Here is a 102,542-nt window from a genome sequence, read left to right as displayed (position 1 = left end):
GATAGCTCTGACCTACTTTTAGAAAACCCGTTTTGAAAACAGGATATTTCGGTTTTGGAATCTTGGAAATTTCTTAAATGACATCATTTCTGTAACATTGTGATGGCTCTGACCCACTTTCTAAAAACACGTTTATAGGTTACGAGTTTTCAGGATGACATCATTTCGGTTTTGGTTGCAACTGAAGGAAGACGGCTCCGAAAACCGGTTCTAGATTTCAAAATTTTAGGGGCGGAGCTTAGGAATAAGTATAAAACTGAGGAGTTTGTTTAAAAAATGTGGTCCGATATCACAGCTTGCGCTCTGGTTAATGGAACCGGTATTTTGGTTTATTCTCTATGTGATTCTTGTGCTAGTACTATTACTATTCGGAATCGCAAATATCGTTCAAAGTTCTGCACTTTGTGTGAAAAACGTACCTTTGCTCTGAAGTATCCTGCACATGCTCAAAAATACCCAATTACGTTATACGGTTTGTTTGATGAAAAGAAAAAACAAAATATTTTTTTTAGAAGTGAAAACGACAAATGATGGGAAATTGGTAGAAGAAGGAGAAAGTAAATGGAAGAAAAGTAAACATAATAGTAATTAATTAGAAAAAAAAAGTACTGTATTATTTCAGTGCTACCGTGTGTCCTCACCGGACGTGGCGCAAGTGTGACAGTTGCATTGGCACCCTGCTGCCGTCCATCAATCACCATCAGTAATGAGGTTCTTGAATACGATTTCTGTGTCGATTGTCAAAAACGAACAATCTTGGCAAAATTTCCTAAACCAATACCGAGAATCTTGGCTAATCATCAATCAACTTCGACTGAACAAAATGAATTGTAATTTCTATTCAAATTTTCTTTTTTCTGATATTAAAATTTTTGAAAATAAACTTTAATTAAAATACCAAACTGTGTTTTTTTTTGAAAAGAGGGAGGGGTGTGTCAAAAAAGTCAGTGATCTGTTTTCAAGGAGAGAGAAGAGAGTTTAGAGAAACATAGAGTACATAATAGTCTGATTTTTCAAATTAGCTCATTCTTGTCATTATGCAGCCTAGCGAGCTGCGGTTTTTTTTAGCTCTTGATTATTTTTTTTTTTAATCCTATCTTTTATCAGTTATCACCAAATTTGAATAGAATAATCAGTAATCACCAAATTTGAAGAGTAAAGTAATCACTCAACGGTTATCATCATACCTGTTGTCATCATATCATTTATCACCTTATCAGTTATCACTTTATCAGTAATCACTTTTTTGGAAAATTGAGCAATGTAGTTTTGGTAACCACTTTACCGTAATCACCGTATCAGTTATCATTTTATCAGTAATCACCTTATCAGTAATCACCTTGTCATTTCATCGTTTAACCCACCATACTCTGATCCCTAGGCATTTTCATTCATTTATAATCACTCTTATAACTCTTATCAGTAAGTTTATCAGTTAATCACATTCTGATATGATGGGATGATTAAGTATTCTCACAGATGCAGTTAGGAGTGAAAATAAAGCACAGGGGGCGGAGCTTGCTAAGCCCCGCCCCCTGTGCTTTATTTTCACTCCTAACTGCATCTGTATACTACTCCCGTTCCCCCACCATACAAAATTCCCCAAAAGAACGTAAATAATCTCCTTCTGGGAAATCAAATAGAACGACAGCCTCATTCCCCAGAGTGTAACTCCCTCCCGGCCCACACCGCCGTCTATTCTCCCCAACCTTCTGCTCATTCGCCTCGGCAGAAACCCGCATCAGGCGCGCAGCAGTCCAGCAGCAGGCAAGCGTAGAGTGCGTGCCTGATGCGGTTGTGCTGCGGTACTGTAGCGTACGTGTTGCGGAAAGGTTGCAGCTGTGCTGTCGATATGGTTCAGATCAGAATGTCGATATGATTCAGATCAGACGGAAGGATGGGACACCTGCAGTGATTGCGACCAAAAATGAGAATATTCTATATGTCCGCTTCATTGTGTTGTACTAAACTTGAATTTAATTCAAAAGTGCTTTTGGCGGATAAGCTGTTTATGTTTTTTTCAATGTCTCCTTGTTTGTTTCCCCTCCTTTAATAACTTTTGCTTTGTGGTCTCCCCTGTATCTTCTGCAAATTTTAAAACCGTTCTATATATTTACCGTTTTCTGTTTTTAGACTAAATTGCGCTTTAATTTTTCTACTGTATCTCCTGCATATCTTTTCTATATCCTCTATTTTTAACCTACCTCAACATTAAAACATATTTTGTCGTGCATTTCCTGTTACTCATACAAAATAACTCCGTAAATTGTTTATCAAATTATACTGTATATCGAATAAACGTGCCAAACTTTTGCTGTATTATTGCAAGGGAGGTGAACATTTCTTATCCGGAAATATGAAGCCACGGTATATTTTTTCGCACACCTTCTGGCAATAATAGGACACCCTCATTTTCCAGAACCCATCTCCTTCCCGACCTGCTAACGTCATGGTCCTCTACATCCCCGTCTACTACACTGACATCCAAATTTCCCAAAAAAAAAACGTTCCAAAAAAACGTTACCAGTAGTCTCCTTCTGGCAAATCAAATATAACGACACCCTCATTTCCCAGAACTGCACTTTTTGCCAACCCCCGTTGAATGTGTGGACAAATGAGCAGAGATTAGGAAAGAATAGTCGACGGTATAGATTGGGAGATGTACTGAGAAATGAAGGTGTCGTTTTATTTGATTTCCCAGAAGGTTCTCTGGACTCATCTGTTGAAGTGCAGCACTGTTGGAAGAGCCAATGGAAAGAAGATTCTTTGCATTCCGTTACACTTGTAGACTTTTTGAAACGTTCAGTACAAGCGAGATTTCTTAGAGCATTTTGTTAGAAAATTTATTGAATAAACATGTCTCAGTTGCTTTTCATTACGATAATAACAAAAAATCGGAAAAACTTTAGGCTGTTGATTAGCGGAACAACAAAGTAATCATAATTTAACAAATGAACAAGGTTGGAAAGAATGAGAGAGAAACTGTGAAACACACTTGCAAAACCCAAATGTTTTTAGTAAAAGACGAGGAAACGGATATGAAGAACATTATTGAAATCCGTGGTCGCAATCACAGCAGGTGTCCCGTCGTTCCGTCTGATCTTAACCATGTCATCACTGACAGTTTTGTGTTTACGACAGATTTCTTCTTGCTCTTCTTCTGGCACATCAACACAATGAATACCTTTCAGAAGAGCATCTCTGCTCGCCGAATTATCGATTGATAGAGACATGTCTCGAAGTCTTGGATTAGACCCACGGATCCAATGTTTGGTGAATCGGTTGAATTGTTTTTGAGTTGTTGGACGGCGGAAATAGACTTTTTCACTATTGACGAATAACATATCATCCAGTGAGTATACATCATAAAATCCAAAAAATTTGAGGTTTCGAATAAAGAATTTTCGAATTTTACAAGATTCTTCGAATGGATTAATTCTCAGAGTTAGTTCGTTGTAGTCTTTGAAACTTTTCAAAATTCTTTTACTTTGAATATCAGTAACGCCTGCAGTTATAGTAAGACAAGTGACATTTTTCATCATTTTCTTCAGCGATTCCATTCCAAAGCGGTCACTGCCTGGCCGGAAAGCTACGTCTAGTGGTTCAGTACAAGAGAATACATTCCGAATGTGATCCAACCAATTGCTGAAAAGTCGAAAGGTTTTGCCCAGACATGGGCAAGAAGGAGAAATTGGACGAGTAATGTCGAATTCGACATTCTCATCATTCGATATGTTGCGAAAGACCAAAATCCACCCGAATCTTCCAATGTACACGGTTATACCAATGTCATAAGAAATGTCGATGTAAACACTGCTGGCTCTCAACCCCAATGATGTTACAAGGTTTTTGGTTTTTGATGAGACCAGGGAGAGGATCAATCTGAAAAAGTGTGAGGCGTTCTACAAGAATTTTTCTTTTCCCAAATTTTTTTCATCAATGATTGGTTGGCAAGAGGGAATCAAGTTAAAAAGAGAATAGGAATCGTCAACATGGATGTGGAGGATATCTTTCAACATTTAAAAGAAAGTGGGTGTATCCGTGAGCTGGTAGCGGAGTTAAGAGAACAACGGGAATCCGACAGAAGAGCTGCTAGAAGAGCTGTTAGGAAAGAAAGGCAGGAGATCAAACGTCGTATTAGGTCACAGAAGAAAAAATGGGAGATGGTGCAAGAGGAGCTTCAAATTGCTAGGAAACGTAAGATGAGAAGTCAAAGAAAAACCAGGAAGTTATATAGAAGAAAGATGAAGAAAGCAAAAGATCGACATTGGCTAAAGTTTCGGGAATTGAAGTACAAGTTCGTGTTTTGTACTCGAGTAATAATGCGGCCGCCAATCTTGTGTGTTTCACCTGATATCAATCGTGTAAGGTCCTTGCTTGTTACTTTCGAAACTTCTTTTAAAGCAAGAAACAAGAAAAGGAAATACAGTAAATGAAGGAAGTTCACGTTTTTAAGGATAACGGACACGGACATATTGAACTCTCAACTCTTAATTTTCACGTACCTTGCGTGCGTATTCAAAATAAATAAATAAATAAATAAATAAGAAGCTGCAGCAAAAAACTTACAGTCCATCAGGATTTATGTTTTGGAGCACCTGCACAATGACATTCTCGGGGAGTTTAAGTAAAGAAAAAGTAGGTTCCATTCGAACGAACTATCGATTCCTGTGGGCGAATGGGCAGAGGATTGGAGAGAATAGGCAACGATGTGGGCCAGGAGGGAGGTATGTTAGACGAAGAGGGTTGGCTGTGGCCAATGCTCCAGGGGGTACAATGCTCAAGGGGACAAAGGGGACATTTACTCTTGGGGGTACATAGTTGATGCTCAAAGGGACAAAGTCTCAGAGGGACACATGCTCAAAGGGACACTAAGTTGTTGGATTTGAGGGGGCCCCAAGTTATACTCAAGGGGACAATGAAAAATTCTCAAGGGGACAACAGTTTATACTCAAGGGGACAACAGTTTATACTCAATGGGACAACAGTTTATACTCAATGGGACAACAGTTTATACTCAAGGGGACAACAGTTTATACTCAAGGGGACAACAGTTTGTAGTCAAATAGATAATGAGAATGCTGGAAGAGAGAGAAAAGAACTTACTAGAATAGTTATTATTTATCGATGAGGAAACACTAGCATCTCTTTTCAATCATTGAGAGATGTCTCATTACGTCTATTGTTTGACATGAGAGTGGAGAATGAGATGACTTTAGTGTCACAATTATTTGTCGAAATAATCGATTTCGAACTATTCATTATTGTTTTTACGTTTTTCTTTTCAAATTATTATCTAATAACAATTCATTATAATGAGATTTTGCTGATTTGTTGAACAATGCGATATGTGAGCTGCGGAAGTATCGAAATGAAGCAATGGAGTAAACTGTCTGACGTTTTTCTAACTTTTAGTTTATCTGAGTGAATACTCAATTCAACTGAAAACAAGCAGAAATTATAACTGTCCTCGTCTATCATGAAGACTTTAAACGTACTGGCACACAAGCATTACATTTTTCTACCAAACTCTATTGAATACAAATGCTGAAAACTCCCGAAAGTGACTATCACACAATCGAGAGTTTTTGGGTTGGTAAGGAAAAACAAAACGTTTCCTGAAGCGATCTGTAAAATTATGAGAAGCAATAAAGATTATTATAGAAATATGAGATTAACAATAGATTTAAAATTTACTAGATAGTTTATTTAGAATTACATAAACCGACAGTTCTGGACAAAAACTATTGTCCGAAAAAATTAAACCAAATCTAAGAGACCGATTGAATCAGTGGTGAGTTGGAGCAGCGATGACCTTGACTGCGTTTCTCTCAGACCAGCGATTTCAGCCTTTCTGTTCTTTCTGATTCCACTTGAAAAGGAAGTACATTCCATCGTAGCTAGCGAGTGCGGCACGGCAGATGTTGGCTCTTCCGAATTGCTCATGAAGGTCAACGAGACTCTCTGGGTGTGGATTGCCAGATTCCACGGACAGCATCAGCCATCTTGTATGAGCCAAGGCTGAAAAATGAGAAATTTTCAATATTAACCAGCCAAAGCTAAAGAAAGAGACCAGCAACAACTCGTTTCTGATTGAAACGACGACTTTTACTTTTTTTAGTATCGGAGGTCGTCACAATTCTTACCTGCTAAGAGTTCCCGATCTGCCGGTTCGTCTTGAGTTCCGTATTTGACAACATCCCTTAGTAGATCGACTCTCCTCCAGTTCCATTTCCACGAGTGAAATCTTCTCCTTGATTCATCGAACGATTTCTGCGAGGATCTGGAACGAAACAAATAAAAAACTAGACAACGGGAATATTAGCATTTCTCACCGAGCCGCATGGAGATGTCGAAGAAGTTGCACGCATTCGGAGGAGCGAGGAGTAATCGCTGAAAAGAATTCGTGTTCAAGAAATGAATAAGAGATTATTGAATTGAGAGAAAACGAGATGAGAGCGGCAAAAATCTTCAAAAAATGAGAGAAACAGGCCAAAAGATCAACAAAAATAGGCCGGATATATCAAAGAATAGGCAAAAAAAACAAAAAATTTTAGGATTCTAGCGGAAAAGCAACAGAAATACCTTAAAAACAATAAAATTCACAAGAACAATTCCGAAAATCTCTTTAGAAATGAATATTATTACACTATATTACAGAAAAACTCGGAAAAGTACGAAAAAACTGGAAAAATTCTAAAAATTCGAAAAAAAATTCGTTCGAGAATGTTCGAAAGAACACCGCCTCGTTCCCATGGCCGAACGTTTTCTGCACGCGTTCTCGGCCACTTGTAGATTTACGGGGGTCGTGTACTCTTGGAGAACAAGTAGGAAAATAAGAAATATTTATCAAAAAGTTTGCCTATTTCGGGGTATTTTATCACCAATTTTTCTGTTTTTTTGTTGTTATTTTTAGTACTCATCTAGAGCCATACACGTAAATTGTTTAAATTGAATTATATCTTCTACTTTGCCGTCTCTCTCGGTTTCCGTTGAGATTAATGTGAAAGTTGCAGAACGGACATAAATGGATGATGAGTACTCGTCAAGCTCCTCAGAGGAGACGGGGGATGAATTCAAGCCTTATAAAAAATCAAAACAGGAATCCTCCTGTTCCGAAAGCTCAGATGATGGAGACCTAAAAGAAAAAAGTGTTCAACAGCAAAAAATGGAGTTTTCGGAAGGTTTGTGGCATAGAAATGAGTGTGAAAATTCTTAACACTGTAATTCAGTTCTGGAAGCAGATGGCATTTGGAGGAGCGGTCCGTACTTCATAAACTTTCGAAAGAAAGAAATGGAAACAATCGTCAAATTGGGGTATGTTTCTTATTAGAATTCAACGAATTGCAGTAAGGTTTTGCAGAGCCAGAACTTCAACAGACGTCTCCAACTTCGTTCTTCCAAAATTTGAGAAATCTGGTTCGAAATTTGCTTCATTTGATGTGTCCAGTGGAATATACAATGATAGTTTGAAGTGGTCACGAAAGGAGAAAGGTCAGCTCGTTATTATTTGAATTAAAAATTTTAAAACTATAATTTAGGAAAACCAGTGATTAAACCAAGAAAGAGATTGATTTCGTTGGCAGGAGAACAGTTCGAAGTGACAAGCTTTTGTTCTCCTCTCTGTTCTTCGTTCAAGAAATATGTAGGTTTGAAAATTAATTAAAGACACACGAAAATTTACAGACTCTTCAAAATGCGAACGAAAAAACTCTACATGTTGTTTACGTATCAACGGGTGCTCGACATTTCTACAATGATCTTATGAATATGAAGAATAATAGAATTTCAGGTGGATTTTCTGCTATTAAAAACAATTAGACTCGAAATTTTTCAGATAGCTTGAGTAAAAAGGTTCGAGAGGAGTTGGCCGGGAAGACGATTAAGTCAGTTTTCGAGAATCTGAAAAAGATTCATCCCGAATTGAGTGAGAAACAAGTATGAAAGACTGCCAAAGAAACAGGAAATAGACAATAGAGTTTGGTAGAAAAATGTAATGCTTGTGTGCCAGTACGTTTAAAGTCTTCATGATAGACGAGGACAGTTATAATTTCTGCTTGTTTTCAGTTGAATTGAGTATTCACTCAGATAAACTAAAAGTTAGAAAAACGTCAGACAGTTTACTCCATTGCTTCATTTCGATACTTCCGCAGCTCAAAATCTACAAGTGGCCGAGAACGCGTGCAGAAAACGTTCGGCCATGGGAACGAGGCGGTGTTCTTTCGAACATTCTCGAACGAATTTTTTTTCGAATTTTTAGAATTTTTCCAGTTTTTTCGTACTTTTCCGAGTTTTTCTGTAATATAGTGTAATAATATTCATTTCTAAAGAGATTTTCGGAATTGTTCTTGTGAATTTTATTGTTTTTAAGGTATTTCTGTTGCTTTTCCGCTAGAATCCTAAAATTTTTTGTTTTTTTTGCCTATTCTTTGATATATCCGGCCTATTTTTGTTGATCTTTTGGCCTGTTTCTCTCATTTTTTGAAGATTTTTGCCGCTCTCATCTCGTTTTCTCTCAATTCAATAATCTCTTATTCATTTCTTGAACACGAATTCTTTTCAGCGATTACTCCTCGCTCCTCCGAATGCGTGCAACTTCTTCGACATCTCCATGCGGCTCGGTGAGAAATGCTAATATTCCCGTTGTCTAGTTTTTTATTTGTTTCGTTCCAGATCCTCGCAGAAATCGTTCGATGAATCAAGGAGAAGATTTCACTCGTGGAAATGGAACTGGAGGAGAGTCGATCTACTAAGGGATGTTGTCAAATACGGAACTCAAGACGAACCGGCAGATCGGGAACTCTTAGCAGGTAAGAATTGTGACGACCTCCGATACTAAAAAAAGTAAAAGTCGTCGTTTCAATCAGAAACGAGTTGTTGCTGGTCTCTTTCTTTAGCTTTGGCTGGTTAATATTGAAAATTTCTCATTTTTCAGCCTTGGCTCATACAAGATGGCTGATGCTGTCCGTGGAATCTGGCAATCCACACCCAGAGAGTCTCGTTGACCTTCATGAGCAATTCGGAAGAGCCAACATCTGCCGTGCCGCACTCGCTAGCTACGATGGAATGTACTTCCTTTTCAAGTGGAATCAGAAAGAACAGAAAGGCTGAAATCGCTGGTCTGAGAGAAACGCAGTCAAGGTGTATGATATCTCCTATCCTAGTAAATTATCATACCCTTGTTTAACTAGGAGTCCCCGCCCCCTGTTATTGTTTCTTATGTCTGCGTCTCAGAGTCCCTCGGGCAGAAGCCTGTCCGAGGGGACAGGGGGCACTTGCAACAAGAGAGACCTTTACTCTCCAAATTCTCCCCCATCGTATTATTTCGCCCATATATATTTACTTTGATATTCTTTCTTCTGTAATAAATAGTTATTAGATTGACTGTTTATTATTTCGCCGCAAGTCGTCAAGGAAGTGAGAAAATATTATATGGTGCATACGACCAAATTCTGAAAACCCGCGTGGCAGGAACAACGAGGATCGCTTTTTTTGAGAAAGGTACGAGTTTATTTTGATAATATTCTTGTCCGTCCTTTCTTGACTAACTGATACTAACCACCAAATTCGCTCGAGTTTTACTCTAACGCTGAGTAAAATCTCAAAATTTTCGAATTTTTTCGCTCTCCAATCACTTCGGATCGCTAATTCGGTGAAAAACCATGAGTCTTCAATTATACTTCTTGAGTACCACGAGCCAATCGACCGCATTGTCGACATTCGTGAAGAAGTATCAGAATGAGCTCAGCAAACTGAAGAACGCGACGTTGCCAATCCCAAAACAAGACATTGGACAAATTGTAGAAGTGATCGACCTCCTGGATTCAAAAATCCAAACGCTTGAAGCAACCACGATCAAATTGTCAGAGCAAATCGAAAAAATTGGAGATGAAGAAGATGCCAATGTGAAAAATTATGAAGAAAAACTCCCGCTATTGATTCAGCTCAACCAGGACGCCATTAATCTCAGGGATTCGTACCACGCAGTACTGAAAAGAATCCGATCAGAGAATGTCGAGCCTGTGGATAACAAGCAGAATATCAAGGAGTTTTCGCAAAGAAGACCAAGCATGGAAATGGAACGTCAGGTTTCCAACCTCCCACCAGTCAAACTCCCAGTCTTCTCTGGGAAAAGATGGGAATTCCAAAAATTCTGGTCGCTCTACGAAGAGATAATCCACAAAGCGGAAATCTCAAATATCCTAAAATTCACTCATCTTCTCAATCATCTTCAAGGAGGAGCGAAAGAACTACTGGATCAATTCCAGATCACGCCAGAGAATTATGACATCGCCGTCAAACTTCTCAAAAACAAATACGCGGACACTGAGACTACCATTCTGGAACTGAATGAAAAGGTTCGCAAAGATTGTGCCAAAGACAGCAGCACCCGAGAGCAAAGACTCCTATTCGAAAGATTGATGGTCGCGATAAAGCAACTGGAACGCCTTCAAGAACCCGTAGACAATCGGATGATGAAGGAACTCATCATGGAAAAGTTCAACGACAAGATCAGAAGAGCCACCTTCAAGAAGAAAATCGCTTCGTCGGAGGACTGGACAATCAGCAAAATGTTCACTGACATTGAAGAGAACATAACGCTAGAAGAAGATCTGGAACTATTGATGAAGGGCAAAAACGAGCCAAAGGAGAAAGCCGATAATCCAAAGAAGGACAGAAACCAGTCCAATAAGTCGGATCGCTCTGAAAAACAGAAGAAAACCAGATTGTGTCTGTTTTGTAAGGACTCCGAGCACCATTCCAGCAAATGCACAAAATTCGTTTCAATCAAGGATCGCAAAGATTTTTTGAATCGCGAAGGACGCTGTTTAAACTGTCATAGTAATGCACACAAAACTGCAGAATGTTACAGTACCAGGCCGTGCTACTTCTGTAAAGGTCGACATTCAAGTGTCCTTTGCACAAATCGAGGTGAATCATCTTCGCCATCTTCTGCTAACTCATCGAGAGATAGCAAACACAATCAGCAAGCCAAGACAAAGGTCAAGACGGCGACTACCAACGTGACTCACACCGAAGAAGTAGAAGAAGCTGTCCAGTGTGAGACGCAGACAACAGAGAGAGCGCCGACGACCACTTCAAAAGCCTTCGTGCCGACAATTCAAGCAAAAGCGAGAAACAAGGTGTCGGGAGAATGGACAACAATTTCGATGATGATTGATACGGGGGCCGACAGAAGTTTTATAAAAGAATCTGTGGCAAAAACCCTCAATCTCGAAACACCGGATGGACCCACTCTACGACTGAAAACCTTTGGATCGCCTACAGCGAAGGGACCAGAGAAGTACAAAGAAGCCTCCATAGTCGTCTTCACAGAAAAAGAGTCAGCTGAAATCGATGTTCTACTGAGATCATGTGTGGTAGGAAACATCCCGAAAGCTGAAATGTCAAGAGAAGACATACGATTCATCCATCGCAACAAGATCGACGTCAATACGGACGCGTTCGAGGATGAAGTAGATCCTGATGTTTTGATCGGAATGGATCAGATGTCCACAATCTGGATTGGTGACACGATCACCTTACCATCCGGCATCCTACTTCTGAACACAAAGTTCGGATACACAACAATGGGACGCAAAAAGACATCGCGGGATCGCTCAAACGTCAACTCTGTCATGATCATCAACTCAATCCAAGAAGATGAACCATTCGAATATCTCCAAAAACAAGACGTGCTCAAATGCAATGGAGACGAATTCGCTGGATCTTCTGCTGAAGAAAGAAAGGAAAAAGACAAACAAATCCTCCAGTTTTTTCGAGACACAGTTCAAAAACGGATCGAAGGATATTTTGTCAAACTCCCCCTCAAGACGAATAAGATCGCCACTCTTCCAGACAATTACCGTCTTACCTTGAAAAGATTAATAGGTATAGTGAAAACGACACCGCTGGAAGTGAAGAAAATGATCCAAGAAATTTTCGAGGATCAGGTCAAAAAGAACATTCTGGAGATTGTCACTGCTCAAACTCCAAAAGGAGAATGGACACACTATAGTCCGATTCAGCCAGTCCTGACTCCACACAAGGCCACCACAAAATGCCGTGTCGTCGTGGACGCATCCGCTCATTACAAAGGGAACGACTCCCTCAATGATGCAATCGAGCAAGGCCCGACATTGCTGCCGGACATTTTGGACATCCTGATTCGCTTCAGATCAGGAGAAACAGTCATCTTGGCAGATGTGGAGAAAGCTTTTCTTCAAGTCAGACTGAACGAAGAAGATAGAGATTTGACTCGGATTCTCTGGATCAAAGACATCAATCTACCAGCTACACCAGACAATGTCGAAGTCTATCGTTTCACTCGCGTTCTGTTCGGTCTAAACGCTAGTCCGTTCTTACTCGCAGCCACGATCATGCTCCATCTCGAAAATCATGCCAACTCCAAACTCGCTTCCAAGATTAATGAGAATCTTTATGTGGACAATCTCATATTCACATTCGATGGTTCGCCAAGAGAAGCGCTCGAGTTATACAAGGAGTTCAAAGCTATTTTCGCTGATGCAAACTTGAATCTGCGTGAATTCATGGGAAACTCTGACGAGTTCAACGACAACATTCCAGAAGTCGACAAAGCTCAAAAGTCCGACTTGAAAGTGCTAGGAATACCATATAATCCAGACAAGGACACCATCCAATTGGAATGCTTCGTGTCTGCTGATGAGAAGTACAGCAGACGTACCGTGTCCAGAAAAATTGGAAGCGACTTTGATCCTCAAGGACTAATGACCCCATTGATGCTCACATCGAAACTATTCCAACGTGTGCTATGGCAAGATGAGTTCGCTTACAAATGGGACACCCCATTGAACAAGAATCATGAGAGCCAATGGAAAGAACTGCTGGACCAGACGGAAGGATTCATCAAGGAGTTGCCTCGCAACATCCTCGACCAATCGAACAAAAACAAGATTATTTGTTTTTGTGACGCCAGCCAAAACGCAACGGCTTACTGTTTTTACGCGCACAACAAATATGGAATGAACATTTTCCTTGGAAAATCCAAAGTCAAATCCTTGAAGGAAAAATGGACGATTCCGAAATTGGAGTTGCACGCGCTAACCATGGGAACGCAAAGAATGCTGTCAGTGGTCCAATGTCTTCAAAAAGGAGACATCGGAGTATCGGAAGCTATCATCCTCACTGATAGTGAAATCGCTCTCAGCTGGATAAAATCAACACCAGGAAAGAAGGAAGTTGGAGTTCTCATTACCAACCGGCTCGAAAGCATCCGCCTCGCCAGTCAGGAGATCGCTGAAACTGGAGTCAAAGTCAGATTCGGACACATTCGTTCAGAAGACAATCCAGCCGATCTTGGAACGCGTGGCATAACAAAGGATGAATTCCAAAACAGTTTCTGGTGGACAGGACCTAGCTTCTGTCAGAAAGATCCAAGTGTTTGGGACACTTACCAAACGTTCGAGATCAAGGAATCGGAAGAAGATAATGCGAGAATCAATATCTGCAACAGTATTGATGACAATGCCGACACTGCGGAAATCTTCGATTCGATCAGTGCGAGTTCGCTACTCCGAAAGAGACGTGTGATCGCGTACACAATGAGAGCCATCGCTAAATTCGCTAATCCTCTTTCACAAGACGTGAAAGAACGGCTGCGGACAACCATCGCTGAGCTCAAAGAAGTTCCAGAAGGAAATCCACCAATTTCCGCATCAGAACAAAGCGCAGCGGAAATACGGATCATTCGAGAGCATCAAGCTCAAATCAGCTTAAGGAAGAAACATTCCTGGAATGAGCTGAATCTGGAACTTGATGACAACAAGATCATCATCTGTCGTGGAAGACTCAAACACATGGACAATGCAAAAATGGCAAGATTTCCAATATTGATCGAACCAAAAACCCAACTGGCAAAGCTGATCATACGAGAAGCTCATGGAAAATGGCACTGCAATGAACAGCAAACGATGACGGAGGTCAGGAAGAAATTCTGGATCCCAAATCTTCGCCAACAAGTGAAATCGCTATTGTCAAAGTGTGTAGCCTGTCAAAGATACAACAAGCCGCCATTCAAATACCCAGACATGGTGGATCTGCCAGAGCACCGAGTGAAAGAAACAGCGCCTTTCCAACACACAGGACTCGATTATTTTGGTCCGATCTCCTACCGAAAAGAAGACAACACTGTCGCTTCGTGCTGGGGATGCCTATTCATCTGTGCCACAACAAGATTAGTCCACATCCAATTGATAGTCCGACCGGATACAAGCTGTTTTCTGAAAGCCTTTCAACGCTTTGTCAGCCTCTGTGGAAAACCAAATGCTATCGTCAGTGATAACGCTCCACATTTCATTTTAGCCGACAAGATCCTCCAAGACATTGCAGAAACCACAACAAAAAACTGCAATTTCAACAATGAGGTGAAGAAATTTCTTGGAGACGCAAAGATCGAGTGGAAATTTATCACGCCATACGCCCCCTGGCAAGGAGGAATGTATGAAAGAATGATGCGCTCAATCAAACAATCAATGTTCAAAGGCATTGGGCGGAGCATCTTATCATTGGACGATATCCACACAACATTCACTGAGGTCGCTGCAGCTCTCAACTCCAGACCCCTCACATACGTTGGACAAAATCTGGACAGCGGATTTGTTCTGAGACCTATCGATTTTGTCTACCCGAACATTCAAGTCAACTATCCAATGGATTCCACATTGGAAATGAATGAGGACTACGCTCCACCAGGAGAAATTTCGCTCGCTAAAGAGGAGGCTATCGCGGCCATCAAATCTGTCGCCAAAGTTGTCGAAACCGTCTGGCAAACGTGGAAAACAACTTATTTGGCTGAATTGAGAAGCACCCACAAGCTGCGAATGAACAACAAAAGAGGAAAATCCGAGACTCCAGCAGTTGGTCAGGTCATCCTCATCACAGACCCGGATCTTCCACGAAACTACTGGAAACTGGGAGAAATTGTCAAAGCTGATCCATCATCGGATGGTGTTCTCCGTGAAGTACACTTGAGAACCAGCAAAGGAAACATCATCAAACGCCCCATCAATTTGGTTGTCCCATTGGAGCTTGATGGTGAAGACACCCAACGGAAGAACGAAACCAACGGGGTTTCTCTTCAAGAAGAGCAAGTTCCAGATGCTCCTGAAGTCCAAACAAAGGACATGGTCAAGAGGTATAACTTGAGAAAGCAGAAAAGAGTCAACTACAACGAAGACCAACACGAAGATCGCTTTCAAGTCGCTTCTGCAATCTCTACATTGGTGAACTTCCCATGGTCAAAGTTCATGATTATGGTGATTCTGTCAATCATCATTGGACCAACGATGGCTATCTCGCCGTTAGAATGCACGCCAACTGGGATTCGTGTCAATGTGGAATATGAAAGCTTCGAAATGTGCGTACAGAACTATTGCACATCAAGACCTCGAATGACCTGGAACAGCAACTACGCAGATGTTTGGATCCCACCTGCTCTGAAAATTACGGATCACCATGCAACTGCAAAAATACTGATGGCCAACGCGGTCACAGTATATGAACTGAATTGCCATGCTGTTTCTACATGTGACAGCATCGACTGTGTGATCTGCACAACAAATGTCCTCAATCCGGAGTGTCATCCGTACATGGCTCTCGCTGGATTTGCAGTCATCCTCTATATCATTGCGATGATAGTGTACTGCATATTCAAGGTGAAAATATCCATGGGAGCACCACTGATCATGATCTACAAATTGCTCCAAATGATCATCTCGAAGTGCCGTGGATTCATTCCTCGCAAATCTTCCCGACGCGGAAAAATCAATTGGGAAATAATGGTGGCTATCCTGATGTTCTCCTCAATGATCCACTCGAGCAACGCCTGTCAGGAAGTTAATCTTCTGTCTCAAGGAGAAAAGATTTGCACCAAAGAAGAACCAAAAACATGCAAATTGGTAACCCAAGAGCATCTGACCATTGGATCTTTCAACAAGGAAGCATGTCTCCGGATCGAGCAGAATGGAATGACCACAAAAGAAATCAGAATCAGATTTCTCGAGATCAGAATGGAATGCCTGAAAAACACAATCACCTTCACAAAGGACGCTCAAATTCATGTATGGAGTGCTAAACGCTGCGCCCATACAGGATCATGTGTAGCAGACAAGTGCCTCAACATCACACAGAATTCAATGGTACCAGAACTCGGTGAAGCCAACAATCACATTGGGAACACATACTGTACCGAAAGCTGTGGAGGACTAGGTTGTTCATGTTTCTTTCCGTCTCCAGGATGTCTCTTCTACAGAATCTACGGAAAAGAAAAGAACAACGGAACGCTCGAGATCTTTCAATGTGCCGAATGGAGAGAAAGACTGGTCATCGAAATGTCGGTAACAAGATTGAATGGCGATCGCCATCAAAAAACAGAAACCATGACATTGCCAGTCAGTTTTCCTGGATCGCTTCAAGACATCAGTGTCACCGCCGCTTGGATTAACAAACCAGTATCGCCAATTCTGGAAAACTGGTTAATCAGAAACGACAAGTCACAAGTCGCCTTGTGGCAACCATATCGTTTGCCAAGCATCCAATGCAAAAGAAAAGAAGGGGACGAGACGTGCCAACTCAACGAAAGATGCACTTGTGAGCCAGCCGAAGATTCCATGGTTTGCACATGCGAAGAGGACGATCTGGAAACTCAGTTCAACACCATCCAGAAACGCCTCCCACTCAGAGAAGGACATTGGACCCTGAAAGCTGAAAATGAGTCGGTGGTAGCCACCATCAACGACGAGGTGACCATCGGACTAGTGCTCACATTGGAAGACAATGTCACTACCTCTATCCTGATTTCATCCGACAAATGCTACATCAAAGCAAAACAAATCCAAGGATGTTACAATTGTGCATCTGGAGGACAAGCGGAGATCAAGTGCACCTCTTCTATGAAAGAAGTCATTGGAAACATTGTCTGCGACAAAGACATGTTTACCGTACCATGCTCGCCCAATGGAAAATCCACAAACATCACATTCTTTGCTCAATATGCCGGATTCAGAAAAGTGTGCTCAATCAACTGTGGAGGAAGATACACTGAGTACTTCAAGATCACAGGAACGCTGAAATTCACTGGATCCATGTGGACTTCTATCTACAGAATCATTGAAGGAAAAACAACATTGATGAACGAAATCGCCTGGCCAGATTTGAGCCATATCGCCCAGTGGTACCTGCAGTTCATGAAATCCATGATGGCCATCATCATCACGGTTGCAGTGATTGTCGCCACTACAGGAACGCTCGTTCTTTCAGTTTTTCTGATTGGATTCAAGAAGACTGCCAAATGGACGCTTTTCTTTTTCGCCATTCCGCTTATTCTATGTCGCATGGTCTATTTTTTTGTCCTGCGCCGATGCCGACCATCCCGTCAAAAGACGGACAAACAACTTGTTTGAGGGTCGTGACATCGGCAACTCTATGTGTCCCGTCCAAGATAGTTAAACAATTCAAATTGTTTTCAGCAATGGACATCCAAGAAATTCTCCGGGCAGCTTCTACCATCAAGAAGCATGCCAAAATCCTCGAGAAAATCGAGAACGAGAAAGCCGCGGACAAAGAAAAGGAAATCGAAATCCATCTCGCTCCCAAATGGGGTATCGACCCCACAAAATCCACTCTGGATGAGATGGAGCAGTTCATAGCCCAACTGAAAGAAGAAGTCGCAGAATTCCAGAAGGACTTGGAATCCGCAAAAGAGGAGGAAAAGTTGGCACATCAAAAATATGTGACCCACTTGGATACGTCAAAAATGAAAAAGATAGAAAATTTGACAGTCAAACGAGCTGAGGAACTGAACAAAGAAGCCGACGAGTTGGAGAAGCAAGTCAACATGACCAACGCGGTCATCGGCGACATTGAAGCCATGATAGGCTTCAAGAACGACGTGCTCAAACTCGTGGAGAAGTGGACTCGGAACGCCACCTTCGAATTCCACCGCACGGGGAAAAAACCCGACGAATCCCATGCTCAGTTCCTCGCAAGAACTCAGGGCGGGGAAGTTCCCCAAGTGGAAAAGGATCCTAGGACCGAGAAAGCGATCAAGACGACTCAACGCCAAGAGAAAGATCTCAAGGATCGCACGGCAGACCCAATGGAGCACAAGCATACGCTCCAAAGCGTCGTGAGCAAGCCTACAAAAAGACCAGCACCGTCCCGGGAGATCAAAACGAATGAGATCAAACGCCAACGGAAGATCAGAAGAATCACCAGCTTCGGTGAAGATAAGCCAAATATGAAGTGCTCCTTTTGTGGTGGAGGGCACTTCAGCAATCAGTGCCCACAACACCCGTCAATCGCGGATCGCAAGGAAATCGTAAAGAGAGATCGCCTCTGTGAACATTGTCTTCTGGTGAAGACGAAAGAGCCGTGTGGATGTAAAGAAAGAACGTGCTATTACTGCGAGACAACAAACCATCATTCGGCACTCTGCTCTTTACCACAAACAATCATCGATTAGGATCGCTCCACACCAACATCTCTACTCCTCCAGATCGCACCACCATTCCCATATCTTCATCATCAACGACATCACTCGGATCGCATCTCAACTTGGATCGCTCCACAATCACACCATTCAATTCTCCACTTCAATTGGATCGCTCCATCATTCACTTCTCCACGCCATCCGGATCGATCCGCTATTCATAATTCTCCACCAATGGACTCGCTTCAACAATCACCTCAACTCCCACGACAAATAATAATGGAAACTAATTTAACCCTCTTTTCCTCCAATTCACTTGTCTGCCGGGAGTGTATGATATCTCCTATCCTAGTAAATTATCATACCCTTGTTTAACTAGGAGTCCCCGCCCCCTGTTATTGTTTCTTATGTCTGCGTCTCAGAGTCCCTCGGGCAGAAGCCTGTCCGAGGGGACAGGGGGCACTTGCAACAAGAGAGACCTTTACTCTCCAAATTCTCCCCCATCGTATTATTTCGCCCATATATATTTACTTTGATATTCTTTCTTCTGTAATAAATAGTTATTAGATTGACTGTTTATTATTTCGCCGCAAGTCGTCAAGGAAGTGAGAAAATATTATACAAGGTCATCGCTGCTCCAACTCACCACTGATTCAATCGGTCTCTTAGATTTGGTTTAATTTTTTCGGACAATAGTTTTTGTCCAGAACTGTCGGTTTATGTAATTCTAAATAAACTATCTAGTAAATTTTAAATCTATTGTTAATCTCATATTTCTATAATAATCTTTATTGCTTCTCATAATTTTACAGATCGCTTCAGGAAACGTTTTGTTTTTCCTTACCAACCCAAAAACTCTCGATTGTGTGATAGTCACTTTCGGGAGTTTTCAGCATTTGTATTCAATAGAGTTTGGTAGAAAAATGTAATGCTTGTGTGCCAGTACGTTTAAAGTCTTCATGATAGACGAGGACAGTTATAATTTCTGCTTGTTTTCAGTTGAATTGAGTATTCACTCAGATAAACTAAAAGTTAGAAAAACGTCAGACAGTTTACTCCATTGCTTCATTTCGATACTTCCGCAGCTCACATATCGCATTGTTCAACAAATCAGCAAAATCTCATTATAATGAATTGTTATTAGATAATAATTTGAAAAGAAAAACGTAAAAACAATAATGAATAGTTCGAAATCGATTATTTCGACAAATAATTGTGACACTAAAGTCATCTCATTCTCCACTCTCATGTCAAACAATAGACGTAATGAGACATCTCTCAATGATTGAAAAGAGATGCTAGTGTTTCCTCATCGATAAATAATAACTATTCTAGTAAGTTCTTTTCTCTCTCTTCCAGCATTCTCATTATCTATTTGACTACAAACTGTTGTCCCCTTGAGTATAAACTGTTGTCCCCTTGAGTATAAACTGTTGTCCCATTGAGTATAAACTGTTGTCCCATTGAGTATAAACTGTTGTCCCCTTGAGTATAAACTGTTGTCCCCTTGAGAATTTTTCATTGTCCCCTTGAGTATAACTTGGGGCCCCCTCAAATCCAACAACTTAGTGTCCCTTTGAGCATGTGTCCCTCTGAGACTTTGTCCCTTTGAGCATCAACTATGTACCCCCAAGAGTAAATGTCCCCTTTGTCCCCTTGAGCATTGTACCCCCTGGAGCATAGACCGTTGGCTGTCACACTATTATCAGATCGGAAAGGAGGTGACTTTTGGGAAATGAGTCTATTTGGTGCCACCATATAGGGGAAATGAGGCTAGCGATCTATTTGGTTTCCCAGAAGGTAAAAGTTCTTTCTGGGAAATTTGGCATTGTGGAACACAGGGGTGTTAAGGGCAGGTCAGGAGAGAGGACTATTTGGTTTGGCAGAAGGTTTTGATGAGAATTCGTACACTGGGGTTATTTACAACAAAAGTTGAAAAACAATTTATGGATTTATTTTGAATGAGTAACAGAAAATGAATTACAACATGTACTCGAATGTTGAGGAAAGTTGAAAATAGAGGACATAGAGAAGATATAGTTTTTGGTCAGGAAGATATGGAAAAGACAGTGACAAATAATTAATGGATTGCACTTTTAAATTCTGTTTGGTTTTACCACAATACAACAAAACGAATAAGGAGAGTATCCTGTGAATCTTCGGTACCAACCACTGCATTTTTCCCGTCTTTCCGTCTGATCTGGATCATATCAGCATTAACTGTCAGCCTGTGCTTTCGACGGATTTCTTTTTTCGCATCTTCACTATTTTCCATGCATCTGATTCCTTTTAAATACACTACTCCACTGGCAAAATCGGTTTTATCGATTGATAGATACATGCATTGCAGTCTTGGATTTGACCCACGGATCCAGTGTTTGACGAATTGGTTGAACTGTTTCTGAGATATTGGATGCCAGAGATCGACTCTTACACTATTGGCCAGTAGCATATCATCCAACGAAAAGAAGTTACGAAATAAGATAGTTTCGAAGTTTTGAAGGAAAACTTGTTGAATCTGACACGCTTCTTCGAATGGATTCATCCATAGAAACAATCTGCTGGGAGTATTGAAATGTTTCAAAACTTCCCTGCTCAGAACGTTGATTTGATTAAACAACGATAGAAAGTTGACATTTCCAATTGCATCTTTCAACGATTGAAGTTGGAATCGCTCACAGCCTTGATAAAAGAAAACATTTCGTGGCTGATTGAGACCGAACAAAGATTGAATATGTTTCAACCAATTGCTGAAGTTGAATAGAATCGATGTTTGAATTCTTGTCCCTTCATAATCAAAAGGAGCATCAACTGAAAGAGATATATCTGCGACCGCATTCTGATCATTTGAATCTTTATAGAAATCCAGAGTCAAATGGTTTTTTTAGGTTTTCTCCAACGTACACAGCTACCCTAATACTGCGCGAAATAAGGATGTCAACATTACTTGCTTTTAATCCCAATGATGTCACAAGATTCAAAGTTTTCGTTGAGATAAGAGAGAATTCAAACCTGAAATGAAACATGACGTTTACTATTACAAATGTGTTTCAAATTTCAAAGACCCAAAGAAACCCATCCCATTATATTCATAAACTCACAATTGACTCAACCACAGGTTTTTGAGAACTTTGATGATGACATTCTCGGGTAGTCGTAGTAGTGGAAAGGTAAGTTTCATTCGAAACGATGTTATCGATTCTTATGGAAGAATGGGCAGAGGATATGGGAGAATAGTCAACGGAGTAGGCTGAGAAATGTACTCGGAAATGAGAGTGTCGTTCTGTTTGATTTCCCAGAAGGAGACTATTCAAATCAACGTTCTTCGCGAGAAACTTGTTGGTTCTAAATGTAAGGATTCACACCTAAAGGACCCATCTATTCATTTGCTCTGTCAACATTCCCCGAGTACGAATCCTCACAATCCAGACCTTCTGGCAAACCAAATAGGCCTCCCGACCTGCCCACTACAACCCCGCACCCGCACTGCCATCCTAATTTCTAAAGAAGAACGTTGGTCCTAATAGTTTCCTTCTGGGAAATCAAATAGATCGCTAGCCTCATTCCCCAGAGTGTAACTCCCTCCCGGCCCACACCGACGCCTATTCTCTCTAACCCTCTGCCCAGTTGTCAAATGTTGAAAAACAATTCATGGAGTTATGTTGTAACAGAAAATGCAAGACAAATTGTATGTATTGGAATGTTAAGGTAGGTAGAAAATAAAGAAAGTAGAGAAGAAGATATTGAGAGTATCCTGTGAAATGTATCAAAACAATTATAAAACGCAGGCAACACAAAAATCATAGTAAAGAAATAGCTTGTAAAATAAATGTACAGAGGGGGCGTAGAAAAAGAGCGGTAGGTTTTCGGTACAAAGCAATAATACGGATTTAGTTTTAGTACAACACAATTAAATGAACATAGAGAATATCTACTGAATCTTCGGTACCAATCACTGCAGGTGTCCCATCCTTCCGTCTGATCTGAATCATATCGCCATTAACTATCAGCCTGTGCTTTCGACGGATTTCTTTTTTCGCATCTTCGCTCATTTCCATGAACTGAATCCCATTCAAATACACTACTCCACTGGCAAAATCGGTTTTGTCGATTGTTAGAAACATGTCTTGTAGTCTTGGATTAGATCCACGGATCCAGTGTTTGAAGAATTGATTGAATTGTTTCTGGGATATTGGATGGCAGAGATCGGCTCTTACACTATTGACCAGTAACATATCATCCAACGAAAAGAAGTTACGAGATGAGATAGTTTCGAAGTTTTGAATGAAGATTTGTTGAATCTGACAAGTATCTTCAAATGGATTATCGTCCAGAAATAATACGTTGGGAGTATTGAAATGTTTCAAAACTTCCCTGCTCAGAACGTTGGCCAATAGATTAGACACAGAGAGAACGTTGACATTTCCAATTGCATCCTTCAACGATTGAACTTGGAATCGCTCACAGCCTTGATAAAAAAATGTATTTAGTGGCTTAGTAAAACAAAACACTGACTGAATGTGATTCAACCAATTGCTGAAATTGAATAAAATTGATGATTGAATTCTTGTGCCTTGAAAATTGAAATGAGCAGCAACTGGAAGAGTTATATCTGCGACCGCGTTCTGATTGCTCAAATCGGTATAGAAATACAGATCCAAATAGTTTTCTCCAATGTACACAACTACCCTAATAACGCGCAAAATGAGGATGTTAACATGACTTGCTTCTAATTCTAATGATGACACCAGATTCTTAGTTTTCGACGAAACGAAGGAGAATTCAAATCTGAAATGAAACATAACGTTTGTCACAGTATATGTCGTTTGAGTTTATTTGGACCCAGAAACAAGCCACACCCCAACAATATTCATAAGCTCACAATTGATTCAAAGGAAAGTTCTTGATCACTCCGATAATGACATTCTCGGGTAATCGAAGTAGTTGAAAAGTAGGTTCCATTTGAATTCGATTAATTGATTCTTGTGGACAAATGGGGGAGAGGTTTGGAGAGAATATGCGAGTGTATAGGGCGGGAGATGTACTGGGAGGGTGCCGCTCTATTTGGTTTGCCAGAAAGTTCTTTGGACTCATCTGTCGAAGGGCACTGGGAATGTTGACAGACCAAATTGATGGATGAGTCTTCGCAGAATTTGTTTATATAGAACGTTTTAAAATTTCATGATGATACAGAATAATAGTGGTTTATCAGCTTCTGGATAGTGTCTCCTATACTGTACGCCATCTCAAATTCAGTTTTTGGAAAATGAATATTTCAAATTTGTAACATCATTAATTTATAATAGAGGATGAAAACTTTGAGTTTTCACCCTGTAACAGTACAACAATTGAAGCGATATGTGTCATTATTCTCTTTAAAAGTTTTGTCAAACAATTTATACAATCAATATTTATTAGCAATTCTCAGTTTCAAAAGATACAAAACAGCTCAAAATAAGGAGAAGCAGTAAAATTGGTGGAGAAAAGTCTGAAAGCAGAAGATTCGAAAATAGGGAACAAAATAATGAGCACAGCTTCAAAAATGCGGGGGCATAAGAAGAAAGGAACCAAATTGTGGAGAGGACTTTTAAAGTCAAAGGGGTATTCAGTGTAAAACAATTAGATGAATATGAATACGATCATCTAGATCTTTGGACACAATCACTGCAGGTGTCCCATCATTCCGTCTAATCTGTATCATATCAACATTAACTGGCAGTTTGTGTTTTTCACGGATTTCTTTTTTCGCATCTTCACTCATTTCCATGCATCTGATTCCTTTTAAATACACTACTCCACTGGCAAAATCAGTTTTATCGATTGATAGAGACATGCATTGCAGTCTTGGATTTGACCCACGGATCCAGTGTTTGACGAATTGGTTGAACTGTTTCTGAGATATTGGATGGCAGAGATCGACTCTTACACTATTGGCCAGTAGCATATCATCCAACGAAAAGAAGTTACGAAATGCGATGGTTTCGAAGTTTTGAAGGAAAACTTGTTGAATCTGACACGCTTCTTCGAATGGATTCATCCATAGAAACAATCTGCTGGGAGTATTGAAATGTTTCAAAACTTCCCTGCTCAGAACGTTGATTTGATTAAACAACGATAGAAAGTTGACATTTCCAATTGCATCTTTCAACGATTGAAGTTGGAATCGCTCACAGCCTTGATAAAAGAAAACATTTCGTGGCTGATTAAGACAGAACAAAGACTGAATATGTTTCAACCAATTGCTGAAGTTGAATAGAATCGATGTTTGAATTCTTGTCCCTTCATAATCAAAAGGAGCATCAACTGAAAGAGATATATCTGCGACCGCATTCTGATCATTTGAATCCTTATAGAAATCCAGAGTCAAATGGTTTTTTAGGTTTTCCCCAACGTACACAGCTACTCTAATACTGCGCGAAATGATGATGTCAACATCACTTGCTTTTAATCCCAATGATGTCACAAGATTCTTAGTTTCCGATGAGACCAGAGAGAATTTGAACCTGAAATGAAACATGACGTTTACTATTACAAATATGTTTCAAATTTCAAAAACCCAAAGAAACCCATCCCATTATATTCATAAACTCACAATTGACTCAACCACAGGTTTTTGAGAACTTTGATGATGACATTCTCGGGTAGTCGTAGTAGTGGAAAGGTAAGTTCCATTTGAAACGAGTTATCGATTCTTATGGAAGAATGGGCAGAGGATATGGGAGAATAGTCAACGGAGTAGGCTGAGAAATGCACTCGGAAATGAGAGTGTCGTTCTGTTTGATTTCCCAGAAGGAGACTATTCAAATCAACGTTCTTCGCGGGAAATTTGTTGGTTCTAATTGTAAGGATTCACACCTAAAGGACCCATCTATTCAGTTGCTCTGTCAACATTCTCCGTGTACGAATCCTCACAATCCAAACCTTCTGGCAAACCAAATAGGCCTCCCTACCTACCCTCAACAACCCCGTTCCCCACCATACAAAATTCCCAAAAACAACGTAAATAATCTCCTTCTGGGAAATCAAAAAGAACGACAGCCTCATTTATCGGAACGTAACTCCCTCCCGGCCCACAAGAATCGATAATTCATTTGAATGGAACCTACTTTTCCAATACTAAAACTCCCCAAGAATGTCATCGTCCACGTGCTCGAAGGCATAGATTTCACTCAACTGTAAGTAGCTGGCTGCAGTTTTTTCTAAAATCATTTGTTTTTTCAGATTGATTTTCTCCCTAGTCTCATCAAAAACCAAACAACTTGTGACGTCATTAGGCATAGAAGCCCGTGATATTGACATCGGCATTAACCGTAAAATTAGTATAAACGTGCACTCTACGAAATCCTATTCGTCTCTGAATTTTTATGACGATTCGAATGATCAGAATGAGTTATCACTCGTAGATATCAATATCCCAGTTGCTGCTACTTTTCAATATCAATACACAAGAATTCAAACATCAGCTCCATTATTAAGTTTCAACAATTGGTTGAATCACATTCGGACAATATTCTCTTATACCAAACCACTGAATGTGTACTTTTGTCAAGGCTGTGAGCGATTTGAAGTTCAATCGCTGAAAAATGCTCTTGGAAATATCAATACGCTATTTCTGACTGTACCGACTGACGATTCGAGCAGGAAAATTTTGAAATGTTTCGATTCCTCAAGTGAATTGTTTCTGAATAGGAACCCATTTGAAGATACTTGTCAGATTCAACAAATCTTAATTTCAAACTGCGAAATTCTCAGATTTGTTGACGAATACTCACTGGATGACATGTTACTGATCAATAGTGAAAAAGTCAAATTTTATCGTTCTGCAACTCAGAAGCAGTTCAACCAATTCCTCAAACACTGGATCCGTGGATCGAATCCAAGACTGCGACGCATGTCTCTGTTAATCACTGGTCTTGTCGACGGAGAAGTGTATTTAAAAGGAATCAGATGCATGAGGATGAGCAAAGCTGCAAAAAGGGAAATCCGTCGAAAACACAACCTGTCAGATTTTCTCCATATGATTCAAATAAAACGGAACGACGGGACAGCTGCAGTGGTTGCGAGCGAAAAATCAGTAGATATGCACTATGTTCGTTTCATTGTGTTGCACTAAATTGAATTTAAAAGTGCAATTCATCAATTATTTTTCACTGTCTTTTCCAATTCTTCATGACCAATAACTAAAACTTTTATACTCCGTCTATTTTCAACCTACCTCAAATTCGAATTCATTTTGTTACTCATAAAATACACATAACTTCATAAATTGTTTATGAATATTTGTCGTATATCTAATAAATGTGCCTAACTTTTGGTGTATTGTTGCAGAGAAGGGGGCATTTCTTATCCGGAAGTCTGAAGGCACAGTATCGAATAGAACGATTGCCTCATTTCCCAGAAGATACCTACGTTTGCATTTTCTACTATGCTCTCCAATTCTCAGCCCAGTTGCCCACTAGAACCGATAATTCATTTGACTTTTCCTTTTTTCCGACTACCCGATAATGCCGTCATCAAAGTTATCAATAAATTTTTTTTGAGACAATCGTCAATCTTGTTTCTGGTCACAAATAAGCGGAGTACTCGAATAAATTATTCCCATAGACGAAAATAGGCAACGGTGTAGGTTGGGAAAAGGTTCTAATTGTAAGGATTTACATCTCAAGGCACCATCAATCCATTTGCACTGTCAACATTCCCGGTGTACGAGTCTTTACAATCAAGACCTTCTGGCAATCCAAATAGAACGGCGTCATCAGATTGAACCCAGAACTCGACTCCCTCCCGGCCTGTCCTTCGCAACCCCCCAGGGTTGGGAAATTCCGGCTACTGTAGAAATTTGAAATTTCGGCCCGGCCCGGCCCGATTTTTGACAAGTCTGCTGGTACCACATCTACCCTAATTATTCTGAACTATACGGTATGTTGCCAAATAACTTATTCAAACAACATTTAATAGAAATTTTCAATTTTAAAAGACACAAAACAGTTTGAGATTAAGGAGAAGCAGTAAATTAGGTGCAGAAATAAGTGAAAACAGAGATATTGTAATAAAGAACAAGATTATGAAAATACTTTGGAAATTCAGGAATGTAAGAAGCAGCCAAAGGTGGAGCAGACTCTTAAAGCCGAGGGGGTTTTCAGTGCTAAGGAATTATAAACATACTAAGACGACCATCTAGATTTTTGGTCGCAATAACTGCAGTTGTCCCATCATTTCGTCTGATTTGTACCATATTGACATTTGATAGTCTGTGGTTGTGACAGATTTCATTTTTTGCCTCTTCACTCATTTCCATGCACTTGATTCCTTTCAAATAAACTTCTCCACGGGCAAAATCAGTCAGATTGATTTTTAATGAAATGCGTTGCAGTCTTGGATTAGATCCACGGATCCAGTGTTTGAGGAATTGGTTGAACTGTTTCTGAGATATTGGACGGGAGAACTCAACTTTTTCACTGTTGATCAATAACATGTCATCTAGTGAGTATACATCATGAAATGCGAGGCTTTGGAAGTTTTGAATGAAGATTTGTTGAATCTGACAAGTATCTTCGAATGGATTTGTCTGCAGATACATCTTGTTGGGCGCATTGAAAAATTTCAAAATGTTCTTGTATTGAATATCAGGGGATTGGATAAACACAACAAGCAAATCGACATTTCTAATTGAAGCTTTCAACGATCGAAGTTCAAATCTCTCACAGCCTTGATCAAAAATAAGGTTTGGTGGCTTATTATAACAGAATACTGTACGAATATGGTTCAACCACTTGCTGAAATTGAATAGTGGAGTTGTTAATTGAATTATTGGGTCTTGATTTCTAAGATAACCAGGAGCAACTGGAAGAGTAATGTCTGCGGGTAGTGCCCCAGCATTTTGATCATTCGAATCATTGTAAATGATAAAATGAAAGTAGGTTCTTCCAATGAACACAACAAGACGAATCATTCGAGAAATGAAGATGTTAACACAATCAACTCTCAATCCCAATGATGTCACATGATTTTTAACATTCGTTGAGAGAAGAGAGATAAAGAATCTGAAATAATGACGTTTACTACTGCGATTTCGTTTCAAATTTTTAAGACTCTGTAATGAAGCCCATCCCATGGCATGTGATAAACTCACAATTGTCTCAAACGCAGATTTTCGAGAACTTTGATGATGACATTGTCGGGTAGTCGTAGTAGAGGAAAAGTAGGTTTCATTCGAACTCGAATTATCGATTCTTGTGGACGAATGAGACAGAGGGTTGTTGTGTGTAGACGGTGTAGGCCGGGAGGGAGGTATGTTATGGGAAATGAGGGTTTATTTGGTTTGCCAGAAGGAGACTAATAGAACCAACGTTCTTTCTGGAAAACTCGCTTTGCAGTGTGGGGGCTGAGATGTTAATGGCCATCTGTCTCACAGCACTGTCCCACAGGGTGATTTGTACATTTTGGGAAGTTGCCATATTATTTGAAATCGACTAGACGAGGGTTAAACATCATACTTAAGCCATCCGACCTAGACTTAACGGTTCTCATTCGTACCAGTTTTATTATCCGGAAGTCTGATGATACAGAACATTTTTTGCACAGATCCAAAAGATTTGGGAAAAAATTGGTATCAAGCAAACTTGTCACGGGCCGGGTCGATATTGGAATTTTTCTCGGCCCGGCCCAGAGCCCGGCCCGTCGACCCGGGGTTTGAAATTCAAAAAAAAAGTTTCAACTATATTTTGAACGAAATTTTGCATTTTTTTTCAAAATTTTTTGATTTTTTTCCAAAAATGTCGAATTTTTGACTATACTTCAGGATTCAATCAAAAGCAAGTTATGCATCCTAAAATTGGATTTTTTTGATGTAAAATCTTCGAAAAATTCAAAAAATCAGGTCAAAAAATAGGTACTTTTTCTTGAAGCCGGGCCGAGCCGAAATTCGATAAGTTTGGTATCAAGTTCGTTTTTTCATGTCTTAAATACTATTCAAATTTAGTTTCGCGACCGTTCGTAGTTGTGAAACTTGAACTAAAATAGACAGACCCATGTGGAGGTTTGTCTACGAGATGTGCCCAATTATGATATCTAATTATCCAATGTGTGACGTCGCATTCAATTACTCATCAACTGGGCATTTGAATGTTTGAGCAGATAGTCATGATTCTTATCCCCTCTTCTTCATAATGGGCTGAGAACCAAAGCTTTTGTCAGAAGGAAACCTATGGCAGAAGATTCTAGAAAACCTTCTGGGAAACCAAATAGAACGACAATCTTATTTTCCCTTATATTCCTCCCGCAGACCTTCACCGTCGACTGTTCTCTCCGACCCTCTACTCATTCGTCCTTAAAAATCGATAATTTACGGTCTAATGGAACCTACTTTTCCTCTATTTCGACTACCCGAAAATGTTATCATCGAAGTGCTCCGAAGCACGGATCACGCTGAACAGTAAGTTCCTGTTTGCAGCGCTTTGTAAAACCCTTCTTACCTTTTCAGGTTGTTAATCTTCTCCCTGGTCTCAACAAAAGCCAAAAACCTTGTCACATCATTGGGAGTGAGAGCCCGCATTTTCGTTGAAATTTATGCTGGCATTAGTCTATCTGTCCGCTTTGGACCAAGATCCTTGTGGGGTTTTGGTTTTCGCAATGATTCAAACGATCAGTATGCCGAATTAGACATTACTCGTCCAATGTGTCCTAATTATATATTTCCATACAAAATCACTCAACAATCAACTCCGTTCTATTTCAGCGATTGGTTAGATCACATTCGGACTATATTCTGTTGTACTGAACCACCAGGTGTAGCTTTCTGGCAAGGTAGTGAGCGATTTGAATTGGAATTGCTGAAAAATACGATAAAGAACGTCAGTTGTCTAACTATATCTGACGAAATTACTGATATTCAGAGTAAACGAATTTTGAATACATTCGAAAACTTGAACCAATTAAATCTGTATAGAAACCCATTTGAAGATACTTGTCAAATTCAACAAATCTTCATTCAAAATTTCGGAATGATCAGATATCGTGATGTATACTCATTGGATGACATGTTATTGGTCAACAGTGAAAAAGTCAAATTCTGGCGTCGAATATCACTGATACAGTTCAACCAATTCCTCAAACACTGGATCCGCGGATCTAATTCAAGACTGCAACGCATGGATCTAAACATCGAGAACAGTGAGTCCGTGAGCAGAGACATGCTTCTGAAAGGAATTCAGTGTGTTGATGTCGCAAAAGAAGAGCAACTAGAAATTTGTCGGAAACACAGAATTGCGAGTGATTATATGGTTAAGATCATACGAAAAGACGGCACACCAGCAGTGATTGCGACGACGAATGATGGGAATTATCCCAATATTCATCTAATTGTTTTGTACTGAAACCCCCATTGGTTTGAAGAGTCTGTTCCACAATTGGATTTCTTTCTACTTATGATCCGCATTTGCGAAATTGTGTTCATTATCTTACAAGTGTATTCCACGATATTGTTCTATTATACACCATCCCATTATGTTAAGTCACCAATTTTTCGTTGTATCTCTGTTCTAATATTATGGTCATGAAAAACTACTGATTTATGTTTATTTAATAAATTTTTTTTACAAAATGTTATAAGAGAATATTGAAGCATATCTTTCTAGGCGTTGTACGCCTCAGTAGTAATGAAAATTTCGAAAAGTCTCTACATGTGTGAAGTAATACAAGAAATATTTTATCCATTTGGTCTGTCAACATTCCCAGAACACTTCGACAGCTGACTCCAGAGAACATTCTGGCAAACCAAACAGAGCGACACCCTCAACATCTCCCGGCGTATACACTCGACTATTTTCCCTAAACCTCTGCCCATTCGACCACAAGAATCAATAATTCAAGTTCGAATGGAATCTACTTTTCCTCTACTGCGACTTTCCGAGAATGTCATCATCGAAGTGATCAAGAACTTTCCTTTGACACAATTGTGAGTTATTTGCTATTTTGGGAATGTGGTTTCTTTCTGGGTACAAATAAACTGAAAAGACATTTCATAAACATCATGTTTCATTTCAGGTTTGAATTCTCCCTTGTCTCATCGAAAACTAAGAAACTTGTGTCAGCATTAGAATTAAAACTAAGGGTTTTTGACATCATCATTTCGCACAGTATTAGGGTGAATGTGTTAAATGAAAGATCAGATTTGAATCTGTATTTATATAAAGATTTGAATGATCAGAACGGGTTATTACCAGTAGATATAACTCTTCCAGTTGCTGCTTATGTTGGATATGAAGACACAAGAATTTTGGCATCCCCTCCATACAACTTCAGCGATTGGTTGAATCATATTCAGTCAGTGTTCTGTTGCAATCAGTCACCGAAAGTTTTTTTTTGTCAAGGCTGCGAAAGATTTGGAATTGAGTCGTTGAAAGAAACAATTGGAAATATTAATACGCTAATTCCGATTGACGTATTGACAGACGAATCGATCAGAAAAGTTTTGAAATGTTTCAATGTCTCAAGCAAATTGCATCTCGGCAGAAACCCATTTGAAGAAGCTTGTCAGATTCAACAAATCTTCATTCGAAACTACAAAAGAATTTTATTTGATGGCGTTTACTCCTTAGATGACATGCTATTGATCAACAGTGAATCAGTTGAATTCCATCATCGACCAACTCAAAAACAATGCAATCAATTCCTCAAACACTGGATCCGTGGCTCGAATCCAAGACTACAATACATAGAACTAGCAATTGATGATCCTAATTCCGTGAGCAGAGAAGTGCTTTTGAAAGGAATTCATTGTGTTGATGTGGCAGGAGAAGAGCGACTAGAAACCTGTCGGAAACTTCTTGTCGATAAATTTATTTTAAATAAATTTCAAACTCTCAGTTACCATATGGTTGAGATCAGACGAAACGACGGGACACCTGCAGTGATTGCAACCAAGACGTACGAAAATAATATTCTTCATATCTGCGTCTTCGCCGTTCATTAAATATATCGGCAAGTGTGTTTTATAATTCCTGTCTCATTTTTTCCGACAATCCCTGCATTTGTTAAGTTATAACTATTCCGTTGTTGGCTACTCCAGAACATGATAATTTTCTTTTTTTTCTCCACTAATCTTTTGTTATATCTCTGTTTTTATATCATTGTAATGGAAAGCTACTGATACATACATAATTATTTGATAAATTTCCCTACAAAATGTTCTAAGTAGCGCTCAAAATCGGGCGTCAAACTTTTTTCCTATCATTTTGGAAAACAGACAATATTTGTCGGAGAGTAGTCAAGCTTTCACTGGGCCTGAACATACATAGCTGGGGACGCGATTCCAAAATTTTAATAATATACATAGGTTCATTTTTAACCGTTTTCTGACTATCTGGGACGCGCGGGACGCGCGGGACATGGTGGTTCAGAATTACCCGCCCAAATGCAATCAAATCTAACTACTGAACCATTAGAGCGAAATGGATGAAACTTGGCTGAAAAATTATCGAAACTTTTGTCGAAAAAGCGACTTACTTTCATAGGTGATCAATCCATTCAACTCACTGCAAAGTGTCACATTTTTGAAAGTTTCAAACACTTACTCAAACAATTCAAAAAACAGCGCCACGACAAACTTTTGCGCGGTAAATTGAGGACCCCTGTGAGAGAATACTGGAACATATCTTTCCAACCAATGTGTTCACCTCCCATTTATTTAGTTTCGAAAAGTCTCTACATGTGTGAAGGAATGCAAGGAATTTCCATTTGCTCTGTCAACATTCCCTGTGTACTTCGACAGAGTAGTCCAGATAACCTTCTGCCAAACCAAATATAACTACACCATCATCTCCCCCTAACACTCCTCCTCCCGGCCTACACTCATTTGACCACAAGAATCGATAATTTGTTCAAATGGAACCTACTTTTCCTCTACTACGTCTTCCCGAGAATGCTATTTTCAATGTTCTCAAAAATACGAATCTTGATCAACTGTAAGTTCTTTGCTGCAGTTTCTTCTAAAATAAATTTTCTTTTAGATTTATCATTTCCCTGGTCTCATCAAAAACCAAGAGCCTTGTGACATCATTTGGCATAAAAGCCCGTGATGTTCACATCGGCATTTCTCGTAGGATTAGAATAAATGTGTACACTACGAAATCCCATTTTACTCTGAGTATCTATAACGATCCGAACGATAAGAATGAGTTGTTCTACGCAGACATTACTCCTCCAATTACTGATTATTTTAAATATCAAAGCAGAAGAATTCAGACAACCACTCCATTTAACTTCAGCGATTGGATGAAACACATTCAGTTAGTGTTCTGTTACAGTCAACCACTAGACCTTGGCTTTTATCAATATTGTGAAAGATTTGAAGTTCAATCGTTGAAAGATGCAATTGGAAATGTCGATGTTCTCTCTGTAGCTGGTCAAGTAACTGATGTTTATAAAAAGGAAGTTTTGAAATGTTTCAATGCACCCAACGAATTATTTCTGGAAAGGAACCCATTCGACGAAGTTTGTGAAATTCAAAAATTATTTATTCAAAACTACAAAATGATCGCATTTCCTGGTGTATACTCGTTGGATGACATGTTATTGGTCAACAGTGAAAAAGTCAGATTCACAAAACCAATATCTCAGAAACAGTTCAACCAATTCCTTAAACACTGGATCCGTGGGTCTAATCCAAGACTACAATACATGTTTCTATCAATCGATAACACTGATTCCGTGAGCAGCGAAGAGCCTCTGAAAGGAATTGATTGTTTTGATGTTGCGGAAGAAGATCAACAAGAAATCTGTCGGAAATACAGAATTAAAAGTTATTATATGGTTGCGATCAGACGGAAAGATGGGACACCTGCAGTGATTGCGGCCGAGGATTTCCTGAATGTTCTTTGTGTCCGTTTCATCGTTTTTTACTAAAAACTTACCACTTTTTGTAAACTTACTTCTATTTTTCTGCGTTCGTCTGTAACATCGTTCTTCTGTAACATTTGTTTCGTCTGTAACATTTGAATAAATGTTGTTTGAATAAACACTCCAACAAAATGTTTCTAAAGAACATTGTTTCCAGGCACAGTACCACCTCGATTGGATCTAAAGTTCTAACAAGGGAAGTCTTTGGAGACGCCACTTTCAAACGAGCTATAAATTTGGTCATAGGTATTTTCGACCACGGGGAGTCCATTTCTGCAGTCAAAACCTGCTAAATGTCTCTGTGAGCCGAGTTATGAGCTTTTAAACTTTTCGTATAGATAAGCTTTTGCACATGAAATTCTAAATCGACAAGTAGTATACGCTAGATTTTCTCTTTTTTGCAACTTACAAACACAGGTAAACCGCTGAGGAACACAAATTCAACTGAGCAGTGGCGTATATACGTCCGATTTGGAATTCCATGTGAAAAAGCTTGCCCATATGAAAAGTTTAAGAGCTCATAACTCGGCTCATAGAGACATTTAGCAGGTTTTGACTGCAGAAATGGACTCCCCGTAGTCGAAAATACCTATAATCAAATTTATAGGTCGTTTGAAAGTGGCGTCTCCAAAGACTTCCCTTGTAAAGTATTTGAAACTTCTCTACATATTTACACAGACAAGAACCTTTCTCTCTACTCGGTATAACGGACGAGTCCTGAGAATCTTCTGGCAAACCAAATAGAGCGAGACCCTCATTTCCCAGAACTCAACTCCTTTCCTATCTGCTAATTTTGTGACAGATGGCCCCTAACAACATTGTCCCCCACGGTCATCCAACTTTTCCAAAAAGAACAATCTCCTTCTGGGAAACCATACAATACCACATTTTCATTTGCATACCTCTCTCCCGGACACCACACCTCAAGGATTCATAAATGTGCTCTGTCAACATTCCCAGTGTACTTCGACAGATTACTCTAGAGAACCTTCTGGCAAACCAAATAGAGCGACACCCTCATTCCCCTAACATACCTCCCTCCCGCCCTACACCGTCACTTATTCTCTCCAACCCTCTGCCCCAGTTGTCCACAAGAATCGATAATTCATTCGAATGGAACCTACTTTTCCACTACTTAGACTTCCTGAAAATGCTATCGTCCACGTGCTCAAAAACATGAATCTTAATCAACTGTAAGTTTTTTTGCTGGAGCATCTTCTAAAATAGTTTATTTTTTCAGATTAATCTTTTCCCTTGTCTCTTCGAAAATCAAACGACTTGTGACATCATTAAGCATAGAAGCAAATGATGTTACCATCGCCATTTTTAGTAAAATTAGTGTAATTGTGCACACTACTAAATCTCATTTGACTCTGAACTTTTACGATGATTCGAATAATCAAAATGAGGTACTACCAGTAGACATTAGTCTTCCAGTTGCGGCTTCTTTTAATAACGAGGACAGAACAATTCAATCATCAACTCCATTCAACCTCAGCGATTGGTTGCATCACATTCAGTTAGTGTTATGTTGCAATCAGCCACTGAACATTTATTTTGATCTAGGCTGCGAAAGATTTGAAATTGAGTCGTTGAAAGAAATAATTGGAAGTATCAGGACACTCATTCCGAATCACCTACTGACTAACGATTCGAGCAGGAATGTTTTGAAATGTTTCAATACTCCTAACAAATTGTATTTGTTTAAAAACCCATTTGAAGATACTAGTCAGATTCAACAAATCTTCATTAAAAACTACAATGGAATTGTATTCCGTGATGTATACTCATTAGATGACATGTTATTGATCAACAGTGAAGAAGTCAACTTCTATCGTCCAATATCTCAGAAACAATTCAACCGATTTGTCAAACATTGGATCCGTGGGTCCAATCCAAGACTGCAATACATGTTTCTAAAAATCGATAAAACTGATTTTGTGAGCAGAGAAATGCTTCTGAAAGGAATTCAATGTGTTGATGTGGGCAAAGAAAAGCAACAAGAAATCTGTCAAAATCACAGCATCGGCATTGTCAGTTATTATATGGTTGCGATCAGACGGAAAGACGGAACACCTGCAGTGATTGCGACCAAGGAATTCCAGAATGTTATTTTTATCCGTTTTATAGTGCTGTACTAAAGCATTTGCTTTCCAAGCTATTCTCCACTATTATTTCTATTTCGCCAATGTTTTAAAACTATTTTGATAAACTAAAAACAGAGAACTTTAAATAAATGTTTTTTGAACAAACAATCCAACAAAATGCTTCTAGATAATAATGTTTCCACTCACTGTACCTCGATAAGATCTAAAGTTTGGGGGTGTCTGAAGCATCGCAACATATTTACTAATAGAAGAGTGCCGGAAGAACTTTTCTATCCATTTGATTTGACGAATGAGTACTGAGAACCTTCTGGCAATAATATGACAGCCTCATTTCCCAGAATGAACGTTGGTGCTAATAGTCTTCTTCTGTCAGAAAAAATATGACGACACCCTCATTTCTCAGAACCGCACCTAAAAATATATAGATCTACGTGGAGGTTAATCTAATAGTAAGAGATGTGCCCAGTTCTGACACCTAATTTTCCAATGGGTCACGTGGCACTAACAACAGGGCATTAGAATATTTGAGCAGATGGTCACGATTCTTATCCCCTCCTCTTCATAATGGGCTGAGAACCAAAGCCCTTGACAGAAGGAAACCTATGACAGAAGATTCTAGAAAACCTTCTGGGAAATCAAATAACAACCCCCGTTCCCCATCATACAAACTACCTAGAAACAACGTTGATTCAAATAGTATTCTTCTGGTAAATCAAATAGAGCGACACAATCATTTCTCAGAACATCTCCCGGCCTGCCCCGTCGCTTACTCTCTCCGACCATCTACTCATTTGTCCATAAAAATCGATAACTCGAGTTCGAATGGAACCTACTTTCCCGCTATTTCGACAACCCGAGAATGCTATCGTTCACGTGCTCCAAAACATGAATTCTGATCGACTGTGAGTCTTTTGCTGCAGCTACTTGTAGAACCCTTCATTTTTTCAGATTCATCTTCTCCCTTGTCTCAACGAAAACCAAAAACCTTGTGACTTCATTGGGATTGAGAGCCGTTAGTGTTTACATCGGCATTTCTTTCGAAATTTGTCTAAATGTGAACTTTGATACATCCGGGTGGAATTTGATTTTTAGCAATGGTTCGAATGATCAGAATGCCGAATTTGACGTTACTCGCCCGATCTCTGCTTCTACCTTTTCTCTACACCAACCTTTCCAACCATCAACTTCATTTAACTTCAGCGATTGGTTGAATCACATTCTGACTATATTCTGTTGTACTAATCTACTAGCAGTAGCATTTAAGCCAGGCAGTGAGCAGTTTGAAATGGAATCACTGAAGAATACGTTAAACAACGTCAATAGTCTTGCTATAACTGAAGGTGTCACTGATATTCACAGCAAACAAATTTTGAATAGTTTCAAAGACCTGAAAAAACTCGCTTTGGAAAGCAATCCATTTGAAGATAATTGTGAAGTTCAAACATTTTTCATTCAAAACTTCGAAAAAATTGAGTTTCGTGATGTATACTCACTGGATGATATGTTGTTGGTCAACAGTGAAGAAGTCAGATTCACAAAACCAATATCTCAGAAACAGTTCAACCAATTCCTCAAACACTGGATCCGTGGTTCGAATCCAAGACTTCAAGACATGTTCCTATCAATCGATAATACTACTTCCGTGAGCAGAGAAGTGCTTCTAAAAGGAATTGATTGTGTTGATGTGGCAGAAGTGAAGCAACTTGCAATCTGTGAGGAACAAGGAATTGTCAGTGATTATATGGTTGAGATCAGACGGAACGACGAGACAACTGCAGTGATTGCGACCAAGGATTTCGAAAATATTCTTTACATCCGTTTCTTCGCCTATTACTAAAACATATCGGGCATGCAAGTGTGTTCCACAATATTATGTTTCATTTTATTTACACCACCCCATTGTGTTAAGTCACCAATTTTTCGTCTTATCTCTGTTTTTAACTGCTCTGATATTATTGTAAAAGAAAGCCGCTGATACATGTTTATTTAATAAATTTTCTAACAAAATGTTGCAAGAGAAAATTGAAACATATTTTTCTTGGCGTTATACAGGGAATACGCTTCATGTCCGTTTCATTGTATTGGACTAAAAAGTATTGGCTCTCCATTCTCTAAATTATGTTCGTTTTAACATATTTATTATTACCAGACGGCTATGCAGCCGCTGGCTACATTAGAGATGAAATTCAAATGATTTAAAACGCTATTATTTCGTGTCCGGGGTTGAACCAACTACCTGTAGTCAACGTTGCTTCATTTGCCAGATCGGACGGTCGGCGCATTCCCCTTTATCCACGCGCCACTGAGAAGGTGACGTTTCACGGGTTTTGCCGACCGCCTCCCACTTCTCTCTCTCTTGGACTTTGGCTTGAAATCCAATTTTTTTGATCTAGAAGACGTAATTTTGAGAATTTTGAAAAAAGAAAAAGACGGGCATCAAGCGGGGGAAATTTCTGATCTTTTGTCGGTCCAGTAGGGAAGGCGGTAGGATCGGCGACACACAAACAAACATACAGTCGTTTGCGTTTGTTAATAGTAAAGATGTTAATAGTAAAGATTTATTAACGTTTACTTGACACGTGAAGATTGAACGAATAAAATACGTAATACAATAAATAGCGATGGTCGGGAATTCAGGTAAAGAAATATCAGGAACCAAAAATAATGAATAGTATCAAGTTGAATATGGAGTGTAGTTATAAAATCAATGCGTTTTTAAAATTTAAAGAAAGAAGATAAAGCAAAAGTTATTAAAAAAGCAAAATAGAAAGGAAGACATGGGATAAACAGAAATCCGCCAAAAGCATTTTCAAATTCAATTCAGGTTTAGTGTTGCACAATGAAGTGGACATAGAGAGTATCTCCTGAATCTTTGATCCCAATCACTGCAATTGTCCCATCCTTCCGTTTGATCTTAATCATATCGACAGATTTCATGAGTCTGTGTTTTTCACGGATCTCTTTTTTCGCCTCTTCTTTCATTTCCATGCATTTGATTCCTTTCAAATACACTTCTCCACTGACAAAATCTTTTTTGTTGATTGCTAAAAGCATGTATTGTTGTCGTTGATTAGATCCATTGATCCAAAGCTTGACGAATCGGTTAAATTGTTTCTGAGATATTGGATGACGGAATCTGACTTTCTCACTGTTGACCATTAACAGATCATCCAATGAATATACATCATCAAATTCGAACATTTTGAAGTTTTGAATAAAGATCTTTTGAGTTTCTGAGACTTCTTCAAGTGGATTCCTTTCCAGAAATAATTCGTTGGGTGTATTGAAATATTTCAAAATGTCCTTGCTATAAATAAGAGTTACTTCACTATCCACACGAAGAACATCGACATTTCCAATTGCTTCTTTTAAATATTGAGCATCAAATCTCTCACATTCATGATGAAAACAAACATTCGGTGGTTTGGCAAAGCAGAATATAGTCCGAATGTGATTCATCCAATCGATGAAGTTGAATGGGGTGGATGATTGAACTGTTTCTCCCCATAGAAGAAACGCATCAACTGGAAGAGTAATATCTACGGCCGATAGCCTATTTAGATCATCTACGGGTTGTGCCGCATTCTCATCATTGCCGTCATAATAAAAGCAGAGATACATTCTTGTCGTATCTCGAAAGAGCACTTCTATGTCTATAAAATGATAAATTTTGATGTTGATGAGGTCTGCTTCAAGGCAAGTGGATGTAACAAGAGTTTTGGCTCTTGTTGAGACAAGAGAGATATTCAATCTGAAAAATATAGAAATAGTTAGTTTTCAAGACGTAGCAGTCAGCAGATTCGTAACGTTTATCAAATGAGAGACGATCGATTTTTTATATTTGTTAACTCACAGCTGATAGAAATACATGTTTTCAAGCACGTGGACGATAACATTATCGGGTAGTCGAAATAGGGGGAAAGTAGGTCCCATTTGAATGAATTATTGATTTGAGTAACCAAATAGGCAGATGAGTCGAATGAATGACTCCTGTGGGCAAATGAGTAGTGTGTTGGAGAGTATTGGAGAGTTTACTGAAGGTGAGAACCGGGAGGGAGATATGATCTGGGGAAAAAGAGTGTCGTCATGAGTGGTTTGCCACAAGGATATATAATACTATTGGCCTAATAGAGGCGATCACCATCTGTCACAGCATTAACAAGTAGCGAAGGAGGTGAGTTCTAGGAAATGAGGGTGTCGCTCTATTTGCTTCGCCAGAAAGTTCACTGGAGTCATCTGTTGAAGTACACTGGGAATGTTGACATATCAATATGAGTCCTCGAGGTGTGTGTGAGAACCTTCTGGGAAATCAAACAGAACAACACCCTTATCTTGAACATTTACAAAAGTTTCGAAACCCTATAGAAATGCAAGGAATATTCTTTCCATTTGCTCTGTGAACATCTCTATGGTTCCGATCAAACGAAATGATGGTACAACAGCAGTTATTACAACTAAAGATACAGGAAATACTTTTCATGTACGTTTCATTGTTATAGACTAAAAATGTATTGGCTCTGAAAGTTTTCAAGAATTTCATCTTTTTTTTTCAAAATCTGTATTTTCTAAGATATGTTCATTCTGTTATTTAAAAAAAAATGTATTTACCTATTCTCGACACGTGAGGATTTAACAAGTAAAATGCAAAATACAATAAATACAATAAACATGGTTGTTTCCGGGAAGTCAAGTTAAAAAATGTCAGGATCCAAAAAGAAACGAGTAGCATCAAGTTGAATATGGAGTGTAGTTATAAAATCAATGCGTTTTTAAAATTTAAAGAAAGAAGATAAAGCAAAAATTATTAAAAAAGCAAAAATAGAAAGGAAGACATGGGATAAACAGAAATCCGCCAAAAACATTTTCAAATTCAATTCAGGTTTAGTGTTGCACAATGAAGTGGACATAGAGAGTATTTCCTGAATTTTTGGTCCCAATCACTGCAATTGTTCCATCCTTTCTTTTGATCTTAATCATATCGACAGATTTCATGAGTCTGTGTTTTTCACGGATTTCTTGTTTCGCCTCTTCACTCATTTCTATGCGTCGGACCCCAGACAAATACACTTCTCCACTGGCAAAATCGTTTTTGTTGATTGCTAAAAGCATGTATTGTTGTCGTTGATTAGATCCATTGATCCAAAGCTTGACGAATCGGTTAAATTTTTTCTGAGGTATTGGATGACGGAATCTGATTTTTTCACTGTTGACCATTAACAGATCATCCAACGAGTATACATCATCAAATTCGAACATTTTGAAGTTTTGAATAAAGAGCTTTCGAGTTTCTGAGACTTCTTCAAGTGGATTCCTTTCCAGAAATAATTCGTTGGGTGTATTGAAATATTTCAAAACTTTCTTGCTATAAATAAGAGTTACTTCGCTATCCACACGAAGAACATCGACATTTCCAATTGCTTCTTTTAAATATTGAGCATCAAATCTCTCACATTCATGATGAAAACAAACATTCGGTGGTTTGGCAAAGCAGAATATAGTCCGAATGTGATTCATCCAATCGATGAAGTTGAATGGAGTGGATGAATGAATTGGTATGTAATTCAATAGAAGAAACGCAACAACTGGGAGAGTTATATCTACCGGTGATAGCCTATTTAGATCATCTACGGGTTGTGCCGCATTCTGATCATTGCCCTCATAATAAAAGTAGAGATGCATTGTTGTCTTGTCTCGAAAGCGCACATCTATGTCTATAAAACGATAAATATTGATTTTGATGAGGTCTGCTTCAAGGCGAGTGGATGTAACAAGAGTTTTGGCTCTTTTTGAGACAAGTGAGATATTAAATCTGAAAAATATAGAAATAGTTCGTTTTCATCACGTAGCAGCCAGCAGATTCGTCAAGTTTCAGAGACGATCGATTTATTTTTATATTTGTTAACTCACAGCTGGTGGGAATAAATGTTTTGGAGCACGTGGACGATAGCATTATCGGGTAGTCGAAATAGCGGGAAAGTAGGTCCCATTTGAATTAATTATCGATTTGAGTAACCAAATAGGCAGAGGATGCGAAATGATGAGTCTTATGGACGAATGAGGCAGAGGATTGGGGAGAATAGTCGACGGTGTAGGCAAGGGGGTATCTTCTGGGAAATGAGGCTGTCGTTCTATTTGATTTACCAGCCAGAAGGTGACTATTAGGATCAACGTTTTTTTGGGAAATTAGTTATATTTGATTTGCGAGAAGGATACTATTAGTCTATTAAAGTCGATAGCCGTCAGTCACAGTGTTAAAAAGTAGGGAAGGAGGTGAGTTCGGGGAGATTGAAACGATCGCTGGTTATAATAATACTTTATTTATGACCAGCCTGGCTGCCGCGCCTTCAGCGCTTCATTCGGCTGGCATCTTCTTATTTTCCTGATCACCCTCTCCACAGGTGAATCGCGACTTACGTATAATTTGTCGTGCATATGATAACTTGACTTAAAAATAAAACACGTTAAAAGCTTTTTTGCAATGTTCATTAAAACGAACATTTTTAATGTTGTTGAAATTTGGTACAGAATCGGTATGCATACTGAATCTGGAGGAATCTCTTGGTACAGAATCGGTATCAATATTTTCCCCACATATTTGAACGAAATCTAAAACTAAGAAATAACTATGTACTAGTACAGAGTTTTTCAATTTTTAAGAAAACAAATTTGCGAGCAAAAAATTTTGAAATTTCGACCCTCTTGTATGTTTTCCAATCTAATTCTCCACAACGATTTATCCTTTTGAACGAATAAACTTTTTTTATTCTCATTTGCCAGAACTTGAGTGACAGCGTAGAATGTGGGCAGAGAAACCAATGAATTTATGACATTCACACTCTCAAATCTTGGAAATTTTGAAATAAGTTTCTTTTAGAAAGGTCTCAAGGCATTTTATTCGTGCTAAAAAAAATTTAATGAAAAAATTATCCAAATGTTAATGTTTATTGCATAACCAGTTTTAATATGATTATCCATTTTTCTGTTTCTAGGTAATAGACGTGTTTTATCTTTATGCATTTCCGGGTTTTAATTAATTATTGAAATGAAAGGTTTACTATCAGTAACAAAGCAATAAGTTCGAGTTTTGAACACAGTAAACATTAAAGGAGGACACCGGTATTCCATTTTTCATTATATTTCAACGTAAAATTCTCTCGTCGTGCACGTGAAAAAATGTTGAAATATAATGAAAAATTCCATGCGAGATGCCCTTTTTTGACACTTTGAGGGCTCGTAACTCGCCTTAGACTAAATTTCGGACCTGGCTCCAAGAGACTTTTCTCTTTTCCGCAAAAATCTGAGTTGATTCATATCAAAAATCTCGATTTTTGGAATACCGGTGTCCTCCTTTAACAAGAATTAACAGTGACAAATTCTCAGTGGAGCGCAGTTATAAAGTCAATAGTTTTTAGTATAAAACAATGAAGTGGGCATTCAGAATAATATACTCTCTTTGGTCCAACGCAATCACTGCAGTTGTCCCGTCATCCCGTCTGATTTGAACCATACAGTCGCTGCCAATGCCGTGTTTTCGACGAATTTTTTTATTCGCATCTTTATACATACAAATGCATTTGATTCCTTTCAAAAGCACGTCTGCGATCACAGAATTAGTGATATCGATTGATACAGACATGCATTGCAGTTTTGAATTTGAGCCGCCGATCCAGTGTTTGATGAATTGATTGAATTGTTTTTGGGTTGTTGGGTGGTAGAAGTAGACTTTTTCACTGTTGACCAATAACATGTCATCTAATGAGTATACATCATGAAATCCCATTCTTTCGTAGTTTTGAATAAAGTATTTTTGAATTTCAGAAGCTTCTTCGAACGGGTTCCTTTCCAGAGCCATTACGTTGGGTGCAATGAAACGTTTCAAAACTTCCTTGTTATAAACATTAGTTACTTCGCTAGCTAAATAGAGAACACCGACATTTCTATATGTATTTTTTAACGATCGAACATCAAATCTCTCACAGTCTCGAAAAAAACGAACATCCGGTTGTTTGGTGATAGCAGAATACTGTCCGCATGTGATTCAACCATTTACTGAAATTGAATGGAGTGGGTGATTGAATTGTTTCGTTTTCATAATAAAGTAAAGCATCAACTGGAAGAGTTTGATCTACGAATAACAACTCATTTTGATCATTCGAATCGTTAAAGAAGTTTAAAGCGAGACGGGATCCTCCAATAGCCACAGTAAGGCTAATCGTACGAGTAATGTCGGTGTAGACACTACGGGCTCTCAATCCTATTGATTTTACAAAGTTTTTGGATTTCGTTGAGACAAGGGAGATGATCAACCTGAAAAACTATAGAGTTTTACAAAAAGCGGCAGGTAGCAACTTACAGTTGTTTTAGGTCCATGTTTTGGAGCACTTGGACGATAGCATTCTCTGGTAGTCGAAATAACGGAAAAGTAGGTTCCATTATAACATGAAATATCGATTCTTGCGGTCAAATGGACAGAGGATTAGAGAGAATGGTCGACGATAGAGGTTGGAGAGGAGCTCGGATAGGAGGGTGTCGCTGTATTTGGTTTGCCAGAAGGATACTATTGGGCTATTAAAATCGATGACCCTCTGTCACACTAATAACAGGTAAAGAAGGTGGTGAGATCGATCTGGGGAATGAGGGTATCGCTCTATTTGGTTTGTCATGAGGTTCTCTAGAATCATCTGTCGAAGTACACTGGGAATGTTGACAGAGCACATTTATGAATCCTTGAGGTGTGAGTCCAGAGAACCTTCTGGGGAATCAAACAGAACGACACCCTCATTTCCCAGAACATCTCCCGGCCTACACCGTCCACTATTCTTTCCAATCCTCTGCTCATCATTCGGTTACTCAAATCGATAATTTATTCGAATGGAACCTACTTTTCCATTATTTCGACTACCCGAGAATGCTATCATTAAAGTTTTCAAAAACATGAATTCTAATCAACTGTAAGTTGCTTCCTGTACCTTCTTCTAAAACTCTATACTTTTTTCAGGTTCCTCATCTCTCTGGTCTCATCGAAATCCAAAAACCTTGTGACATCATTAGGAATAAGAGCCTGTGATTTTGAAATCAGCATTTATCGTGGGATTAGTTTCAATGTGCACATTGGAAAATTCCCTCTCAATTTATTTTTAAAAGTCAATTTGAATTATCAGAATGCGGCGCTACCCGCGGACATTACTCTTCCAGTTGACGCGTTTCTTCCATTAGAAAACAAAGGAATTCAGTCATCAATTCCATTCAATTTCAGCGGCTGGATGAATCACATTCGTACTGTATTCTGTTATATTAATCCACTAAATATTGGTTTTTATCAAGACTGTGAGAGATTTGAAGTTCAATCGTTGAAAAATACAATTGGAAATGTCGATGTTCTCTATGTGACCAGCGAAGTGACTAATGTTTATTGCAAGGAAGTTTTAAAGCACTTCAATGCATCCAGCGAATTATTACTGGAAAGGAACCCATTCGAAGAAGCTTGTGAATTTCAACAATTCTTTATTCAAAACTACAAAAGAATTGCATTTCGTGATGTATACTCACTGGATGATATGTTATTGTTCAACGGTAAAAAAGCTAAATTCACTCATCCAATATCTCCGAAGCAAATCAACCAATTCCTCAAACACTGGATCTGTGGGTCTAATCTAAGACTTCAAGACATGTTCCTATCAATCGATAATACTAATTCCGTGAGCAGAGAAGTGCTTCTAAAAGGAATTCAATGTGTTGATGTGGCAAAAGAAGTGAGACAGGAAATCTATCAAAAGCACTGCATTGACAGTGTTCATATGGTTCAAATCAAACGGAAAGACGGAACAAGTGCAGTGATTGCCACCAACGGTTTCCTGAATATTCTTTATGTCTATTTTATCGTTTTGTATTAAACCTGATACTTCTTTATGTTTGCGCTCTACTGATAATTGGTCACTAATAATCCTATGTTTCTTTATTCTCCAAACTATGTGGAGGAGACCCCAATTTTCAAATTGTCACTCTTTTCCAAACAACAAGAAGGTTCTATTATTTATTTTTCTATCCTTTTTAACGAATAAACTATTTTTTTCTTTTTATTTTCTCATCTGTCAGAACTTGAACGGCATCACAGAATGGGGTTATTTATTTATTTATTTACTTCAAGGGATAAGAGATTATAAGATACAAAGAAGACTTGAAACATATCCCTCACGAGATAGTCTCAAGTAAAAAAAATAGGACAAATAAGGTGCATGTCATAAAAAGAATAACGGGGGGAAGGAAACAATTGAAATGTGGTTAGAGAAACCAATGAAACAATCTGAAGATGAAGATAGATAGGGCGCCGTTGCTCCTTGCCGACAAAAACAATTTGGCAAGCGCTGTATGTTTATTCGATATCACAAATGCATTGCAGTTAGTTTTTCAGAGTGCAAAATGCATTCTACATGTGAAGCCAGAAAAACTATCTGTACTTTCGGAATCTGCAATAAAAAAATGAGTTCAGTCGTCCTTTAAGTAGCCCGTGCATAAAAATCTTCATATGGGAATTACAATTACTTTCCAGAAACTCCATACCTATGAACTAGGACTACTGATTAAATAATCAACCTATGTATAATTTGTTAAAATTCCAGTTTTGATACCGTTGAGAAGCTGTCCACGAAGTCTTGTTGTTATTAGTATTTCTTCAATTGAAGTTTCAGGTGAACAACTATCAAGATGTTTATCCGCACCTATTGACTGTGTCCCTTTGGTTTCCCATACCTTACTTTCGATTGAACTTCAGTATTGCTGCAAAACACAGACTTGTCAGTGATAGTCTGGTTCAAATAAGACGAAAAGATGGCACACCTGCAGTGATTGTGACCGACAATCTCGTGCTCCTGAATGTTCTTTATGTCCGTTTTATCATTTTGCACTAAAAACGTTCCTCTCTTTTTCAATGCCCCTTTGTAACATATGTCTTCCAATCTAATTCTCCACTACAATTTATCCTTTTGAACGAATAAACTTTTTTTCTTCTCATTTGCCAGAACTTGAGTGACAGCATATAATGTGGTCAGAGTCAGAGAAATCAATAAAACAATCTGAAGATGAAGATATTAGGTTGATGCATAAGTTTCTTTCTTTTTTGAAGGTGTGACTTTGGCCCCCGGTCTCTAAGCGATGAGGTTATTTTTCAACCCATACTTTTTTGCATTTTTATGACCTCTTTAGTGGCTAACATATAATGTTTCAAGTTGGTGCCTAGACAGTCCGCTCGTGAAAACGATGGTTTTTTTGATCGCCAACCAAATGGCTGTTTTGGAAAGTTTTTTGATTTTTGTCGCATTGGTATCGAAATGATAAGATCTTCATAAGAAATTGAACGCAATTTATAGAACAAGATTTGATCTTGTTATCTCATTTTAGTTTTCAGTCGGAATGTTGAAAATAAAAAAGTTGTGATAAGACGATCGACAGCAACGAGAAACCATGGTTTAGTTGGGTTCAAACAGATTACAGAAATATTTGAGAGAACATTTGTACCAAACTATTTGTAAAAGTTAGAGGATAACATGAGTAAATTATGTCTTAAAAAAGTTTATGACAAAGCCATCAAGTTAAGTGATAAAACTTGGCTGATAAATTTCTTATGATTTTTGCGCTTTCGAGAAATTTTGTGTACTAGACCTGAGTGGAGTCTAGGCCTCTTCTGAACGCTCACAAATAAGTCTGAATTATTTTATTGTAAGTAATCAATAGTACACACATTGATCTAGAAATGAGCAAAATTTCTAGTGGATTGCTTTAGAGGTAGGAGCAGTAGGCCTCATCAAACTTAAAAATCAAGTGATTTTGATGATGTTGACTTCGGGCTTCCTGCGAAAAAGGACAAATGATGTGAATATTGGAAACAGAGTAAATTTAGAAACATCAATGTCTCCTTTACTCAATAACCAACATTTCCACCAATTTCCCTATCTACAGTTAAAGAAATATCGAAAATACTCGCACACTCTTAAATTGCTGATCCTAACCTTTCATCAGGGACCCGCACTGAACTATCGTTGCTTAGTTGGAATGCCTCTATTTGCTTATTATAAATAACTTTTCTTGCTTGTTTTAATTCTGAATAGCTCACCCATTCTTGTCAACATTTTCTAGGAAAAAAATGAAGACGAAAAATGGTACCAAAAAAGGGTTCCTCAAGTGTTTTGACGTGCCTCCGGCTGAGATTAGGCGGATGGTGGACGTCAAGTCACAGGTATAATCACAATGAGTTATAGTTATTAACCAACAATGTTTCTTATTATGTGAACTATTAGTCTTCTAGAAATTTCATACCAAAAATTACCCAAAAAAAGAAAGAAACTTATGCATCAACCTAATAGATAGGGCGCCGTCGCTTCTTGCCGACAAAAACAATTGACTGTTGTGTAGCAGAGTTGCATGGAATTCCGACTTCCGACTTCCGACTTCCGGATAACAAAAATCACTTCCGGATAAGGAAATTCACTTCTGACTTCCGACTTCCGGATAATGAATTTTACTTCCGACCTCCGTCATTCCATAACTGTGGAATTTTCGAAAACTGGTACAATGTGTGTCCAGAGAATCTTCTGAGAAATCAAACAGAACGACATTATTTTCTCAGTACACTCCCGGTGGAAGAATTGGTTGGGGACAATAGCCGACGAAGATGTTGAGGGTGTCGTTCTGTTTGATTTCCCAGAAGGTTCTCAGGACTAACACCTCAAAGACTCATAAATTTCCTCTGTCAACACTCCCAGCGCACTTCGACAGATGCCTCCAGAGAGTCTTCTGACAAACCAAATAATAATAGTTCGGCACAGTTCTTACAACTGCGCTACACCGAAATCCACTTGAAAAATGTCTCTTTTTCTCGGAGTCTCTCACTCTTGCACACAATTTTTTTTGGGTTTCGGTAGAGCGCGGTTGTAAGAAGCGTGCCGTGCTAATATGACATCCTTATTTTCCAGAACCTACCTCCCTCCCGACCTGCTAATAGTGTGACAGCTGGCCATCAATTTTAATAGACCAATAGTATCCTTCGGGGAAGCCAAATAAAACTACAGTCTCTATACTGTCATTCAATTTTCCCAAAAAGAACGTTCACCTTCTGGGAAATCAAATATAACTACAGTCTTATTTCCCTTAACACACCTCCCTCCACACACCGTCTACTATTCCCTTCAACCTCATTCGTCCACAGGAGTCATTCATTCAAATCCTCTACCTATTTGGTTACTCAAATCGATAATACGTTTGAATGGAACGCGCATTTCCATTATTCCAACTTCCTGAAAATGCTATCATCATAGTTCTCGAAAACCTGCGTTTGGGACAACTGTGAGTTTATCATATATTATGGGATGAGCTTCATTCCAAGAGTTTCAAAATTTGAAACACATTTGCAGTAGTAAACGTCACTCTTTTCATTTCAGGTTCGAATTCTCCCTTCTCTCTTCAAAATGCAAAAACCTTGTGATATCGTTAGGCTTTAGAGTCCGTCATGCTTACATCACCATTTCTCGAAAGATTAGTCTAATTGTGTACACTGACACATCTGTTCTCGTTTTACACTTCTATAACAATTTGAACGATCAGAATGTGGCACTACCTGCAGACATTACTCTTCCAGTTGATGCGTTTCTTTCATTAGAAAAACAAATAATTCAGTCCACTACATTCAACTTCAGTGATTGGTTGAATTACATTCGGACTGTATTCTGCTTTAAAAAACCACCGAGTGTTTATTTTCGTGAAGGCTGTGAGAGATTTGAGGTTCAATATTTAAAAGAAGCGATTGGAAATGTCGATGTTCTTTATGTGGCTAATGAAGTAACTGGTGTATATAACAAGGAAGTTTTGAAACGTTTCATTGCACCCAACTCAATGTCTCTGGGAAGAAATCTATTCGATGAAACTTGTGAAGTTCAAAAATTTTTTATACAAAACTTCGAAAGGGTGGAATTCAATGATGTATACTCACTGGACGACATGCTATTGTTGAATAGTGAAATAGTCAAATTTTATCGTCCGACAACCCAAAAACAAATCAATCAATTCCTCCACCACTGGATCCGTGGCTCAAATCGAAGACTGCAACGAATGTCTCTATCAATTGGTGACACTGATTTAGTGAGAAGGGAAGTGCTTCTAAAAGGAATTAATTTTGTGGATGTGGCAGAAGAAGAGCAATTAGAAATCTGTCGAAATCACAGCATTGACAGTAATAATCTGGTTGAAATCAGACGGAAAGACGGGACACCTGCAGTGATTGCGGTGAACGAAAGACGCCCTTTTCTCAATGTCCACTTTGTTGTTTTATACTAAAAACTATTGACTTTATCACTGCGTTCTACTGATAATTTGTCACTGTTTATCTAATGTTTTTTTTATTCTCCAAAGTATGTGGAGGAGACTCCAAATTTCGAAATATCATTCCTTTTCAAACAACAAATTATTCTAACAATTATTGTTCTGCTCTTTTCATCGAATAAACTATTCTTTTCTTTCTCTTCTCATTTGTCAGAACTTGAGTGGCAGCATAGAATATGGTCAGAGTCAGAGAAACCAATGAAACAATCTGAAGATGAAGATAGATAGGGCGCCGTCGCTTCTTGCCGACAAAAACTATTGACTGTTGTGTAGCAGAGTTGCATGGAATTCCGACTTCCGACTTCCGGATAACAAAAATCACTTCCGACTTCCAAAAATGATCTAAAAGGACAGAAAATAGGCTTTTCTTCAGCCAAAAACTAATTTTACACTGACTTTCGCAAATTTTATGAACTTTTTCTTAGAGTTTTTGAAAGTTCGAGAAAAAAATCTAATTCCGACTTCCGGGCGTTTTTTTCACTTCCGACTTCCGGATAAGAAATTTTCACTTCCATGCAACTCTGCTGTGGTCCAAGAGGCACCGCGCTCCAACGGTTTAAGAGAACTTTCACTTATTAATATTTATTGAGATTTTGGGGTCTTTGGAGCTGATCGACGGATTAAAAAAAATTTATAACATTCACACTCTCAAATCTTGGAAATTTTGAAGAGATTATCTTTTAGAGACGCCTCAACGCATTTTATTCGTCAGAAAACTTTTTAACTGAAAAAATTGTGAATTTTAGAAAGAATAACAGTAACAAAATTTAGTTTTTAGTACAAAACAATGAAGTGGACATTGAGAATAGCTTCTCTTTCGTTAATCGCAATCACTGCAGGTGTTCCATCTTTCCGTTTGATTTTAACCAGATTATCACTGTCGATGCGGTGTTTTCGACAGATTTCTAGTTGGTCCTCCTCTGGCACATCAACATATTTTATTCCTTTCAAAAGCATTTCTCTGCTCAGGGAATCAGTTATATCAATTGATACAGACATGTTTTGTAGTCTTGGATTAGACCCGCGGATCCAGTGTTTGATGAATTGATTGAATTGTTTCTGAGATATTGGATGCCAGAGATCGACTTGTTCACTGTTGATCAATAGAATGTCATCTAATGAGTATACATCCTCAAAATCGAATAATTCGAAATTTTGAATAAAGAATTTTTGAACATCACAAGCTTCGTCGAATGGGTTCCTGTCTAGAGATAATTCGTTGGGAGTATTGAAATGTTTCAAAACTTTCTTGTTATAAACATCAGTTGCTTCGCTAGACACAGAGAGATAATTCACATTTCCAATTGTATTTTTTAATGATTTAACCTCAAATCTCTCACATTCTTCGAAAAAATGAACATTTAGTGGTTTGGTATAGCAGAATACTGTTCGAATGTGATTCAACCAATTGCTGAAGTTGAATGGAGTTGTCGACTGAATTCTTTTCTTGCTTGGTGACTCAAGTGACTCGATAATGTGATTCACCCAATCGATGATATTGTATGGAGTGGATAACTGAACTGTTTCGTTTTCTGCTGGAAGAAACGCATCAACTGGAAGAGTTTTATCTATGGATTGCAACTCATTACGAGCATTCCTATCGCTATAGAACTTTAAAACGAAAATAGGTTCTTCATTTTCTCCCATTTCCACCTCTACACAAATCTCATGAGAAATGAACATGTTAACATCAGAAGCTTTCAATCTTAAGGATATCACAAGGTTTTTGGATTTCGTTGAGACAAGGGAAAAGACGAATCTGAAAAAGTATATAGTTTTATAAGAAGCTGCAGGTAGCACCTTACAATTCATTAAAATTCATGTTTTGGAGAACGTGGACGATAACATTCTCGGGTAGTCGAAATAACGGAACTGTAGGTTCCATTTGAACGAATTATCGATTTTTGTGATCAAATGGGCAGAGGTTTGAACAGAATAGTCGACGGTGTAGGCCGAGAGGGAGGTATGTTAAGGGAATGAGGGTGTTGCTCTATTTGGTTTGCCAGAAGGTTTTCTAGAATCGTCTGTCGAAGAACACTGATAATGTTGACAGGGCACATTGATGAATAATTGAGGTGTGGTGTCCTGAGAACCTTCTGGGAAATCAAACAAAACGGCAATCTCTACATCTCCCGGCATACACCGTCTACTATTCTCTCCAACCCTGTGTTCATTCTTCCACAAGAATCGATAATTCGAGTTCGAATGGAACCCACTTTTCCGCTATTTCGACTACCCGAGAATGCTATCCTTCAGGTGCTCCAAAACATGGATCCCAATCAATTGTAAGTTGCTGGCTGCAGCTTCTTGTAAAACTCTATACTTTTTCAGATTAATCATCTCCATTGTCTCAAATAAAACCAAGCACTTTGTGACATCATTAGTATTAAGAATCTCTAATGTTGAAATCTGCATTTCTGATATGATCATTCTAAAAGTGCACATTGAAACATTCCTTCTCGCTTTAATCTTTTATGCCAATTCGAATGATCAGAATGAGTTGTTATCCGTAGATATAACTCTTCCAGTTTCTGCGTATCTTCCATTTGAAAACACAAGAATCCAATCATCATCTCAGTTCAACTTCAGCGATTGGATGAATCACATCAAGACCGTATTCTGCTTTTCCAAACCGCCGAGTGTTTATTTTCGTGAAGGCTGTGAGAGATTTGAGGTTCAATCGTTGAAAACTGCGATTGGAAATGTTGATGCTCTCTCTGTTCCTAGCCAAGTAACTGATGCTTATAGCACGGAAATTTTGAAATGTTTTAATACTCCCAACAATTTAATCCTGGAAAGGAATCCATTTGAAGAGACTCATCAGATTCAACAAATACTTATTCAAAACTTCAAAATGTTCGAGTTTTCTAGTGTATGCTCGTTGGATGACATGTTATTGTTCAACAGTGAAAAAGTCAGATTCACACATCCAATATCTCAGAAACAATTCAATCGATTCATCAAGCATTGGATCCGTGGGTCTAATATAAGACTACAATACATGGCTCTATCAATTGATAAAACTGGTTCTGTGAACAGAGAAGAGTATTTGAACGGAATCAAATGGATGGGTACGAATTTAGATGCAAAAAAGGAAGTCCGTCGGAAACACAGAATTGACAGTGATTATGTGGTTCAAATCAAACGGAAAGACGGAACATCCGCAGTGATTGTGATCGAGAGTTTACAGAATGTTCTTTATGTCCGTTTTATTGTTTTGTACTAAACACTGTTTGATTTTGTAACTGCACTCCGCTGATAAGTTATCATTGTTTATTCGATATTTCTTTATTCTCCAAACTATGTGGGGAGACCCACATTTCAATGTTTCACTCATAAACTTTCAACTAATAAACTTTTTTTTTCTCTTCTCTTTTGCTAGAACTTGAGGGTAGAATGTGGTCAAAATCAGAGAAACCAATGAAACAATCTGAAGATGAATATAGATGGGGCGCCCTCGCTCCTTTCCGTCAAATACAATTGACTGCCAGGTGCCAGGGGCACCGCGCCTGGCACCCCGTTATGTTCTCTTCTCCTTTCTCTTTCACTAGAAAGAAGAGAGGAGTGTGACTTGCCGTCTGTCAAGCGATTTGGGCAAGTGCTAGTCTCAAATGTATGTTTCATGTGAGATCACAAATGCATTGCAGTTTTTTCAGAGTCTGAAGTCTAGTTCCCCCTACCTCACTTCAGAATGGGTTTCAGTACTGCTGCCCCCTCACATCACAGGATTTCTTCTTTTCATATATTGCCGCTCGTCCTACCCACCATCCCAGCTTCACTTTTATCGAACAGTGTAAAGTATAAAGTATTATTTCTGATTCAAGTCAGCGAGCATACTGCAGAGAACTGTTCGGAGGAGTTGTAGCAGGAATCCGGCGGTATAGCAACATTGCAACATGCAAGAACTGTTTTCCCTGCTTGCCAGATGTGCTAGAATCTAAAATGTTCTTGATACCTGCTACTGCTACTCTCTGCAGTATGCTCGCTGACTTGCGTCATAAAATATACTTTATACTTTACACCGTCCGTTAAAACTGAGGCAAGGACGGTGGATGGGACGAGCGACGTGCAGAAATGTTATGACAAAAAGGAAAAGGATGGAGGGCAACATTCGAAATTGAAGAGGAAAATCATGTGATGTGTGCTTTAACTGATAGTGTTGTTGATCAAACTTCAGTATAGGGGAGTAGCTGACTTGAGAGAGGAATATGATAACTTGTGGTGAGGTGACACTGCTTGACATTGCTAATTAGTTATCAAGCTCGACTGGAATTTCTTTTGTTGACAATTTTCGCGTTTTCCGGCCTGCGGCCTGCGGCACATTAACGAATAGCCATTCGGTACCAGAGTTGCATGGAAGTAAACTCGGAAGTTAGACGGAAGTGAGTTTTATTTCGACAGTATAAAACGAGCGGCAGAAATATGAAGTGAATACGTTGTATTGATGGTATTACTACCTTTCGAGCATAAAAATTCCAAAATTTTACCTGTCCCCTATCAGTAGACTTGAAGAAAGAGCTGATTTTGAAACTCGGAATATCCCGGAAGTCGGAAGTCGGAAGTGAGGACTTATTCAGGTCAACTGGTAGGGGACAAGTAAAATGTTGGAATTTTCTATGCTCGAAAGGTATTCACTTCATATTTTTGCCGTCCGTTTTATGTTGTCGAATTAAAACTCACTTCCGTCTAACTTCCGAGTTTACTTCCATGCAACTCTGTTTGGTACGTAGTAGGTCACAGATAGACCTTGGTGGATCTACATTTTGATATACGTTTCAGCTCATAAAACTTAGCTTGTAGCACCCTGTCGCGCAAGGAGCAAAAGTTTTTGCGAGTCCCGCGGGACTTCGGTCTCGGTTCGTCTCGATTTGCAAATAATTCGCTGTTGTCTTTCAATCTGATATCCTCTGAGCGGAAGACGGAAAAGTCTTCAAATAGTGGAAGGCGGAATCCCGCTCAATCCTGATCCCCAACGGTTTGGGAGAACGTTCACTTATTAATATTCATTGCGGTTTTGGCGTCTTTGGCTTAACACTCTCAACTCTTGGAAAATCTGAAGTGACTATCTTTTAAAGACGCCTCAGCGCATTTTATTCGTGTAAAAACGTTTTCACTTAAACATTTTAAATTTTACAAAGAAAAGAATGAACAGTGATAAAATTAGTGGAGTGGAGTTATAAGGGTAATAGTTTTAGTACAAAACAACCAAAAGGACATTGAAAAGAGGCTGTGTTTCGTTCATCACAATCACTGCAGGTGTTCTGTCGTTCCGTCTGATCGCCACCATATTATCATCACTGACAAAGCCGTGATTTTGACAGATTTTTTGTTGTTCTTCTTCATCAACACAATGAATTCCTCTCAGAAGAACTTCTCTCCTCACGGAATTATTGGTGTTATCGATTGATAGAAATATCTGTTGCATTCTTGGATTAGACCCATGGATCCAGTGTTTGAGGAATTGGTTGATTTGGTTTTGGGTTGTTGGATGGTAGAAGTAGACTTTTTCACTGTTGGCCAATAACATGTCATCCAATGAGTATATATCATAAAATGTGAATACTTTGTAGTTTTGAATAAAGAATTTTTGAATTTCACAGGCTTCGTCGAATGGATTCCTGTCCAGAGATACCTCGTTGGGTGCATTGAAATGTTTTAAAACTTCCTTGGTACAAACATCAGTTACTTCTCTAGCCACAGAGAGAAAATCAACATTTCCAATTGTATTTTTTAACGATTGAACCTCAAATCTCTCACAGCCTTCGAAAAAATTAACTTTTAGTGGTTTGGTATAGCAGAATACTGTTCGAATGTGATTCATCCAATCGCTAATATTGAATAGAGTGGATGACTGAATTGTTGGACCTTCAAATCTAACATGAGCAGCAACTGGGAGAGTTATATCTACGTGCTCATTCTGGCCATTCAAGTCGTTATAGAAGTCAAAAGCAAAAATGGGTCCTCCGATGGCCAAACATATACTAAACTTCCAAGAAATGTCGATGAAAACACAACGAGCTCCTAATTCTAATGATGTCACAAGGTTTTTAGATTTCAATGAGACAAGGGAGATGATCAATCTGAAAATATATAGAGTTTTACAAAAAGCTGCAGCCAGCAACTTACAGTTGATTGGGATCCATGTTTTTGAGCACGTGAACGATAGCATTTTCAGGAAGTCGAAATAGAGGAAAAGTAGGTTCCATCCGAATGAATTATCGATTCTTGTGGTCAAATGGGCAGAGGTTTAGAGAGAATAGTAGACGGGGTAGGCCGAGAGGGAGGAATGTTAGGGGAATGAGGGTGTCGCTCTATTTGGTTTGCCAGAAACTTCTCTAGAGTAATGTGTCGAAGTACACTGGGAATGTTGACAGAGCATATTTATGAATCCTTGAGGTGTGGTGTCCTGAGAACCTTCTGAGAAATCAAACAGAACGACAGTTTCGTTTCCCAAAACCCACCTCTTTCCCTACTTGTTAATAGTGTGGCAGAAATAGCCATCGACTCTATCACGTGATCTATATGGCCACTAATTGTTATCGGGAAAGGTATTGCATTCAGTTTAGGGGAGTCGAACTGTCCGCTAGAACTGATAGCGAGACTTTACTCCGGTTGGCTCGACAGAGATGTGAATACTGAGGCGAAGAAACTAATCAATGTCAGCGGCAGGGTGCTTATTGGCAGTGGTCGTTGTCCTGCTGGGTTGTTAAGGAACCTTTACACTTTTAGCTATACGAGTCAGCTGGTTTTCGGTGCCTGGCACAGTGAGAGGCCCGACCGAAGGTTGTGATAAATGACACTGTTGTAAACCGACAGAGAACGTTGCCAGGCCCTTTCATTTATCATACAGAAAAACAATTGTTGTTACAGTCGACTGTTTTACTAGAAAAGCGGACAGTTGGGCACAGGGGTGCAAAACGCAAGGTCACGTAAACGCGCTCCGTCTCACAGCGGTTGGCACCGTTCCAAAAAGGACTTGGCTGAGTGCCAAGTTCAAGTTTAGCGTGTGTTTGTCGTATCTTTCAATGAAAAACGCGATGCACACGCATCGCGACTCAGCCGATAAATTCAAAACTTTTCATTGCGGACCTTACGCCTCGCACCCCTGTGGTTGGGCTCCAGATGGCCGACCCCTCTCCGTTTTTCTGTGTGATGGAACTGAATAAAAGATGCATTTTTCGTAAGACACCGCGTTCCCTTTCTCCCTCGTCTCTCTCTCTCAGTCATGTGACTCCATCACTCCGCGCATGACTCACGTGCCAGAAGAGGGACGGAGACTCGGGCGATAGAAAAAGAGAAGAACCAACGACCAAAAGAGGCCGAAAACTCTGTCACAGGGCCCAGTAAATTCATGTTACAAAGATATACCTTGCAAAATCCCCTCAATATTATCGGTCAGCCATTTACCGTAAAAACTGTATTAGAGCGACATGTCGCTCTATTTTTCAGCCGCATATCAGAAAAATTTTGAGCTTTCAGAAACTCATTAAAGTTAAACGGAAGTATTATTTTTTTAAAGTTCTTTTTGTTGATCTAGAGGTTACTATTCACGCTGCTTCTAATCAGTACCAAGAAAATACACCGGGATAATCATATTCATGAATCCTGAGTATAGATGGGTGTTGTTCTATTAAAGGTGTCGCTCTAATACAGTTTTTACGGTATATCTCCTTTTCTACTTCGTCCCCCCCCCCCTATTTTCAGCTGAAAACAGTCAATTCTCCCGAACTCTTCTAATTTCTCGCAACGCCTCATTATTTAAACGACGCGCGCTTTTCCCCTACAGTACTCCGGCCGTCGCGAGACCCGGATACGCGTGAACCTTATTTGGGCCAACACTCCTACCTTTTTGCTACGTTGCGGCGGCCTGTTTGTGACGGACTTCTCTCTTTATTATGTCTTATTTTCCGTCTTTTTATTCCCCCTCAACGCTCTACAATTAATAACTGTACAATTTCTCAACAATAAATCGTCGAGAATTCTGCAAAGATGGTTTTTATCGGACATGAAGGAGAACGACATGCCCTTCTGGGCCATCTAGCAACTCAAACGCGAATTCAAATTTTTCCGAAAGAAAAGAAGGAGAACAAGAAGGCGGAGGAGGCGAATGCTGACTGAAAGAGGCACTTTTTCGCACTAATAATAGATGTGCCTGGAACGGAACATGGCACGGCGCCAGTCTTTTTTTCTGACAGCTGTGCCACTCGGTGGAAAAGAAGTCCGGAGCTGCTCCAGTGCTCTCTGCGAGAGCTGGTTGAAACTTTGTGCTGTGCATCTTTCAAGTTAGAGAGCACTGGAGCAGCTCCGGACTTCTTTTCCACCGAGTGGCACAGCTGTCAGAAAAAAAGACTGGCGCCGTGCCAGGCTCATCTATTATTCGTGCAAAAAAAGTGCATCTTTCAATCAGCATTCTCCTCCTCTGTCTTCTTTTTCTCCCGTTCCCGTTCTCCATCGTTTCTCTGCGTCTTCATTTTTTCTAGCTCCGCCCGAGGGGAAACAATGTTCCAGTTGTAACAGTTGGCACCATGCCGCCTATCTATTCAATCTGACTGAGGTGCCGGATTCTAGGCCACCTTCATGTTGTTTTGTTGGATTTATTTCCTTACATCTCGTTCAAACCTTTTTCTTTGATCTACCAAAACATGCTATTGTTTTCAGAATCGTTATGGTTTGTGGGCCTTCTTGAGAATGCGATATTGCGATACGACGTCTTCTGGACTATGTAGGTGATATGCACGCGTTCGCGGTTTTGCTTCTATCTCTATGTCTCATAATAGGGCAACTTTATTGTCGTTGGGGCCAATGTGTAAGTCCGGGCATTTCGCAACCGGACATATCGAAACTGGACGTTTCGAAACCGGACATTTCGCAACCGGACGTTTCGCAACCAGACATTTGGAAACCGGAAATTTCGCAACCGGACGATTTGAAACGATTGCGAAATGTCCGGTTGCGAAACGCCCGGTTGAGAAACGGTCGGTTTCAAAACATACTGAAGACTATTTGATTTATCGGGAAATCATCGAAACTTTTTTTTTTGGAGAAAAGTCTCGATACTTTCTCGAGAAAGTATCGGGAAAGTGTCGATAAAATTTATCGGGAAATTTCTCGATACTTGACTCTTTGATAGAATTTTATTTTCGGGTTACGGTCCTTTCTCAAGTTGTGCATCTTTGCGGCGCGGTGTTTACGGACTCCAGGTGGAAAATTTTTATTTTTTCTGCATTTTTAGTAATTTTCACCTCGTTCCCGGTCATTTTTAGTGTAATTTTGCGGGAAATTGATTAAAAATTGAAAGAAAATTAATGAATGAACTGTTTTCTGTGCAGAAATAACAGAAAATTCGAAGAAAACGACTAATTTTTGAAAAAAAGTTATTTTTTCAGCGCATTTCTGTTGGTTTTTCACAAATTTCTCTTGATTTTCTGTGACTGAAACTCGCAAAAATCCGAGAAAACCAAAAATGAATAGAGGGTATCAGTTTTTATGCAAAAAAAGTCGATAAACAAAAGTGTGTCAACCGGATTTTGAAATTTTTAGCTGACTCTACCGGTTTTCTGTCGTTTTTCACTGAATTGATGACAATTTTTCATGAATTCAATCGAAAACTGGTGATATTTAACAAAATTAATCAGTTTTATTTTAAAAACCCCTAAATTCCCGAAATGTCAGTAGGTTTTCGCTCGATTTTGATATTTCTCCAAAGTTTTTCAGGTTTCTGGTGATTTTCAACATTTTCCACTACATTTTCATTAATATTCCGTTCAGAATCGATGAAAATCAGACTTGTCAAAAATCGGGCCGGGCCGGGCCGGGCCGAAATTTCTCTTGGCCCGGCCCGGCCCGGTCGGCCCGGATTCAAAAATGGGTACCCATTTTTACCAATTTTTTTTTGAAAATTTTCGAAAAAATAGAGTAAAAATGCTTAAATTATCCTACATATTCACATTTTAATTCAATTTTAAATGTTTATTCGAAAACTATACTTTTTTCAAAAAATTTCCAAAAATTTCCCAAAAATAATTCAAAAACTGAAAATGTTTTGAAAAAATTTTTCAAAACGGGCCGGGCCGGGCCGAGATTTTTCCTGATTTTGGCCCGGCCCGGCCCGTGACAAGTCTGATGAAAATCATAGTGATTTGAGTTTTCGTGACATATTGAATACTGAAATAGTTAAAATTCGATGAAAACATGGGTTTTTTTCATTTTTTTTCAAAGTTTTCCAAAAAATACGATAAAATCTAAAAATTTAGTGATGACAGCTTATAAAAATGACGATTTCATTTTTTTTTTCGTTAAAAAATACTTTTCTGTTATTTTTTTGCAAAAACATCTTAACTCCGTTTCAAATTATTCGTAATGAATTCAATTATCGCCTCTCTTCCCTCTCTTTTCTCCTTTAAACCCTGCCGACACACAAAAATCGATAATTTTCTTCCAAGCTGAGTTTCTCTTCTCTTTTTGCACATAAATACTAGAATTTCTTCTATCTTTTATCTTCTAAACTCTCTCTTTCATTCATCTGCTCGTTAGCCGCCGCCTAGTCGCTTCGATGCCATTATCGCGGTCAGTAAACGCGCTCCACCGCTCTACTGCGCTCCTTCCCATTCTTCACACCATCGACGTCAAATTTACACCAATAATGCCGATTTTATATCGTTTTTCCCATCTTTTCAATGCGAAAATTCATTGTTTATCGATTATTTTGCTATTTTCAGAATGGCGACGTCTTCAATATCAACGGCGGCGGCGGCAGCGAAGAAAAATGAGGTTTACGGCACCACTCGGAATTTAACAGAAGTTTTCATGCTTCTGAGATCGAATGCCCATCAAAGTCGACTCATTTATAAGGATGATTCGGATGTGATTGTTAGGAGTCGTGGAGATGGTAAGAAATTATGGAAATTGAACAGAAAATATCGATTTTTCAAGTTTTCGCCGTAAATTTGTGGTTAATTAGTGACAATTTTTTGCGGTACAGTCAAAATTCATGCAAAATACAATTTTTGAGACAAAAACTGTATGAAAAACAACTTTTTCTCATTTTTTCGAAAAAAAATGTGTCGAAAAACTTTAAAATTCGATATTTCAAGAGGATTTCACAATTAAAAACTGAATTTTTTAATTTTCATAAGCGGTTACCGTGAAAAATGAAATTCTTTGCTTAAAACCTCGTATTTGATCTCAAAAAAGCTATCTTTTCCTAAAAATTCACTCAAAAATCTCAATTTCTATCCGATTTTTGTTATTTTTCCAGTGATTTGCTGCAAAATTATTTTAATAGCCAAATTAGCGCACAAATTATTTCCCGAATTGAGGAATCTTGAAAAAAAATCTCTGTTTTTTCCACTTTTATTCACTTTTTTACCGAAATTCTCAATTTTGTACCATTTTTCCTTCATTTTTAAGTTCAAAAATCCCGAAAACCCACATTTTTCTTCCAAATTGCCAATTAAAGTGAATAATTTTCACCATTTTCAACCCACTACCAGCTTTCAGAAGAACGAATGGCTCTAGTGGAATTAGAAGACGGTCGTCAGGAAACAGAAGAGGAACCCGTTTGGATTCATACGGCAGATCAAGTGGAATTCGAGTTTGAACGGGTTCAACGACGACTCGATGAGCTCGGAGAAGCACAGAGAAAACACATTTCCCGACCAAATTTCGGAGATGAAGCATTCGAAAAAGAGGAGAAATTGATGGAGCAGACGACAGAACATGTCACACAAATGCTCACTCATTGTCAGCGGCTTATCAGGTGAGATAATGAGGACTTCAGGCCATTTTTGAAGATTTTTCTATGAAAAATTTCAGAAATTTCTTCGAAAATCAAAGAAAATCTTGATTTTCCCGAGAATTGGGTCGAATTTTTACGAAAACTCTAAATTTTATTGAAAAATTGGCAATTTTAGAGAGGGTTCGAGCCAACATTTCGCTTTTCTTTGACCTGAAATTCATTTTTGATCAAAAAACAGTAGTTTTTGACCGATTTCTCGACTTTTAAAGTTTTTTCACCGGAGATAATTGCAAAATTCTATATATACCTATCAAAATTGTCTCCTTTTTCCAGAATGATCTCTGGAAGTCACGGAAAAGAGAAACCAATGCAACAGAAGCTTCGAGAGAATGCGGCGGCGACGTTGAGTCTGACATTGAGTCAGATTACTGATGAATTTCGGGGGAGACAGTTGAAGTATTTGAGTGATATTCAGGTGAGTACCCGGAGTTCAGTTGAAAATGTCTAAAATAATGGGTGTAAGCAGTTTCAACCGGTTTTTCCCCAAAAAAATGTGTTTATTCGTTCTTAATTACATACAACCTAGATTCTGGACAAACAGACACACATACAGATTGCGAGATCAACAAATCGAGGTTTAATGCTTTGAAATCAGTGAAAAATTAGCAAAAATTCAAAAACATGTCATCTCATGGGTTCCGCCATCCTCTATGGGGTACTATGGGAAAAGGGGCGGAGCCTTACAGACGGGTTGGGTCTCCATGGGGATGAAACAATTTTATGAAAAAAAAACCAGATTTTTACCCTGAAAACCCTCTAAAATCCCATTTTTCATTCCAGAATCGATCTCGAAACGTGGACAACTATCTCATCACCACCGACCCGCTCATCGATGCACCGAATTGGGCGGAGCTGGAAGTGTCTCCGTCGACTGAGCTCTCAATGGCTCAACTCCAACAATTTATGAATAATGATCGAGAAGTGAGAGAACGAGAGAAAGAAGTGATGGCAGTGAACTCGTCGATTCGCGAATTGAATACGTTGTTCCAGGATTTGTCACAAATGATTGTCGATCAAGGGAGTGTCATTGATAGGTGGGAATTGAGCATTTTCGGCTATAAAACTGTTGAAAAACTGGAATTGTTCGCTGAAAATTAGATAGGATGGTATGGCTTATCCCTTGCGCACTTTTCGGCATGAAGTTTCGCGATTTGACATACAAAAAGTAGAATTTTCGCACTTTCAGTTATCAAAACTTCGAATAAACTCCGAAAAATGACTCATAGATGTGATTTTCGACATTTTTTCAAGTGAAATAGAGTATTTTTTGCTGAAAAATGCTCTCGCGTGGTTTTACCAGAAACTATGCGGCACTCTTGCAAAAGTGGGAGGAGCCCGGCATTTTCTGAACTTTGTGAAGTTGTTGCAGTTCAAAATCTACCATTTTTGAAACAATTTATTAAAAATCACTGAAAACTTCACACCATGCGCACTGGGTAACAGCGATGAACCTCGCGAAAACGCGCTCCGTTGATACGAGAGCCGCGTCGCCTCTAACGGAATAAGCCGCGACGCGGCGGACGGCGCTGGGCGCTATGAGAATGCTGCTTTTTCCACTGAAAACATAATAGAAAAGTGTCTGTTTTTAAGAAAAAAGTCAAAATCAACTAGAATTACATTTTCCTGTTTCAGAAAACACAATTTTTAACATATAGACTTTAAAAAATGCGACAAAGACAGAACGTTTAATAAATATTTCAGACAAGAAAAACTATGAGAATACTCACAACCGGTAACGTTTACAACGAAAAACTTTCGAACTACATCAACTTTTTAATTAAAAAAGCAAAAAAACGAAGAAAAATTATAAAAATATAGAATAATTTATACTGGATTTTGAAGAAGCGTTGTTGATGTGAGGTTGCGCCGAATATTTACAATTTCAGTAGAATGATAAGACGTAGAAGACGAAATCTGAAAGTTTTATTCATGAAACTACGGGAAAACTGACTAATCGAAATTTATACGTGGAAAAAATAACCTGAAATGTTCGCCTTGACTTGTACGTTGATTTCGTCCATTTTTCGCTGCATTAGTTGGCTGAAAATAGATTTCTTAGATTCTGTAATAATATTTCGAACGAAAAACAAAGTAATAGTACGAAAAATTGGTTTTAAACGAGAAAAAATGAAGAAAATTGATCTTTTTCGAAGAAAAACGAGCTTCGCGGCTTATCACTGGCGAAGGAGCCGCGACGCGCACGCAACGCATCTCTCTCGGTGTCGATTTACGAGATTGAATTCGAGGTTCATCGCTGTTACCCAGTGCATGCGCTATTTTTGCGAGATGAGGGCGTGGCATTATGCTTCAATTCTTCCAGAATCGACTACAACGTGGAACAATCGACGATTCGAGTGTCGAAAGCGGTGGAAGACGTCTTCAAAGCGGAACGATATCAACGAGGAAACAAGAAAATGCACTGCATTTGTATTCTTACTGTAGCTATCATTTTTGTACTAATTTTGATTATTGCCACCAAGTTGTAGATCTGTTACATAGTTGTGATTCATTTCTTGTAATATCAAAATTAGCGTATTTATAAGTACTAACATATTTATTTTACTAACAAAAATGCATAAAATCCGGGTTTTTTTGTAATTTCTGAAAGTAATTCATGTATATTTCTGTTCTCGGTTCAATTCCGAGTTAGCTACCTCTCTTTTTTTTTTCATCTTGATTTTTTTTTGTTGCATTTTTACCAGAGGTGGGCTCCGATTGAAATTTGCCGGCGGCGGCAGCTGCAGCGGCGGTCCGTCGGCGGAAAAAATTAGGTGAGAGAGCGCGCGCCACCACTGCCGACCGCGAGTGACGCAGAGAAATTTCCCGGCGGCAATCGAAGACGATCTTCATTCTCGCCCACCTCTGATTTTTACGTATAACTTATATCATTTTTTCAGAAGATGGACTTCTTAAGTATTCCAAGAGCCACTCTGGCGTTGAACTACTTGGATACTAATAGGTGAGCGTTTACAGGGTATTGGGGGCCCAAAACAAAATAAAACGAAGATTTTGCTTAAAAGTTTTCAAAATTGGTAGCGAAATTCCCAAAATTAGGAAAAACTTGGAAGTTGACCTCACTTTGATAATTTTCGAAGAAAAACGTATATTCGCACGTTTGATGCATAAAATAGCAACATCGGAATCAAATTTCAGATCAAAACTGACAATTTGTGGTCTTTTTCAATGCAGATCTAGACGTTTTTAGACTAAGGCAAAAGAACTGGTAGTAGTAGGCATCAGACTTGTCAAAAATCGGGCCGGCCCGGATTCAAAAAATGGGAACCCGTTTTACCAAATTTTATTGGAAATTTTTCGAAAAAATAGAGTAAAAATGCTTAAATTATCATACATATTCACATTTTTCAAAAAATTTCCAAAAAAAATTCAAAAACTCAAAATGTTTCAAAACGAGCCGAGATTTTTCCTGATTTCGACCCGGCCCGACCCGTGACAAGTCTGGTAGGCATTATATTAGGTTTTAAGACGGTTTTCTTCTCGAAATTGGGTTCTCCATAGTCTAAACTATATTTAGGATTAGTACCATATCTTCCTTTGATCTCCGTCGATACATTTCAAATTGTTTATTTTCAAACTCTCTCTCGTGACCTCCAAAAGTCGCAATCTCTTTTCTTACTGATCAAAGTTAAAAGAAGCCGTTCTCCCAGCCGCCCGTCTTTCTCTCCTCTCTATTACCCTTTTGAAATAAACATAACCGAGAGAGTGTGCGGATGTCGGAGAACTCGAATCTATTGCACACTGTCACCTTCCCTCTCTTTTTGTCGTCTCGATTGCTGATTATGAACCATTTTATTCATGAATATTCTCTAAAAAATGAATATACCGTCAGATATTGATAGTTTTTCGACGGATTTTCAAGGGTCACTGTAGGTTTTATTGGGATATTTTGTAGGATTTGAACAATAGAGAGAGGGGAAAATCTAGTTTTTATTAGTTCTATTGTACAAAACACAAAAATGAAAATTCTGAATCGAGGAAACTGATTCTGGAATGATCTGCCAAATCAAAAAAGAGCCACTGACAAGGGAAGGTCACGGAGTCAGTTTGGAGTTATTGGACGTGACTTATATCATTGGAAAGCTGAGAAAACGCTGATTCCAAATAAGTATTCAGTTTCTGCCCTCGAGGCCTGGTATTCGAGAAAAACAAGGTGAAAGTTCTGAAAAATGACGAATTATTACCTTTCTGACACGCGAAAAAGGTAATAATTCTCTATTTTTGAACTTTAACCGTGCTTTTCTCGAAAACCAGACCTCGAGGGCAAAAACTGATTATTCATTTGGAATTAACGTGATTTTTATAGCTTTCCAATGATATAGGTGACTTCCTATAACTCCATAACCTTCCCTAATGAGTTTTTCACTATACCTAACTCTCATCTATTCCAGTACGACCCACGCCTCCCCGTTCTCCGCCATCGCAGAGCTCGTCGACAACGCGTATGATGCCGACGCTGCAACTCTCGAGATCAATTTGGGTGAGTTTTGGACGTGAGATAGATGATATAGAAGTGAAAATATTTGAATTTTGATGTTATATGTTGAAATACCGACAAAAACCACTTTTTCAACTCGGAAAACTTTAATTTTGTGCTAGAAAGTGTTCGGAGATTAAAATTGTTAAATAGCTCCGCCCATTTTCGCAATTTTGCCGCACTTTTTGAACTTTTTCTCAATTCTTTATTTTCCAGTGCAACACTTTGGCGATTACTACCTGGAATTCAAGGACAACGGTACCGGTATGTCGCAAGAGGAAGTGGCGAAGACGATTCTCTTCGGTCACTCGAAGAAGACGAGCGAGAAAATCGGCCGCTACGGAAACGGAATGAAATCCGGCGGCTTCAATCTCGGTCGTGAACTCTTCATGATCACCAAAAGAGACGACATCTACACGTGTCTTCTCATCTCACACGCATTTCATGCAGACAACGAGATAACTGATGAAGTCTTGTGTCCGTGTGTATCGATGGATAACTACGGAAATCCAGTGGAAAACACAACGAGAAAATTCCCGTGGACACTGGAGGAACACGAAAAAGAGCTCGAAATCATCATGAAATACGCGCCATTGAGAGGACGTACTCTCCAGGAGATGTTCGGACGGTTTACCGACAGGACTGGTACTCTCATAATCATTGCTCATCTGAAGAAAACGGGAAACGATGGAAAACGGCTGGGGATTGCTTTGAATGGAAATGATATTGAGACGAGAGCAGAGGACGCGACACAAAGCGAACGATCGCTCAGAGAATACCTCAGTATTCTGTACCTCTACCCAAAGATGAGAGTGAGTTGGTGTTTTTAGGCTGAAAATGATGATTCGAGCTAATTTTCCAGATAATTCTCTGCGAGGAGCTCGTCCAACCGAAGAAGATTTGTGCCAATTGGATTGGAAGATATCACAGTGAGATGTCTGCTTCGCCGTTCAATGACGGTCACAATAAGAATGTGGCTGACATGATATCGGCCAGAGACAGGCGTAAGTGTCAATAGATAGGGGAAAAGTGGAAAATGTCGTGTTTAAACTCGAAAAATCGTTTTATATCTGGGATTTTTTTTAAACCAATTTTTCCATTTTCACATATTTTCCCAATTCTCTGAGCTTTATGACATGTGTCATATATCATTCGATAGCTCACAGGGGTGCAAAACGCAAGGTCACGTAAACGCGCTCCGTCTCACAGCGGCTGGCACGGTGCCAAAAAAGGACTTGGCTGAGTGCCAAGTTCAAGTTTAGCGTGTGTTTGTCGTATCTTTCAATGAAAAACGCGACGCACACGCATCGCGACTCGACCGGTAAATTCAAAACTTTTCGTTGCGGACCTTACGCCTCGCACCCCTGTGATAGCTGAAACCATGCTGAACATGCTGAAAACATCGACTGACTGAGAAATTTTGGTTTGAAGTTTTGGGCACACTTTAAATCGAAAATTGTCGGGTCGATTTATAGAAGAATGTGATCAGCATCATTTTATCTCACTGGCCTATTAGCACGACACGCTTCTTACAACCGCGCTCCACCGAAACCGTTGAAAATTGTGTGCGAAATTGAGAGACTCAGAGAAAAAGATGCATTTTTCAAGGGAATTTCGGTGGGGAGCAGTTGTAGAAACTTTAATAACTTCTGACCAAGATTTCTCTGTCTACAAAGGTGTCCGAATGTCCGATTCGTAAACTGTATAATTTCGGCTTCCGAATGATATATGATACATGTCAAAGCTAGTTACAGCCTTGGCTGCAATCCTATTCAAATTTCTCTCATTTTCAGTTCAACAGCAGATCAACGGCTACACCACCGATACCCAATATCGGAACGAGTCGGCACAGACAGTCAATCAAGTGAAAGAAACTCGAACGCATTTCAACAGGATTCTGACACCACTCCAAACGGATCTCGCAACTTGCGACGGGATACTCAAGGATCTTCAGAACGCGAATCGAAAGAAGACGTTCAAAGTCATAATGGGATGTGACATTCAGGATCGAGAGAACAACGGAATGCACTTCTACATCAACAATCGTCTCATCACTTGGGGACACAAATCAGCGATCTTCCGATCGAACACGACGAACACGTTGGGAATCTCGTTGTACGTCAACGTCGGTTACGATGTCTTCAGTCCGACACACAATAAACAGAGTTTCGAGAGTCAGAATGACTTCAAATTGCTCGTCAAAAAGTGCAACGCCTTGTTGAACATCTACCAGAAGGTAATGGAGTACCAGTGGATCCCGAATCATTTGAAACGACAATGGAATTATCAACTGAAACAGGACGAGGATGTTTGGGCGCAGTTTTGGCTGAAATATGGATACACTGACGCCACTACGCCGAATTTGCCGAGAAGAGCGTTGACCGATGAGGCCAAGAGAATGGTCATAAAGTTTTGCGGAGTTTGGCTGTTGTGCCGTGAGTTTTGCCATATTTTTATAGAAAAAATCACAAAATTGAGACAGGGAAAGGGGCGGAGCCTATTTATATGTTTTTCCTAAGAGAATTGCTCAAAAATGGGGGCGGAGCTAACGAAGCTTCTCTCATATTTCATCATTAGTGTGCAGAATCTAACTTTTTCATATATTGAGAAAATCCAAAAATGGGCGGGGCCTAAACACATCGCTAGCAGAGTTGTCCGGAATCCGGATTCCGAAATTCCGGAATTCCGGGTTTTTTTTGACATTCCGGTTCCGGATTCCGGAAAATGAAATTTTACATTCCGGTTCCGGATTCCGGTTTTTGAGTTTAATTTTTCCGGAATCCAGAAGTTGAAATTTTAATTTTTTGAGTTTAAAAGCAATTATAGCCCTTATTTTTCGGTTTTGATCCTCAAAAGTAGTTTTAACCTTTATATATCATCGAAAACACTCGAAAAAATGACTTGACTTGCAAATTTATCGAATCATTCCGAATTCCGGATTCCGGAATTCCAGGTTATTTCGTCATTCCGGTGCCGGATTCCGTATTCCGGAAATCGAAAAATGTCATTGCGTACAACTCTGATCGCTAGTAAGGCTCCTCCCACCGTTTCAATCCATTAGTTAAAAAAGGGCGAAACTAAAATCAATAATTTATGCGATTTTTTTCAGAACGGTGCAAAACATGGCGTTGCACAGACGGCACCATCCCTCCAAGGGAGCACCCATATTTCAGCTGCACGGCCATTCACAAAGTTTGCTATCCGTCTCGTTCTTTCGTTGGAACCGACCCAGAGACGAAGGTCACTCAAGTCTTGCCAGCCCAAGCTCCACTGCCACCACCACCGGTTACACCAGCACGTCGCATAGTCTTCGAGCCACGTCATCAGTCTCCAGTCGATCGAATGGCTGCAAATAGAGATTTAGGGGGTAGACGGATGGCGGAGAGATCGGTTGAAGAGGCAAGAAGACATTTGCCGAGAATCAAGAGAACTCCAACACCAGAGATTGATGTAGTTGGAGAGGTGGAGGACGAGGATTCACAGCCAGTTGAGGTCGATCCGACTGATTTTGATGAAAGCGATCCCCCGGGTGTCCCGTTGATTGTGAAGAATGAGCAAGTTCAAGTTCGTCGTTCAGTTGAAGTTGTTGATTTGGTAGATGATGAAGAGGAGCAGGCAGATGATGATCAAGAACAAGAAGACGATGAGGAGAGAGTGAATAATGTTCAAGAAGTGCGACCACAAAAGGTCTACGCGAAGAAGCCGGCAGGAACCAAAGTGATCCGACGACGTCAACACGATTCATCATCAGATGATAGTTTTGGAGAGGAGGAGGAGGCGTCACCGAAGAAGGTGAAGACTGAACCGAGCACCTCGTCGCAGAGATTGAAGTCGACGGTGAAGCCAGCGGTGTCGAGACCGGGCGTTCCGGAAGGAGTGAGTTTTGTGGATTTTGAACTGGAAAACAAAGAAAACAATTGAATTTTTGATGGAAATGAGCCGGATTTTGAGCATTTACCCCCGAAAAAACGCTGAAAATCACTAAAGATGCTATTAGCTCGGCACAACTGCGCTCCACCGAAATGCCCTTGAAAAATGTCTCTTTTTCTCAGAATCTCTCTATTTCGCACACAATTTCCTCTGTTTCAGTAGAGCACGCTTGTAAGAATCTTGCCGTGGTAATATATGTCAAAGCAAGAAAAAACAACAAATACTGAAATCTCGACTTTAATTTTCTGGAATCATAACACTGGTCATATTATAGAATTTTTTTCAAATTTCGTCTGAAATTTCATATTTTCCAAATCCTGGTATTAGCAGCCCACGCCTTCTTACAACTGCGCCCTACCGCAAACGAGAGAGTATCGGCGAGAGACGCAGAGTTTTTTCGAGCGCGAAAAAGATTTTCACCATTTTTGATTTATTTTTGCATAATTTTCTCTTGGAAATTGGCAAATTTTTAATTAAAAATTGTGAAAATAGATAAAAAATAATGAACATCTGTTTCGCGCCAGAAAAACTCTGCGTCTCTCGCCGATACTCTCTCGTTTGCGGTGGGGCGCAGTTGTAACGGCTAATATGAAATTTCATATTTTCCTAGCCTGGTAGCACAGGGTCTCGGAATGAGTAGTGAAAATAAACGCGCTCCGCTGAAATCAGCTAAAATTTTAGCGCGAAATTCAAAATAAGCTTTTTATTTAAAAATTTTGTTTATTTTTTGAATAGAATTGATCTTGAAAAGATGCGAGACAGTCGAAAAACTGGCTAAAAATGCGGAAAACGGGCATAAATCGGCTCAAAAAGTGGTCGATTAAGCTGCGTATCAAAACGTAATGCTTAAGGTCGAAATTGAAAAATTTCCTCGAGAAAACGTCAAATATTTTTAAATTCTGCTTTTTTTCAGCAAGTATTGATCTCAAAAGAGCATCTGGACAACTACAACCAATTCCTCGTCTGGTTCAATACAACACCCATCTCATCGGGATCGAAACGAGTAATCGACGTGGCTCAAATGATCAAAACTCGTCAGGGAATGATCAACAGAGAGAAGCGAACTGCCGTGGCATTGGGTGATCTTGCTGACAGGGTTTTGGATGAATTCCAGAAACACAGTCGTGCCACCGGAATTCGAGTTGTGAGTTTTTGTTTTTTGAGGTTTTTAAATGTTCTGGTTCTAAAACGTCCAAGTTTCAAAATGTCTGTGGTTTCGAAACGCACTTTCTTTGATGTTGAATCGAATCAAACTTGTCAAGGGAAAACAAAATCTCGGCCGTTTTGAAACATTTTTTGAAAAAATTTGAATTTTTTTTTTTGGAAAAAGTATAGTTTTTGACCAAAACTTTAAAATTGAATCAAAATGTGAATATGTATGATAATTTTAGCATTTTCACTCTATTTTTTCGAAATTTCAAAAAAAAATTTAGTAAAAAATGGGTACCCACTTTTGAATCCGGCCCGATTTTTGACAAGTCTGAATCGAATTATCAGGTTGGCACCATACTTACAACTGCGCTCCACCGAAACCCTCTTAAAACTGTCTTTTTCTCTGAGTCTCTCAATTTCACACTCAAGTTTTTTTCGGTTTCGGTAGAGCGCGGTTGTCTGAAGCTTGCCGTGCTAATAGTTTCGAGCTATTCTTATTGCTAATTGGTTTTGAATGAAATTTCGGGTTTTTTGATTGAAAATAATGTCTAAAACGGTGCTAAATCTGTTAAAACTATCAAAAAATGCTGAAAATTTCAAAAAATAGAGATTCAAAGCCAAAAATCGAAATTTTGGCTGTATTATGTGATTTTTCGAATTTTTAGAGAAAAAATGGCGGTTTTGAAATCCGCGACGTCGCGGTTCGTTAACGTCCAATATTTTTTGAATCAACACAGTTTCGAGATGTCTTTTTTTTTTCGAAATAATTGCAATTCGCAGCTTTCCCCGTTTCAAATTGGGAGTCTAAGTTATAAAACAAGATGTATGATTCTAGTTTTGAAACCTCCGGGTTTCGAAATGTCTCCTAAAACGTCTATATTCTAGTCGAAATCTGAAATTTTTCCAGCCGGCGAGGGGACAATTTGGTTCGGCACTTGAGAGACTCACCACAGTCAACGCCAACATCACAGAAGCGAAGAGAAGAAAGGCTGCGAGGAAATAATTCTTTGATTTACCATGTTTTCTGCTTTTCCTTTCAAAAATTACTGTATTTCTTCCCTCATCTTTCTCGCCGATTTGACTATGTTTTCCTTGCTTTTTACCGCTTTTCTTTGAAAATTCCATATGGAATTCTATCATATTCCCATTGTATTCGCTTATCTCCCGCCTACTTTTTCTTCATTCATGACTCCGAAAGTTTTTTCAAAAATTAATATATTTCCCCATCTCCTTCGCCGATCTGACTATATTTTTCTTGCTTTTTACCGCTTTTTCTGAAAATTTCAGATGGAATTCTCCCTTTTTTCATGACTCCAAAAAAGTTCCAGAAATTACTATATTTTCCTTTTTCCCTTGCCTCCGGGATCTATCTTTTCTTGCTTTTTTTCCCGATTTTACTGCTTTTACCGCTTTATTTTCATAGTCTCATTGTATTCGCTTATCTCCCTATTGTATGCTGAAATTTCTCATTTCCAGATATATATATATTTTTTCACAGCTATTGTATTCTTACCAATGTATACTGAAATTCCCCAAGATATTCTTTTCTTCCTTATGTTTTACTCCGAAAATCGCTTGAAATATGAATTATTTAATCGAATTTTCCCTTTCTGCCCCCATTTTTTCATGCTTCAAGTCGATATTCTGACTAAATTCATATTTTTCACCCCCTAGTTTTAGAAAAAAACTGAAAATGGTCTCATCACAAGATTAAAACTTGTTATCGTCTCCCCCATACGTCATATCAGTGTTTTGTGTTTTCAACATAAACCACAGTTTGGGCACAAATAGAGAGAGAGACAAGAGAATTAGACAAAAGAATCCGTGCTTTGTAGTTTATTGTGTTCTTTTGAGTTTTGTGAAAGTGTCAAAAACCGGAGTTTTCGATGGAATTAAAGAGAAAAAACCGAGTTTTTGATGGAAAAATCTGGAAAATCCGAGTTTTTAGACAGAAATTTTGAGATTTGGAGCGAAAAAAAACCTATTTTGGTCTGAAGACTCGAAATTTTTGGAGCGAAAAATGAAGTTTTATTACAAATTTTGAAAATTGGAAAATTCAGAGGGAAATCTCAATTTCGTTATAATTTTCCGACGGAGAAGTCATTATTTTGGGAATTTTCCGTCGTAATAAAGTGTAGAGTGATAGGAATTTTGAAGTCTTCAGTCAGTTTTCTTAGTAATTCCAGCGTTTTATTAGTTGCCTATTCGATTTTCTAGACGATCCAGCAGCCTAAGGTTCTAATGAACTATTTCCTACCAAACGCAGTCCGCCAGTCCCAAATTCACTGGATACAATAGACACGATTATGTTGTCTTCTAGGACTTTGCTCTTTCGAGCTTTTCTTCGGGAAAATATCAGTTTTCAATGATCTTCTGTGGATTTCGGACGCTTTTTTCTGTTGAACAATTCAAATAACGGACAAGAAAACGAAGTTCCATTTTCGGATGAGGTTTTTATTACGACTACGTAGATTTTCTGTGATTTCAAAAAAGAGAATAGGAACAACATTTACAAAAATTCATTAATTCATAAAACTTCAAAAAATAGGTGTTCGAAAAAAAAACATAAAGTCTTCTCAGAAGTCGTTAGAATCTTCTTTGTCGTTTTTCATAACTTGCTTTTATTCGCCAGCGGCTGCCTTACTCATAGCTTTGTTGACGATGACACCAACTGCTGCTCCAGCGATTCCCCCAACAACTCCACCAACCACCGTACCGACTCCTGGGCAGAATGCTGTTCCAATCGTGGCACCTACAAATTGAAGTATGAGCCTTCCATGTCAAAGACTTTAAAAACCTTTTTTGGATCCAATCAATGCTCCGAGTGCTGCTCCCGAGGCAATAAATGGCGAAGCTCTCGGAGTTGAAATATTTTGAAATCCCGGATTTGACTGGTTGATTTTAGACTTTGGATCAAATTCCCAATCCTTCGGTTTCCTCTCCCAACCGGACTCTCCGAGCCAAACGAATCTCAACTTATTCGCATTATCCGCTTTTTTCGGATTTCCTCTATCACGGATTTCTTCGGAACCGTTCATGATTCTTCCATCATGAAAATCCTGAACTTAAAAAAACAGTTTCAAATTTTTTTCACAACTGGTTACCTTTTCGTTTACACATCTGGTTACTTTTCTGCAGTTGTCCATCATTTCAGCAAGTAGAAAATGTTAGAAAGTTGTGATAATCTTTCCGGGGAAACTAATGGAAAACGTCTTCAAATTAAAGATGAGCAAGGGGGATAACTGAATTTGGATTTCCCGCTCTTTTTGGATTACGGTGGCTCAGGAGGTCCGCAAACACCGTTACGGGGAATTAAGTCGTTTCTTATGTGGCATTGATCAATTCTTTGAAATTACGTGAACCATTTTTCGATAAGTTCATAAGAAGAGGCAATTTTATGAAGACCTAAAATTTTCTGTAGGAACAGCCATGTAATGCGGACCATGTCTTTTTTAGAGCGTCTTTGCATAGGTAGCGGGTGCCTCCCTTCGAGTCGGTTGCTCACGGTGAGACAGCTAGGCCTCTGATCTTCCTGATCATAAAGATACGAGATCTGTAATGGGCTGTGAATTTCTCATCCGGCTACAGTAAGAGCAGGTTGTTTTCGAGCTCTTATTGCGAAATCACTAATTTGCCGATTCCAGCTTCTCTGTATATAACAGACCTAGATATTCATATTAGTAGTTGACAACTTTTTGGTAGATTCTTTTCCTAGAGAGTTATGACTTCACTTCAACCGACTTTAGCTCTGTGGAACCGGACTTTACGAAAAAGTTGTCAACTGCAAAAGTTGAGATCTAGGTTTGATCTAACTATTTGAACTAAATTGGAAGCAATGGTACTATTGTTGTTCCCAAACATATCATTCCGATTTTGAGAGTTTTCAAGCTGAAAATTCCATTTTAATCTTTATAATAGGACTCCGAAGCTACCCTCCTAAAATCAAGTGTTGAAATTTCATCTGCCATCTTCTTTTCCCGCCGAATTCTTCTTGATTCACGTTCCAAGTATGCATAAGGGATTCTCACTATCTACCGTCTAAATCACTCGACTTTTCACTGCAGATACCGATCTTCTTTTTCTTTTATTCTTCTTCTTTGCAATTGAAGAAACGAACGTAAGGATGCCGAGGGAAGACGACGGGAAAAGATTCATTTGATTTCGATTTACACATTCACACATAGACAAAGCTATATGCATCTTCGAGCGAACTATATGTAGATGCTTTTCGATGTCGACACGATGAGAATTGCTTACGGTGTTTTTTTCTTTTCAAATTAGATATGGAATTTGTGTTTTGCTTGTAAGAGGCTTTTTAATAGTTATTTTTCGGTTTTCCAAGTTCATTTTCTCTGAGCTCCCGCTGCGTAGCGACTCAAGCTATCCAGTTAACAAGATATAGAGTCTTTCCCGCTATGGCCAGTCAAGGCTGCTAGATCCGATCTGATAGCCTTGTCATACTGTAGAGCAGACCTGTCTAGATGTTTCCAGCTAGATTTGAAAGTAGTTAAGTGATCTTAACAATTTGAATCTGATCTCTGAAGCTGTTTTTAATGAACTCGGAGGTATGGAGAAAGCTATGTTCTCGTAGATTCCTAGAGACCAGAGTTCCACGAAATTCCGGCTTCCGGGCTTCCGTTTGGAAAGTTTTAAATAGTTCCGACCTCCGTTTTCCGTTGAAAAACTTTTGCTACTCCGACTTTGGAGTGTTGAGAAAAATTCTTGTTTTTCAACAACATTTTTTTAACACCGTCTCTATTATGGCTAGGTCCGCAGCGGCTAGGTCCGCAGCGGGATTAATGGCTAGGTCCGCAGCGGGATTAAGCTGATTCTGGCTTCAGAAATCGAATCCTTAGGGCCGAAACAGTCAATAGTGAGATTTATAGCAAGGGTCAGGGATGTGCCTATGGAGGCGCTTTGGGCGCTGCAAGATTTCAAGGTGGGCGAAAATGCGACGAGAGAGAGAGTGTGTAAAATCGAGAGAGTGTGTCTGCGTCTCTCCATTTCGCACACTCTTTCTCGTCGCATTTTCAAATTTCGGCTGAAAATGCGAGGCGCTCAACGCCACCCGGGCACATACCTGGCAAGGGTTGACTTCCTGGGGCTCCGTTGTAAGACTCAAACCCAGAATCCGGCATTTTAGAGGCTGTTTTTCTTCCTCCTCCCATTTCCAGTCTGCCTTCTTCCCATGGTATTCCCCCACAATAATCACCTCCTTCTCCAATTCATGAGTAAATGATCACATCACTTTCTCTCCTTCTTCTTCCCCTATCTTCACTCAAAATGACCAATTTCATCAATCACACGTAGAGAACTGGGGGCAGAACATAGACCACACTTTGAGTCTCTTCTTCGAGATCAAGTGTAGCCGAGTGTAGGCAATGAAGAGAGACGGAGAGAGAGAAAAAGAATTGAAAAGAGATAGAGTCAATTAGAGAGAATAGAGGGAAAAAGAAAGGAAACAGACGATTTTTGTGTGTTTCTTTCGGTAATTTTCTCTCCCTCCCCCCCTCCCCTCTAGTTTTCTTTCTTTAATCAGACTGATCAGATGAGAGAGACCTAGTCAACTTCTTCTATAGTTAATGTGACTGTTAAGGGGACATTTTCTACTTATAGGCAGTCTGTGTGACCACTTTTTTGAGATTCCTCTTCGATTTGACCTACTTTTTGATTGGAGTGTTGGCTTGCGACTTTGACCTTTTTTCCTGCGCGATAATACGTTGAGTTTGGCAGTTAGCGGGAGTTTTTGCTGTTTTATAGGTTCATTAAAGACTATTATTAGTTTGTAGACTCGTGATTTTTTTTCAGTTTTATGTGTCTTTTTCGGCTAGATTCCGGCAGTTTTCATTTTTTAGTAATTTTCTAGTTAGTCATGTTTCCAGGTCTAGATCTCCATTTTTCTAGTTCTCTAGTGATTTATAGACTGTTAAAGTGGAAATACTTGAAAATTTCGATATTTTTCAATAATTTCTAGATTTTTCACTTCAAACCGTTATAACTTGCTAGGGAAAGTCTGTATCAAAGAGTTGTCAATTAGAAACATGAAGATCTAGGTTTGATCTACCTATTTGAGCGAAAATTCTAGAAGTTTGAGTAACTGTGGCATCCTGATCTCGTTGGGAAGCCTTAATTTCTGAAATTCGCTGTAAATTAGAAAAATATGAACATTCCTAGGATAACACTCAAAAACCCTGAAAAACTCTCGAAGCCGCAAATTTTCAGTCCGAAATCTGTCGAAATTCAGAAGTAGTCACTGCTGGCCGAACTTTTTGTTCTTGTGTTTCAAGGCCACGGAAAGTTCTCCCCTGTCTGTTTCGGATTTATTCATAACGGACGGGGAACAACTTTCTGTGGCCTAGAAACACAAAAAAAATAGTTCGGCCAGCAGAGACCACTTGAATTTCGACCTTTTTCGGACTCAAAATTCGCGATTTCAAGATTTTTGAGTATTATCATAGGAATGTTCATATTTTTTCGAATTTAAGGTGAATTTCAGACATTAAGGCTTCACAACGCCATCAGGATGGCACAGATACTCAACCTTCTGAAATTTTTGCTCAAATAGGTAGATCGAACCTAGATCTGCATATTTCTAATTGACGACTCTATGATACAGACCTGAATGTCCATATTTTGGATAGAGGGAGTGTAGTCTTTAAGTTGATGTGCATTGTGTAAATATAATTAGGATGAATAGAGTACCACTCTTTAAGTTGACCTTTATTTTATGTATGGCACAATTTTTGATCCGACGTTTCGGTCCTTAGACCATCATCAGGGAAGGATAGAATTACCTATAAAAATAGATCCTTCCCTGATGATGGTCTAAGGACCGAAACGTCGGATCAAACTATTTCAAAATTGTGCCATACATAAGATAAAGGTCAACTTAAAGAGTAGTACTCTATTCATCCTTATGTCCATATTTTCCTACATATTTTGAATTACATTCTCAATTTCCCGAAATGCCTTTTTAATTTGCCTTCTAAACTGATAATAAGCCTAGCAGCATCTATATAGGTTTAGAGTAATTGTTTCTTCCCTTTTTCTTCATTAGACCCTAGAGAATCTACACCACCGCTACATGTACCTCTTCATCTCCTTATGTGTAGCCTAAAAGCATTGGCTACATTCTACTCCTTATCCCCCCTCCTTCTCCAACAAACACACAACTGATATGTTGGAAACCAAGGCAACCGCTCTTTTTTGCACACTGAGTGAAAAATCTTGCTTTTCGGCGTCTTTCATGCATTCAGAATCCCTAGATTCTCTTTTTTGGAGAAAAAAAAGACAATTCCATCTTCAAAACGAACTTTGAACGAAATTATTGTATGCCACCCACTAACCAACAAGTTCTACCCATTTTCCTTCCTTCTTTTCCATCCGATCTTCTGATTTTGTTTCAAGTTGTCTCCACACACACACACACTAAAACAGGAAAATCGTTTGTTTGTCTGCGTCGCCCATTCCATCCCCCAACTGACCGTTATTTGTACCGCCTAATTCAAGTGTAACGACGACGACGGCACTGACGACTATTCGGCTTTGTATTATGATCGTTCATCCTTCGGGTTTACGTGCATTTTGTGATGGTTCAGTTGGTTTTTAAGTTAGTTTGGAAGAGAGGTTCAGAATTTCAAATTATGGTTTGTAGAAAACTGTTAGATTGAAATCGTCGAGAGATTTTATAGGATTTGGAACTCGTAGCTTGAATTCGAGCTCATATTCGATAGAGCGCGGTTGCATAGCTTCCATTTTTGAACTTAATCGCTAGTTGATTATTTCTGGAATTCAGTAGTCCGATGGAGCGCAATGAGCAAATTCCGGACTGTTGACTAACCATCGGCAACAGTCCGATAGAGCACGGTTGCTTCCTCCTTATTCCTTAAGTTTCTACACCATCTGGAAATTTGGATAGTCTGATTTCTAGCTATTAGCTCGGCACAGTTCTTGCAACTGCGCTCCACCGAAATGCCCTTGAGAAATGTCTATTTTTCTCTGAGTCTCTCAATTTCGCACACAATTTTCTTTGGTTTCGGTAGAGCGCGGTTGTGAGAAGCGTACCGTGATAATAGATTAACCGGTTTATAGTTAACCACCAGATTGAAGAATTCCAACTTTCGGTTTGTCGAATCTTGTTTAGAATTCTGGAATCCCTTAATGAGATTCAGATGTCCTGACGTCTTCTAATAGTTCTCCATTTCGAAATTTCCTTGAAAAATGTCTCTTCGAACACATTTTTTTCGGTTTCGGTAGAGCGCCGTTGTAAGAAGTGTGATCTTTTCATTAAATTTGCCATACTCGGTTTTCCGGAAATCTAAAAGATTCAACTTTACCAAAAGTTGATCATTTCATCTGAAACTGTCAAGTCAGTCATTCGATGCAATGCATGACACTCTCTCCCTCTTTCTCTTCCCCAAATTGATAAGATTATCAAATTGAGACGCAGCAAGCACCAGAGAATCGAATGTTTTCGATATGATAACAACCAATCGGATTCTGTAGTTTATGTCACATTTATCACCGACTTTTGGAGTTTTTGAACACACAAAACACACAAAGAATACGGTTTTAATATGACTACAGTTGAAGTTTTGAAGTGTTATATAAGTGGTCAGTTCTTGGAAAAGTTGTACGTGTTTTTCATACGTTTCATTAAGAGTCTTATCAGAGAATGTGTGTGCGACCTTCTCTCGTTTTCAAATATTGAATTTCGAATGTTGAGCAGAATAACAACATTTTATATGAGTTGAGTTGATTGGAGCTGAAATTTGATTTTTTTTGATTGATGCAGTTTTTGGCTGGAATGCCGAATAGCATCTTTCGAAACCTGCTCCAGATGACGTTCAATTTTAAAGAGATCAAAAACTTAAGATTCTGAAAATCTGACGCTTTAATTAAAGCCCAGACGATGATTTTCTTGTTTCTGAGATTCTGATGTTTCATAGATTTTCCAAAGCTTCGAAATAAAGTTATTGAAATAGAGAAAGATCAGGTCAGAAATATCTAGAAACTCCATGTTATTTTCCGTATTTAGAGGATTCTAAACTCTAAGTACAAATAATTACAAAAGCATAATTATCATAATTAAAATTGAATTATGTTTATGCGATGACAGTTTTCCAGTCGTAGTACAGACTACGTTTTGCAACAATAAGTTATTTCAATCATCAGGATTTCACGTCTGAAATGAGAAAAGCCCGAAAAATTCGCTGAAATTTACATTTCAGTATATTTTTGAGCTCATAACGTTAAGGTTAAAGCGAGTTTCGTAATTCTTTCAAAAAACGGGAAAAAAATTCAGAACCCTTAAATTTTCAGATGTTTAGCATGCATGATTGAAAAGTCTGCAATTTCAGGGAAACCTTTTTTCGACCTAAACGAACATTGAAAACACAATTTTATGACCTAAATTCCTCAAAAATAATGTTTTCCGTCCTAAAAAGGACTGCAATTCCAGACAAAAAACCACGCATGCAGATCAGAATCTCCCTCCGTTTCTTCAATAGACTAAAAAGTAGCATCACAATGTTCTCGATCTTCTGACACCAACACGGTTTCACGACTTTTCTCTCCTCTCGATAACTCCACAAATCATAGTTTGTCTTTCTCTCTCTTTCTCCGATCATAAACCCCAAAAAATGATGCAAACTTCTATGTTTCTCTAATTCTCTTTCTCTCGCCCTCTATCTAAATATCTATAAAATAGTGTCGTTCAGTGAGTGAGCAAATACAACACTCGATTCGCTTCGACTAGTGTTTTCTTGAAATTTCTTCTTTTTTCAAAAATTTTGATTTGCTTCCTTTTGTATTGAGAGGAGAACGAAGAAAACACAGAACAGACAGACTAATTGTGTCATTCGACAGGGCCTCTCTCTTTTTCATTCAATATAATATAAATTGACTGTACAATGTGTTTTTTTTTTGTTTTTTCGCAGAATTTTTTTTGACTATAAGACGGAACATATTATAAGAACTTTACTAGATTTTGATATGTTATATAGTAGCTGTATGACTACTAAAAACTTAGAGTTAGAAGTTTTTGAGAATTGTATTAAAAACAGATTTAGGCAGACTTGTCACGGGCCGGGCCGGGCCAAAATCAGGAAAAATCTCGGCCCGGCCCGGACCGGCCCACTCGGCCCGTTTTGAAACATTTTGTGTTTTTGAACTTTTTTTTGGAAATTTTTGGAAATTTTTTGAAAAAAGAATAGTTTTCGAATAAACATTTAAAATTGAATCAAAATGTGAATATGTATGATAATTTGAGCATTTTTACTCTTTTTTTTTAGAAAAATTTCAAAAAAAAAATTGGTAAAAATGGTACCCATTTTTGAATCCGGGCCGACCGGGCCGGGCCAAGAGAAATTTCGGCCCGGCCCGGCCCGGTCAAGAAAAATCTCGGCCCGGCCCGATTTTTGACAAGTCTGGATTTAGGTTAAATCTTAATATACCGTTTTTCAACTGCGCTCTACCGGAATCCGTTTGAATCTTGGGATTCAGTAGAGCGCACTTACAATAGTTGTTTTAGTGAGTTTTTAAATAGCTCAAAATTCAACTTTCCATGGCGACTGAGATGGAGAAATGTAAATTTGTGTAGTTTTTAAATAAAACAAGTTTTTTTTTCTTTCTCTGCGTCTCTTCCTTCGACAATTTTTTTCGACTAGTTTCGATAGAGCGCAGTTGCACCGTTGTCATTTTTAAATGAATATTCATGATTTTTCCTTTTTTTGCACGAAAATTTGCTGAAATTTGGAAAAAAAAAATTCGATTTTCAAACTCTAAAATTTTTATTTTAAAAAACCGTTTGCTTAGGAGAACCGCCCGCTTAGTTATAAGCGCAGCACGGCGTTCACAACTTCGCTCCACCGAAATCCTCTTGAAAAATGTACATGAAAAATGTTCTCTGCTTCTCTCAATTTCCTACGCTGTTTTTCTCAATTTCGGTAGAGCGAGGTTGTATGAAACTGGATTTTGCTCATATGCAAAAATAAATATTTTCTTAATTTTACATCAAAAATGGCTGAAAGTAGATTCTCTGAAATTCCGAATTAAGAAAATCCTCAAAAAAAAACTTTTTCTAGACATGAAAAACATTTTTGATCTACCAACAAACCTGCAGTTTTTTTTCCAAATTCATCCCTTTTTCCACATTTTTCTGGAAAAAAAATGATGCAATGTTTCATTTTTTTCTTTGCTTTATCATATAATTGCTCTGTTTTTTTTTGTTGCATTTTCCTCTCTTTGACATCTTTTAATTTAAAATGTTTTCTTATTTTCAGAAACCTCACTCTCTCTCTCTGTCTCTCTCTTCAAAATGCTGGATTGGATTGTGTCGGGTCTCGACACGTCGGACCTCGTCGTCCTCACACTTCTTGCCGGTGGAGCAATCATCTTCTTCGTCATGAAGTTCCTCAATCAGCAACCGTCGTCGAGCAGGTGATTTTTCAGAAAATTTGAGATTTTCCATAGTTGTCAAGGCCCGGGCCGGGCCGCATGGTAATTCAATTGTAACCCATGCAAACGCGCTCTGTTGAGACTACATTTTGGTAATATTATTTGACGCCTAAATTGCATTTTTTTGATACTTTTTATTTTTTCAAAAAATTGGCCTTTCTCGATTATATTTCTCCTTAAAACTATTTCTTGACAAAGTTTTTCAGTTAGAACAAACCAATTTAGGTAAGCGATTTCTTTCAAAAGGGCGCGTTTGCATAGGTTCACTTTGAATTATCGTGGGGCCGGTAGAAAATTTTCAAGGCCCGGCTTCAAAAAATGACCCTATTTTTCCAATTTTTTCAATTTTTCATCGAAAATGTGACCATTTTTGACTATTTTTCAGAACTTCTTCTATTTCTGAATGATAGTCGAAAATTTGACTTTTTCGCGAAAAAATTCAAAAAATTTCAAAAAAATTTGAAAATTTGACTTTCGCGTCAATTTGCCCGCCTTGACAATTATGAGATTTTCCAGTTTTCGATGCTGAAAATACCGAAAATTCGTGAATTTTCTAGAAAAAACCCTCACTTTTTGAAGGTTTTTAGTCATTTTCTGTTGTTTTCTTTGCATTTTTAAATTTTTTGCGATTTCAGATGGTTTTTAAGTAGAAATCGGCTGTTTTCTCATATTTTTGATGATTTTCGTTTGAAAATTGTTAGTTTTTGACGTTTCAAAGCGGATTTCCAACAACTTTCGTCATTTTTCTATTTTGAAAATATGTGTTTTAATCATTTCCGACTTTTTTATTCGAAAAAAGAGCTTTTTAACGGAAAATTTATCAAAAATATAAGTTTATTGTAATTTTTCACCGTTCGACTTTTGAAAAACTAATGTTTTCACCTATTTTCCACCATTCACGGTGTTCCAAACAGCGAATCCAGTTCAGCCTATCGGTTACTGACGCGTTTTACGTGCAGCCCGCGAAGCTTCCCGCGTGAATAATTATTGTGATCTCTAAAAATTTTTTGATCTAAAATTCACGTGGGAATGCTTTTTTGACACATGAAGCACGTTTTGAGCTTTATTGGCTTAAAAAAAGGTTTTAACGAAAATCCAAAACGACCATCTGATAGGAAATGTTGTTTGCTTCATTTTAAGCTATCATTTGTTAATTTTAGTTGTCTGGAAATGCCGCTACGGCTCAGAATGTAGTTTTCAGGAAAAACGGTGTTTCCGGAGCAAAAGTATAACAATTCCTGGCTTTTCTGTGCTGAGCAATCAAATATCATCAAGTTGCACAATAAAAAACAGGTCTCGGTCCGGAGATTCGCGATTTTTTATATGAAAACACCGATTTTTGTTCAAACCATAAAAAGAGCCCGATAAAATCATTGCGACGACAGAAATTTTCAAATTGTGCTCAAATGATAGGTATTGAGCCAATCTGTCGTTGCAGAAATTAAGAATAATTCGAAACAAAAGCACAAGAGCCGAAAAACAGCATTTCCAGTGCAAAAAATAATTTTCCATTTTTGTAATTTGCAAATGCGCTCTAATGAGAAAAATCGTGAAAAATTCCATTTCGCTGTTTGGAATACCGTGCCATTTACAACAACAAAAACCTTTTTTTTTTCATCCATTTTCGAACAAAAAATGAGAAAAATGTATAATTTTAAGCGATTTTCGCCTGTTGCAACAGGTTGTAATGCTAAAAATGTTTTTTTTTTCAATTTTCGATCTCAAATTGACAAAAAATATGAGTTTTGGTAATTTTCCGCTGTCGACTTTTGAAAAACCCACGACGAAAAATTGTACCATTTAATGAAATTCAATTCTATTTACGAATGCAAATAAATGTATTAATCTGCTGTTTTGTAGAGTAATCAGAAGCACTGAGAAATTTGTCGGTTTTTATTTTTAGCTTGCGATATTTTGCACCGACAAATTTCTCAGTGGATTTTCTTACTGTACAAAACAGCAGATTAATGCATTTATTTGCATTCGGGAATAGAATTGAATTGCATTAAATGGTACAATTTTTCTTCGTGGGTAGATGCATAACGAAAAGTGATTTTAAAAAAGTATAATTTTAAACGATTTTCCGCTTGTTTTTAGTCTGAAAATGTGTTTTTTTTTTCATATTTTGATCTCAAATCGACGTAATTCAACTAACACAGACAATCTCCCTTCACCAACTGTCTGTCAGATAATTCAATTAGTTTTCTCTAAATACTTCCTTATTTTTTTCAAAAAACAAATCAAAATGTACTCATTGATCACCTGATAACCTCTTTCAGATACTCTCCAACAGTGGCATCAGTCACTCCGTCAACTGTCATCTCAAAATCGAATCAATCATTCATTGATCGCATGAAAAATGAGAATCGACAGGTATGAATAAAGGGGATTCAGGGGGGAAGAATTGGAAAAAAAAATTATAGAAAACATACACTTTTTAGATGAAAATTGAGATAAAATGCGCATTTTTCAGGTATAATTCAAGAAAAACTCCTTTTTTTCGACAAAAATTCAATTAAAAATCGAAAAAATTTCGATATAAAACTTATTTGCACCGCATGGTTTTTGTAACTGCGCTCCACTGGACTCTCATAAATTTACAGTTTCGATTGAGCACACTTACAGCAATTTATTCTTGTTTAAAAATTGTAATTTTCAAGTGGAAAACTTAGTTTTTAGACGAAAATTTCAATTAAAAATGCGATTTTTTTCAAAATTTTCAACCATCAAACTAGATTTCCAACAGAAATTTTAAACTTTTAAGCTGAAAATCTTGGAAAAATGAGTTTTCGAAAGCTAAATGCCAAAAGTTGATTGAAAAAAGCTGAATCTGACTGAAAATTTTTTTAAAAAAACCGATTTTCAGCAGCGAATTTCGTCTTTTTACTAAAATTTTGAGTTTTTTAAACTGAAATTTAGTGAATTCGGTCTGAAAATCGTTGAAAAACTCTCGAATTCCATAGAAATAGGGCAGAAATTTGGATTTTCAGCCGGAAAATTACGTTAAAAAACACAAAAAGAATGGATTTTCAGGCAAAAATTCCCCATTTAGAAATTCAAATTCTTCAGTTTTCAGTAGAAAAATCAAGAAAAACCGTTTTTTTAAACAAATTTTCCGACTAAAAACAGCAATAAATCCCCCAAAAATTCCCAATTTTCAGGTGCTCATCATGTACGGCTCACAGACAGGAACAGCCGAAGAGATGTCTGGCCGTCTGGCGAAAGATCTGACAAGATACTCGAAGAAGGCGGTCGTCGTGGATCCAGAAGACATTGAATGCGAGGATTTGAATCGTCTCTCCGAAATCGAAGACGCCCTTCTCGTTCTGTGTATCGCCACGTACGGAGAGGGTGACCCGACGGATAACGCCGTGACACTAGTCGAATATTTGAATGCGGGCGATTGTGATCTGTCGGGAGTACGGTTCGCCGTGTTTGGACTCGGAAATAAGACTTATGAGCATTTCAATGAAATCGGCAAGCAGATGGATCAACAGCTCGAGAAACTCGGAGCCAAGAGGATTTTCCATATGGGATTGGGAGATGACGACGCGAATCTTGAGGAGGATTTCATGATTTGGCGGGAGGCATTCTTGCCGAAAGTTGCCGAGGAATTCGGATGGGAACTCAATACGGAGGCGGAGACGATGCGGCAGTATCAAATGGAACCGGTTGAGGAGGGCAAGGCGTTGTTCAAGGGAGAATTTGGAAGACTTGGAGCTTATGAACGTCCGCGGCCTCCGTTCGATGTTAAGAATCCGTATTTGGCGACGATTGCGGTGAATGATGAGTTGCATACGGAACACTCGGATCGCAGTTGTAGACATATTGAGTTCTCCGTCGAAGGTTGGTTGGAGGCTCTGCAATGGGCGGAGCCTATTTTGCAGCATCGCCGCACAGTTTTGTTCGAAACGTTAGCTGGTTAAAACCACAGTTGTCAAGCAGAGTTGCGCGGAATTCCGACTTCCGGGCTGTTTTTCACTTCCGACTTCCGACTTCCGTTTTGAAAATTTTACTTCCGACTTTCGTTTTAGAAAAAAACCACTGCCGCGCAACTCTATTGTCAAAGCCCGGGCCGGGCCGGTAGAAAATTTTCAAGGCCCGAAGGCCCGGCTTCAAAAAAAGACCTTTTTTTCCAATTTTTTTTCGAAAATTTGGCTATTTTTGACTATTTTTCACAATTTCTTCCAATTCTGAATGATAGTCGAAAATTTGACTTTTTCGCGAAAAAATTCTAAAATTTCATAAAATTTGAAAATTTTACTTTCGCGCCAATTTGCCCGGGCCTTGACCACTATGGTTAAAACTGTTTGATCGCATAAAAGACGATTAATATTCATAATTTTGCCGAAATTCCTTCACCTGAAAAAATAACCCACTTCCGGCGGAAAAGTTTTCAACGGAAAATTTATTTTACGGAGTCGGTGGGGCCACTTTGGCTGTAGGGATATTTGGAGAGTGCGCTCTATTGAAATTTGGAAGAAAATAGCTTGCGCTCCACTAAAATTAGTTATCTTAGAATTTCCGGTGGTGCAAGTGCGCTCCATCGAAATTTTGGATTCAAATAGCATAAAAAACGGAGAGACACAATTCTAGCAATCGCGCTCTACTGAAATCCGCACAAAAATGCGGGTTTTCAGTTTACTCTCCATTTATTGGCACGGCACGCTTTTTACAACCGCGCTCTACTGAAACCGAAGAAAATTGTGTGCGGAATTGAGAGACTCAGAGAAAAAGAGACATATTTCAAGGGGGTTTCGGTGGAGCGCAGTTGTAAGAACTGTGCCCCGAGCTAACAGTACGCTCTATTTTGATTTTCGGAGTTTGGTAGAGCGCAGTTACTGAAATTTATCGAAAAAAGGAAGTCATGTGGAAATAACATTGAAAATAGAGAGACATGACAATTTTCGGTTTTTACTGTATTTCGGTAGAGCGAACTTTCAATTATCATACTTTTTCAAAAATTGAGGTTTTTCGAAATTTCGTCTCAAAAACTAGTGATGTTTTCCTTTAAAAACACGTAGGTTCGTATGAAAATGCGCTTTACCGCTAATTTGGGGACCTGTTTGCATAGCATTTTGCAGAAATCTGACCGAAGCTTGATATAAAGGTAGTAGTTACATTAGAGCGCGTTTGAAAACTGTTCTCTTGATTTCAACTTTTGAATTTTGAATGTTGACGATTTTAAATCTGACCGAATGTGTAGATGACTCTGAGAGCTGCATTTTGATATATTTTTGACTATAAAAGTCGAATTTTAAGAAAAGTAGTGAGGAAAATCCCGAGATACAACCGCGCTCTACCGAAACTGAAGAAAATAGCGTGCGAAATTGAGAGACGAAGAGAAAAAGAGACATTTTTCAAGGGCATTTCGGTGGAGCGAAGTTGCACAGGCACAACAAATTTTCCATCTCTTTCAGGATCCCGAATCCGATACGAAGCTGGTGACCATCTAGCCGTCTTCCCAACCAACGACCCCATCCTCGTCGACCGTCTCATCTCAATGCTTGAATTCGATCCAGACCACGCGTTCCGTCTGGTCAACGTCGACGAAGACGCCTCGAAACGTCATCCATTCCCGTGTCCAACCACTTTCCGTACCGCCCTTTCTCACTACGTGGATATCTGCGCCCCAGTGAAATCTCATGTCCTCAAAGCGATCAGTGAGTACTGTTCGGATGACGGCGAGAAGGAATTTTTGAATAAATTGGCGACGGCCAACGAGGAAGGATTGAGAGAATACGCACGATACATTGTCAAAGAGAGGCGATCCATCGTCGACGTGTTGACTGATCAGAAGTCATGCAAACCGCCCATCGAATATCTTCTCGAACTGCTGCCACGTCTTCAGGCTCGCTACTACAGTATCGCCTCGTCGCCACGTATCAATGAGGAGAAGATTGCAGTGTGTGCTGTGGTGACAAAGTATACGATTGGTGACCGATTGATTAATGGAGTTTGTACCAGATATTTGACTACGAAGGTTCGTTTCATTCAAGAAATTTTGGGAATTGAAAAATGCCTAAAAATTCGGACTTTTTGAGTAAAAACTGGAATTTTTCTCGGACTTTTCTGGTTTTTCAAAACATAACCTAGATGACTGAAAAGCTGAAGTCGTAAGGATTCTGAATCTATTTCATTTTTAAGAAAACAATTGGAAAAATGCGTAAAAATTCGGAATTTTCGAGTAAAAACTGAATTTTTTTCCCGGCTTTTTATGATTTTTCGCTGCATAACCTACATGATTGAGAAGCTGACGTCGTGAGGATTCTGAATCTGTTTTTAAATTTAGCCTAGCCGCAAAATGAATCAAGTTGCAGAAATTTTTGTCTGAAAGTCGTCGAAATATAGGATTACAATTTTTGTAAGATTTTTTTTTGCGTAAGAGCTATAAGAGTGACCCATTTTCAATGTATTTGCAATTCGAACCGAGTTACACCAATTCTTGTCTGTAAATCGCACTTATAAGTGCACATTTTGAATTTTCGCAGATCAATTTTCATGTAAAAAAATTGGTTTGGCTGGAAATTTAACATTTTGAGGACTCATCTATTTAGTCATGTTTAGTGACACCATCACTCTAAGTCCCGCCCCCTTTTCCAACGGTCTCCCATGGAGGAACCCGTGAGATGTCTGTCGCATGAGAAGGTGTGCCCTTATAAATGAGACGGGGGTTACTGTCAGTATTGTATTCCTAACAGTGAGAGAGTTAGGGATAAAGACGATAATTGAGAAAAAATGAAAATAATTGAGAAATAAATGAAAGAAAAAAACTGGAAAAATTAACATTTTGAACAAAAATTCTAGAATTTCCAGATAAAAATTGATCGTAACTAAGTTCATTTTGGTATTACGCTCATTTTGAGTCCAAATTTAGAATCCTACAATGTTAGATCTGGAGTCCAGTCAATTTCTACTGACAAATCTTAATTTGAATCGAGTTTCAACGATTCTTGATCTGAAACTCAGAATGTTCAGACAAAAATCCTCTTCGGTTCATTTTGATTCCAAATTTTTGAATTTTTTGAGGCGAAGTGTTGCGAATCTGTTGCTCAAACTTTGTCCTTATGAACCTTCACACCAGAGTTGTGCGGAATGCCATTTTTAAGCTTCCGGAATCCGGAATCCAGAACCGGAATGACATTTTTCGATTTCCGGAATTCGGAGTGCGGAACCGGAATGAGATTTTACATTTTCCGGAATACGGAATCCGGAACCGGAATGACAAAAAAACCCGGAATTCCGGAATTTCGGAATCCGGAATTCGGAATGATTCGATAAATTTGCAAGGCCAAGTCATTTTTTCGAGTGTTTTCGATGATAAATAAAGTTTTAAACTACTTTTGAGAATCAAAACCGAAAAAGAATTACTATAATTGCTTTTAAACTCAAAACAATTTCCAAATTTCAACCTCTGAAATCCGGAAAAAGGAGACTCAAAAAACCGGAATCCGGAATCCGGAACCGGAATGAAAATTTTCATTTTCCGGCATCCGGAACCGGAACCGGAATGTTAAAAAACCCGGAATCCGGATTCCGGACAACTCTGCTTCACACACCCATCATCTCTCTCATTTTCCAGGACGCCGGTTCCAAATCGCCCGTCTTCGTGCGTAAATCGACAATGCGCCTTCCCCATCGTACCTCGACTCAAGTCATCATGATCGGTCCCGGCACAGGATTCGCGCCATTCCGTGGATTCCTCCAAGACCGTCAATTCCATAAGAATGCTGGAAAAGAAGTGGGAGCGATGCATTTGTATTACGGATGTCGTCATCCCGATCACGATTACATCTACAAAGAGGAGTTGGCGAAATTCCAGGAGGATCAAGTGTTGACTCATTTGGAGTGCGCCTTCTCGAGAGCTCAAGAGAAAAAGGTACGGAGATTTTATAGAAGGAGATGAGAGACCGATTTTCAGACAGTCTGGAAATTCTGAAATTTTAGCTCAAAATTAAAAAAAAAGAATTTTCAGACTTTTGAATCATGTGTGTTTTCAGATCAGGGATGTGCCTATGGAGGCGCTTTGGGCGCTGAAAGATTTCAAAGTGGGCGAAAATGCGACGAGAGATAGTGTGTAAAATCGAGAGAGTGTGTCTGCGTCTCTCCATTTCGCACACTCTTTCTCGTCGCATTTTCAAATTTCGGCTGAAAATGCGAGGCGCTCAACGCCACCCGGGCACATACCTGTTTCAGATCGAAATATTTGTTTTTCGAATACAGAAATTTGAAAAAAAATAACAATTTCAAAAAAAAATGCTCATTGGCTCCGCCCACTTTTGAAATACGGGCGCAAGCTTTAACTCTTTTTCTTCTTTAAAGTTTTCGAGATTATCGACATCGACGTTAAATCATGCGCCAACGTTGCAAAAGTGGGCGGGGCCTATTCAAGCTCCGCCTACATTTTTGAATACGAAACATTGAGAAGAGAATTGAGAATCTCTTCGGAAAATATCGCTTTCATGGATTTTTGAAGAGCAAAATCTTCTAGGCTCCGCCCACTTTTAATGAAGCCTTCTAGGCTCCGCCCACTTCTCCAATTTACACCGAGGATTGCGTTTTCACACACAGAATCCTGAGGAGTTCAGTTTCTTATGCTGTATGCGAAGAAATTGCAAAAGTGGGCGGAGTTGCGGCAAACTCCGCCCATTTTTTCATTTAAAAAACTGCGAAAAACTGTGAAATTCCTTTTTAAAAAATCGTTTTTTTTCCAGATCTACGTGCAAGACCGTCTCTGGGAGACACGTGACCGTATCTGGGAAGCCATCAACAACGGAGCTCACGTCTACATCTGCGGAGACGCTCGAAACATGGCTCGTGACGTTCAGGCGACACTTCAGAAGATATTCAGAGAGATTGGAGGAAAAACGGAGACGGAAGCAGTCGCCTATTTCAAGGATATGGAAAAGACGAAGAGATATCAAGCCGATGTTTGGTCATAATTCTTTTTCAATTTATTTCTTATTTTTTTCACATTTTCATTTATATTTTTCAGTAAGTTTCAGACAAAATATTGCATTTTTCCACTCCCTTTCCTTTTTTCTGTGATATTTCTTTGCCCCAAACCCAAAACAGAAAAAAATCATTCAAATTTCGGGTATAAACACGCCTCTCTTCCCCTCCCAACAAGCCCCGCCCACTTTGTGAAGCCCCGCCCCCTTTTTTATACTAACCATTTTCTTTTTTTTGCAATTTAGACCGTTTCTATTTCTTTTTTGTAAAATATATAACAGAACTATTCATGAAAAATGAGCAAAAAACAAATATATTAGATTTTTTGAAAAAATGAGACAAATTGGAATTAGCCACCGGAAAGTGGAGGAATCACGGCGATTTCTGTGAAACGTTCCAACTCGAAACGGTCTCCTGGATTGGCGTATCTGGAAGAAGGAGGAGCTTTTTTGAGATTTTCGGAATTTCAGAAAAATTATAGAACTCACTCTTGATCTACGGCGAGCATCATCACTTTTTCGATTTTAGACAGCGACGGGTATTTCTGGAAATCGACATGATTAGTAGCAAACGCGCTCCACTGAACACAACAGAAATTTTGGCGCGAAATTTGAATTTTAGTCAATGAGAGGTTAAGCTGCGTATCGAATGCCAACGGCGGCGCAGCTAATTGAAAGCCTGTGGGCGGCGCTTAAGTTGCCCCGCCCACTTTTGCAATAGTGCGGCACGGTTTTGTCGCAATAAAAGTAGACCAGAAAATAGAATTCAGCTGTGCCGCAAAAGATTGTGCGGCAAATTGCAAAAGTGGGTGGAGTCGAGACACGCCCCTTTCTCAGTTTCGCGCCCAAATGTTATCAATAGAGCGCATTTGCTTACTATTCGTACTACCGTATCCCCAAATCTCTTCCGAAAATGTCTCAAATTTTTTGAATTGTTTGTTTCATTCATTTTCCAAACCGTTTCTTCCTCACACACGACCTTGAGTTGTCTTTCTCTCTTTTCCTTCTTTCCGAATTCTATCTTTCTTATCTCGAAATCTGTTACAAAGAATGTTGTAAACATTCCTAAGTTCAAAAATTCACAATGAGAAAAAAGCAAAAAATGCAAAGGGTGCGGAGCGGAATTGAACCTAGCCGGCAGCGCCTTAGACCACTCGGCCACGAGGGACATCTCGTTAAACAGCTGCGAGGGCGTAGATAAGGATTCGAGAAAAATGCTCACCTCGAGAACTATCCTTCTGATCTCCTCATAGTCAGTTTCATTCGGGAATTCCACAGATTCCTCTCGTTTTCCAACCAGTTGGAATGCCTCTCCAAAGAACAGGACTTTGACACAAATCATTCTGGAATTTTATTCAAAATAAATAAATAATTGGGGATAAAACATTAAGGAAAAGGTTTGTTTCAAATGAATGGAGGAAATACGGGAGTGTGTGTGTGTATGTGTGAATGTTACCGGTAAGTGAAAATGATATTAGACAGAAGAAGAGAGAGAGAAAAAGGGATAGAAACAGAAGAAAGAAGAGAAAGAAGAGAGAGAGAGATCATGGTTGCACACACATACACACGGGAAAACAACAACAACAAATAGGAGAAAAAAAAGAGACAAAATAAATCGATTCATAGATAAGATTAGGATAAAACTTTATTAGAAAAGTGATCGATTCTTTGTACTCGTCGTCGCGGTGGCCGTACCACCAGCCACGATTCGATCCGCAATTGCCGGTTGTCTCAATTTGATCATTCGGGTGACGTCATCGCAGAGTGCAGCACGACGGAGACCGCATACTTGCATTGGGGCTCCACTGCGTGATAGTTCGTTTAGAATGTTTTTCAGCTTCTTCTCCGAACCTGCAATTCATTTATTTTTGGGGAGTTTGATTGGGCTAAGCACGGCACGCTAGTTACAACCGCGCTCTACCGAAACCGAAGAAAATGTGTGTGCGAAATTGAGAGACACAGAGAAAAAGAGACAGTCCTCGAGCGCATTTCGGTGGAGCGCAGTTGTAAGACCTGTGTTAAGCTAATAGTGATTATACAGGAACTCTGGCGCGTAACTCGCTTCAAAATCAACGAAATTAGTTGAAAAATGTACTAAACTGTCATTTTTTAAAATATATTTCAGATCCCGATACTTCAGAAAATTCTAAGAAACTTTTATCATTGATGAATATGTTAAAATCGCTCTATCCACAATTCCCGTTCTCCTGACTTAAAAGGAGCTTTGGTGGAAGAGTTTTTCCACGCTGCCGTGTAGTCCTCTCGGACAAGATTTCAGTTCAATGTTTTTTTCCCTTTTTCCAACAAATTTTTGTACCGTGAAGATAATAAAGTTTGGCAAAGAATTTTCAACAAAAAAAAACGAAATTTTGTTGGAAAACGGGAAAAAACGAGAAATTGAACGGAAATCTTGTCCGAGTGGACTACACGACCGCGTGGCGAAAATTCTTCCACCAAAGCTCTTTTTGAGTCAGGAGAACGGGAATTATGGCATTTACAGCGATTTTTTGTATTTGCGTCAATAATAGAAGTTCCTTAGAATTTTCAGAAGTATCGAAATCTGGAACAAAATATTTTAAGGCCATTTCTGATGTAGGTTATGAAAAATCGATTTTGAATTTCCAAATTTTTCAAAAAGAATTGTGAATTCTCCAGGTACCAGATTGACATTTTTCTCGAACATATTTTTTTAATCGAAAAAAAGCACCCATATTTTTAAATTTCCAGAACCCACGAAAATTGCCCAAAACTACAGTATACCTCCTTGACACAACGTCTCGACATAAAGCATGAGAATTGTCTGATAGTCATGAGGGTTGCCTAGCTGTTCGGCACAATGCAACAACTGTTCCAATTGTGACTCTTTGACAGCTTTGACGACTTGCGGTGCCACTCCAACCGCCGTCGTCTGTCGTCTCATTCTTTTGAGGAGTCGAACGAGCGGGCCGACAGACAACGATGACGACGTGTTGCTGATTTCCAATTGAGCATCTGATATCGGTGTGGTCAGTCGTGCCAGAATATTCGTCGAGATTGCTGGAATCCAACACGAGAGGGATACATTGAATGTAAAAATGGATCCATTCGTGAACACAACCAACGGAACACCACTCTCCGACACGTCGACACTCAATATATTATTATCTTGAGTGGATGTCTCCAGACACTCCAACAATGACTCTCTCGCCACCACCGCCTTTCCCTGTTTCAGATTCCACGTACTTAGGCGACACGTCTGGGTGACCACGTAGGCGGCGTTCTCTTTGAGACCCAACATGACGGGAAGTGCGCCGAGACGGACGGAAAAGGTGTACGTGCCGCAGATGGTACGGTAGGCACGGATGCATTTGTCGCCGCAACCAAGCATCACGTGGTATCTGAAAATTGTGGAGGATTTGAGGGAAAATTGAAAATTTCGAAAAATTTACTTATTAGCTCACTAGGGAATGGTCTAAACTGACCGTGGAGATCAGAAACGAGACCTAGCACAATCGATAGACAATCAAATTTTAATGGGAAATCAGTTTTCAAAAATTGCTGAATGGCCTCCAGAATCCAGATATTCTAGTCTGAAAATGCAAACTTAATACATGTGATTTACTCGATTTTTCACCCAAATTTAGCTGTGTTTCGCCCCAAATATCATGGCAACTGAACATCCCTCTCGGCCAGCGATCTGTGGTCGAGTGGTGAGTGCGTCTGTCTATGAAGAACGCTATGCGGGTTCGACCCCCGCTTTAAAATTTTTTTTTGTTTTTCCTATTCTTCCTTATTTTTTACTTTTTGAGCCGTTTTTCTATTACATCTATCCAAAACTGCGAACGGTTCTGAATCACATGAAGTAATTTGAAAGTTAAGCGAATCAGAAGTACCGTCAACGATATTATCTACGACAAAACGGATATAAAATACTCACGGCGCAGTTTTGGATAGATGTAATAGAAAAACGGCTCAAAAAGTAAAAAATAAGGAAGAATAGGAAAAACAAAAAAAATTTTAAAAGCGGGGGTCGAACCGCATAGCGTTCTTCATAGACAGACGCACTCACCACTCGACCACAGATCGATGGCCGAGAGGGATGTTCAGTTGCCATGATATTTGGGGCGAAACACAGCTAAATTTGGGTGAAAAATCGAGTAAATCACATGTATTAAGTTTGCATTTTCAGACTAGAATATCTGGATTCTGGAGGCCATTCAGCAATTTTTGAAAACTGATTTCCCATTAAAATTTGATGGTCTATCGATTGTGCTAGGTCTCGTTTCTGAACTCCACGGTCAGTTTAGACCATTCCCTAGTCAGCACAGTTCTTACAACTGCGCTCTATCGAAATTTTCTTGAAAAATGTCTCTTTTTCTCTGAGTCTCTCAATTTCGCAGACAATTTTCTTCGATTTCGGTAGAGCGCGGTTGTAATAAGCGTACAGTGCTAATACTAATACCACCTGCTTTGTTGTATCTTCGCTCTATCGAACTCATTTTCAAAAATCTTTTGATTCTCTGCGTCTCTCAATTTTTCACACTATTTTTTTAATCAGTATTTTTCAAACCGTGTTTTTGCAAACGCGCTCTACTGCCATCTCTAAATATTGATAGCTTTACAGTTTATTCCTACAAGTTTCGGTAGAGCGCATTTGCAACATCGGAATAGAGCAACTGCAACTGCGCTCTATCGCTAAGACGCAGAGAACAAGTACAGGAGAGCGCTTTTACAAAAACTAGGCTATTCAAATACAAAAATTCCTGAATTTTTGTAAAAATTTTTTTTAATATACGAAAGTTGAAGCTCCGCCCATTTTCTGATCACAATCCCGATTACAACTTTTTTCAAGTGTTCAGTAGAGCGCATTTGCAAAAACGGTGTATTTTCGATACAAAAATTGACGTTTTTGTGGAAAATGAATATAAAACCTTTTGCTCCGCCCATTTTTTGACCAAAAGTCGAATTTCGTTATTTTCTGAGTGTTCAGTAGAGCCAATTTGCAAAAATTGTGTATTTCAAATACAAAATAGATGATTTTTGGGAGGAATTTGTAGCACCGCCTGCTTTCCTTCGTTTCTGACAGTTCAGTGGAGCGCATTTGCAAAATCAGACCAATTTGAATACTTTTACGTCTCTTGAGGTTGTATTAAGTTCGGTAGAGCGCATTTACAAAAGCAGTGTATTTTAAATACATATACTAGCACGGCACGCTTCTGGCAACTGCGCTCTACCGATAACGAAGAAAATTGTGTGCGAAATTGGGAGAATCCGAGAAAAAGGGACATTTCGTCGTTTTTCGGTGGAGCGCAGTTGTAAGAAAGTCGTAGCTCCGCCTACTTCCCGTCTTTTGCTAGAGGAGTTCGGTAGAGCGCATTTACAAAAATAGTGTAACGTTGATAGCTATTTTTAGAGAGCCCTAAAAACGCACTTATTCGCTGCAACCATAATAACAGGCGCCCCAACCACCGCCATCCAAATACACTCTTGCACGGTGCGTCGGCGCTCCTCTTCATCATCCTCCATCTCCTCCGTCTGTTTCTTCTTCACAAGTCGAATCTGTGTCGTCTCGATGCCTCCGTGCTTCCATCGATTGTCAACCTCCACAAACATTCCCTTCCTCTCCTGAACGTGTTGACTCAGACGGGGTTGTTGTTCGGGTGCATCCAGGTACGCGTCACCATCCGTCACTTTTAACGTCTTCGGCTCCAGCGGCCTCAACACTGGCTTCTTCAAATCCATTGCCAACATCACTCGACTCGTCGTCGTCTTCCGTTTCCTTGAGGATTCCACATCCGACGTCTCCATGTCATCTGAATCCTCCGATTCCTCCTCATCGTCGTCATCTGAATCACTCGAATCTTCTAGATCCTCTTCGTCGTCTCTCACCGGAGGAGCCGGAGCCTTCTTTTTCGCCGGTGGTGGAGCTGCCACCGTCGACGTCTTCTTAGCTTCTGGAGCAGGAGCCACGGAGGGCGTGTCGGCTGCCGTCGTGCCACAGAATACCGGTTGAATGCGTCGTTTTCCGTCTTTTCTCACTTCGATCTGCTTATTTCTCTCCTCCATCATTTTCTTCTCCATCGTCTTCGCCTCCGACTCTTTTGGCATCTCTTCCGCCGCTTTTGTGGCGAGTTTCGACGATTTTTCCGATTGTTCGAGTTGCTGAAAATTGGGAAATTTGAAGCTATTAGCATGGCACGCTTCTTACAACCGCGCTCTACCGAAACCGAGGAAAATAGTGTGCGAAATTGAGAGACGCAGAGAAAAAGAGACATTTCTCAAAGGAATTTCGGTGGAGCGCAGTTGTAAGAACTGTGCCCAGCTAGTAGGTAAATGCGCTCTAACGTCAATTTTTTGAATTTCACAGAAATATGTCATGGAGCGCGTTTGCAGCTGCTCTATTAAGAAGAAGTTCGCTAGAGCGCAGTTACAGAGCGCTTTACATTCAATTTTCTTCAATTTTGAAAAAGTTTGCATTGGAGCGCATTTGCATTGTAAAATACGGTGAATTTTCAGCGTTTTAGTTCGTTAGAGCGTACTTGCATTATGAATTTTTTAAAAAATTCGCAAAAATAAACATAAAAGATGAAAATGCGCTCTGATATCCACTTTAAGAAAAAAAATTTTCGTTAGAGCGCACTATCAAAAAAAAACGGTGAGCAGATGTGCTCCAACGAGAATAACTTCGTTAGGGCGCATTTGCATTCCGAAACGATTTCCAATGGAGCGCATTTGTCAAAACTGAGAATCTGCGATAAAAACGAAACGATTTTCGGAAAAATGAATTCGAAATTCATCATTTTTTGAGAAAAAAGAAAGTAGATCAAAAATATCTTTTGGAAAATTGTTGAAATTCTCGAAAATTCCATGTAGATCAAACCGATTTTTTCTCAATTTTTAACCATTTTAGGCCTAAAATCTAGAGTAAATTAGTAAATTAGTCGAACGGTTTTCTTTTCATTTTCTTCACAGACAGTTCTCTCTTTCTATCTCTAACCGTCTCTTATTTCGGTATAGTCTCTCGTCATTTAGCTTTCCGAAAGGGAAAAAAGGTGGAACGGAGGAGGGCGCAGACAGTAAGTGACTGGAAAATGTTCTACAGTAATTAAGTGTGTGGTAATTAGGCGGCACTTACCTGTGAAAAATACATGTCTAGGAAGCTGAAAATGTGACGATTCTGAATATGAGTGCAAATTTTGATTGAGATCAAAATGAGTCCAGTTGTATAGATTTTCGTCTGAAATCGACAGAATTTCAGACAAAAATCCATGCAACTCGGACCATTTTAATGCTAATCAAAATTTGAACTCAAATCCAGAATCGTCACATTTTCAGCTTCCTAGTCATATACTAAAAACAGAAACCTCAATGCTAATTACCGGCTAATTATCATAATCGTCCTAATTACCGGAAGCTTCAAAAACCCGAAATTGTTGTAGCCAATGTTCGAAATGAGATTTATAGCATCAGCGAGCTGAAATAAGATTTCCAGACGATTCCCTTACCTTTCTCCTATTCACAATATCCTCTGGACACGTGATAAATGACGAGCTGCCCATTGCATTCATAGACGTATCCATTGCAGACGAATCCTGACTATTCTCCTCGTCCCCGTGAGACGGTTCGTATTGTGGCGGACGGATTGAGTACATTTGATAGCATAGGTCACTCTGGAAAACGGAAAGATGGCTGGTCAATGAAGAAATTCGACAAAAAATTTGGAACGCTTCACGAATTTGCGTGTCATCCTTGCGCAGGGGCCATGCTAATCTTCTCTGTATTGTTCCAATTTTAGTATATGTTCTCGGAAGAACAAAATACACTGAGAGACGGGTTGATTATAAGGGGGCACACAGACAAGCAGCCGACATCTCACGGGTTACGCCGTCTGCTATGTTTTGTGTGCAGTGGGCGGGGCTTAGGCGGAGCATGGGAAGACAGCAGTGTTGTTGGGAAGGTATCTCCACTATCGAGAGTGTAGGAAACCTTCCCAAAAACCCGTCTATCCCTAAGCCCCGCCCCTTTTTCCCACGTATCCCCATAGCAGACGGCGTAACCCGTGAGATGTCGGCTGCTTGTCTGTGTGCCCCCTTATAATCGACCCGTCTCTCAGTGTATTTTGTTCTTCCGAGAACATATACTAAAATTGGAACAATACAGAGAAGATTAGCATGGCCCCTGCGCAAGGATGACACGCAAATTCGTGAAGCGTTCCAAATTTTTTGACAGAATTTTGGGTGAATTTTAAAATTTGCTTTCTTCATTGAAAAATGCGCGCCTACGACACCCCAGTCATCATGTTTTTGACGCGTTTGAACAATTTTATTTGTCTGGCGTGCGTATTGCGCGTTTTTCTGAAGCATTTTGCAACATGTAGCTTCCCTAAGGTGTGGCGTGTCGTCGGCGCTTTTTCGAAAATTCTCAAAATCTTTGGAAATCGGGTGGCTCGCGTTCTGTTGACGCATTTGGATAATTAAGTCCATAATTTCAAACAGTTAAAATTAAACCGGCTGGCTCAGAATCGGTAAATCGGACATCTGGCGCACCTTTAACGCGTTTTTTTAATTCGAAACTGTGGGAGGGGATGGCTAGAGGCTTTTTGAGAAACATAGCTTGAAGATGAGAATTCGAAATCCGGACTGAAATTTTAGAAAACCGGAATTCCGTCCAACTATGCTAAATACAACCAACAAACTCAAAACGTACAAACGCGTCTCAGGCGCGCCAGAATCTCAATAAATAAACTTCTTAGAAGTTAAACATTCTCCTTTTGAGCCAGCTATCATGTCAACGCGTCCCAAGGCGCGCCAGCCTCTTACCATCGCCTCATTACTAATCATGTCTCCAATCAGATTTTCCGACAAATTCACAACTTTCACTGTTCCATCTTGTGAGCAAACGAGGAGATTTCTGTCACACCAAGCGAAATCCATAACGGTGTGATTGAATATGTTGTTGACGACGAGTAACGGCTTTTTTGGCTGAAAATTTGAATTTGTGGAAAAGTGTAAATGCGCTCCACTGCTAGATGTCTCATTTTAACACTTTTTGTGCCCGAAATGACCGGTACCGTACCCCCGGAAAGCACCAAATACTGATGGATTTGTCTCTGGATCCGACAGCCGCACACGCCAGTTGTGATCGTTTTCCATTCTTCAGAGTGACGTCGATGAGACGGGGCATCGATCGAACACACGTCGTTCCTTTGTGATGTCCGGCGAAGAAATTGTCGGATTTCCATGATTTTCGTTGGATTAGTTGGATGAGTGGTTGACCGTCTTGAACTGCTGCAGGAGTCATCAGAAACTTGCCGTCGGGTGTCCAATCCAGGCGGGACAACACGGTTTCTTCTTTGCTCTGCAAGAAAAAGCGGTTTGTTAAATAGAGCGCGTTTGCATTATCATTAAATTTAAGATTGCAAATGCGCTCTATCAAGCATAAACTGAATTCTTCGAAAAATCGAAATTTTCGCTATTTTGAAAGCACCTTATGTTGCAAACATGCTCTAACGAACTCTGCCTGAAAGTGCGCTTTGCTGCCAACTGATAATTGTGTTAGCTATAGGGCGCATCTGAATTACTTTTTCGAGATTGGTGAAAACGCGCTCTAATGAACTCTATATAGAACACAAGTGAAACTCGAAAATTTTCGGTTCGCAAATGCGCTCCGTTGTGGCTTCTCAAATTCACTCAATTTTTTCAGTAGAGCGCAATTGCTATCACTAACTACAAACGTTACAGATGCGCTCTATCGAACAGAATCTAGAAATTTTCGGTGGAGCGAGATTGCATTTTTCAAAAATTCAAAATAAAAGTTATCCCTGGTGTGAAAACGCGCTCTATCGAACCAAGTAATCAAATTTCTGTAAAATCTTGAAAATCGCCGATTTTGAACCGAAATTGAGATTTTTTGGGTCTCGCCACGACTTTAAAGGCGCATA

At 39.1% G+C, this 102,542-nt stretch overlaps 26 protein-coding genes across 26 annotated transcripts in view; 14 read left to right on the top strand and 12 right to left on the bottom strand.

The window, feature by feature from the left end:
* Positions 1 to 276: 276 nt before the first annotated feature.
* Positions 277 to 834, top strand: GCK72_008555 (uncharacterized protein; the record flags this gene model as incomplete). Its single annotated transcript, XM_053726886.1, has 2 exons — positions 277 to 472; positions 623 to 834. 2 exons carry the CDS (start codon positions 277 to 279, stop codon positions 832 to 834), a joined length of 408 nt encoding a protein of 135 aa, XP_053586463.1.
* Positions 835 to 3,014: 2,180 nt separating this feature from the next.
* Positions 3,015 to 3,344, bottom strand: GCK72_008554 (uncharacterized protein; the record flags this gene model as incomplete). The annotated part of the gene is made up of 1 exon (XM_053726885.1): positions 3,015 to 3,344. One exon carries the CDS (start codon positions 3,342 to 3,344, stop codon positions 3,015 to 3,017), a length of 330 nt encoding a protein of 109 aa, XP_053586462.1.
* A 3,683-nt stretch (positions 3,345 to 7,027) lies between these two features.
* GCK72_008553 (uncharacterized protein) lies at positions 7,028 to 9,111 on the top strand (the record flags this gene model as incomplete). The annotated part of the gene is made up of 8 exons (XM_053726884.1): positions 7,028 to 7,184; positions 7,233 to 7,317; positions 7,364 to 7,494; positions 7,542 to 7,649; positions 7,838 to 7,927; positions 8,564 to 8,621; positions 8,674 to 8,810; positions 8,936 to 9,111. 8 exons carry the CDS (start codon positions 7,028 to 7,030, stop codon positions 9,109 to 9,111), a joined length of 942 nt encoding a protein of 313 aa, XP_053586461.1.
* Positions 9,112 to 22,365: 13,254 nt separating this feature from the next.
* Positions 22,366 to 23,431, bottom strand: GCK72_008552 (uncharacterized protein; the record flags this gene model as incomplete). Its single annotated transcript, XM_003093204.2, has 2 exons — positions 22,366 to 23,257; positions 23,352 to 23,431. 2 exons carry the CDS (start codon positions 23,429 to 23,431, stop codon positions 22,366 to 22,368), a joined length of 972 nt encoding a protein of 323 aa, XP_003093252.2.
* A 643-nt stretch (positions 23,432 to 24,074) lies between these two features.
* Positions 24,075 to 25,141, bottom strand: GCK72_008551 (uncharacterized protein; the record flags this gene model as incomplete). Its single annotated transcript, XM_053726883.1, has 2 exons — positions 24,075 to 24,972; positions 25,062 to 25,141. The coding sequence occupies 2 exons, from the start codon at positions 25,139 to 25,141 to the stop codon at positions 24,075 to 24,077; spliced, it is 978 nt and encodes a 325-aa protein (XP_053586460.1).
* Positions 25,142 to 25,564: 423 nt separating this feature from the next.
* Positions 25,565 to 26,582, top strand: GCK72_008550 (uncharacterized protein; the record flags this gene model as incomplete). Its single annotated transcript, XM_003093176.2, has 2 exons — positions 25,565 to 25,644; positions 25,691 to 26,582. 2 exons carry the CDS (start codon positions 25,565 to 25,567, stop codon positions 26,580 to 26,582), a joined length of 972 nt encoding a protein of 323 aa, XP_003093224.2.
* Positions 26,583 to 27,614: 1,032 nt separating this feature from the next.
* Positions 27,615 to 28,681, bottom strand: GCK72_008549 (uncharacterized protein; the record flags this gene model as incomplete). The annotated part of the gene is made up of 2 exons (XM_053726882.1): positions 27,615 to 28,512; positions 28,602 to 28,681. 2 exons carry the CDS (start codon positions 28,679 to 28,681, stop codon positions 27,615 to 27,617), a joined length of 978 nt encoding a protein of 325 aa, XP_053586459.1.
* A 1,142-nt stretch (positions 28,682 to 29,823) lies between these two features.
* Positions 29,824 to 30,843, top strand: GCK72_008548 (uncharacterized protein; the record flags this gene model as incomplete). Its single annotated transcript, XM_003093187.2, has 2 exons — positions 29,824 to 29,903; positions 29,952 to 30,843. 2 exons carry the CDS (start codon positions 29,824 to 29,826, stop codon positions 30,841 to 30,843), a joined length of 972 nt encoding a protein of 323 aa, XP_003093235.2.
* A 501-nt stretch (positions 30,844 to 31,344) lies between these two features.
* On the top strand, positions 31,345 to 32,441 carry GCK72_008547 (uncharacterized protein; the record flags this gene model as incomplete). The annotated part of the gene is made up of 2 exons (XM_003093191.2): positions 31,345 to 31,424; positions 31,514 to 32,441. The coding sequence occupies 2 exons, from the start codon at positions 31,345 to 31,347 to the stop codon at positions 32,439 to 32,441; spliced, it is 1,008 nt and encodes a 335-aa protein (XP_003093239.2).
* Positions 32,442 to 33,352: 911 nt separating this feature from the next.
* On the top strand, positions 33,353 to 34,372 carry GCK72_008546 (uncharacterized protein; the record flags this gene model as incomplete). The annotated part of the gene is made up of 2 exons (XM_003093208.2): positions 33,353 to 33,432; positions 33,478 to 34,372. 2 exons carry the CDS (start codon positions 33,353 to 33,355, stop codon positions 34,370 to 34,372), a joined length of 975 nt encoding a protein of 324 aa, XP_003093256.2.
* A 1,107-nt stretch (positions 34,373 to 35,479) lies between these two features.
* GCK72_008545 (uncharacterized protein) lies at positions 35,480 to 36,507 on the top strand (the record flags this gene model as incomplete). The annotated part of the gene is made up of 2 exons (XM_003093190.2): positions 35,480 to 35,559; positions 35,607 to 36,507. 2 exons carry the CDS (start codon positions 35,480 to 35,482, stop codon positions 36,505 to 36,507), a joined length of 981 nt encoding a protein of 326 aa, XP_003093238.2.
* A 789-nt stretch (positions 36,508 to 37,296) lies between these two features.
* On the top strand, positions 37,297 to 38,311 carry GCK72_008544 (uncharacterized protein; the record flags this gene model as incomplete). The annotated part of the gene is made up of 2 exons (XM_003093185.2): positions 37,297 to 37,376; positions 37,423 to 38,311. The coding sequence occupies 2 exons, from the start codon at positions 37,297 to 37,299 to the stop codon at positions 38,309 to 38,311; spliced, it is 969 nt and encodes a 322-aa protein (XP_003093233.2).
* Positions 38,312 to 39,300: 989 nt separating this feature from the next.
* GCK72_008543 (uncharacterized protein) lies at positions 39,301 to 40,407 on the bottom strand (the record flags this gene model as incomplete). Its single annotated transcript, XM_053726881.1, has 2 exons — positions 39,301 to 40,225; positions 40,328 to 40,407. The coding sequence occupies 2 exons, from the start codon at positions 40,405 to 40,407 to the stop codon at positions 39,301 to 39,303; spliced, it is 1,005 nt and encodes a 334-aa protein (XP_053586458.1).
* A 948-nt stretch (positions 40,408 to 41,355) lies between these two features.
* Positions 41,356 to 42,153, bottom strand: GCK72_008542 (uncharacterized protein; the record flags this gene model as incomplete). The annotated part of the gene is made up of 1 exon (XM_053726880.1): positions 41,356 to 42,153. The coding sequence occupies one exon, from the start codon at positions 42,151 to 42,153 to the stop codon at positions 41,356 to 41,358; it is 798 nt and encodes a 265-aa protein (XP_053586457.1).
* A 3,584-nt stretch (positions 42,154 to 45,737) lies between these two features.
* GCK72_008541 (uncharacterized protein) lies at positions 45,738 to 46,367 on the top strand (the record flags this gene model as incomplete). Its single annotated transcript, XM_003093206.2, has 1 exon — positions 45,738 to 46,367. The coding sequence occupies one exon, from the start codon at positions 45,738 to 45,740 to the stop codon at positions 46,365 to 46,367; it is 630 nt and encodes a 209-aa protein (XP_003093254.2).
* Positions 46,368 to 49,732: 3,365 nt separating this feature from the next.
* Positions 49,733 to 50,799, top strand: GCK72_008540 (uncharacterized protein; the record flags this gene model as incomplete). The annotated part of the gene is made up of 2 exons (XM_003093193.2): positions 49,733 to 49,812; positions 49,908 to 50,799. The coding sequence occupies 2 exons, from the start codon at positions 49,733 to 49,735 to the stop codon at positions 50,797 to 50,799; spliced, it is 972 nt and encodes a 323-aa protein (XP_003093241.2).
* An 819-nt stretch (positions 50,800 to 51,618) lies between these two features.
* On the bottom strand, positions 51,619 to 52,729 carry GCK72_008539 (uncharacterized protein; the record flags this gene model as incomplete). The annotated part of the gene is made up of 2 exons (XM_003093189.2): positions 51,619 to 52,603; positions 52,650 to 52,729. The coding sequence occupies 2 exons, from the start codon at positions 52,727 to 52,729 to the stop codon at positions 51,619 to 51,621; spliced, it is 1,065 nt and encodes a 354-aa protein (XP_003093237.2).
* A 320-nt stretch (positions 52,730 to 53,049) lies between these two features.
* Positions 53,050 to 54,070, top strand: GCK72_008538 (uncharacterized protein; the record flags this gene model as incomplete). Its single annotated transcript, XM_053726879.1, has 2 exons — positions 53,050 to 53,129; positions 53,176 to 54,070. 2 exons carry the CDS (start codon positions 53,050 to 53,052, stop codon positions 54,068 to 54,070), a joined length of 975 nt encoding a protein of 324 aa, XP_053586456.1.
* Positions 54,071 to 56,035: 1,965 nt separating this feature from the next.
* Positions 56,036 to 57,050, bottom strand: GCK72_008537 (uncharacterized protein; the record flags this gene model as incomplete). Its single annotated transcript, XM_003093170.2, has 2 exons — positions 56,036 to 56,924; positions 56,971 to 57,050. 2 exons carry the CDS (start codon positions 57,048 to 57,050, stop codon positions 56,036 to 56,038), a joined length of 969 nt encoding a protein of 322 aa, XP_003093218.2.
* Positions 57,051 to 61,396: 4,346 nt separating this feature from the next.
* Positions 61,397 to 65,127, top strand: GCK72_008536 (uncharacterized protein; the record flags this gene model as incomplete). The annotated part of the gene is made up of 6 exons (XM_053726878.1): positions 61,397 to 61,410; positions 61,563 to 61,732; positions 62,344 to 62,602; positions 62,915 to 63,056; positions 63,422 to 63,675; positions 64,962 to 65,127. The coding sequence occupies 6 exons, from the start codon at positions 61,397 to 61,399 to the stop codon at positions 65,125 to 65,127; spliced, it is 1,005 nt and encodes a 334-aa protein (XP_053586455.1).
* Positions 65,128 to 65,541: 414 nt separating this feature from the next.
* On the top strand, positions 65,542 to 73,218 carry GCK72_008535 (uncharacterized protein; the record flags this gene model as incomplete). The annotated part of the gene is made up of 8 exons (XM_003093205.2): positions 65,542 to 65,600; positions 67,048 to 67,136; positions 67,350 to 67,945; positions 67,996 to 68,137; positions 68,927 to 69,568; positions 70,243 to 71,009; positions 71,977 to 72,207; positions 73,123 to 73,218. 8 exons carry the CDS (start codon positions 65,542 to 65,544, stop codon positions 73,216 to 73,218), a joined length of 2,622 nt encoding a protein of 873 aa, XP_003093253.2.
* Positions 73,219 to 74,836: 1,618 nt separating this feature from the next.
* Positions 74,837 to 75,364, bottom strand: GCK72_008534 (uncharacterized protein; the record flags this gene model as incomplete). Its single annotated transcript, XM_053726877.1, has 3 exons — positions 74,837 to 74,967; positions 75,013 to 75,274; positions 75,320 to 75,364. 3 exons carry the CDS (start codon positions 75,362 to 75,364, stop codon positions 74,837 to 74,839), a joined length of 438 nt encoding a protein of 145 aa, XP_053586454.1.
* Positions 75,365 to 83,532: 8,168 nt separating this feature from the next.
* GCK72_008532 (uncharacterized protein) lies at positions 83,533 to 92,614 on the top strand (the record flags this gene model as incomplete). The annotated part of the gene is made up of 6 exons (XM_003093207.2): positions 83,533 to 83,654; positions 85,952 to 86,045; positions 86,834 to 87,518; positions 89,093 to 89,655; positions 91,255 to 91,551; positions 92,387 to 92,614. The coding sequence occupies 6 exons, from the start codon at positions 83,533 to 83,535 to the stop codon at positions 92,612 to 92,614; spliced, it is 1,989 nt and encodes a 662-aa protein (XP_003093255.2).
* GCK72_008533 (uncharacterized protein) lies at positions 87,050 to 87,562 on the bottom strand (the record flags this gene model as incomplete). Its single annotated transcript, XM_053726876.1, has 1 exon — positions 87,050 to 87,562. One exon carries the CDS (start codon positions 87,560 to 87,562, stop codon positions 87,050 to 87,052), a length of 513 nt encoding a protein of 170 aa, XP_053586453.1.
* A 359-nt stretch (positions 92,615 to 92,973) lies between the features above and the next one.
* Positions 92,974 to 93,965, bottom strand: GCK72_008531 (uncharacterized protein; the record flags this gene model as incomplete). Its single annotated transcript, XM_003093184.2, has 3 exons — positions 92,974 to 93,052; positions 93,113 to 93,168; positions 93,846 to 93,965. 3 exons carry the CDS (start codon positions 93,963 to 93,965, stop codon positions 92,974 to 92,976), a joined length of 255 nt encoding a protein of 84 aa, XP_003093232.1.
* A 306-nt stretch (positions 93,966 to 94,271) lies between these two features.
* Positions 94,272 to 102,542, bottom strand: part of GCK72_008530 (uncharacterized protein) — a gene marked incomplete at both ends in the record, with an annotated part of 12,192 nt that continues 3,921 nt past the window's right edge. Inside the window, 6 exons of the mRNA XM_053726875.1 lie at positions 94,272 to 94,474; positions 95,384 to 96,000; positions 98,034 to 98,764; positions 100,108 to 100,272; positions 101,422 to 101,583; positions 101,678 to 101,959. Of these exons, the coding sequence (XP_053586452.1) occupies positions 94,272 to 94,474; positions 95,384 to 96,000; positions 98,034 to 98,764; positions 100,108 to 100,272; positions 101,422 to 101,583; positions 101,678 to 101,959 (2,160 nt within the window). The remainder of the gene's footprint in view (positions 94,475 to 95,383; positions 96,001 to 98,033; positions 98,765 to 100,107; positions 100,273 to 101,421; positions 101,584 to 101,677; positions 101,960 to 102,542) is intronic.

This window comes from Caenorhabditis remanei, chromosome III (assembly GCF_010183535.1).
Source record: "Caenorhabditis remanei strain PX506 chromosome III, whole genome shotgun sequence".
NCBI lineage: Eukaryota > Metazoa > Nematoda > Chromadorea > Rhabditida > Rhabditidae > Caenorhabditis > Caenorhabditis remanei.
Note: the sequence above shows the minus strand (reverse complement) of the source record. Positions and strands in the feature narration are given on the sequence as shown.